Source organism: Trachurus japonicus, chromosome 2 (assembly GCF_045865225.1).
Source record: "Trachurus japonicus isolate A0001 chromosome 2, Traja_1.0".
Classification (NCBI taxonomy): Eukaryota; Metazoa; Chordata; class Actinopteri; order Carangiformes; family Carangidae; genus Trachurus; species Trachurus japonicus.
This window is the reverse complement of record NC_140908.1, coordinates 8,827,804-8,953,737: the sequence shown is the minus strand read 5'-3', so window position 1 is coordinate 8,953,737 and position 125,934 is coordinate 8,827,804. Positions and strand designations below refer to the sequence as shown.

At 42.3% G+C, this 125,934-nt stretch overlaps 15 protein-coding genes, 1 long non-coding RNA gene and 1 other non-coding gene across 31 annotated transcripts; 8 read left to right on the top strand and 9 right to left on the bottom strand.

The window, feature by feature from the left end:
• Positions 1 to 7,840: 7,840 nt before the first annotated feature.
• On the top strand, positions 7,841 to 12,820 carry aamp (angio-associated, migratory cell protein). The gene is made up of 11 exons (XM_085799204.1): positions 7,841 to 8,190; positions 8,548 to 8,688; positions 8,792 to 8,911; positions 9,052 to 9,191; positions 9,516 to 9,660; positions 9,749 to 9,832; positions 9,935 to 10,050; positions 10,161 to 10,255; positions 10,786 to 10,876; positions 11,317 to 11,471; positions 12,106 to 12,820. The coding sequence occupies exons 1-11, from the start codon at positions 8,100 to 8,102 to the stop codon at positions 12,179 to 12,181; spliced, it is 1,254 nt and encodes a 417-aa protein (XP_085655330.1). The 5' UTR covers positions 7,841 to 8,099; the 3' UTR covers positions 12,182 to 12,820.
• A 9,218-nt stretch (positions 12,821 to 22,038) lies between these two features.
• Positions 22,039 to 23,297, top strand: gpbar1 (G protein-coupled bile acid receptor 1). Its single transcript, XM_085799214.1, has one exon. The coding sequence runs from the start codon at positions 22,076 to 22,078 to the stop codon at positions 23,132 to 23,134; it is 1,059 nt and encodes a 352-aa protein (XP_085655340.1). The 5' UTR covers positions 22,039 to 22,075; the 3' UTR covers positions 23,135 to 23,297.
• Positions 23,298 to 25,751: 2,454 nt separating this feature from the next.
• LOC146990775 (intermediate filament protein ON3-like) lies at positions 25,752 to 35,375 on the bottom strand. Of its 2 annotated transcripts, XM_085799142.1 has the most exons (9): positions 35,099 to 35,375; positions 32,935 to 33,143; positions 32,786 to 32,846; positions 29,902 to 29,997; positions 29,634 to 29,798; positions 29,420 to 29,545; positions 27,366 to 27,586; positions 26,196 to 26,221; positions 25,752 to 26,069 (listed from the first exon to the last, which is right to left on the bottom strand). In XM_085799142.1, exons 1-9 carry the CDS (start codon positions 35,258 to 35,260, stop codon positions 26,062 to 26,064), a joined length of 1,074 nt encoding a protein of 357 aa, XP_085655268.1. In that variant the 5' UTR covers positions 35,261 to 35,375; the 3' UTR covers positions 25,752 to 26,061. The 2 variants fall into 2 exon arrangements, with proteins under 2 accessions (XP_085655268.1, XP_085655276.1); XM_085799150.1 differs by lacking the exon at positions 26,196 to 26,221 and having other exon boundaries at positions 25,753 to 26,021.
• Positions 35,376 to 35,632: 257 nt separating this feature from the next.
• Positions 35,633 to 39,294, top strand: LOC146990774 (keratin, type I cytoskeletal 18-like). Its single transcript, XM_085799131.1, has 8 exons — positions 35,633 to 36,010; positions 36,192 to 36,274; positions 36,432 to 36,588; positions 36,682 to 36,843; positions 36,927 to 37,052; positions 37,570 to 37,799; positions 38,030 to 38,064; positions 38,770 to 39,294. The coding sequence occupies exons 1-8, from the start codon at positions 35,633 to 35,635 to the stop codon at positions 39,144 to 39,146; spliced, it is 1,548 nt and encodes a 515-aa protein (XP_085655257.1). The 3' UTR covers positions 39,147 to 39,294.
• Positions 39,295 to 40,886: 1,592 nt separating this feature from the next.
• arpc2 (actin related protein 2/3 complex, subunit 2) lies at positions 40,887 to 48,189 on the bottom strand. The gene is made up of 10 exons (XM_085799111.1): positions 47,977 to 48,189; positions 46,791 to 46,825; positions 45,992 to 46,104; positions 44,546 to 44,591; positions 44,112 to 44,298; positions 43,301 to 43,394; positions 42,741 to 42,867; positions 42,530 to 42,630; positions 41,418 to 41,518; positions 40,887 to 40,945 (listed from the first exon to the last, which is right to left on the bottom strand). Exons 1-10 carry the CDS (start codon positions 48,048 to 48,050, stop codon positions 40,924 to 40,926), a joined length of 900 nt encoding a protein of 299 aa, XP_085655237.1. The 5' UTR covers positions 48,051 to 48,189; the 3' UTR covers positions 40,887 to 40,923.
• Positions 48,190 to 51,985: 3,796 nt separating this feature from the next.
• LOC146990772 (C-X-C chemokine receptor type 1-like) lies at positions 51,986 to 53,710 on the top strand. The gene is made up of 2 exons (XM_085799162.1): positions 51,986 to 52,015; positions 52,602 to 53,710. The coding sequence occupies exon 2, from the start codon at positions 52,604 to 52,606 to the stop codon at positions 53,666 to 53,668; it is 1,065 nt and encodes a 354-aa protein (XP_085655288.1). The 5' UTR covers positions 51,986 to 52,015; positions 52,602 to 52,603; the 3' UTR covers positions 53,669 to 53,710.
• Positions 53,711 to 55,276: 1,566 nt separating this feature from the next.
• Positions 55,277 to 62,646, top strand: slc19a1 (solute carrier family 19 member 1). The gene is made up of 6 exons (XM_085799120.1): positions 55,277 to 55,296; positions 56,346 to 57,029; positions 58,022 to 58,808; positions 59,955 to 60,147; positions 60,230 to 60,371; positions 61,192 to 62,646. The coding sequence occupies exons 2-6, from the start codon at positions 56,730 to 56,732 to the stop codon at positions 61,390 to 61,392; spliced, it is 1,623 nt and encodes a 540-aa protein (XP_085655246.1). The 5' UTR covers positions 55,277 to 55,296; positions 56,346 to 56,729; the 3' UTR covers positions 61,393 to 62,646.
• A 591-nt stretch (positions 62,647 to 63,237) lies between these two features.
• Positions 63,238 to 67,283, bottom strand: LOC146990770 (uncharacterized). Its single transcript, XM_085799100.1, has 11 exons — positions 66,985 to 67,283; positions 65,906 to 66,061; positions 65,663 to 65,806; positions 65,419 to 65,582; positions 65,185 to 65,278; positions 64,950 to 65,063; positions 64,790 to 64,810; positions 64,604 to 64,624; positions 64,464 to 64,490; positions 64,317 to 64,376; positions 63,238 to 64,234 (listed from the first exon to the last, which is right to left on the bottom strand). The coding sequence occupies exons 1-11, from the start codon at positions 67,058 to 67,060 to the stop codon at positions 64,215 to 64,217; spliced, it is 897 nt and encodes a 298-aa protein (XP_085655226.1). The 5' UTR covers positions 67,061 to 67,283; the 3' UTR covers positions 63,238 to 64,214.
• A 487-nt stretch (positions 67,284 to 67,770) lies between these two features.
• Positions 67,771 to 71,872, bottom strand: cyp4f3 (cytochrome P450, family 4, subfamily F, polypeptide 3). 2 transcript variants are annotated; one of them, XM_085799084.1, is made up of 13 exons: positions 71,597 to 71,872; positions 71,004 to 71,148; positions 70,807 to 70,860; positions 70,588 to 70,715; positions 69,776 to 69,897; positions 69,533 to 69,679; positions 69,292 to 69,415; positions 69,152 to 69,218; positions 68,918 to 69,047; positions 68,689 to 68,822; positions 68,466 to 68,530; positions 68,292 to 68,374; positions 67,771 to 68,205 (listed from the first exon to the last, which is right to left on the bottom strand). In XM_085799084.1, exons 1-13 carry the CDS (start codon positions 71,798 to 71,800, stop codon positions 67,986 to 67,988), a joined length of 1,623 nt encoding a protein of 540 aa, XP_085655210.1. In that variant the 5' UTR covers positions 71,801 to 71,872; the 3' UTR covers positions 67,771 to 67,985. The 2 variants fall into 2 exon arrangements, with proteins under 2 accessions (XP_085655210.1, XP_085655216.1); XM_085799090.1 differs by having other exon boundaries at positions 67,882 to 68,205; positions 70,807 to 70,856.
• A 495-nt stretch (positions 71,873 to 72,367) lies between these two features.
• Positions 72,368 to 76,622, top strand: LOC146990768 (uncharacterized). Of its 2 annotated transcripts, none has more exons than XM_085799067.1 (6): positions 72,368 to 72,656; positions 73,336 to 73,834; positions 74,088 to 74,337; positions 75,059 to 75,308; positions 75,401 to 75,965; positions 76,072 to 76,622. In XM_085799067.1, exons 2-6 carry the CDS (start codon positions 73,350 to 73,352, stop codon positions 76,466 to 76,468), a joined length of 1,947 nt encoding a protein of 648 aa, XP_085655193.1. In that variant the 5' UTR covers positions 72,368 to 72,656; positions 73,336 to 73,349; the 3' UTR covers positions 76,469 to 76,622. The 2 variants fall into 2 exon arrangements, with proteins under 2 accessions (XP_085655193.1, XP_085655200.1); XM_085799074.1 differs by having other exon boundaries at positions 72,521 to 72,656; positions 76,115 to 76,498.
• Positions 76,623 to 76,774: 152 nt separating this feature from the next.
• Positions 76,775 to 80,855, bottom strand: LOC146990767 (gap junction alpha-8 protein-like). Its single transcript, XM_085803362.1, has 11 exons — positions 80,675 to 80,855; positions 80,143 to 80,225; positions 79,887 to 80,065; positions 79,255 to 79,326; positions 79,024 to 79,104; positions 78,475 to 78,793; positions 78,195 to 78,373; positions 78,022 to 78,093; positions 77,811 to 77,888; positions 77,485 to 77,670; positions 76,775 to 77,309 (listed from the first exon to the last, which is right to left on the bottom strand). Exons 2-11 carry the CDS (start codon positions 80,210 to 80,212, stop codon positions 77,187 to 77,189), a joined length of 1,359 nt encoding a protein of 452 aa, XP_085659488.1. The 5' UTR covers positions 80,213 to 80,225; positions 80,675 to 80,855; the 3' UTR covers positions 76,775 to 77,186.
• Positions 80,856 to 82,259: 1,404 nt separating this feature from the next.
• On the bottom strand, positions 82,260 to 88,343 carry LOC146990766 (uncharacterized). Its single transcript, XR_015037938.1, has 3 exons — positions 88,176 to 88,343; positions 87,335 to 87,502; positions 82,260 to 82,281 (listed from the first exon to the last, which is right to left on the bottom strand). It is a non-coding gene; the product is annotated as an uncharacterized LOC146990766 (long non-coding RNA).
• Positions 88,344 to 92,267: 3,924 nt separating this feature from the next.
• On the bottom strand, positions 92,268 to 93,707 carry LOC146990765 (small integral membrane protein 11-like). Its single transcript, XM_085803344.1, has 3 exons — positions 93,668 to 93,707; positions 92,822 to 93,037; positions 92,268 to 92,732 (listed from the first exon to the last, which is right to left on the bottom strand). Exons 1-2 carry the CDS (start codon positions 93,680 to 93,682, stop codon positions 92,849 to 92,851), a joined length of 204 nt encoding a protein of 67 aa, XP_085659470.1. The 5' UTR covers positions 93,683 to 93,707; the 3' UTR covers positions 92,268 to 92,732; positions 92,822 to 92,848.
• A 1,431-nt stretch (positions 93,708 to 95,138) lies between these two features.
• trnas-cga (transfer RNA serine (anticodon CGA)) lies at positions 95,139 to 95,220 on the top strand. The gene has a single exon. It is a non-coding gene; the product is annotated as a tRNA-Ser (tRNA).
• Positions 95,221 to 97,868: 2,648 nt separating this feature from the next.
• gpr180 (G protein-coupled receptor 180) lies at positions 97,869 to 103,752 on the bottom strand. Its single transcript, XM_085799059.1, has 10 exons — positions 103,520 to 103,752; positions 102,817 to 102,963; positions 102,586 to 102,680; positions 101,646 to 101,751; positions 101,113 to 101,293; positions 100,964 to 101,013; positions 100,528 to 100,685; positions 99,484 to 99,681; positions 99,329 to 99,406; positions 97,869 to 98,408 (listed from the first exon to the last, which is right to left on the bottom strand). The coding sequence occupies exons 1-10, from the start codon at positions 103,674 to 103,676 to the stop codon at positions 98,253 to 98,255; spliced, it is 1,326 nt and encodes a 441-aa protein (XP_085655185.1). The 5' UTR covers positions 103,677 to 103,752; the 3' UTR covers positions 97,869 to 98,252.
• A 686-nt stretch (positions 103,753 to 104,438) lies between these two features.
• Positions 104,439 to 107,385, top strand: tgds (TDP-glucose 4,6-dehydratase). Its single transcript, XM_085799053.1, has 12 exons — positions 104,439 to 104,622; positions 104,967 to 105,033; positions 105,113 to 105,181; positions 105,287 to 105,377; positions 105,481 to 105,629; positions 105,731 to 105,829; positions 106,157 to 106,216; positions 106,292 to 106,335; positions 106,454 to 106,619; positions 106,733 to 106,788; positions 106,906 to 107,003; positions 107,129 to 107,385. The coding sequence occupies exons 1-12, from the start codon at positions 104,576 to 104,578 to the stop codon at positions 107,221 to 107,223; spliced, it is 1,041 nt and encodes a 346-aa protein (XP_085655179.1). The 5' UTR covers positions 104,439 to 104,575; the 3' UTR covers positions 107,224 to 107,385.
• Positions 107,386 to 113,679: 6,294 nt separating this feature from the next.
• On the bottom strand, positions 113,680 to 125,031 carry LOC146990761 (ATP-dependent RNA helicase DDX3X-like). 12 transcript variants are annotated; one of them, XM_085798986.1, is made up of 20 exons: positions 124,692 to 125,003; positions 122,975 to 123,026; positions 122,325 to 122,372; positions 121,941 to 122,000; positions 121,498 to 121,701; positions 121,099 to 121,201; positions 120,871 to 120,990; positions 120,667 to 120,766; positions 120,428 to 120,563; positions 120,230 to 120,327; positions 119,787 to 119,885; positions 119,522 to 119,682; positions 119,278 to 119,422; positions 119,046 to 119,190; positions 118,297 to 118,347; positions 117,297 to 117,478; positions 117,056 to 117,173; positions 116,810 to 116,963; positions 116,575 to 116,699; positions 115,876 to 116,116 (listed from the first exon to the last, which is right to left on the bottom strand). In XM_085798986.1, exons 1-20 carry the CDS (start codon positions 124,734 to 124,736, stop codon positions 116,037 to 116,039), a joined length of 2,226 nt encoding a protein of 741 aa, XP_085655112.1. In that variant the 5' UTR covers positions 124,737 to 125,003; the 3' UTR covers positions 115,876 to 116,036. The 12 variants fall into 12 exon arrangements, with proteins under 12 accessions (XP_085655146.1, XP_085655112.1, XP_085655119.1 ...); XM_085798993.1 differs by having other exon boundaries at positions 121,941 to 121,997; positions 124,692 to 125,001; XM_085798984.1 differs by lacking the exon at positions 124,692 to 125,003 and adding an exon at positions 124,133 to 124,210.
• Positions 125,032 to 125,934: the final 903 nt, after the last annotated feature.

Below are 125,934 nucleotides of genomic sequence, written 5' to 3'. Positions count from 1 at the left end.
TCATCTGTCTCAGGAGGGGTAATCGTGTATGTGTGTGTGTGTGTGTGTGTGTGTGTGTGAGGGGGGGGTCCTAGGCCATTGTCCCTAAAAAGAGGCTTGCTTGATGCGGGGTGACAGATCTGGGGAGACAAGCCCTGGAGCCCAAAGTGAAGAAATAATAAAAACACAGACTGAGTTGCAGAGTAGCACCAAGATGTAGCTGCATTTCTCCACCTTTAAAAAAAAAAAAAAAACCTGCATTAACTGTAACATTTGCTTCTGTTTAATAATAATAACTGCTTGGTATACACTCAGTTAGCCTAATCTTGCACTTCCAGCCTCCAAAAAACTCCCTTAATGCACCAAACTATACATTATGCTGCTGTTAGCCAGTTTAGCTGCACTTTAAAGCAGCTCTAATATGCTGTTTTGATGTAGCTTGAACAGCTCCAGCAGCCCGTACGCCCCCATTCACAAAAAAAAGGGATTGACGCATGCAGAGAATTACCACCGCCCATCCCGAACCATTCACACACACACTCAAACACACACTTTTACCAGGCCCGTGCCTTCGTTTTTAGGCATTTACCTCGCCTATAACACGTCTATAAGGCGACAGAGACGTGTTGACACAGGGTTTGTTGAATTAAAGCCCAAGGCTCGGCCGTGCACTAAAAATAGCACAGCAACAATCGGCATAATAAACATCGCCCGTCCATTCCCCCCCTCCTCCTCGCTTTTTACACACTTCCCGCCCGCTACAGTGCAAAAAAACCGTCCGGAATTTTATTTTAGCTGAATGGTTTTAGGATGTAAAATCGCTCCTACCGGGTTTGAACACGGTTCAGGCGTGTGTGCAGCCGCTGAAAACGAACAGGGAAGCCGAAGCCGAAGCGGAGCAGAGTGGAAACTTCAGCCGGACATTGTTTTGATGAATCCTGTCTGTGTGCATCGCATCCCCTTTCGCCCCTGAATATTATCAACATCAAAGCGATGCGCGAGCTCGGCTACACACATTCATCCCGACGGCACTTAAACGCACCAAACAGCTCACCTACAGCACGCGCCAGGACAGGAGGAGGCCAGCCGTCCCAGCATTATGTGTCCCACCACAGGGCTTTTATTCCTCTCCCATGTTAGACTCTGGGGTTTTTCTCAGCGCCAGGAGGAGGAGGAGGAGGTGGTGGTGGTGGTAGTGGGGTGGGGAGGGGGTTGAGGGGGGAGCAAAAAAAAAAAAAAAAAAAAAAATTCATCTCCTGACAGATTCCGCCATACTGGATTTTTGTTACAGCCCCAGCAGCGTCACATGGAGCGCCCCTGCATCTACCAGAGGCGGGGTTATCCTGATGAAAATGTGATGATCTATTCTACTAGCATGCTGCAGTATATAGGCTACTGTATGAGGTTGTGATTGTGGCTGTCATTAATAAGGAAAAAGTCTCTGGGCGTGGTCTGTGGTGTAAAAGAAAAAACTATATATTACTGTAATATTCCAGCGTGCAGTTCACGTGCGTCTAATGTTGTCAATACTTTATTCTTTTAATAACTTTCTCCTACTTAATGATAATTATTAAACTTAATATCCATAGAACAGCATGTAATGAGTTTTTTTATTATCCACTGGATCATTATAGGATTTATTTGCCACTACATATGGATTTTTATCCTTATTAATTTACCCCACATTATTGATATTATGTATTTTCGTGATAATAGTGAGCTCATTATAAGTGCATTACATTCTTTACTGTTTTTATCATCATAATATATATGAAAGCAAATGTAATTAATGCGTCAACATTACTAAGACCATAGCACTGTAATCTATTAATAGCCTGTCATTTACAGTTGGCCTCTGTATGTCAGTTGTGTGTCTCTAATAACCTTATCCTATTTATGATAGGTTTATCTGCTGCGTGTCGTTACATTGCCAGAATGTTCCTACATAGATTATATAGCTGGTGTGGGTGACTTAATATTAATTTCAGTTTCAGTTTCACCAAGAACACACCCACATGATATAATAAACTCTAATATAATAACAAATACTATGTGATTTCAGTGCAAAATCAATGACTGGCTGCTGTAATTGTCTTTGAAGAACAGAAAAGCGATAAATCTATTGAAGTGTATTTATTAAAGTCAGTGATCAGCCTAGCAACAGAGTTATTATGTCACTAGTTTGCTGCCTGAGATCTACTACTCCACTAATCTTTCTTCCACTATTCAACAGTTTCCATAACCAGTAATGGCAAAATGAAACAAACGTTTTTATCCAATTCTCGCTCATTGCAACATGAAACGCCTTCCCCACTGCCTTCTCTAATCCAATATGCTTTTATTTCCATTACGTTATATTTGATTTTGCATCTCAGCAGCCACCCACAGGCAAAAGTGCAACTACACTGCCTGGTTTAGCCGACTTGATTACTGGAATATGCTAACCAGTTTCTATATAGTCTACGTCTGCAGGAAGACACAGTTGTTTTTCACCAAGTGTGAGGTAGACGACGCAGCTCTGCTCTGAGTTAAAGCTGCTCTCTGTTGTTCCTCTGTCTCATACCTCCAGGCCGCTTTGACGGCTCAGTGAAGTTCACAGGGAAATTTGGAAACGGATTAGATTCTGGCCCCGAATGAACCAACACACCAAAGAGGAGAAGTTGTTGAAACATGACTGAGCCTCATCACTGCCCAGATTTATGCCAGGGTGCCGTTCAACAGCGACGGAAAGAAAGCTCTGACAATCACACCAAGTGTTGCATCTAATTTTCCTCAGACGGCGAACGCAAGTTCCTCTCCGACATCATTCGGGATATTTTTGTTGAAGCTGAAGGGAAAATGTTACTTTCCCCTTTCTCCACCTCTCACTCTAATGTTTATACTCAACATTCAGCAACTCAACTTGTTTTATTCATTGCTGTCAGTTCCTGCAAATGCCATCAGAGGCCGGGATGACAGCAGGAGTTCCTCGTCTTGCTCATGGGCTCCTCAGCAACTATGATAAACATCACAACACCTCTCTTTTTAAAATTATTTTTAACTCGGCCTCATCTTTGTGCTGCTCTGTGACAATTTGCATTTATTAATCGAGGTTGTTCCTCATTTAGAGCGCAGGGGGAAGCCGGTTGGGACAGCCGTATCCATAGCAACAGAGGATTATAATTTCTGTGGATGAGCTACGGAGCGTCGGTTACGTAAGGCGGTCTGTCTTGAAGGCATCTCTGATGTTGTGCTTGAGTAAGCTCTTTAGGGCTAAAACCTCAGAGCTGTGCGGCTGCAGACCTTCTTCATCTGTAGATGCTCCGTTTAAATAAAAACATAAAATAAGTATCTGAGACAGCACGGGCCCTTTAAACTCCTTTTGTTTACATGCTGGCCTTTAATTTTAAATAATTCAATGAGGGAATACCACTGCAAAAAAAACAAAAAACAGAATTCATTATGATGTTTACAGTGTTCATTCTGGATCGACCCTACATATAATTTCTCAAATTTGCCCAGAATACCAAAACTATGACTAAATATTTGTCCAAAAAAAAGGCCAAAGGCTAATATAACAAAGCAACATGGGAGTCACAGCTAATGAGAGTGTTAGTTTTTTATTTTTTTTATTGTAACTGATCATTTTAGACTAATATCTTTCTCATTTTTGTGCAGGAGCAAAGGTGAGTGAATCCAGTGGGAATAATTAGAGCCTGCGCTAAATTAAACGTCAATCAGTCGTGGAAATACAGAACTAGTAACATGCTAATGAATAAAAACCAAACACTTTGCTGTAAATTGAGTCAAATGTTCCCCCAAAAAAAGACGTATTAATGCGAAGACTCACGTTAAAGTGAAAAAGATCACGTTTATCATCCCCATCGTTGTCTCAGAGACTCTGCACAAATGCGTGTGTGCTGTCAGGGAGCACAGATTGCTCTTGGACATCTGCATATTGTTTGTCTATGGGCTTTTGCTGACGCAGACATGCATAAAACACTCAAATGTGTGTATATGTGTGAGTGAGTGTGTCCAGAGCAGTGATGTCAAAGCAGGGATTAGATTGGCTTATATTGCCCAGAGCAGCACATTTGCAATTCAGTGACCATCACACCCGGGTTTGCCAAATCGCTGATTATGTTAGTTTAACTATTCTGCATCCAGCGGCGCACCGGCCACCTCCTTCCACTTCTTTATATCCATTGTGGGTTTCTATATGTCCTCTTATTTTGGCGCATGAGGCCTTTAAAAGCATCTGTGCCAAGTGCCTTACATGGCTCGGGCTAAAAAAACGCAGATCCTGAGTAATGATGTTCCAAAAATACACCAATGTTTTTGGCCGGCGGCTGGAAGAGGAGCAGCAATCAGGCTAGAAAGTCAACAGGCGAGGAGCGCGTACCGTCGGGCCCGCGCAAACTACCGTTCTGCTACCACAGCAGACACATCACACACAGGCTGTGGACCAGACCACTTGCAGTACACACACAGAACTGGCTGTTAGTGGTTTGAGAAGGGAAGCCGTCGTCTCACCCAGCGCGCTCCCACATGAGTCAGATGCAGCATGCAGACAAAGGAGGCAGACCTCAGCGTCATAAAGAGCCTCTGCTTTGCCAGAAAGAAAGAAAACATCTCTAAACATCTCACGGTGCATTTGACAGCCCGAGCAATGAAAGTGCTCCAATGTGAATTAACTGGATAATGTGAATTAGGGCCTTCTCTACAATGTTAGTTTGCTCTTATTTAAAAATGAGATGTAAAATCTTTCCAGGGTGCCATGAAAGTGTAGTGTTTAAGAGAGAAGAGAGCAAAAAGGAGCCATAAAGAGTTCTTGTTAAAAAGCAGCAGAGTGGAGGCTTCTTACAGTCGAGCCAGTTAGTCTAAAACTTTCCATCAAAGCCTCGCTGAGCTGCATGGAGTAATTACCTCTCACACAGCAACAGCTCCCAGGCCTTATTACTGATACTGTTTGTGTGTGTGTGTGAGAGAGAGAGAGCGTGTAAAGGTGCCTGCGCTGCACACACATACACACAAAGCAGATGAATATGCCTCCATGTCCTGGTCCGGCGCAGTTGTGTGTTTCCATGTGTTTGTATGCGTCTGCGTGTCCCTATAAAGTAACAGCACCCCGGAGCGCGCCACTTTTCAGACATAAACCAGCTTGCAGGAGTGATAAACCCAGAAATGTTGTTATGACGGGTAGCCCCTGGTCTCCGCTGTCCTGATGACGGCAGAGAGAAGCCCACCCAATGTGCTTTTCCAGAGCACCGCCTGGGTAAAAATAGGCAGATTCAGAAGACTGAGACAAAACCAGACAGGAAAGCATTCTGAGAAAGAAAACCTCCTCGAGTGCTGAGCTGCTACACCCAGACGCCTCGCAAAAAAAAAGTGGGTTAAACTGAAGTTTTGAAGAAGCAGCATCTACAAGGAATCTAAAAAGATTGTATAGCACTTGTTTAAACTTTGCCAATGTGTTGTATTTCATAATTATCTTGATTGTGGGGGAGTAAAAAATGATGATTTTGATGAACAACAAAATCTAGTGCTTCAAAATTGAATTTAAGTGCACCACAGTTAACGTTCAAGTCTGGAAGGTTCACAACCAAAAATCTGCCGTGAATAAAATTTGAATGGAAAATGAGTTTAAAGATTTCCAGAGAGAAGAAAGAAAAGACAAACGAAACAATTTACTTTCTTTCATAATTGATGTTTCGTTACATTTGGTGGTTGCTCGGTGGTCTGAATCACAAGGTCAGACCAGCTCACGGTCACTGTTACGTATGTTTTTTCCTGTTTCTCCTGACCAGAGACCATATTTAAAGTCCATGCTCTATGATCAGGATTAAACCGCCTTGTCTTCTCTCTCGTTATCCGTCAAATTGTTGTTCTTTGATGTGACAGGTCGATTATTATTTTTATTTTTGGAGACATTTGATGAAAATTATTCGGGGACCACATCGCCTGAAGGAGCTGCTAAGCCTAAAAGAATTTCCAAAGTCTGAGTTTTAATGACTTGAGTGTCTGATGATGGTCGAACTTCTGTATGAAAGGCTTTCTCTGGGTTTTCCATGTTTTGGTACAGAAATGAATTAATTGAATTATGAGAGAAAATATCAGCCCTTGGGTTGGTATTTGTATCATCCTTTAAAATCAGCTGTTATCCACTCTAGTAAAAGTGTCTCAAAATATGATTCACATGCTCAAGCTTGACTTACGTGTATAGGAGCTGAATGAAGTCTTTTGCTAGCCAGAAAAAACGAACTGCAGAAATAGACTGATGAAATAAAAGCGGCTGCAACCAGAATCGTAACTAATGTCATCTAACTTTCCAGAGTGAAAGTTCGACAGCCTCTTCCAGCCTTTCTCATAACCAAACGGAGAGTTTATAAATCTCTCACTCACAGCAGATTTAAAACGCCTAAATAACGTACACCCTGATGTTTCCACATCTCACCACATCATGAGACGGTTGTATTTTTCCAGAGAAGGTATGAAATGGAGGGCCCCGGGCAGGCAGTAAAACTTATTTGGGCATGCAGTCCATGAGCCATGCCAGCAGCATATAGCGAGAGACATAAAACCTCAACCAAAGAACCTGATGTAGACAAACTGTGTTAAGTGTTCATAAAATATCTCTGACCGGGGATCGTTTGATGGAGGGGCAAAGAAAGAAGGGAGAGCTGCTTTTAAAATGGTGTAGTGCTTAGACTAGCCTGTCCCTTTCATTCCTCTGCATACAGAGATCAAAGGTCAAACTTGGCAACCCTGGAGAAGCACAAAACGCTACCGTTGTTATTAAAGGTCATATTATTTCTTTGATTTATGTACAGTAGATATGTAAAACTCCAACTCAGCAAAGTCACTAGAAGTGAAGTCAATCAAAACTGTGATTGATGCACTACAGTGGCCTCAATAATCCCAAAATGTAAAATGCAAAGTGTCAATTGCATCTACACTAGTTTGAAACACCACACTGAATTGCTCCATCTTTGCTCACACGTATAAAATTACAGTTTTGTGACACGAAACCGATCAGTGGTGAAGCAGAATAATGATGATTCATGAGTGTCTGAACTGAATCAGTCAGCTGCTCACTGCAGAGAAATGAATGAGCATGAGTGTTGATCATGTGGTGGATGAATGAGTGAGAGGGAATGAAGCCCACATCTGTTGTAACAAGACAGAGCAGAACGGATGATCACAATGACAGAAGCCTGCATGTTACGATAACACAACAAACAGCTTTTCATCATTATATTCTAGGGAGAGTGAAGCTGACCAACACATTTTTGCACTATAAGAATTAATGAAACAAACCAAAACATTACCTGGACGCCATTGATGCTTGTGACTTTTCTTTACTCCACAAGGATTCCCTGAAGAGCTCATTTACCCAGCACATGTAGAGAAAACAAAATAAAGGTAGTGGTAAATGATTCTTCTTTCCCTTTAAATGTAAATACAATAGCATATGTTGAGGAGGAAAAGATAAGGAGAAAAACAAATTAGCAAACATTTATATTGTTAATATTCTTGATTATCATTTTTTAAAGTGATGTTAATATTTTTATACTTTCCTAAAGTAATGTTCTGAATGTAGGACTTACTTGTGGCATCGGTTTTGTATGTTTTTCTTCCACCAGAATAGCAGCAGTTTTTTTTTTAATTACACGTCGGAAATAAAAGGTTTACTAAACCCCAAATTACATTAGCTTAGTACCAATGCAAAAATAAAAACATTTACGGGTTTAGGCATCTTTATACATCAAATTAAATGGTTAAAACAAACTTTAAAATGGTCTTATTGTATTTTTAAGCAGCTCTTGCTGTGTTCAATCTGTATAACGTCGCCATCTTGCGGACACAGATGTAAACAACGACGAAGTTTCTGACGTCATCATGAAGCGCCTGTCTCTCCATCTGCCGCAACATGTGAAGAAAACATGGAGAAGCAGTTATTCTGACATTTAACCACTGCTATTGTTATTTCATAATACCCTATATACGTTTGTGTAACTTTCGTTTCCACATTTTCGACTCTGTAAGTAGCTGAACGTGTCTTCGACTAAACGCGGGTTAGCTAGCTGGACTGTTGGGTTGTTTGGTAGTGGTGGTTGGTAGTAACTTAGCTCGCTAACAGCATGGATAACACGGAGGAAAATATGCTTCAGCTCCACGGAGATGAGGAAATTATTGAAACTATCGACTTAAACGAGGCAGAGCCTGGTCCAGGTGGGTAGAAAAACTGTCTACACGTCTTCCAGTCAGTTATAGCTGCTCATATAATCAGTTATAACCGGTACCAGTGTTTCCAGATTGGATATCCTTGTTCATTTTTCAAGTGCTTTTTTCATTGTTGTTATTTGTACCTTGTTTGCTTGAGCTGTTGTTTCCTCACAGAGGGGTGAAGTCTTTTCATTTCTTGTCTTATCTTACATACTTGTTTTGGTAAATTGGATTAGACTGAGAGGATCAAGTAAACTGCTGAATAAATTACATTTATCTTCTTGGAAAAGTTCAGTAATAAAATAATAATATTGTTTTCAATCCGTTTCCGTTCACTCCTTCATTCTTTCTTGTTTCTGTTAGATGACTTGGCAGATAACTTGGAGGATGTTGAATTTGAGGATGCTGGAAACGCAGATGATGATGAAGGCTGGGAGACGGAGGACGAGATGGAGGCTGAGGCAGAGCAGGATGACAGCGAGCTCACGTTCTCCAAACACACTGGTAAAAAAAAAAAAACCTTGTGTCAGATTCAGGTTCAGTCAGTTACAGTCAGACGACTTAAGCACGGCAAAGATGTGAACTGATCGTCCCTTCCTCTGACCAGATTCAGTGTTCTGTGTGAGTTTGGATCCCGCAACAAACACCATGGCTGTGACGGGAGGAGAGGACGATAAGGCCTATGTTTGGAGAGTGAGCGATGGAGAGGTTTTGCTGGAGTGCACAGGTGAGTGTCAATGGCAGACTGAAGAAGGGATTGCAGTTTTGTGTGAACTAGTTTTAGCAGGCATTTATGCAAAAAAAAAAAAGTGAATTCCTTTAAGAGACATAACCTTGCAAAATAGACAGCAAATTTGTTTTCCACAGGTCACAAAGACTCCGTGACGTGTGCCGTGTTCAGCCATGATTCCTCGCTGGTGGCTTCCGGTGACATGAGTGGCCTGATTAAAGTTTGGAAAGTGGAAACCAAAGAGGAGATCTGGTCCTTCGAAGTTGGAGATCTGGAGGTAAGGGGGCGTCGGTGCAGAGAATGTGTTTACGGATGCATGTTGATGCATCTGTAAGCACTTGTGTAGAGTATTTTATTTGGAGTGAAGGAATTTATGAGGAAATTAGGGGACGGCTGCTCAGGCTGGGATTCTGTGGTCTCAGTGCAGAAGTAAGTGATCAGACATTTCTCCACAACTGCTGAGTTGCTACTTAGCAAGGGCGCACAACCCATCATAATCACAAGATCTGCTCATTTGCCACTGGTTGAAAACTGGGATACATTCAAGCGATCGGATGAAGTAGCTTTTAATTTGCGGTCGTCTGCTCTGCTTCCTCTTCAGTGGTTGGAGTGGCATCCCTGCGCTCCGGTGCTTCTGGCGGGAACAGACGACGGCAACGTGTGGATGTGGAAGATCCCTGGAGGAGAATGTAAAACCTTCCAGAGTTCTGCTGCTCAGGCCACCAGCGGCAAAGTCCTACCCGACGGTGAGAGACACAGAGGCGCTGCGACTTTTTATAACAAGTGTAATTTAAAGCCACTTAGCATCATCAAATGTGTATTTATTTTTTCCAGGTAAGCGGGCTGTGGTGGGTTATGAGGACGGGACAGTACGTGTGTGGGATTTGAAGCAGGGCAACGCCATCCATGTCGTTAAAGGTGAGTCTGGCAGCTTCGTCCTGCTGTAACCTTCACATGCAACACTCGTCTTTAAGCTGTGGTGTATTTTTTTTAATTTTTTAATTGTTTGATCTTTGACAGGTCAGGACGGACACCAGGGAGCGCTGACCTGCCTGGCCTGCAACAAGGACGGGTCTCTGGTGCTGACGGGCTCGGTGGACGGCTTTGCAAAGCTCATCAATACTGCCACAGGCAAGGTGAGAGAAAATAAGAAATTATTTATTATTTATTTTTGCAGTTCCAGTTGCATTCACACTGATATTGATTGATATTGGATAAATACAATGTCTGGTGTGTGTGTGTGAAGGTGGTTGGATCATTCTCCGTGGAGGGGGGCAAAGCCAAAGGGTCGAAGGCTGAGGAAGACACTAACTCTGTGGAAGCTGTGGGATTCTGCAACATGTGAGTTGTCGAGCTTTTGTGTAATTCCCCAGCTCATATTAAATCTTTTCTGCCTCGTATGATTACGTATTGAACACCTTTCAATTTTTGGGTCAGATAAAATAAGCACAAGCTTCTGTCCAGGCTCGTAGCTGCTGCTCCGAGTTATGTTTATTATTATCCTGAATTTCCTTCGGGATTAATAAAGTAAATCTATCTATCTATCTATCTATCACCGATCTACATCAAGAAACTGAATTAGAAACTCTTCTTTCACCTCTTTTATTCCCTGAGCTCCTGAAGCGTGGGTGTGTGATAAAGAAGTCTGTATTGAAGTTGAGCTTGTGTTATGCCTTTTCATCACAATTTAAAGGGTATAAAAAAAGGCAGTTTAGTGCAAACAAAAGCTGCATGGGGATGTGTAGCTCAAGTGTCATTAGCTGTAAATCAGAGCAAGAGGAGAAAGTAGTTGCTGTTTTATCTGAAAAGGAAAATTGACCTGTCACTGCTGTACAAATCTGTTTTTCAGCTGTGCCTCTTTTCTTTCCCAGCCTTCCTCTCGTGGCAGTGGCGTACCTGGACGGGACCTTGGCCATATACGACATCTCCGCACAGGCGCTGAGGCACAGGTGCCAACATGAGGTAACCAGAAAGAGGGAGAGTGTGCATGCCTGTGTGTGTGTGTGTGTGTGTGTGTGTGTGTGGCGGTTAAATGTTTAGTTTACTTCCCTGTACATGCTGCCATGCATCTCACTTGTCCTAACTATATATACTTTATGGAGGCTTTGCAGTTATGTCACAAATCTCCTAGCAACTGCTTCTGGTGCAGCCAGGGAGGTCGAGCTGAGTCAACTTTGCTTCTAACATATATATATATATACAAACTGAGACGTCTGAGAGAGAACATCCAATTAAGGAGTGTAGTCGCACATTAGTGGACATAGTTTTTGTCAATCTTCAGCTTTTTTTATCGTTTCACCTCACACTTTAAAAAAGAAATTAAGAAAAACAGCTCAGAAAGTGCACCTCTCACCCATTAATACATCCTCAACCCGAGATAATGGCGTCCATTGTTCCTCCAGGCTGGAATCGTGCACCTGCAGTGGGAGGAGTCTTCCTCCGTGGTGTCCACCTGCTGTTTGGATGGAGCGCTGCGCCTCTGGGACGCTCGTTCCGGCAACATGGTGTCCGAGTACCGCGGCCACACGGCGGAGATCCTCGACTTCACAATAAACAAGTACGACAGATCGTGATTACCTGCCACATTTCAGCGAAATCGAACCCATGCTTTTCATCAGGGTTCTTACGGATCCTTAAAAAGTCTTAAAAGGCATTGAATTCATTAATCTAAAAACAAGGCCTTAATTGGCATTAAAATGTCTTAAATCAATTTTTCAAAAGTCTTAAAAATGTTAACACATGGTAAGTGGTATTTTATGGTTGTAATTAGTCTCAAATCTCAAAATAATTGGTAACATTCCGACATAGAGAAGTTAGTGGCGGCCGTCAACGCTAAATTTCTCACCGCCACCAGCTCCCGAGTCAGTGTTTTTTTTTTTTTTCTGGACTTTTTATGCATTTATTTTGAAAGGACAGCTGGAAAGAGACACAATCCAATGTTCATGTAGCAGTCACTTTACCTTGGATCACATAGGAAAGTGGGTAAAATTGTCCCTAACCCTATGTAATTGATGTGGTGTTTTTTTTTCTTTTTTCTGCATTTGTGTTTATTATGAAGTTGGTCTTAAATTTCATTTCAAGTGGCTTTAAAAGAGTCTTTAAAAGTCTTAAATTTAACTTGGCTTAAGCTGTAGGAACCCTGTTCATTAATGAGGTGTGATTGATTGATTGATTCCTCTCTTCTGTCACAGGGAAGCAACCTTCGCCATCACTGCCTCAGGGGACAACCAGGTGAAAGTGTTCTGCCTCCAAAGGCCCGACCGGTAAACGCAACAGGAGGAGGAGATATTTTACAACAAACACAAGAGACTCGGGACTGATCAGACTGTTTCTTCTCTGTCACTGGGGAACACGTTGTCCCCACATCTTATCTGAACCGCATCAGTTGGATTGTTTTCAGTGGAGCCGTAATTGGCAGATGACTCAGCTAATTCAAGTGTGCCTAATGTAACTGAGGAAAAACAGAGGTCTACGGTCTGGTTTGAAAGACGGAGACCAGAACTTCTTGTCAACACAGTTTCAAGTGTGATTCTTTGAAACGAATGGTTCTCGTTTTCTTTTTAAGTAGCCTGGAATCCAGTAAGTGATCCGTTACAGTGTCCTGCCTTTGATATCCTGGTTAATGGTCTGCCCTCTCTCCAAAATATTTTAGAGATTAAAAAAAAAAAATCTCCTTTGGTTTTGATGATTTTTTTTTCCATAATTGGATTTTTTTTTTACTTTGCTAAATGTCACAACGATATCTTGCACAGCCTGAGTTTATTTTCCTCCTGAGGCTGTGTGTGGTCTTCCAAATTATTCAGTCAAATGATTAAAAAAAATATTCATGTAAACGTTAGTGTAAATACAAAATGATAAATAATATACCTCCTTCTGCCTGACAATTAAAATTCATTTTCAACCAAGGGCTGTGTTCTTTGTCACTGATGTCACTTGGAGGAAATAATCCATGAGTACTTAAGAGACAGAACCAATCGTTTTGTGTGTAATGGTGACCTGTGGGGAAAAAGATGCATCTCCTAGGAAAAGCTTTCTGAATTCAAGTGCTGTCTTGCTTTGTTTAGACTATGATTTGATTCAGTTTGAACTCAGATCTGTTTTTATCTGTTTTTATCTGTTTCATCAGAAATGAGTAAAGAGAGGAGATGAGTCAGTTTGGAGACGACAGGACCCTTAAGGGAGGAGATGTTCCCAAACCGCAGCGGAGATATGATTAAAGGTAGAAAATTGTGATCGTGGGAGTGTGAATACAGTATTAGTCACTTACACATTCTCAAATACTTGGTATCCTTCCTTATTAGGCCTTTATGTATATTTGGCTGTGCTTTCTACAGTGACAAAGACCTGTCTGTTTATTCCATGGCAATATTTAGAGCTACGACTATTCTTTTCTCATGCTCTTGCGGAAATGCATTTCATTTCATTTCTTGGGAGAGTCTGGCCTCATTCCCCCTGTAAGCGTTTGGGGTGGGCGGGAGCTGGGTGGGAGTAGTAGCGTTGACAGACAACCCCATTCAGCCAATCAGCAAGTTGGTGATTGGCTCGGCCTTCTGAGGCCAAACGCTTACAGCGGCAATGAGGCCAGACTCTCCCTCGGAATGAAATGAAATGCATTTCCGCGAGAGGCTGGTTTACGAGGCTAATAATTAGTGTGAATGCTGAAAGCAATAGTCACACCTTGCACAGAAGTCTTGCTTTTTTCTACTATTCTGCTAAACTTTCACCTATCATTGAATAATCTCACATTCATCAAAGTCTCAACCTCCAATTTCCTCAAGAATTGCTATAGTCTAGTGGTAAGGTGGCTGCTTGCCAACCCCAAGGTCACTGGTTCAAATCCCACCTGAGCATCCTTGTTAATTTAACAGCCTCTTTGAACTTAAACTACTATCACTTGGTCTGTCTTATTTTCCAGCATTTATACCGCATTTTCACAAGACTTTCAGCTAGCATTCAAACAGCTTGATTTATGGCAGTATAGAACTCATAAATCTATTCTCTCTGTGGCCTAGTGGCAGATAAGAAGTTTACAGATCATAAGGTCATGGGTTCGATTCCTGCCTCAGTCATTTCACATCTTTGCTTGCCTTTGAGCCATCAGTGAATAACAACAAATTGATCACAGTGCAAAACTCCAGATAGATGAGTCTCACTGTAGCTCAGTGGGTATGATGTAGGCTTGGTAATGCCACGGTTGTGGGTTCATATCTTGCCTCAACAACCTTGTTGATGCATTTTCCACCTGATCTGTCTCTTTACCTCTTTGTCTTTCTCTCTTGGTTTGTGTTAACATGTTTCTTGTTTATACCGCTGCTCTCAGATTGAAATGCACTGAAACTCTGAACTTCAAGGCAGCGACAGAGACAAAGCACAGCTCTTGAATGAGTTGCATTCAGACATTGTGTCATTTCTTGTCCTGCGCTGCCCCTAGTGGATGTGACAGGCAGAATTTACCTCCCCTGCCCGCCTTCAATTGACCACAGCTTGAGGTCACAGCTCCTTAGGAGACTAATTGAGCGCTCGTACCACAGTTTGCAGCACATTATCACATTGCAATGAATGACAATAGTCTTTAAAACTTGAGCCTCTTTGAAATGTTCCTACTTTAGCTTATTTTAAGCTACACACTCCATTCAACTTGTAAAATTTTCACAAGACTTTCAGCTAGCATTCAAACAGCTTGATTTATGGCAGTATAGAACTCATAAATCTATTTTCTCTGTGGCCTAGTGGCAGAGAAAAGGTTTACAGATCATAAGGTCATGGGTTCGATTCCTGCCTCAGTCATTTCATTGATTCCTCGTACCACAATTTGAACCTTATCATCACATTACAATGGATGACAACAGCCTTGATAAGTGTGTGCTCTCTGTGGCTGAGTGGCAGAGTTTACTGATTATGAGGTTATGGGTTCAATTCCTGCCTCAGTCATGTCACATCATTGCTTGACTTTTACTTCCAAGCTGTCATTGGACAGTCTTTGATTCCTGATAGTATAAAGCTCATTGTGACTCAGGTGCTCTGTGGCCAAAAGGTTAGTGTGTCAGGTTACCATTCATGAAGTTGTGGGTTCAATTCTTGCCTTAGACATGTTTCTTGCATGTCATTCCGCATGTCTTTGTCAATTTCTTCTGCAAATTCAGCATGGTTCAGCAATGGTTTTCAGCATTCACACGCATTTTCCGTTAGGAAATGCTCTTTCTAGTTGAGTTTCACAGTCAAAGAAAACAGGCAAAAAAAGGAGTGAGACATGTATGGAGCCCAAAACTGACACAGTGCAGTAAAAAAAAAAATTGATAGAGCACTTTAAAAGTTCACCTCTAACCTGCTCACGTGAATCAATTCATCAAAACTCTACCCTGACCTTTATTTTTGAAAAGCGGCCAGTGATGCGTTCATGGATTTTCCCCTCATCACTGCTGCGTGGGATCCATCTGGAAACACTTGAGCCACCTTGTTGCTTGTTGTCTCCTCAGGCCAAGCTGCCAAAAGCAGAATGTGACCTCATATGTTCATATTAGTGTTTTATTTGCTACATATACATGTGCATGTGTGTGTATGTATGTGTGTGCGACAATGAGAAGCTGCTAAATGTAAAGGTCACAACGTTATTGTGCTTAATTCGTTTGCCTCTGGTGGAAAGTTAGGCAGAAAAAAGAAAAGAAACACCTCAGTGTAATACATACCTGACAGTCCAGTGTATAATTAGTCATATTAACGGATATGAGATTCAGAGGCGAGCAGGCGCAGCTTTGATTGGTTACTCAGCCCCTGATAAAAAGCAGACTCGGCCTAACTAACTTTACAAAAAGGAAACTTGTCTAACGTATGGCTTCCAGTGCTTACAGATTTTTACACGTTTCTAGGTCGGGGCCTCTTCTATTCCTTAAACTCCATTGTTGTTGCGTTATTTTTTTCCTGCCTTCTGGTTCCTCTCCACACTGAGGAAAAACAACTGTCGATGGATTGCTATCCTGTGTACAAGTGCTTCTTCCTTGTACCTGGATTCTCAGCCCATGCAGTCATTGTACATGTGTGAAAAGTGCACATGCAGGCAGTAAAACACTTGCACGCACAAGCACGGCTGTGCATTTTTTCTTAAAGACTTTGTGTTTTTCTTTTCTTATAGTATGGGATCAGAGGCCGTGAGCCATTTCATGGAGGATCAACCTCCCAAACACTGCTATGTTAACAAGCTGACTCTACTGTTGGCTTATTCTGCTTTTCTTCTCCACTGTCTCGTGTTCCCAGCCCTTGTTTTACTGAAATAGCCAGTTTGAGAGCAAATGTGCAGTATAAAACTGACACACAGTAAAATCTGGTTTATCATCCAAGCTGGATGGGAGCTCAACTCAACTAGCAATCAGGGGAAAGTAACACCTGTCAGGCGTGCAGCAGACAGCGGGATATTTTTCTCATCCATCACAACTGTGTGTTTGGCCTCAAAGGTCAGCCCGTGTGGAGACAAAGGCTAGGAGGGGCCGGTCACCTTTAGACCTTGACGGTGCTAAAGCCCGATCTATTAAATTTGTGGAGCAGAGAGAGAGAGAGGCAGGTGCAGCTGCCAAGGTAAACGAGTGGAGGAAGAGGAGGAAAGTGACAAACACATTAACAAAGCATCTGTTTCATAAGACGTGGAAGTGGGGAAAAACATCTTGCGCAGCATTTGCAGAGATCAGAATGATCATTAAGAAGGGCCGGCCATCCTGTAAATAACATAAAAAATCATAAAATTAATGAAAAATAAAATAAAATAAAATGTTTTTCTTATTAATTATGCATATTTGACACATCCATTTTCACATTACTGGAAAAAGTGGTCCCAGACTTTTGGGTGCTTATTGTTTTAGGCTTTGGGATGGATATCTTCTCACTGGATGATATAAGATAATTAGAATATAAAAAACACATTTATATGAGTTAAATATTTAAAATTGTTCCATATAGACCTTTGACATACGTTTGTATTCATATGTACTCATTTTCATGTATGGAAACTATATTACATTAGCTGTAGATGACTCCAGACACCTCACCTGATCAATCATATCACATTTAATTTTTCCATTGTGTTTAAAAATACACCAGATTAGATCACTGATTTACTGTTGTGCAAGACCGGGTGTTCCAGGGAGGCTCAGCTGCTCCTTCTCCTCCTTTGCAATGTGAAGATGTTGTGGTTTCACGTCCAGCTTGTCCTCCCTGTGCAGTGTCTTCCCAGACGCTCTCGAGCTCAGGAACGTCTCTGTTTAAAACCATTATCTGACCGGCGCTCGTCCATCTCTGCCAGCACCAGGTCTGCTCCAAACTATCAGCGAAGGAGTCTTCCGTGTTTGGCTAACAAAACAGGTCACCGCCGGCCCTCCATCCAACGCTGTGTTTAAATATGAGACGTCCGTGACAGCTGTTATGAGTTCAGACGTACGCACATGTTGTTTGTATATGTTTAGGGCGGCCCGGGGCCAGAGACAAGGAGCAAATACATGGGAGCATTTATAATAACCTACGCATGGCACAGTCTGGATGAGACTAGACTTTACAGAGAGTGTCAGGTGTGTTGACAACATCATGATTAAAACACACTACATGAAAGGTGTTTTCTCAAAGTCTTTCAATTATTAGGCTATAGTTAAATAATAGCCTACTAATTAGTATGTTTATGCAGGGTATCCATGGGGTTTTAAAAAGTCTAAAAAAGTCTAAAATTTGAAAATCTAAATTTTAGGCCTTAAAATGTCTTAAAGGGATAGTAGCATTTTTTTTTAAAGTGGGGTTGTATGATCTACAAATAGCCCCTAAGTACTTTAATTGCAGTAGAAGACTCTCTGCACTCCTCCCGTTAGCAACGCCAGCCCATAGCCCTGCCCAGAGATTTACAACATACAGTGTTGTGAATGGACCCAAAAAAACGGCCTATTTTCGTGGCCTAAAAGAGGTTTTACCTGGAAAAAAAAATACACAGTTCCATTGTTCACTATAATATAATTTTTTCCAGCCCCTCAAAGTGCAGGAAAAACACAGTTTTTATTTGGACCTAACCAACTCGAGTATCCCTCTGCCCAGGGTTAGCGCCCGCCAATCAGCAGTTGGTTAGGTCCAAATGAAAACTGCGTTTGTCCTGCACTTTGAAGGGCTGGAAAAAATTGTATTATAGTGAACAATGGAACTGTGTATTTTTTTCCAGGTAAAACCTCTTTTAGGCTGCGAAAATAGGCCGTTTCTTTGGGTCCATTCACAACACTGTATGTTGTAAATCTCTGGGCAGGGCTATGGGCTGGCGTTGCTAACGGGAGGAGTGCAGAGAGTCTTCTACTGCAATTAAAGTACTTAGGGGCTATTTGTAGATCATACAACCCCACTTTTAAAAAAATGCTACCATCCCTTTAAATTTGTCGAATTATTGTGTTCAAGTCTTAAATAATTTTAGACAGGTCTTAAATTTTCTTATGCCCACCATGGACGAGCATTTCACTCGCATTTGCGACCGGGAAAATCACAAAAAAAGAAAGATCACAACCTGCGATCTACAAACAACTACAAACAAGCCTAACACGCAACTTATATATTGCAATCAATTTCTAATTTTGTGACTCCGCATTTCTTTTGTACGTTTTTTATTTGTCATGATAGGTCTTAAATTTCATCCATAATGGTCTTAAAAAGGTCTTAAAAAGTTTTAAATTTGAGCTGATGAAACATGCAGAGACCCTGTTATGGTATAATTCGAAAAGTGAATAGCTCAAACTTGGGACTCAATATGTATAAACATGTAAATTCAAAAGGGATGAATTTACATTCACTGTATTTCTTTAAGACTTCTTAAAGTTTTCTCAAAACTCAATTTCCTGTCCGCAGCTGTATATTCTTAGAAATTTAACATATTTCACCTGAGAAAGTAAAAAAAAAAAAAGAGAGAGAACATCTGCATGTTTGAAATCATTTTTTCTCCACCATTCCTTGATTATCTGCCTGAACTTTAAGTTGAAGATCATAAATATCCATGATGCCTGTTGTGGGGAGTTTCTTGGAGCTTCTGGGGGCCATGATGGAGGGTGTGAAGACAAACCACATGTCTGCTAATGTTAAACTGGAATGCTCTTATCATTCTCAGGCTGCGGCGATAACGGCTCTCCATCCTCTTCCATTCATGGATGTGAACTTCAGTGGTGAGAGAGAAAAAATAGGGGGCTAGTGGATGAAAGAGTGCCAAAAAAAAAAAAAGAGTAGGTCAAGGGTCTCATCCTCAGCATGACCACAAAGCTCTTCCTCCTCCTCCTCCTTCTACACTATGCACTTCCCCTTTAAAACATCAGCAGCTCACTTTGGCGTCTCTCTCTCTCATAGTTTGCGGTGAGGTTGTGAAGCAGCTGCTGGGCTGAAAGGATCTGAAAGGATAAAAGACGCTCCCGTTTCTAATCTCGGAGGCAGCACCTTGTTTCGTGCTTCTGGCTGTGGTTGTGACATGCAGAGGAGCAGCGGTGAGATCAGCAGCAGCAGCGGAGTGAGGAGAAACTCTGCTTTACTTAAACTCCTTTCAGCCGAGGACACATGTGTAGACCGTTCATCCCCTAAAGGTAAAACTATCACTGCTTTTTTCACAATAAAACAAAAGATGATCATGTATTGCTGTAGATATCAATATAACCATAGCATAGTAGTCACCATATTATGTGGAGACATCAGTTTATTTCATGGCAGTGCACTCATTGAAGATGAATCCAATACAGCCAGACAAAAAGCACAAACGTTGCTGTGTATTCACCTTTTACTGAAACTGTAACAGGACTTTGATACCATAAAATCCCCTCCATTGAGTTTGTTTGCTCAGAAATTGGAGCGTTCTTTGTGCTTTGTGCGATGTAGGTGGACATGTGGCAATATTTATTCTTAATGTTAATATGTGCATCTTTGGTTTTAACTGACTGTTGCACTGCTGGACATTTATTATGTAGAACCTCCGCAGACATGATAAAACTCAAACATATAGACATACTGTAAATCCATGTGTAATACACAGGTGTGGTTTTACTAACTGTGAGAATCTGAACAGTTGCCCTGGACTGTAAACGGCTATAAACAGTGTTAAATTATGGGTAACTTTCTAAAAGGCAGCAGACACAAAGGGAGGTGTAACTCCAGAGTCCCAGCTGATGAATTATTAAATGACAGCGGCCTCACGTCCATTAGTAACGTGTGCTCACTGCCGTTAGCCAACAAAGAGGTTATATTTGTCTCTGTGGTCAAGGAGAGAACGGAAAGGCGCGTTGCACAGCAAACTGTGGCTGTTGATGCGGTGGCAGTTTCTCTCTCATATTGACAGTGAGCGCTCAGAGAAAACGTGCACGAACACACACCTGAAACTCAAACTCTAACTGAAATTTATGTTGTTTTCTTCAGTTTCTTCCACTCTGACAACGTCTTTTCCTACTTCTAAGTAAAGTTCGGTGTGGTTATTTTCACCCCCCTCTTCTGAATAACCTCCTGGATGAACTCGGGTCATTGTTGGGTAATAATTCCTGGTCCTTGACACTGACTTCCTCCTCAAGGCTTTACATGAAGTGAAAATAAATCATCTAAAATCTCAATCTTTCCACACACTAGTCAAAACCCACTCCCTGCTAAGACTGAGCAGGACTCCCTTGTTGGGAACGAACTCCCTTTCTTGCAGCGATCAGGGTCTCACTTCATTTATTACCAGCGCTCTTCAGCTGCTGTAATAGAAGCTTGAGCTCTGAAATCATCACATAGCTTTAGTATAGTTACTTTAACTCAAAGGTATTTGGCATTGCATATTGGATTTCCTTTCCTTTCCTTTTCTTACCTCCTAATATCCTTCAAGAAACCCTAAAGTTTCACCGTCTCCATTCATTGCACTTTTTGGTGTAACCAGGGCCGGCCGCTGGCATAAACACTCTATGCGGTTGTTTAGGGCCACAGCCGTTAGGTGGGGGGCCACATGATCAGAAAGGTACCGGGGTTCATCAAGTCATTTAAACATCCTGAGGTCTGCACGTGCACGCTATGAGCTTTATATGTAATTTGAAGTCAATATTCAGCTTCTTTTATCTCACATTTGAGACATTTTGTGAAAATAGAACGGCAGAATGACAACATTTGTGCTCAAAAAGCAATCTTACAAAATTTCATTTTAGACTTGTTTTCTACACTTATATATTATTGTATTCATATCCTATTTCAAGCACCAAAACAGTTCATTCTCATGACTGAAGAAGTGTTTTCACAAGGGATTTGAAATTTTTCAAAAAGCAGACCTCAAATTTCCAGCATTTGGCCTAAATTATTTCTTTATACAGTGTTCTAGGACAAACTGGCCTCAGTGTGCTTACAGCGGAGGTTCTAATATTTAGACATAAAACACTTGTTACGTCTGCAAGTGTCTTAAAAAGATAAATTTAAGAAAATATGTAAAAGTCGAGAAAATGGCCTCAAACCTCAGAGGGCATAAACACGTCTTTATTCAGTTTTAACCAGTGATTTGGTGTTTGCGCTTAGAGTGGGCCACAAACAAAAATCTTGTTTAGGGGGCCACCAAAACCCTGGGGCCGGCCCTGGGTGTAACTCAGATAGACTCCCATCTAGAGATGTGGGAAAGAATAATGGTGGCTTTCTGCTCTCTCCTAGCTAGGAGACTGATATTATTGAAATGGAAAGACCCAGCACCTCCAACATACAGTCATTGGGTTAGGGAAATCATGTACCATATCAAGTTGGAGAAGATCAGATACACAATCAGGGGGTCTACTAGAAAATTTTATAACATATGGCAGCCTTTCTTAATGTTTGTTGAAGATATGGAGGCAGACAATATAGTACTGTAAACCTCTGTTGTTGTTGTCCTCAGTCATCTTTATAATTGTATTTCTCTTTTGTTGTTGTTTGTTGTTTGTTTTTTGTTATCTGGCTATATGAGTTCTGTATTGAACTATGTATTTCATACTGTGAACTCTGTATGTCTGGTATTTGTGGGGGGTGGATGGGATTTACGGTTTGTTTGTTTTTTCTCCCTGTGTGTTCTGTTGAACTTATGTTAAATTGTAAACTATAACTTGTAAAACTAAATAAAAAAAAGAAACCCTAAAGTGTCTCCTCCTCCGCAGGGTAAAGCTGGACATTGATGGGCGTCGTGGATCCAGTCTGCAAATGGGAGCAAGTGTCCAGATCTCACCCACGATGGGCTACAACGACTCCCGCGCGTTCCTCTCCGGGCAGCAGCTCATCTACGCCATCACCGTCCCGCTGTCCACCTCCATCATCCTGGCCAACCTCTTCATCATCCTGGGCATCGCCTGCAACCGCGCGCTCCACAACACGCCCAACTACTTCTTCCTCAGCCTGCTGGTGGCCGACCTGTGCACGGGCGTGGCGCTGCCGTTCATACCGCTGATGGGCCTGAACCGGGAGTTGAGTTTCGGCTCCTGTTTGGTGGCTCACATCTTCCCCAATTTCCTCTTCCTGGCCTTCCTTTTCAACCTGGTGATGGTCCACTACGAGCGCTTCATCTGCATCGTGGACCCCTTGCATTACAACAACCTGTGGATGCATCGCAGTTTTCCTCTGGCGCTGCTCACGGTGTGGGTGCCGCCTCTTCTGTACGCATGCCTGCCAGCGTTCGGGTGGAATAACTGGGCAGGACCGGATTGGAACGACTGCTGTTACGCAAATGGACAAAATGTAGGTTTACTTTCAAACTGTTCGACCAATGGGACCGCCTGCTGCTCCTACAGGAGAGTGTTCCCCAATGCTTTTATCTACCTGGAGGTCTACGGGCTCGTCCTACCTGCCATTCTTACCATCGCTGGCATGACCGGCCGCGTCCTGTGGATCACCCGAGGCCAGCTGAAGGACATCTGTCGCCTCCATCGGTCGGTGGAGCGGGGCAGCCAGGCCTCGGACCGGGAGCAGAGGCTGAACCTGAGGTACACCCGCTGCGTGGTGGCCGTGTCGCTGACCTTTCTGGCCTGCTGGGTCCCCTACCTCATCTACATGCACGTCTGCATCGCGTTCCTGATCAGCGACACCAAGTGGAACTCCACCACGCACATCGTGCTCTCCTGCACCGGCATCGGCAGCATGGCCGTGGTGCCGCTGGTGCTGGGCCTGGCCAACAAGCAGTACACCGAGCCGGCGTACAAACTTCTGCGGAAACTCCGAGACAGGTGGAGGCGGAGGACTCGGGAATCAGAGGAGGTTGCGGTCTGAGAGAGATGTCAGACGCTGATGGATCTGAATATTTATCTCCAGCGAGGAGAACTTTGATGGAGGGACGGATGAGGGTGGATCCACAAGCATTGGTGATGGACAAGGGTGGACATACTGCTTTAGAACAGTAAAATGCATTTGCAATGATTCTGTAATAATTTATATATCCATGACCTTTAAAGGAATAGTTCAACATTTTGGCAAATTGGCCCATTGCCATAATCCCTCTAGTTTTAGGAGTAGGTTCGTTACCTTTAATTGTTGGTGCAAGCGTTTTTTAGAACGGCGGAGCAGAGCCACGAGCTGCTCAGAGCTACGCTACGGAGGCTCATGGGATTTCTTGGTTTCCCTCATCAAACAACAATCCAACAACTCCAAAACGCTCTGGTGGACAAGTTGTGACCTGCACATTCTGTTCCGCCGTTCTAAAAATATCTTGCACCGACAATGAACCTACTCCCAAGACTTTTGGGATTATGGCAATGGGCCGATTTACCAAAATGTTGAACTATCCCTTTAAAAACTGACCACCACTACACTGGGTTTTGATTATTTTTTTTTGTCTCTTTGTTTTCTCAAGGACAAAATAAATGTAAAGTGAAATGACTGTTTCTGTCGCCATATTGGTTTCCAAATACACCGACATGCTTCCATCTAAAAGACTTGTGACACAGAAGTCTAGTCTGACAGAGGTAGAGCAACACAACGAGCTGAAAGGCAAACAACCTCAAGACAGAAGGTTAAATATAGCCCGTCTCGCATGAGTGCTGCACGTCCGCTTAATATAGCTAATTTCTCTTTGTCCTGTGCTACACGGCACTGCACATCAGCAGAATGTTTTTCACCCATCTGTCACCCTCCTGCCTGCAGTGTTTACTCCTACTTCCCTTGCCAGTGTTTATCTATATACTGGTATGCACGCTGAGGAGGGGAGAGGGATGCATCCACAGCCCCTACATGAGGAGATTAGGCTTTCTGCAAGAATCGAAAGTTGAACTCTGAGTTTCCAGTTTTTATTATATATTAGAGATGAAATGTCACAAGAGTTTGTTTGTTTAAACCTACGACTACAATAGGAACCGGTGTGTTATTCGCTGTAAAGACCTAGTTACTGGAAAATGAGATTTTTATTAGAGACAAGAATAAACATGGAATATATCTCATGCTATTTGTCTCGTTAAACAAAATGTGGTTTTAAATGTGTGCATACAGTACGTGGGTGGGCGGGAGACAGACAGTAATTGAGCTGAGGAGGAAAAGCAGACTTTAATCAAATTGGAAGGCAAACAAGGTCTGAACTGTTGCGGGACATTAGGAGATATGGGATATCACCACGGGGTCAGGGAACGTTATCTATACGTCTTTTGTGTGTGTGGCCATGTTAAGCTGTGTAACAGTGTTTTCCACATCAGAGTATCATGGGAGTGAGACTGTCAGGGTCCAGTTCCTGCATCATGTAACAAACTGTTTCCATTTATTAACCTTTCAGACATAATTGGCATCAATCGCTTTTGCATTTTCTCTAAAATGCCAAAATTAAAGCAGAAGTAAGCGATCCGATCGTTTTGGCTAATGCTGCGTTCCAGGCAGGCTTTTGAAACCGTAAATTACAGCTTCAAGTCACGACTTACGACTGTGTAGCGTTCCAGGCAACCCACTCGTGTTTTTCCGACCTGTTTTACCTGTGAAAGTCACTATAACGGCCACTCGTAACTTCTGACCTGTGAACTCGTACCAGATTGAACTGGTACGACTTCACAGGTCGGAAAAACACGAGTTACAAGTTGCCTTGAATGCACCATAACGTCTTGTCAGCCGATGGAGTTAGCAGCCCCCGCCCTCGTCATGGATCTATTGGTCCTCGTCCCTACGTCACCACATTCAGGCGCATCCCTTGGCTGCACACACAGAGAGGACTGCCCCTTTATGCCATTCTCTCTCCTCATTGGATAAAACTTGTAGGATACAAGGAAAGTTTTCTCCTCGGCTCAGAGCAGAGCAGAGTGACTGACAGACCCGTGTTTCAGACCAAACACTCTATATAAGTGATTGCTGTCGGAAGATACAACTATTTAAGACTTATATTAACACAAAAATATCGCTTACTTCTGCTTTAATCATCTGTGTATGCGTTGTTCCAAAGAAAAAGAATCACACTGTGTCACATTCTGTTATTTATTGACTGTTTTCCATTGCAAACACAAGTGAGCTGCTTTGTAACACCTTCTTTTACACATTTCAGGTCCATATGAACCCACAGAGATGGTTTTTATTGATGTGTGTCAACTCAAACCCATGCATCCCATCGAAACATTATCTTTTATGTATTTCTGTCCTGATAGGAACAAGATGTGGAACAACAGATCATCATTCATTAAGAAACATAAATTTTCTCAAAGATCGGAGAGAATCAGCTGCAAAGAAAGCTGGGAAACAACCGAGAACACCACAAGATAAGAAACCCCCCTTTGAAAACACTGCTCCGCATAAACAAATCCTCTCCAACTTCCAAGCACAAATTCTCCGAAAAGCGTTCAACCTGCCAAGAAGCTACTGTTCCAGCACGCACTGCCAGGAAGCACATAAAAAAACAACTCATTGCTGCATTTAACGCAACTTATTTGAAAAGTGTTTGAATTCACATTTTGTGGATGTTGTTTGTGTCTTTGCTGCAGCCAGAGCGGTGAAGCAGCTCAGTCAGTGTAAAAGGAGTTTTCGGACACCACTTTGCCCGCCTCCACTTCCACCCGGATCAGCAGGCGTTTCTTGGAGGCCTGCTGGGTAACGCTGTCTTCTGGGTCAGTGCTGGGTGCTGTGATGACTCTGGTTTCCGGGTCCGGTGACTTCTCCAGCCGCTGCTGCTGCTGCTTAGGCTGCAGGTGAACGTCTGCGTGCAAGTAAGGACTTGGATTGGTTGGTTTGTTTTTTTAGAAATCTGAGCAGAAAAGAGTTTAGTGGGAAAGAAAACATGAATCAGTCATGAGAATGAAGTGGATGCAGGTTCTGATTGAGTTCATGTCTGCTGATTTCAGAAGCAATAACAGAGGTCGTTCGTTCTCACCTCCTTGGCGCATGAGGTCGTACATCCTTCACAGAGATGGGAGCAGAGACAGATGTTAGTGCATGCAATCAATGCAAGTGAGTCGGCAAATACAAATACACGCTTATTAGTCCAGTAATTTTAGGCCAAAAAAAGGGGTCAACGTTAAACAAATTGCAACAGAAGCAAACTCAACTGATTTTGTATCCTTAGCATGTCCTGAGTGAGGGAAAAAAAGCCCAGAAGAATCCCATTAGGGGAAAGTTTCGAAAAACACCCAAACATATCCCATTTATACGCATATAAAAAAATGTTTTCACCTGTATAGGGTAAAGTTTTTAACCTTTAGATATCTCCATGAAAATTACTGAGTTGATTACTTATATTAAGACAAACAAAAAATGTATTACAAGTTTTTTGAAATTCTTTGTTAACACGAGTAAATTTGCATAGATTTGCATAAATCCCACCGTTTTGACGGCACACGTATATATGAAGTTGCTGTGGTGGTACCGGCATGAAAATTGGAATGAGTTGACTCCATCGGTCAACCGACAAGTTGACCACTTTAAATTTCAAGATGACTGCAATTTTTCAAGACAGCCACATCCTTAGTAGAGCAGGTATGACATGAGCCAACAGTGCATAATCCAATTACGTATGGCTAAATTGCATACATACAACACCTGATCTACACATTGAGTAGAACAGGTGAAAATGTCTTGTTCAATCTTGTTAACATATAATATGTTAACAAGATTGAATAAGACATTTTTTTAACTGTAATATGATATTACAGTTAAAAAAGCAACTTCATATATATAGGGACCGTCAAAACGTGGAATTTATGCAAATGTATGCAAATTTGCTCATGTTAACAAAGAATTTCAAAAAACTTGTAATACATTTTTTGTTTGTCTTAATGTAAGTAATCAACTCAGTAATTTTCATGGAGATATCTAAAGGTTAAAAATGTTACCCTATTCACGTGAATTCTTTTTTTTATATGCGTACAAATGGGATATGTTTGGGTGTTTTTCGAAACTTTCCCCTAATGGGATTCCTCTGGGTTTTTTTCCCTCACTCAGGACATGTTGAGGATACAAAATCAGATGAGTTTGCTTCTGTTGCAATTTGTTTAACCTTTTCTCATAAAATGACTGGAATATGGATGGTGATGTGTTCAGGTACCTCTCCTCCTCGCCCTCCAGCAGCTTGCGGTAGGTGGCGATCTCGATGTCCAGGGCCAGCTTCAGGTTCATCAGCTCTTGGTGCTCGCGGATCTGCCCGGCCAAGTCCTGCTTGGCCCGCTTCAAGGCCTCCTCCAGCTTGACGATGTTCTCCCGGGCCTTCACCAGCTTCTCGTCGCCGTCCGTCCTGACGTCGCTGATCTCCTTCTTCAGGGACTCTTCCTGCACAAGAGAAGAGGAAGAAGAAGAAGAAAAAGAGGAGGAGTTAAAGGGATAGTAGCATTTTTTTAAAGTGGGGTTGTATGATCTACAAATAGCCCCTAAGTACTTTAATTGCAGTAGAAGACTCTCTGCACTCCTCCCGTTAGCAACGCCAGCCCATAACCCTGCCCAGAGAATTACAACATACAGTGTTGTGAATGGACCCAAAGAAACTGACTATTTTCACGGCCTAAAAGAGGTTTCATCTGAAAAAAAAATACACAGTTCCATTGTTCGCTATAATATAATTTCTTCCAGCCCCTCAAAGTGCAGGAAAAACGCAGTTTTTATTTGGACCTAACCAACTGCTGATCGGCGGGCGCTAACCCTGGGCGGAGGAATACGTGAGTTGGTTAGGTCCAGTGACGGCTGGTATCAATGGGCTAGTGGGGCTAAGCCCTCCCTGCATTACATAACAAAAGATGAGGAAAAAATATTATATATAGCCTATATTATATTCTCTAAATAACATACAAAAGATTGTTCTAAGTCTTAGTAAAATCGGAACTGGCAACAATATTAAATAGTTTCAAGAAAAACACAGGATATCTCTAAATGGGCTAATTTTAATCAGCCCGAGCTCACCGAGTCTGCTCTCATTCATTTTCCGACTGTGGATGATTGACAGGTGCCATGTCCCGCCCTCGACCGACTGTTGGGGCTAATTTCATTCAGCCCACAGGCCGAGCGGTTCTGACCAATCAGCAGCGGGCTGACGCAGGGTCAGTGATTGACAGGCGTCATGTCCCGCCCCCTTGGTTCACTTGTCATTGGGGCTAATTTCATTTAGCCCAACACCGCTGTTTTCAGACCAATGACAGGAACGGAGGAAAATATGTGGTGTTGTGGGAGGGAGAAGACAAAACAGCGGCGCTAGGCGCTAGCATCACAGGTAGCATTAGCCTACTTTGCTGCTCTAAACTGTCTTTGCTAACATGAACGAAGTGGAGAATCTAGTTTCTAAACTCACCGGGAGCACCAGACTTAAAGCAGATAACAGCGGCACGGCCGTTTCGGCTAATGCTGTGTTCAAGGCAGGCTTTTGAAACCGTAAGTTACAGCTTCAAGTCACAACTACGACTTGGTAGCGTTCCAGGTAACCCGTAGCTCGTGTTTTTACCGTCCTGTTGTCTGTGAAAGTTCCCTATAACGGCCACTCGTAACTTCCGACCCGTGAACGTGCGTGCGTGCGTGCGTGAGAGAGGGAGAGAGAGAGAGAGAGAGACTGTGTGTGTATCATAGACTGTGGTGTGTATGTGTGAGATAACCAGGTGAAGTTTTTTTTTTTTGGACTAGACCCTTACTTAATGCAGTGTGTAGGCCTAGTTAGTTGCTATACTTTTGTGAGATGGGATAACCCTAACTTTTAGCTGTGTTAACCATTTAATGGGTATAATTTATTTATTAGCCCACCCAACTAATTTGACCACCAGCCGCCACTGGTTAGGTCCAAATAAAAACTGCGTTTTTCCTGCACTTTGAGGGGCTGGAAAAAATTATATTATAGCGAACAATGGAACTGTGTATTTTTTTTCAGGTAAAACCTCTTTTAGGCTGCGAAAGTAGGCCGTTTCTTTGGGTCTGTTCACAACACTGTATGTTGTAAATCTCTGGGCAGGGCTATGGGCTGGCGTTGCTAACGGGAGGAGTGTAGAGAGTCTTCTACTGCAATTAAAGTACTTAGGGGCTATTTGTAGATAATACAACCCCACTTTTAAAAAAAATGCTACTATCCCTTTAAGCAACCTTGGCTTTCCAGGTTTGTAGAATGTACTTGTGTGATCCCTACTGTACCTTCCTGTGGAGAGCATCCAGGTCTCCGGTCAGCCTCTGGATGAGGCGCAGCAGGTCTGACATGTCCCTCTTCAAATCGCGCACTTCCTGCTCACGCTGTCCTGCGTTTAAGACCAAGGCGTCCATCTAAGTGGGAGAAGACGTGCTAAAAGTGTTAAAAACAAAAAGTAAAGATCTATTCCACTTTGTGAAGATGTGGTGTAATCCTTCTCACCTTCTTCTGGTTCCACTGCTCAGCCTCCTCCCTGCTGCGGGCGGCCATGTTGGCGTACTGGTTCTTCACACCCTGGATGATCCCGTCCATGTCCAGGGTGCGTTTGCCGTTGTCAGGTATGATCACCGTCCTGTTCTGGACCTGGGACTCCAGCTCCTTGATCTCCTGCAGGGGGCAGACACGAGCTGATGAAGAAGCTGATGTGTTTTTGGTTTCAAACAAAAGCGGAAGCAATGATGAGAAGAAGGTAAAGAGGAAGCGCCGTTACCTCATCAAAGCCAACCCTGAGGAAGTCCAGCTTTCCCATCTCGTCCTCCAGCTCAAGAGCCAAGTTCACGGCCTCCAAGTGACCTTCATCCACATCCTGTTAAGCACAAATACATCAGATAAACATAAGGAACCTTTAATGTCCCGAATAGGTTGGATTAAATATATGTATCTCTGTAAAATCTATGCATATGTTTGACTATGTGGATGTACATATGTGTAGCGAGCACGCTTATGTGTATGTTTGTGCAGGTAAGCACATATATGTGCAAATAAATATCCACTAATGTCAGTGAAGACAGATTGCTGCTTTTCCACTTATTTTTTATTGATTTAGATTTTGTGTTTGTTTGTTTTGTTTGTATTTTGTTTCCTTGTTTGTCTTATATATATATATATATTATGGGTTCAACAAAAAAAGAGGAAAGAAAGAAACTGTACGAGTCACCCTATCATCGATATTGTTTCAGGATGGATATTTTTGTTGTTGTATCCTTTTTGTTAAAGCAGATATCAGTGGAATGTTTTTGTTAATATAAGTCCTAAATAGTCCTATTTTCCGTCAGCAATCACTTACATGAAGTATTTCAGCCTAAACACGAGTCTCTCCGTCACTCTGCTCTGCTGTAACCCGAGGAGAAAATTTTCCTTGTGGGATACAAGTGTTATCCAATGAGGGGAGAGAACGGCATGAAGGGCTGTGTGTGCAGCCAAGGGATGCGCGTGAATGTGGTGACGTAGCACGAGGACCAATTGATGCCTGACAAGGGCGGGGGCTGCTAACTCATGGTGCGTTCAAGGAAACTCGTACTTTGTGTTTTTCCTTCCTGTGAAGTCATACCAGTTCCATCTGGTACGAGTTCACGGGTCGGAAGTTACGAGTGGCCGTTATAGTGACTTTCACAGACAACAGGACGGTAAAAACACGAGCTACGGGTTACCTGGAACGCTACCAAGTCGTAGTTGTGACTTGAAGCTGTAACTTACGGTTTCAAAAGCCTGCCTTGAACACAGCATTAGCCGAAACGGCCGTGCCGATGATATCTGCTTTAATTTATTGGAAATAAAAACATATATGTGTATATATATATAGGCTAAAGGAACCTTTAATGTCCCGAATAGGTTGGATGGATAAGCAGAAATGGAAGCTCTCTGCAGGGCCGTTGCTAGGAATTCTGGGCCCCCTTAAAGAATACTAAAGTGGGCCCGTCCCCCTAACTTTTCCTTTTTTTTTCTTAGACTATGTATGTATTAACGTTTTTTATTTAGCCTTCTTTGTTTTGATGCTAATGCAGCATTACACTGCAAAAACTCAAGTATCTTAGCAAGAATATTTGTCTTATTTCTAGTCAAAATGTAATTTCTAGTCAAAACAAATCTCATTCTACTTAAAATAAGGCACATCATATTAAAAGTAGCTTGTTTTTAGACACTTTTTACTTCTTTCAAGCAGATTTTCACTTGGAATAAGTAGAAACAATCTGATAGTGGAGCAAGCTTTTCTTCCTTATTACAAGCACAAACAACTTACTTTCACTGGCAGATTTTTCTATTTATTGTGAATTTAAGTGAAAATGATCTAAAAACAAGTTAATTTTTAGGTGATGAGTCTTATTTTAAGTGGAAAGAGATTAGTTTTGACTAGAAATGAGACATTTGGACAAGAAATAAGACAAATATTCTTGGAAAGATGTTGAGTTTTTACAGTGTACTATGAGTATTAGGGGGCTTTCACACCTACCTCGTTTGGTCCGGACTTTCGGACTTTCCAGATAGTTCGGATCAAATTGACAGGTGTGAAAGCTCCCCCGGACCACGGTCCGGACTAAAGACCGAGTCTTTGGTCCAGCCTCAGGAGGTAGTCTCGGTCCGGACTATCCTGGACCAAGGTCCGCTGCTGCGTAGTGTGAAAGCATTTTTTTGGAAGGTCCGAACTATCAGACCAAATACAGGAAATAACGTCAGATGCGCTCGTGCCGAAAAAAGTAAATAAACAGAAAAAATGGAAAGAGGAGCCGCGGCAACGGACGGCAATACTTGGGGAGAGGAGGAGATCATATTATATCCAGATTTGGTCAGAAGGATGGGTGTGTCAGTGTAGGCTACACTTGTAAACGTTTACACGGAATTAAACAGTAGAGTGTTTAATATAAATCCCCAAACGATACATGCAAGCCTATTTTTTTATATAATGACCTGTCTGAAAAAGACGGATCAGCGGGTGACACCAAACAACGTCTGCCCCAGCAAGTCAGAGCTTTTATTTCTCTCACACTCACACACAAGTGACCTGGAGAGATGCAGCCGCATCTGACAGGAGGATCGCGCGTGTGTGCGCATAGCGTGTGTGTGTTCCCCTCCACTACACAAAACAGCTGATCGCTGATCGCTGCCACTCTGATCAATGAGAGCATTTCGCCGCGGCACAATCCTCTTTTTTTCTCTCCTTTCATCAGCTAAACTCACTCTTCTGCACCGCGATTACAAACCACAGCGTGCTTTCCAGCAGTAGGCTATATTTTTTCTTTTTTTTTTTACACATATTTTTATTTTATTTTTTTCAGAGCACTTTCTATGCGCTAACGTCAGACGCACGCTCATCCGTCATGACGTCGGTAGATCCTTTAGTCCGCTGGCATAATAGCAGTGTGAAAGCGAACTTTACTGGACTATATGGAAACAATGTAACAAAAAAAAAAAAATTAAGTCCGGACCTTGGTCCGGACTATTAGGTGTGAAAGCGCCCTTAAGTCAGGGTCTTACCCAGAATAAATCAGTCATACAAAGATTAGACTACTGGGGTTTTTTATGGGCCCCACTGGGCGCTGGGCCCCTAGAATTATCATCACCTTTCTCCCCTATACAATGGCCCTGGCTCTCTGTACCTTCTTGGTGACGACAAAGTCATTCTCCAGGTCGGATTTCTTCTGGAACTCCTCCTCGTACCTGAGACCAGTTGAAGATAAAGTGTCAAAGATTAATTTTGCCAATTCTAGTCAATGTGTAGTGTCTTCAGAGTGAAGCTGCTGCTGACTTCTTCTTGGTGTCGTCCACCTCCTCCAGGTTCTTGTCCAGCTCGGCCCGCAGCTTGTCCTGGTCTCGGAGCAGGTTCTCGATCTGCTCCTCCAGCTCGTTCTTCAGCTGCTTCACGATGTTGTCGATGTTTCCCTCGTAGTCCTCCTGCTCCTTCAGGATCTTCAGCTTGGTGTCCAGCTTTTTGTTCTCGTCCTCCAGGTGTTTCACCTGAGACGGAGACAGACGGAGGAAGAAGAATGTATAGGGGGGGGAATGGAAAATAAAACAGCAGTAGATGTGAGGAATGCTTTTGATGCCAAGTTACACAGTGTGTTATTACGTGATTCATCAAGATAATGACAGGTGAGGATGTTTTTGTACACTCGCTGTACATGTTTGCTCATGTTTCCAGTCTGTACATTAAATATATAGTGTACAATCCTGTTTGTTATGTGGAAAAGCAGTCATGTCCTCAAGGTGAGCGATGACCCCTCACTTCTCTTATTTCCCACTAGAGGGTGCTCCACCTGCTCTCCAGCATCTTCAAAGTGAAGTTGACTCAAAAACTTCATAGCCTGCAGGTTACAGAATTATTCACAACAAACAGGAACGGGTTTGACACACCTTACCTTTTCTTTTTACTTTGAACTTGAATATTCACAAATAAAATAAATAAGCTTTATAATAGCCTATATAAATATAGCTTCTATGACTGGCCATGGGTTTTGCACTGGTTCATTAAGTGATTGAAGAAATTAATAAACAATGACCCAGCACCACAACTTAAAAAATAAAATAAAATATATTGAAATGTGGCAACGGGCGAAAGAGATCTCTATTTGTAATCGAACTAGAGAGACCCAGTTTAGGATACTGCATAAAATTACTGACAAACTCAATTTGATTTTTGATGTCCATCTTGACCCTGACCCTCCGGCTCTGCTCCTTGGCTTAGCCAGCCCTCATATCAAAGGATCTGATCAAAGAAGGCTGTTTAATATTCTTACATTTGCTGCCCGAAAAAATATAGGCTACTCCTTAAATGGATTGATAATGCAACTCCTACAATTATAGGATGGCATAAACTGATTTTTGAGTTAATACCAATGGAATATCCGACATACAGATTCAAATGTAAAACGCCAGTCTTCTTCCAGACCTGGACACCCTTCTTTAAATATGCTGGTAAAAGCCTTACAAATATTGTTTTAAAGGGAATGGTCGACCGCAGCGCTCTTTGGGCCGTGAGGCTAGATTTCCACTTGCTTGGTGATCAATTGTCATTTATTTATTGCTCATATTTTGTGTTGTGAAATTTTGTGAAAGATTTCAAATCTTTTGATTTATGAAAATTTGTATCCTTTTTCAACTTATTTCTCTAAAAATGGTCAGCTGTTGCATCACTGTCAATTGAAATGGACTGAACGCTCCTGTGTCTTGATTTCTGTGGCCACTGTTTGTATTTGTTTGTTTGTAATGTGTTCAATTTGTATGTTTATGGAAAAACCATAATAAAAACATTATTCAAAAAAATAAAAAATAAAATAAAATATATTGAATTAGTTTTTATCAAATAATAACTTCTTCTTATCATAGCCCACCTAGATAGAAAATCAGGACTTTTCCCTTCTAGTAGTAGTAGTAGTAGTAATTTATTTGTCCCCGTAGGGAAATTGAGCTGCAGCAGATCACTTGACATTTCATCTAAAAAACAACAACAACACAGATAAAAACAGCACAGTACAACTTTCACACAGATTAACACTCATCATTAACACTCATCATCAGTGAGTCAGTTTTTATGTTCATCTCAGCCTTAACCTGGTCAGACCAGCTGAGCAGGCTTATATTTCCTTTATCTCTTTTCATGGAGCTATATAAGTAAAACTATTATTTATATGGCTATGTTTTTACAGCTTTTAAAACGTTTTATATAAATAACAGTCGAATTAATAGAATTTAATTAAATCCTAAACCTATTAAACTAACTAAAACGCTTCATCTTTAAATTCACTTTTCATAATCTTTTCATAATCTTTACTTTTTATTTTTGAATTATTTTAACTGAATAATTTGCTGTTTCTTGTTGTAAAAAAAAAAAAAAAAAAAGTTGCTATTGTCATTATTATTACTAGTAGTAGCTTATAGTAGAAGTAAAGGAAAGAGTGAAGTCATTTACAAACCTTGTCAATCAACCTGACGAACTTGTCGTTGAGTCCCACCATGTCGTCCTTCTCCCTGGATTTGCCCGAAGAGTCGATCTTGGTGTTGGTCGGCTGGCTCTTGGTGGGTCCATTGGTGCTGGGGGAGTAGGACTGGCTGCTGTAGTCTCTTGGTTTGGACATGGTGAAGCTTCCCAAACAGCGACAAAGGTGTAGAGGCTGGACAGTTGGATGCTGGATGACACCCTGAGCGCTCCGGATCAGCGCTTTTAAGGTAGGCAAGTACCACCCATCACCTCTCTGCTGCTCTGCAGGCGACCAATCAAGACAGGGCAAGTGCAAAATTACAGGGAGAAAAACAAAAGAGTCAACATGAAATACCTGAATTTCGACTTTAGACTAGTTTATCCAGGAGTGGTGCCTGGCACCGGGAGCCAATGGCATCTGGGGGGTGGATTCGTGCGTAAAAACCTGGTATAAAACCCACCTGGGCTTGATCCATCCATCAGGTGACTCTCCAGTGTCCAAACTCAGCTCTCTCATCCAGCTGCTACCATGCCTTCAAACACCGCTGCCAGTATGTTCGGTGGAGCCGGGGGAAGGGGCTCCAGGGCGTCCGTGGCCAGCCTGGAGGGGCTGCGTAACGTGCTGCGCAACGAGCCGGACAAGGACTCCTCTCCCGCTGCTCCTGCGACCCCGGCCGCTGCCCCGGCTCAGGCGACCCCGGCTCCTGCTCCGCTCCCGGCTGATGACAAGCACACCCTGCGGGGTCTGAACGATCGGCTGTCCGGCTACCTGGACAGGGTGAAGCAGCTGAAGCAGGAGAACGACGATCTGGAGAAGCAGATCGATGAGATTCTGGCGAAGAGGAAAGCGCCCGAGGGACGGGACTGGGATGAGACTCAGAAACCCCTGGACGACCTGAAGAACAAGGTGAGACCCCAGATTCCTCTCTTTATAGGTCTAGTAATGTAAATATCGATGATAAAAACTTTGAGACTTTTATAATTAATGCATTTGCCCAAGAAATATAAAAAATGCATTTAGAAAATAAAGCTAAATATAAATTTTGTCCTTTAATTGACCTTAGAATATTCATTTTTTTCTCCTTTAGATCAAAGACATCACCGTGGACAATGCCAAGCTGCTGCTCCAGATTGACAACACTAAACTGGCCAATGAGGACTTCAAAACCAAGTGGGTTTAAAAAAAACAAAAGGGAGGAATTGGACTCAGGAAATAAGACATAAGAATTTCACAACAAAAGCATATGGTCTTCAGAGTAATTAGGATGACAGTTTAAGTGGAGGTTGTGTTGATGGTTGATTGATGGGTTCCTCCTTCCTGTTTGCAGGCTGGATGACGAGACCAAAGCCCGCAAGGAACTGGAAAAAGACGTGGACGACCTGAAGAAGACAATCGAGGACACCAAGCAGAACTGCGAGCAGACCAAGAAAGAGACCGACCTGGTGAAGGACGAGCTGGCCCGCCTCAAGAAGGAACACAAAGACGTGAGACCTCGTAAATGTGACAGGTTGTTGTGTTTGTTGTGTTGTGTTGTGTGAGGTTTGGAGGAGGCAGCGTTGTAACTGTGGCTCTTGCAGGAGGTGGACGTCCTGCGTGAGAAGATCAAGGAGTCTGAGGTGATCGTGGAGATCGACTCCAAGAACTCCAACCTGGACGAGATGCTTGACAAGATCCGCCGCCAGTACGACCAACTGGCCAAGAAGAACCTGAAGGAGACCGAGGACTGGTATCAAAGCAAGGTATGTTTTGTCTCTCTCTCTCTTTCCTCATCTCCTTCCTCTCCTCTGTTCATCTCAACACATCGGTTCTTCTTGTTTTCCAGTTCGAGAACATCAAGGTGGTGGAGGCCCAGAACGTGGAGGTCTTGCAGACGGGAAAGACGGAGTTTAAGGATCTGCTCAAACAGAAACAAATGCTGGAAATCAAGATCCAGAGTGTGCAGAGCATGGTAACCACTCTCGCCCACACAGCACATGATGACGCAATACAAACAAAGTGAAATCATCTGCAGCTGCAAACCACACAAACACATAGAGGGTTATTATAATGGATTTCAATAGAGATCCCATCTCAAGACAAGGTTTGAAATAAATACCTTGTTTTGACACATGAACCCTTCAAGTTCGCATAACTCAGTGACACCTGACTTACAGCAGACCCCGTTCAGACCTGCAGCAAGGTCCTCGAACCCCTGAGGTCACACTTGAGGCTTACAGGATCATATTTTCACCCAAAATGTCCTTCTTTCTTCACGTCAGGAATGCTCAAAGACGACCTCTTATTTATCTTTTCACAAGCATTCCTGACCATACCCTGTTATTACACTGGAGACCTGCTACTACTGGACTTGCTCTTGCATAACAAGACAATGTATATTATGGAGAAGGCCCCTAAGAAGCTTTGGTGATTTGCTATGAGTTCTTCTAAGGTCTTTTTCGCCCTGGTCTTCTTTTTTTTTTTATCAGGTCCGAAATCTGGAGGAGACCCTGAAGAACACCGAAATTGAATACGGCCAACAACTGGCCCCCCTCAACCAGATAATAAGGGACCTGTCGTCCGAGCTGGAGAAGGTGAGGGCGCAGGTGGAGAACCAGGTGGAGACCAACAAGAACCTGCTGTGCGTGAAGATGAAGCTGGAGTCGGAAATCAATAGCTACCAGCAACTGATCAACGGAATGACGTCTGATCCTGAAAGGTGAGGATGATTTTGTCGTATTTCCTTTCTTGTTCCTGGAGAAAGTGTCTTATTATCCCTCTAGGATTTATTTTATTTAGAAAGAATGTCCATAAGTCACACTAAATGTCACTTTATAGTTTGACGTTTTGGAAAATGTCGTTCTTTAAAGGATTCAAAAGGAAGGAAAGCACAGTGAACCTGTTTTGCATGTGGTATGTTAGCATACTTATCCTTTTCTTCCCTGACAGCGCGGGGTTTTCTTTAGAGGATGCGCTTCACGACGGTAAGTCTAGCTGGAATTTAAAGAAAAGGGGGAAAAAAAGAAAACACTTTAAACTTATGACTCCAGCATGTTTGAGAAGACTGGGATCAACACTGACTGAGATGCTTAAGTCTGGTCTTGTAGTGTATTTGGACACTTCTCCACTAGGAAAGAAAAGGGGGAAAAAAAGCAAATTGTCAGTATTTGACCCTTCTCTTCCTATTCGGTCATCTGTTGATTGGAAAGAGCAAGAAAGGTACAAGGTTGCCAAATAACAGCTGAGCATTAAATGCAGGAACCACCTGGATTGCACCTTTCTTTCTTTCAGAATCAACAGCAGACCTCATAGTCACATGCAGAGTTCAACTTCAACTTTAACCCTCACGTCACTTATGATCAAAGGAATAGTTAAGATGAATATGCCTATTCTTACTTCCTTTTTTTTTTGTTGCCAGGAATCAAATGAGGTTATCCGCACCTCATTTAGCTCTTGGCAAGAAAGCTATAGGCATATTATACTATTCCTTCACAGTAAATTCAATCACTAAAGTGCACTCAAGTGTTGTTTGTCACACTGCACCCTGTAAATGCATGCTATCACATCACGTCTGATTTCAACACCACACAAAATAAGAATCCTGTAAACAAATCTGACTCTCTAGATAGAAGGAGCTCGTGGAGATTAAAGGAAAGACACGCTGAATCTGATTCCACTTCTTGTTTCAGAGCTGTTAAAGCCTGAGGAGAAGGCGCCCGAGCAGCAGCAGGAAGTGGAGGAAGAAGAAGCCCCCGTCAAGCAAGAAAGCCCCCCCTCTGATAAATCTGTCCCCCCCGAGGACGTCAGCGCTGGAGCAGAGGAACCCATCGAAGCGGCGGTGGGAGACGTCGCCAGGGCCGACGCAGCAGCAGCTCCAACAAACGCCCCCACTGAGAAGAAAAAGAAATCCAAAGCTAAAACTAAAACTAAAACTGAGGGTTCATCCTCATCCTCTTCCTCTTCTTCCTCCTCCTCCTCCTCCTCTTCTTCTTCTTCGTCTTCCTCCTCTGATTCGGAGAAAGAAGCTGAAAAGCCAAAGAATGAGGATGAAGTTGCCAAAGCTTGATCTTAATAAAAAAGCTTTTTGTTTTTCCTGCTCTGTCCTTTCAGCCTATCTAGCATATTAAACTTTGTCCTGCTGTTGCTGCTACTATGAGGTTGTACAAGTGTATTTTCTGAGATGTGACTTAAATAAATACATTTGCTTTCAACAGAAAACCACAATACAGTGTTTGTCCTTTGCTTTTTTACACTTATTTCCTATAGACAGTCCTTAAAATACAGAAAAACGGTAAAAATCATTTCATGTAACACCAGAAAAGCAACAACAAACCATCTTGTGTTTGGTATTCTTGCTTAAAAAATGACTTTAAATTATAATTTTTGTTCAACTGACTAATAATCTTATGCTGCCAATGCTGGAGGGTTGGGTGGGTCCCTATATATGAACACAATAGGGGAAAATGGAAAAGAATAATGGAGGATTTAATAACGAGTAGCTAGAGGACAAAAGAAGAAATAATACAAAGCAGTTTGTCATTAAACAGATTTAATGACAAACTGCTTAATACTAAAGAGCAGTTTTTGTATCACCATGTTATGTTATGACATTGTCAGTATCATAGTATGTGTTGTGGTTCACACAGTGGGCTGCTAATAATGCTAATAATTAATATTTTACTACATGTATTTCAAATCCATATGAAACTTTGGTTAATGTTCAATAATCTTTATGTACTAAAACAGCTATAAAAAAAATCTATCAGACAGTTTGTGTCAGGTTAGTGGTACTTAATTAACATCATGAGATTGCTGTGTTATAGTGTCGTTCATGCATTCACTTAGAGAGGAGGGAAGTTGTGTAGATAAACATTCTGTGGAGCAGTAACTTAAAAAATGGTGACAAAACTGTTAAATAATATGCGTAACATTTTAAATCAAGAGTTGGCTTATTTAAATAAGGCTCATTTGACATGACTTTCCCATAATCATCATGCATCCTGCAAAACATTTGTTGGAAAGCATTTACCCACCTGGCAAGAAAAGAAAGCACACAAATTCAGGGAAGTAAAAACGTTTGTCTAACTTTAGTCACCTATTTTCAGGTTATGTAGAAAGGACAATCTTCACTTTGAACCACAGCAACATTAACTTACCACTGACAAAAATAGCAGTGGCCCGCTAGTGGGGCCACCCTCCACGCTGTTTCTTCCCATTGCCATTGGCCTGTCCATCCTTGACACAATCATCCTCTGTTAATCCAAGTGCAGTTGTATGAACAGAATCAAAACCTTTTTTTTTTTTTGGAAGAGTGATTTATTTTTCTTTTTTCAAATGACAAATGGTACAGACGACATGAAGCACAGAGAGGGGGAGAGGAGGGGATTGAAATCATCCAGTACATGTATATTGCATGGTGAGGATTCAGGGGGGTCGGGGTGGGGGGGGCAAGCAAGAGTACCAAATGGAGTAAAAGATATCGTATCAAAAATTTTTCATATATATATTTATATAGGACTAATAATTCTCTTTAACTATGCAAAGCAAGGAATGCCCTTTTTTCCATTTATCTTGAGCCTTGGCTGTCCCTAGGTAGAGCCAACATTATTATTCATTAAACACAAACAAATGATGAAAAAAAAAATAAAACAGACTGGACACTTTTTTGGGTGGGGGCAGGGGCTGGGTGGGGCGGGGCGGGGGGGCATTTCGAGGCATCCTGGAGTCCTGCCTGATGTGGCATTGAGTCTCAGTGTGGCGCGGCTGGGCGTGTCCACCGTGGGGGTTTTTGATTTCTCTGATGGGGTTGGTGGGTAGGTGGGGTGGGGTGGGGGGTGTCGGCCTCAGCGGGAGAAGGTCTTTCCACTGGAGGAGGACAAGAAAGCAGAGGTGAACAAAAAGGGCAACAACATGCCAGTGTGTCTGGAAAAATAAAGCTGATTCTGATAAGCGCGAGGAACCTGTGTTATGTTTTTCTCTGCCAATATGATACTATTTCCCTTTTTATGTTTTTTTTTGCCAAAATTGTGGCTTTGGACACGTTTGCCTTGTCTCCAAAACTCACAAACATGGCGTTTATCTGGTTCTTCCCATGACACATTAACCAGAGAACAGGGACCTTTTGTTCCAACATTGTATAAATCTCCCAATTATCTCAAAAGGGGCTAAAAGGCTGACAGCGTATCCGTAGCTGCTGGGAGGTTTTAGTTGTGTTTGAGCCTGACTCACTGTTACACACACCTCAAAAACACACAGAGACTCATAAAAACACTTCTATCTAAAAGAAGCAGAACCCACCCATGAGCTGTAAAACAAATAAATATAAAACTCTACTCACGAGATGGTCTTCATCTCCTTCTTCTCGGCGTCGGGCCGAGCGCGGTTCAGCACCTTGAGGAAGTCCGACGTCTTGGCCCTCATGCGTGTGTGAATGTAGGCCTACGAAACACACGACGAGATTCTCATCAGGGAAATATCCGCATCTGTGTGCGTTAGCGGCCCAACAAGACCTTTGTTTCCACAGAAATCAAGATGCAGAGTAGGGATGTCACGATTACAGAATTTCTAGGTACGATTATTGTCAGAGAAATAATCACGGTATTACGATTATCACAATTATTATGCATCAATAAATGTCAAAACACTATGAATGTGTAAAATCAAATATAGTCAAAATATAATTACATCTAATCTCTTAATATAGGACCAGTTATTAATCCTCCATGGGAAGTGTTTGAAATATTTAATTCATTAATTGTCACCTATACCAAATGTTAAAGTTTATTTTAAATTTTTTTTTTTACAATACAAATGACATGCAAACATTTAAATTCCTACCATTTCAGCATTTCTGAAGACAAATGGACCAGTATCTGTGCATTTACCTTTACTTTGGTGCACATCTGCCGATATGGTTTCGATACATAATCTTTTTCAGAAAGTCACGGTATTTAGGGATCTTTACGATCAATTAATTGTGGCGTTTAATACCGCGATTAATTGTGAAAACAAGTAATTGTGACATCCCTAATGCAGAGTCTTAAATGCGGTATGCAGTGTTAGGGCAGGCACATCCATTTACCGAATTCCCGCCATTCCTGAGTTTCAACCCAACCACCCACCTGCCCATAGATCGGCCAACCCCTGACTCCTTCTAGTCTGAGGCGAAAGCATCCGCTACCACTTTCAGCAGTCGGAGCACCAGTAATTACAAAAACAACAACAGCATGCCAATCATCCAAAAATTTGGTCTGTCATGCGTCCATTAACGCCCACGCACAGCTCCAGAAACCTGTATGATCACTGAGGGTGGTAGAGCAAGAAAAGTGGGACCTGGCTTTGATCTCACCTGTCTGGACTTTCTGTTGGTCTTTCACTGGAATTGTGTAACAACTGCTGTCAAACACAATACACAAAGCTGTACATAGTACATATCCCCTATTGACTGACCTTGGAGCACTTTATGTGGTAGTGCAGGTAGTCCCTGAAGGTGTGGATGAGGTTGATGGTGTTGTCTCTGGCATTGGCGTTGGTGTGACGTGGGAACAGGACTAAAAGACGAAAAATAGAATAAAATACAAAGTCACAACAGGAACGGGAGGAGGAGGCGGGACATAAGGACGTGTTTTGTTTTGTCTTAGTGGACTGGACGGACGCTGACCGAAGGTGATGTATCCGATGTTGTCCCCGACGGCGGCGTCCGTGTCCTTCAGCTCCAGCGGCGGCTCCCTGTGGCTGAACAGCACCTGTGGGGCCGTGTGGCTGGCTCGCCGGCCCTCTTTGAACTCCTACACACAGAACCAGTTTCAGCTGCGTTGCATTCAATCCATTCATTCTATTATTATGCATAAAATGATAAATGATAAATATTATGATATGATCTGTATACTACCTACTGCTGTAACATGTTAAGTCAAAATGTCATAAGTAAAAGAATGTTATATCATTCAAAATGTAAAAAACAAACAAAAAAAAAGGCAAAAAGAAAAAATTAAGATTTTTATTTGATTTGATTTTTATTCTGTGGGTAATGGGGGCGGGACTAGATAAGCTTTTGCTTCTCCCGCTTTCCCTTTCGGCCATGTGTATTGTATTATTTGAACTAAGATGAAGTGTGATGATGATGATTTAAATTGACATGCCCAAAATAAACAAATTGATTGATTGATTGATTATAATGTTGCTACGTTTGCGTTCATCTACGTATCTGGCCTCACGGACCTGCATGAAGACTTTGCCGATGATGACGTCGTCGTCGTCCTTGAACACTGTGCTGAACACGACCGTCACCCTGTCCTTCTTGGCCTCCAAATACCTGAGCGGACAGAACATGACAAATGTGTCAGCAGATATTCATCACTGTGGGAGAAATCATGGTAACATGACCCGAAGTATGTTTTATGCTCATGGCATTTCCTGGTTTCCCTCATCAAATACACAATCCAACTACTCCAAAACACTCTGGTGAACAAGTTGTGACCTGCACATTCACCACGCTATGAGATAATGACAGAACGTTATGAGACGGAGTTGTTTTCGTGGTAAATTCATGCAAAACCGCTGATCGTGTTCCCATCCGGAGCAGTTTTTTGGCAAGCAGTCTCTGTGTTTACCTCTAAAACAACTCTGTCTGGTAACGGATCAGGTCGCTACAGACCGGAGGAAACCGGATGCGTCGTGCTGTTACTCAGACTCAAGCATCAGCGGTTTTGCATGAATTTGCCTCTAAAACAACTCTGTGTGGTAACGTTCTGTTATTATCTCATAGCGTGGTGAATGTGCAGGTCACAACTTGTCCACCAGAGCGTTTGAAGTTGTTGGATTGTGTATTTGATGAGTTTGATGAGGGAAACCGAGAAATCCCATGAGCCTCCGTATAGCGTAGCTCTGAGCAGCTCACGACTCTGCTCCACCGATCTAAAAACAGCTTGCACCGACAATTAAAGGTAACAAACCTACTCCTGAAACTATAGGGATTATGGCAATGGGCCAATTTGCAAAAACGTTAAACTATCCCTTTAAAGACACCTACATGGACTCGTCATCTCTGTAGTGGACCACGGCCCTCTTCTCGCCCTCTTTGCCCTCTTCCTGGAACTTGAAGTACTTTTCAAACACCGAGGCGAAGCAGTTCCTCTTCAGCATCCCGGCCTGGTGGACAACCTCATCTTTGTTGGCTGGTAGTGCGTCCAGGTCGTAGAGGAGGGACACGTTGTAGCCTGGGAGGAAGATGCCGCACTTAATATCACACTTGAACCATGTGAGCTGCCACAAGCTAAAAATAACTAAAAGATACGTTGTCTAGAAATGAGGAACAAACAAACACCCTTTTGTCGAAGGCTATGCAAACTGCGCTGAAGTGTTAAAATCTGAAAACCCAAGCGGAGGCGTCTAATTATCTCAAAACATAATGATGAGGCTGTCACTGATTTCTTAAAGCAGATGGGTAACTTTCTGAGAACTTACCCGCCTCTGTTGAGACCAGGAAATTCCCATAGACCCTCTTGAGCAGCTGAAATTAAAAAGAAGAACTCTATTCACATCTCACAACAAAATGAAACAGTTAATAGAGGAAGTAAATAAAAGGTTAAATCAGCTTATAAATAGGTTTAATGCAGCTACTTGGCAGCTGGAACGGAAAGGGTGAAGGAGATTATTTACATGACTTTGATTTGATTTAAAAAAGACAAAATAAAAAACAAGAACAGGTATGATCAAAGCCATCCTTTGATTCTGAGAAGACTGGTGTCATTTTCTGCCTGTGGGAATCTCAGCGGATGTTTTAAGAGCAGAGAAGAAAGGCACATAAACGTCAAGACAAACAAAAGCGGGGAGATAAGGAGAGAAAGAGAGAGATGAGAGATTTAGCCAGGAGGAGGAGTGTGGTCTGGAGGTCTTAAAGGGGCTACAGTCGCAGCGCTGGGCCCCCCTCTATAATGGATACCTGTCATTGTGGAATGAACTGAGGTCGACTTAGCAGGATTATGCAAATACAGCTCAGGAATGACGATAATGTTCGAGCAAAAGTCCACAAAGAGAAGCGTAGAGCGCCGCTTGGTTCCTCTTAGCAGGAAGATACGACAATAAACAAACATCTCTCACACATTTTAACAGCCTACTGCTTTCCAACGAGAGTTTTCATTGGCTGAGCAGCTGAATGCGACACTGTTGAGCCGCTCTCTCATCTCTCTGCTCTTAGTTTTAGGGAACAATGAGGGAAGTCGCTGGACTGCAGCCAAGATACATTCACAGTGGTTGCTACTCGCAGTCAGCACTTCCTCAACCCGGGGTGAGTCACACAAACTCACTTCCTGTTTCTACCAGAGGCCTCGGCAGCTGCTTTCTTCCTTACATGGCAACAGAGCTCTTATGGTCGAGGTGTGTTGTGTATGATTGAGTATGCAGATATAAATCATGACCCCATTCTGCTTTGCTAAATCAGATTAAAAAAAACCAAAGACTAGAAAGCTGCATACATGTGTATTCTTGACCTGTGAATGTTTCCTTTAGTTTTTTTCGGGTCACCTGTGGTTCTACAGAATATCATTGCTGAGATCAAAACTAAGGCATGAGAGAAACTGCTGACCCCACGGAAGATCGCTGGTTTATTTTTGCACTGGAGGAACAGTGCGTCAGAAAGCCACATCTGCATTTAAAACTGTTGTACACTCAACATCTCAGCTCTCAGCATTATTTCAGACATGTGAATGTTTTTCCAGGACTTGCAGACACTCTGGGTTGTTTTAGCTGTGGATTTTGAGTACTGTCTGTGCACATCTGCTTGAGGACGTGACAGAACTGACGGCTGCTGAGGCCTCATTTCTGTCCAGACAGGCACAGAGAGTTTATGTTCCTCCCTCTTTCTCTTTCTCTTCATGTGTGTGTGTGTGTGTGTGTGTGTGTGTGTGTTACCTCGTCAGCTCCATGCTCCTGCAGCTCCTTGTAGAACTTCAGGGAGATGCTGACCATCACTTTGGTCTTGTCCCCGTTCGGGTTGGAGATGTGGTACAAGACGCCATCGAAATCTGCAGCACAGAGGAACATCTGGTCACTGATAATAAGAGACAAAACCCCCTGATCCTGGATCTGTATCTACAGCCTCTTGTGTCATCTCCATTAATACATTCGTTATTTCAGTCAATTCCACACATAACTAACACTTTGTGTCATCTGCAGCGATTCCCAGCAGGGCTGAGGATGTGTAATAGATTAATTGCAACATAGGAAGATAACAGTTAGGATGAAAGCAGCAGCATCACTACCCATTAATGCCTTGAAATTTAGCATCACACACACACACAGTGGCTTAAAAACAGGAGAGATTAAGCACATGTCACTGTCAGTTTTCAGCCCATCAAAAGCTACTGACCACAAGACTTGGTCCAGCCCTATCCACAAATATTACACAAAGCACTAGTGGGACGTTACGCAAAACAAATACGCTGCACAAAATGACAGAAAACCACCACAGGGTAGTTGTAATGCATGTTACGCCTGTGACTGCACATCTATTCAGCTGTTAGGACATGTTAACTGTTGACTTTAAGGAAATTATGTAAACTACTAATAATGATACAACACTAACAATGCACTGGTCGGTCATTATTACTCAATTTCAGCCACACTGTGTGGTCAAATCTAAACAATGACATCCAACGCAGCTACACATAGTGTATAGCGGTCTGTTACATAAGATGCCTCATAACCTCACCTGCAAATGTCACATCGACGGCCTCTGGTTTGGTTCTGCAAGAAGACAAAGATGGGAAATGAATGAGGCATCAGCTTCAGAGTCATAACTCACTTATAGCATCAATTTTCAAATCATTTTCAAACATTAACATCTTGTTCCTTTACATTTTTCAAATCAGCTTAGAAATAACTGCAGCTCTACAGCAGATGCAACATTTACTAGTATTATTTGTTAATATTAATCCTTAAACACTTGTATTTTCTACTTTCTTTTGGTCAACATGAAACTATTTGAGAGATGCACGGTCGTAATTGAGGACTTTTAAAGATGCTGCAGCAACTTGTCCAGGCTGCACAGAGAGCCTGCTCCAAGCAGCTGCAGCTCAGCTGTGCACAGACTTGACTCAGCTTGAATACCGGAATGCGGAAGCTGGCGAGAGAAAGAGAGGGGGCAATACTGTAGTTAGCCCTCAAGTAGCCGCTGAGTGATTCTGTGCAAGTCAAATAAATGGGATTTATTGAGGGGAAAACACCGAGTTTAATGTGATATGCGCACGCTAAATGTTATTAGAGTGTGATTAATGATAAACACGAGGAATTACTGTTAAATCGTTGTATCAATAAGTCTCATAAATGTGTCCCCACGAGTAAAAACTACATTTATCTGAATTCAGATGCAGATAATAATAATAAAAAAGCCTATTAATACAACGTTGTTTGTGCTTTGTTATGGATTATTCTCATATTGAATAAATTAGCAACGAACATTAGCTTCACTGCCCTCAATCGGGTGGGTTACTTACGATCTGCAATCTCGTAAAGTTATTTAAATGTGTTATATTATGTACCGGTGAAGTCACTCTTTGCTAAATAGCTTGAAATATTTTTTGTCATTTTGCTTCTACCAGGAGGGAGATAACTGTCTTTTGAGGATGACATTTTTGGCATAACACCGGCCGTGCAGACAGACACACCCCAGCTTCAGGCAAACTAGCCACAGCGGCTCGGTAAGCTAACACAGCCTGTATTTTATGTATTTATTCATTCATTTTTAACTCATTTTCTTCTCATTTAACCCAAAATAAACGAGCGCCTATCTGACGTGTGCAAACCTGTAGCTGTTTCTCAGCTGCTTCGTTGAAATGCTAAAGGGGAAGCTAGCTGGCGTTAGCAATGCTAATCCAGGTGTAACAATGATTTCTCACCCGTTGGATGCGCCGTCGAACTTCAACGTCAGCGTCTCCTCTATGATGCGGTTATTGATTTCTAACAGGATCATGGCAGCGAGGAAGAGAGGGGGGAATGATCGGATGGAGCTATGAGGTGGGATTAACCTCTTTGTGTCAAATTTCTGCAAATTTTTCCTCCCTTGACAGACTGGACCGTTTCCGCCGAGGCTCCTTCCGCCTGTCGCTTCCGCGTATTTTAGACTCAGGACCCCCAGATCAGACGAGGGCGTCCGCGGTGATGCCTGTGATAAAGTCGCAAACACAATCAATCATGTGTATTGTGAGTATTATTTTATTTGTATTTTTTTGAGTTTTTATGTTATTTACACCTTTACTACTATTCTAATTCAACAAATATCGAATAACCGACAAATAAAGATGTAATAAAACCCCCCAAATTCACAAAGAGCAGCTCCCAAATGATAAATATTTCTGGTTTTATTAGCCTCCTCAGAGGTTCTGCTGGAGATTTTGGGCCCCATGAAAAGGAATCCTTTTGAGCCAAATTATAGCTATTTAGCTGTTTTACATAAAACAGTGCTTTTTTAATTAAAAAAAAACAACAACAAAAAAACAATTTTAACCATAATTTCCATATTTATGAAAAGAACAACATGACAGGTGCTTGGTAGGATAAGCACTGAATATATTAATTACCATTATATTATACATAAAATATATTGTGTCTTTTTTTTGTCAGTATTGTAATTTTATTGGGGTCTTTGTCTTGTCCCCTGTCAGTCATGGGCCCATTGATTCCTTATCCCTATTCTCCCCTTTTTGGCACCTCAAATGGTAAAGATATATAGATAGATTTGCTAATATTGGTTGATCAAAAAGACATTTGAAAAATTATCTTGGATTTTTGAATGATATTTTACAGTATTCTTATACATTTTATTTATCATACAACTCATGGCAAATCTTTATTTACATGCTTCTATGCATATTAAAGGATGATTATGTAGTACTCCAATGCTGTGTAACATGCCTTTCTATTATTTTGTCCATTCTGGCTGATTATACACTTTTCTGTAAAATATGCTACTTTTGATCATCTCAAGGTGTACTTAATAAACCAAACAAACCATATAAAGTATGCCTATACATGTCCAGATTTTGATACCTGACATGCAGTGACAAAGGCATACATTGTCCTTTCACATGTTGGGTATCAGTGTATCAAAGCAACACGCAGGCGTCAGTGTAATTACATGGTCTGTCAAAATAAGATCTGTGAGCGGTAGATGCTGTCAGCACTCACACACCACAGGATGCCTTCAATGACATATCTCAGCTCATTAACCAGTCATTTTGAGCTTTTCAGTTCAGTGGGTTGGTGAAAGGAGAAGTTAAAGAATGTGACAAGGGAACAGGCAACAATAATAATGTAATAATATATACATGCATTATTCAGTACACATTTGTGACATAGAACAATTGCATTTTGAAGAAGCAAGACAAACTTGTGCTATACAGACATGCTCAGGTAAAACTAAACCTGAACAGGTGCTCTTTTTGTGAAGAGAGGTTTATTTTGATAAGGGATCATTCACCATGCTGGACTACATTCCTGTGAATCTTGATTAACAGAGTACGTAAGAAAAATAACTGCCCTGGGGAAGACCAGATCTCATGTTTTCACAGCATACCTTTACACCTTGTTACACCTTGTGTTTTCTTTCACAAGTGGTTTCACAAGAGTGGCCTCAGATCACATGGCTGCATCTCTGCATCATTACAGAGTGATAAAGTGCCTTCAAAGCCAGTGCATTTACAGCAAGGGCACTTCAAACAAATTTCAGTCGACAAACAAAAAGAAATACACTCCATACATTTCAAGCACCGTAAAATGAACGTGTATAAGATATAAATCTATGTGAGATTAGCTGTCACCACTTGAGATGATTGGAATTTTGTTTTCATTTCAGAGCCCAAGGTAAAACTGACCACAGCCAATACACCTGCATCGTATATTCACATCATCCTGAGCTGTAGTGGAAAAAGCACTCACATTTTACAGATTAGGGATTTTATCCTACAGAAAACACAGCTGAGAGGAGGTACCAGGCGGTGACGGCAAACAATGTCACAATGTCAATATCTTGTGAAACAGTGAAAAGAAAAAAAAAAAGAAAAAAAGGGGGCGCAGAAGCTGCCACACTCACAACACAAATGAAATTCCAGACATGTTTGGAAATTTGAATATAACGTGACTGTTGATGAGGAGATGGTGCGGTGTGTGTGTGTGTGTCATGTAACAGTTGGAGGAATGAAGATTACATTGTTTTTTTCTTCTTATTGGAACAAGATGCAACAGCATCCTGATGCCTATCGTTCATTTCCAGAGAAGGGGGATGTAACCTGAGTTTCCCTTGATGATAAGCTTCATGCCAAGTTTCACATTATTTTGAAAAAAACATCAACAAAAAAAACCACATAAGCTGCCATGTTCATGAGGGGAAACTGAGACGTGGAGCAGGTGACAACAACAAGGATGTAGTGAATTCCAGTTTGGTTCCAAATAATAATAACAACCCTCATGGAAATTGTCTCTCTTTTTTTTTTTTTTTTTTAGATGTTGATTATTTTAAAAGTATGGTGTAAGATCAGACCAGGTATGCTGCGTATGACTGTCGAAGAACTGCACAATCTAAGCAATAATGATCTTTTTTAAAGAGCAAGATAAGATGATGGAAACAGCAAAATATCAGACTGAAGGTTTTTTGTATTTCACTTAAGTGCCTTTTTTCTTCATGTTTAAGTCTGTTTCCTACTGATTAGATGCACCATAGCAATTACACGTCCATTGTGTCATAGTCCCACACTGTTCAACAGCCCAGAAACAGGCCATTCTGGTTGAGGGGCTTTCATTCTTCCTGGTGGTGCCAGGCGGCAGCACAGGACTGTCATTAAGGCTCCATTTACTCACAGATATGTGACAGTCATACAGGCTTAATGACAGTCATACAACATGAAACAATGTTGATGATTACAGTATGCGTTTTTGCCTATCGAGACCTGAATGATGTGATTTATGGAGGTGAAGGGGAGGGTTGTCGTGTTTGTCCTCAAAGATCAATAGGGGGAGGGATTCATCTCCCTACTCTAACGTGTGGTTTTCATTTTTGTCTGCGGGTTTGTCATACCAAATACCACACAGAAGTTAAGATAGCTCAGCAACATTACGTGTATAAGAAAATATATTTAAAAAAGGACAAACTGGAGCAGTTCTCACTTCTGTTGGTTTTAGATTAATGTAAATGACCTTTCGTTTGACTTTTGCAACATCAAGAGCAAGAACATTTCAGCATTTCATTTCCAGAAAGTCGCAGCTGACATCCTGAACTGCTGATTTGTAAACACACCTTACCACACCACTGATTACCCAAGAACATCACCTACAAGGCTCACATCGAATGTGCGAATGTCCATGCATCACCTACAAGGGTCACATAGAATGTGCATGTTTCAGTTCCAAAATATGCATTTAGGTAAAGATACACTTTGATGAAGTATCAGTAGTAGAAGTTAATACAAGATTAGTATTTTTAAAAGCCACTGATGGTTGTTTTATTTTGGAATACACTTTTAATAGGCTATAGAGACAATTTTTGCATTATGCATATTTAAAAGTACAGATTTTTTTCTATTTCAGTTCTCTGTTATATTAAGCTTTTTTATGCCTTTATGTTATATGTATGTCATCGCTAGATAATTTAATTTCCCTTTGGATCTCTAAGTATAGGTCTGATTTACACCTGTTACTTTCCCACTGTGACCTGTCAAAACATCTCTGACAGCACTGTTGCTGCAAAATAAAACATTTGATGACACAGTCACATGCAGTAACATATTGGGGAAGCGGGCAGGAAATTGGCACAGCAATAGAACCCCCCCCCCCCCCACACACACACACACACATTGTGTCACTCATAAAAGGATGCTCTTCGGCACGTCCTTGTTTCTCAGGCTGTTATCATCTTCGAAAGCTGTGACCAAGCCGGTGCAGGAGGTGAGTATCTCAACTAGTTTATTCCCACTGGTGGAAAGGATATATATATATATATATATATATATATATATATATATATATATATATTTTTTTTTTTTTTTTTTTCACAGTCTGTATGAGTTTATTACCATTATTTCCATGTGTTTTGAAACTTGCTATATGATTTTTTTTTTTTTCTGATATCATACGACAATCAAACATCTTTACAGGCATTTTACAATGAGCCCGATGGAGCTAAAACACTGAGAGGAACCAGTCTTTCATTTTTTTTAGAGAAGGTTGGACAGTTTTAATAACAATTTCAAATGTTATTGAGGGATAACCCCTTGAGAATAAGATAATAAGATAAAATAAGATAAGAAATTTTGATGAATGATAAGAAAAACATTATTTCCATGTGTTTTGAAACGTGCTAGGCTATATGATTTCTTTTTTTTTCCTGAACATCTTGTAAACATCTTTACAGGCATTTTATAGTAGAACCAAAGCATTTTTTTTTTTAATAATGGCAGATGTTCACAATTGTTGTTAGACACTGTTCTTGTGCTTCTATCTGTACCAATATGAATCTGTTTTCCATCCATAGTCATGCCGTCATACACCTATGTATTCCCCGATGACTATGGACAGAATGACACCAGCCTTGTTCCATTCATCGTTGATCTAGGTACACTGACATGTGAGACAAAACCACTGGATCCTATAGTAGCTTTGACCCTGTGTCTCGTCCTCGTCGGCATCTTTTTACTGGCGATCCCAGGAAACCTGCTGGTGGCGTTGGTGATCGGCACCAGCAGGCAGCCCCTGACCCCGTCGGACGTGTACTTGTTTCACCTGACAGTGGCAGATGGCCTGATGGCCCTCACTCTGCCCTTCTCGGCCGTGGCGCTGGTCCGAGGGTGGCTCTTTGGAGACTTCCTGTGCAAGTTCCTCAGCATCATCATCGAGGCAAACTTCTACACCAGCATCCTCTTCCTGGCCTGCATCAGCATCGACCGTTACCTCGCCATCGTGCGAGCCGGTGAGAAGATGGGGAGTCGCCAGAGGACTTGCAGCCGGCTGCTCTGCGCATCGGTGTGGGCCGTGGGCGGCGCGCTCAGCCTCCCTGCGCTTTTCAACGAAGTCTCCAAACTGGACGACGACTCGGGCAGGCTGCTGTGCTCGGAAACCTTCGACATCGGCAGCGCCTCGTCCTGGAGGCTCGCCACGCGTGTCTTCCGCCACAACTTTGGCTTTTTGCTCCCTCTGGTCGTCATGGTGACCTGCTACAGCATCACCATCGCGCGGCTCCTGCGTACGCGCGGTTTCCAGAAGCACCGGGCCATGAAGGTGATCATAGCCGTGGTGATCGCGTTCGTGCTGTGCTGGACCCCCTACCACATAGTCATGATAGCAGACACCGTCCTCAGGGCCGATCTGGTGCAGTTTGACTGCGCCGTGAGGAAGTCGGTGAACGTGGCTCTGGTCGCAACCAACACCCTGGCCCTGTTTCACAGCTGCATCAACCCGGTCCTCTACGCGTTTGTCGGGGAGAAGTTCAGGAAGAAAATGCTGCTGCTTTTCCAGAGGAAGCTCAGACAGGAAAGGGGGTCGGGGTCAAGGTTCAGCAGGTCCACATCTCAGACCTCGGATGGACAGGGAGCTGTTCTCTGAAACCTTGGTGGACTTCTTCCTCTGTACGGCACAGCTAAGGCTTTGTATTATTCTTTGCATAGTTTTGTTTTCAATAAAACTTTATTTTTTTTAGATACAGTATAGGCCAAAAGTTTGGACACACCTTCTCATTCAATGTGTTTCCTTTATTCTCACTGAAGGCACCAAAACTATGAATGAACACATGTGGAATTAACAAAAAAGTGTGAAATAACTGAAAACATATTTTCTTCTGTCTTCTCTTTCTTCTTCCTCTCCTTCTTCCTCCTCCTCCTCTATCTCTGCCCCCACCAATTCTAGTTTCTTCAAAGTAGCCACCCTTTGCTCTGATTACTGCTTTGCACACTCTTGGCAATCTCTCTCTCTTGATGAGCTTCAAGAGGTGAAAGAGCTGACTTCACAGGTGTGCCTTGTCAGGGTTCATTAGTGGAATTTCAGTGAGAATCTACAATGTAAATAGTCATGAAAATAAAGGAAATGCATTGAGTGTGTCCAAACTTTTGGCCTGTACTGTATGTCTGTTTTTTTTTTTTTTTACATCTCAAAGTCACTCAACTTTGGTTTGACTGATATCACCTTATGTAAATAAAAAATAAAAAATGAAGATGCTAGAATTTTTTAAAAACGGAGTTATCTGCTTTTGCAAATGAACTCTTCATTTATAAAGCTTTATATGGAGGCAGGATATGTCAGTAAACATACAGTAGCCTACTATTGACTGAGATTCTACCTTTACATCACATGGTACACTGCTGCCATCTAGTGAACTCACTTTTGCCCACATTACAAACTTTTCCAGCCAAGTCAGTGTTTGTATTTGTTTTCATTCATGTACTATATTTCTGTTAATATGGCAATTATTCATGTCTTTAAAGTTTGTTTATTGTATATATTGTATATATTGATGTATTTCTCAGTAAAAAGAAAAATGCTTTGCAACCTAATGGGCTGATTATTCCTGTAGACTTGTGGGTGGTTGGTTGGTCCTTGTTCACAGGAGCCATTTAGCCTAATAGAAACAGTTATTATTAACTCAGCAGCCTTCTGGAAATAACCAGCGATCAAATTGCAATTAACTTTAGTTCTTAACCTTTGAGCTTTGAGCTAATGTGGCTCCATCAAAATCAAGTAAAATCAAAGTCAGTGTTAGGCTATTGTCAATTAATATCCTAACTAAAATGTATATACTATTTGCTGTTATTATTATTATTAGGCTAGAGGAGGAGGAGTGTAGGAGTAGGCTAAAAGTAGTATTGGTATAAGCAAAGATATTCAATAAATGGACCGTCTTTGGTATAAGTATTAGCCTGTCATTGTTTTCTATCATTATTAGTGCAGCTTGATTTGTCCAGCAGATGGCGAGTTTGAGGAGCAAAACTCCCAAAAGGGGTAATAAATATAAATTGCAACAAGTCTGTTGTGTTTGTGCTTGTAACTTGATCCCATTTTCCATTAGAAAAAAAAGAAAAGGAAAACCATTTCTTTTTTGTAACAAATGTCAAGCTAAATAAAGTTTTTCGGCTGTGTCGCAGCAACGGAACCTTTAACTACACTTCCCAGAAACCAACGCGGCGACAAGTAAAGCAGTTGGTTGGCCGCTTTTTGCAGCTTGAGATGAAGCACATGAGGTAAGAGAGGTTTGCTCGACTAAATACTCCAGTACAACAGTAGAGCAGTAAATACTATAGTGTGTTTTTATACAGACAGACAGCTGTTAGTCGTGTAAACCTGCTGACAAACTCTCGTCTTAAATATCACGTGAAAAATTTGTGCGAACAAAAACGACAGGAATGTACATTTTTTACACTCAAATATCGGCCACCTTGTTAGCTAGCTGCACCATGCATATGTCTGGGCATTGAAGGTATTCTTGTTTCCTACACAAGACTACACACTTTATAACAAAGGTGAGCACATTAGCAGCTAACGTAACAACAAGTCGAGCTCTTTTTATGTTGTTGGGGTGCTGCCATGTGGGGCATTGGTGTGCTAACCTCGTTTCAACCCCACTGAAATCCTTGTGTAACTTGTTTGCATTTTCTCCCTGTCACGTAACTGGGGCTCATTTCTCAAGGAAAATATCTGTCCTGTTTTCTAACATTGATATATAACTCATTTGAAAGCACCACAACAAGGACTAAATAGGCTGTCAATATATTATGACATAATTCGTCACAAAGCAGGACTGTGGTTTATCCTGCTGATGTAATGTGTGAATTTAGACACTGATTATTATTCAATGAGTTTAAAAACAGATAAATAACCGCACATAGATATTGTTTCAACCTGTCAAATAGGAAATTGTTGTCTATTTTTCTTTGTCTTATATCGGATATTTGAAACAACACATTTGACAAATGAAACTTAGCTTTTTTTTATTGTTTATATATGATAATAAGTAAGTATGATCATTCCAGTAGTGATTCATCTGCCAGTGGTTTCAAGATTAACTAAATGTTTGCCTTAGAAAAGCAGAAAATATTTACATTTGAGGAACTTGTGCCAGGGTTTTTTTTGTTTCTTTTTACATTTGCTTTTATTATGTTGCGTCAGTATGATGTTTTTAGCCACAGTTTCGTTTCCAATGTAAAAACCACAGCTGTGCTCCCCTGTCAGCTGCAGTGCATGCTCAGTGTCAAAACAGTCTGACTGACGAAGAACATTGTTATCGTTTCAGGTTAACAATGACACCAGACTCAGCTGCTGGATAGCTTGCCGCCAGACAATGTCACAGAGTGGAATGAAGCAAAGGTCAACATTTTCTCTTACATGCGAAACCGGAGCATGTAGCACTTTAACTACCTTGTCGTATACACTGTTAAATGGTTGATTCCCAGTATTTCAGTCTTCTCTGGCAGGGAGAAGCAGAGGAGTTGAAGGGAGAACCGAGTTTGATTGACATTTTCAACCCAAACTGTTGGATTTTTACATTAAGTTTCTTTAAAAGAAAGAAGTTGGCAACTGTTTACATTAAAACAAGTTGTCACACACTGATTTGACATTCAAAAAAAAAAAAAGCTACACTTTGTATCACAGTGTGGTTCACAATCCAGTTTGCACAATGGTGGACGATGACGCAGCAACGAGCGGAGACAGATTAGAGGGCGAGAAAGAGCTGGACCTCAAAGTGCTTGCATCTGAGGACACTGATGGAGATGTGGGAAATGCAGAGATGGGCGTCTCTGCCTCGGAGGCCCTGTCTCCCTCCGACGGTCCCCCAGAGGAAGGCCCGCCGCCCAGAAAGTGGAAGTGGGCCGTGATATTCCTGTGTTTCTATGGGTTCATGGCGTCGGTGAAGCCGGGGGAGCCTTTCATTACCCCGTACTTGCTCAGCCCTGAGAAGAACTTCACCAGGCAAGAGGTTGGTGGCGTCCACAGTGTTCATGCAGGTGTATGTGTCTGTTTGTATGTGAAGGAAAAGAAAACAATGGAAAGTCTTAGAAATTCAGATTTCAGTCCTAAAAGTCGTTACACAGTGAGTTAGTTAATGTGTTCTCTCTGGGGGAGTTCGCTGATCCATCTTGGCTGAGGTTAAAGGTCACATTCCTTGAAATTAGGTCAGTGTAATAGGTTTATAATGAAGGAATGGAGAAAGATTAGGATTAGGGCACAAGATCACGACTTCATGACCGTTTTTTTTCTCCCTAAAGTGATTATGACCTTGTACTGTACCAAGACTTGGTCACCTGCCAAACAGCTGTTTAGAGAATGATCAGACTGGATAGGACAGAGTACAGTACAGTTTTTTTTCACAGTGGCGTTAATAACATAATCTACTATTTCCTGTTTATCCTGACAAGGAATAAACCATTTGATTAAAGACTGAATCATCTTGGAAATATTGCACAGAACAACAGTTTGATTTGGTGTGTTAGTTTGCATGCACTTTTCATTTTGCGATAAATAGTCGTCAATTACATTATCATTCGTGTCGGTTTGCTAGTTGCTGTGTTATTATTATTTTTCCCAGGACAAAGACATTGGTTAATTATTCAGGGATTTGGAGATAAAAAAAAAAAAAAGATTTGCTGATCACGCCAGCAAACTCTCCATGGTAACGTTTATAATCATCAATACCAAAGGTCAGCCAGGGAAATAAATGACATCACCGTGAGATGAGTAGATCCTCTGTTTCTTAATCATTTTTTTATCATCTTATTTATTGGCAGACATTAAGGTCAATACCTTTATCATTATAAATAATGCTGATGATGAGGTCATGTTGTGTTTAGTCTTGTGTATGCAAGTTGGGACTATATTGAATTGTTTCCTTATCCTACAAACTACAAATGTAACAGTAAAGCTTTCATTCATCTCACTGGTTTCTTACATGCATTGATGCTTTATGTCCAGGTGACCAATGAGATCACTCCGGTGCTGATGTACTCCTACATGGCCGTGCTGGTGCCGACCTTCCTGCTGACTGATCTTCTGCGTTACAAGCCGGTCCTGATAGTCCAGGGCATCAGTCAGGTGGTCATCTGGCTCATCATGCTCCTCGGCACCACGCTCCTCGAGATGCAGATGATGGAGTTCTTCTACGGCATGACCATGGCGTGCCGCGTCGCCTACTCCTCCTACATTTTCTCCCTGGTCAGCCCGGACCTCTACCAGCGCGTGGCCGGGTATTCCCGCACCTCGGTCCTCTTGGGAGTGTTCACCAGCTCGGTGCTCGGGCAGCTCTTCATGTCCGTGGGCAACGTCAGCTACTACACCCTCAATGCCATATCTCTGGGCTTTGTCAGCTTCGGCCTGCTGCTCGCGATCTGCCTGCCGTGGCCGAAGCGCTCCCTGTTTTTCAACCAGATGCGAAATCAGGGGAAAAAAGAACTGGCTGCATCGGGAGCCGACAAATCAGAGCTGGACGAAATGAAACCGAAAGAGAGCCAGGAGTCCTCTGCAGCCCCCGCGCTCTGTGCGTCGCGCTGGAAGGAGTCTGTCTTTGTGCAGATGCTGCTGGAGGTGAGAAACGTGCTCGGGAGGCCGAACCTGAGGCTCTGGTGCCTGTGGTGGGTGTTCAACTCCACCGGGTACTACCTGGTGTTGTTCTACGTCCACATCCTGTGGAACAAAGTCTACCCAGCCACTGAGAACAAGGATGTTTACAACGGTGGAGTGGAGGCAGCTTCTACCTTACTGAGTGAGACATTTTTGGAGCTACAGAATCTAGTTGTTATGAGAACAGCACTATTTTTTTTGCAGTCAATTAAGTGTTAGTTTCACTGTCCTCCATTGCTAAATTGCTCAGCAACAACAAAATATCAAAAGCCCACCTAGTTCTAGAGCAGCAGGAACCGGTCAGCTTTGCATTCACTGCAGAATCTTTGCAAGATGAGTGAAAAGCTGTCGATCACAAAGCAATTAAATACATTTCACAGAGTAACGCTGCCTCTCTGATTCAGGAGGGACTCAAACGTGGCTGATCACTTGATTTGTACGTTGTGTGTGTATAAAACACGTTAAGATGTGCAGTGTGAGGTAACACACAGTACAAGTCTATGTTAATGCTGCGTCTGGCTTTATTGAAGAAATCTTGTGTAGATGTGAAATGTCTGACACGTGGATTTGGTAATGGACTCCAATTTGAGAATGTGAATGAATCCCAGGATGTTTTTCTGTCCCAACACACGTGTAACCCCCCTGGGTGTTGCTTTTTTCTCTTGAATGTTTTTTATTTGGGGAAATCAAACATTGCACAATCAGCGACTGAAAACCAGGGCAGTAGGCGGAGGCCTGATTCCTCTCGGTGTCTCATAGTAATACGTTTTTGAATTGTGCAAAATATGTAATGTATGTGGGACGTCGATGTCAAATTATGTTACAAGTGCAGCCTCCAGAAAACAATTATTAACTGAGGAGTGATTCATTGACATTGTACAATCTCATAACTGGGAGAAAGTTGCACATGAAAAAACGAGTACAAAGTGAAATGGCAGTTAATACACTATAGAAATGATAACACCCCCCCCTCCACCCTCTGAAATCATTACATCAATGCCCTGTCATCAGCTGTAAAGCACAAAGATAGGAGGTTGTTTTAATAACCCAGACGTTGTGTCATATGCAGTTAAAGTTAGAGTGCACAGCAAAAACTGAGACCAAACCTTCAAAAAGTTAAAGCACTAAATAAATAAAAACACCCAAACTGGGACTTGAACAGTGCAATGACGTTATATACAGTACATCATGAAAACGCTTGTTTTCTGCAGCCCAGATGTACAGAGTTGTAGAATCACTCACTCTCCATCAGTTCTTTCAGTGGTGACTGTTGTGTGTCTTTTTCCAGGTGCGATGACGTCTTTCATTGCGGGTTTTGTGAAAATCCGTTGGAACGTCTGGTCCGAGCTGGTCATCGGTGTCATCACAGCGTTGCAGGCCGGTCTGCTGCTCCTCATGGGCACCACAGACAACATCTGGGTCTGCTACACTGCCTACGTCCTCTTCAGATCCTTCTACCAGTTCCTGGTGCCCATCGCCACGTGAGTGTTTGGAGAAAAAAAACAAAACAACATTCTTCATTCTTGTTCAAACACTGATGATTATTTTTTATTCTCTCTGTAGTTTCCAGATAGCTTCATCGCTCAGCAAGGAGCTCTGTGCGCTGGTGTTTGGCATCAACACCTTCCTGGGGACCATACTGAAGAGCATCATCAGCCTGATATTCTCTGACAAGAGGGGGCTGGGGTTGGAGGTGCACTCTCAGGTGAAATAGTCGTTTCATACAAGATGTGATTTGGCTGCATGATTTGTATTAATTCACAGTGATTTACACAAAAAATGAAGTTTGCATTTACATAACAAGGGTTAACTTATAGGGATAGTTCAACATTTTTGGCAAATTCGCCCATTGCCATAATCCCTATAGTCTTAGGAGTAGGTTTGTTACCTTTAAAGGGACAACAAGGAGTTTTGGAAACTCACACTACATTTATGAGCCTCCGCGCGCACCGTAAAATTCTTTCACCGGCGCAAGACAGACTCATGTTTTCATTCATCAAGAATTAAAGTCAGAGGTTCAAAGAGGTTCACATACCGTCGTAGTTCCGACCATAAACGGCGATTCGGCGGCGTTATTCTCATGACTCGCCGCGAAACCGAAAGTAAGGAAACGCTGGTCGGCTCGACCAGCATTTCCACCACCACTAATAATAACAAAATAACGATAGAGACAAAACGATATATTTAACGAAAATGGGCCCATTAACAAGTGTGGGTAGCGGAGATTCATCCACATTAACGTGAGACTTTTTTATAACCAAATAGAAACTCCTCGTTGTCCCTTTAATTGTTGTTGCGAGCTATTTTTAGAACGGCGGTGGCAATGGGCCAATTTGCCAAAATGTTGAACTATCCCTTTAACACAAGTGACAGCAGACAAACAGATGCTAGGATGGATAGGATGGCTTTTGTCACTCACTGTGCGTTATATTACTTAGCACAGCTTTTTCTCAGGGTGTAATTATTTTCCTTTGTCTGTGTATTATCTGACTGAAGATCCATTTCTTCTTTCTTTTCCCTCACAGTTCCTGGTTTACTTTGTTTACTTCACCATCCTGACGGTGGTCTACATCGTCTGTGCCTCTGTGGTCATCTTCCGTCACTTTAGAAACCAGCCCAGGGCAGGAAGTGAGGACACGGAGGAAGCCACGCCCACAGAGCTCAGTCCTGTGGCTGTCAATTCGGAGGCAGAACCTTTGTCTAATGGGAAAAGTGTCAAAGCGTAACATCAAGAAACATGTCTCACCTCTTTCCATCCACATGTTTTTTATTACTGTAGACCCAAGTGTTTGTTGAAAGCTCCTCAGAATCAGTGGGATCAATCATTATCACCCTGCGTCTCTGATGTAGTGGTCCGTTCAGTATTCGCTGCTGAGCCTTAATTACAGAAGTGCCTCATCTCATCCTCTCGACACCAGCCTGAATGTCTGATGTCTAGGGAGAGATTTGTTTTTGATTATATCAGATGTTATTTGTTGTAACTGTACAAAGGCCAAACAATCCTTCATTTTTATTTAATGCAAAACACAGTGTAAAATCATCTCTTGTACAGTGAGGGACCATTAATACAATGGCCACAAATTATCTTTGATTCTTTTCCTGTTAATTTTTAACATCACATTGCTTTAAAATCGGAATATGAATGAGGCTTCACATCCATTTATTATTTGAGGTTGTAAACTGCAGATTGTACGTACCGTAATGTGATTTTTAAATTTAAACTGATTTCATTGTTGCTGCAGTGCTGTCAAAGCTATTTGTAATGTACAAACAGCAGCATCAGGGTATTTGAAATTGATTGCCATTGAAACAGGCACCAGAATGTGTTCAAGTCTATAGACATTAGTGAACAGGTATGTGCTCTCTTGACTTACTTGAAATACACATAATTGAATTTGGTTATTTACTATTCATCATGATATTTCAGTTTTTCTCTAAATGTCAAAAGTCTTGCTGCTAATTCTCTGGCGGCTGTGAGTGAGTTTCTCTGCCTGCCAAACAAACGCCAAGAAGGGCTCCGACTCTTAAAACCAGGTCGTCCTCGTTTCGGGTCAAAGCACAGCTACTATAGTGTTTTTTTCATCAAAAGCTGCACGAAGCACTGTAGGAAACAAAACATAGGAACGCTGTGTTACTCAATGCAACGGTTTCCACAGTGCAAACATTCAGGAGTTAAAAAAAAAAGTTACTTCCACAGCACCAGTAGACACATTTTAGGATGTAGAGGTACTTCTCCAAGTTGTAGTAATTTCTGTTTCTCATGTTGGGAGTTTTTAGTTGGATTACATTGAGAATGTATAGATATGTTTTTTTTTTGTCGTTTTTTTTTTTATCATTATTGTGATTGAAAAAGTTGCTGAGAAATGATGTAACTGTGAAGAAGTCTGAATGCTGTACAAAAGGAAAACTGACTTAATCTGATTTATTTTGTATTGATAAATAAATGACCTTTGCTGATTTAAAAAAAAAAACATGTGGCCCTTTAAACCATCAAATGTTAGAGTGCTGATTCAGAATTACAACAGAAATGTGGTATTTAACATGATAATGATAACTTGGTCATGTTTGTTTGGTCAGCTGCAGTCACAGTATGAAGACGAAGAGCTTAGTGATACTTTATTTTTTTTCCTGCATCTCTCAGGAGGAGTTCAGTTTATTTCTCTCTCCACTGTTTCTACAGCTGAGCTCAGAGATGTGATGAACTCAGTCTCGGTGCAAACTGAGATCTCACGAAGGAAGACAAGATTGCAGACTGTGTGAAGCACTTTTCCTAGATTTTTTTTTTAGAAATGTTTCCAGTTTTAAAGATATTTTACCCATTTTTGTATCATTGTTTGCCCTCCTAATCCTGGCGTCCACCTTGCTGTAGCTCAATGATATACTGCACTGCCAGTCTTGAACTCACAACCTAGGTCAATTATGATGAAATCAATCATGTGACTTAACCTGTTATCAGTGAAACGTGGAAACTTGCTGCCCTCTAGTGGTTCAAATTCAGACCATCTGTTTTATAATAAAAGAAAAGAGAGATATGTAAATCAAAAAGCAGAAACTGGAGTTCAAGGTTGAGATTCTGTTGGTTTTGTCCCTTCTTAAAATGATGTTTATTTCATTTTACACATTTATACATCTATATTCTTCATAACGTCACATTGCAACAAATAGAATAACCAGCTCATGGGGTGTGGAAATCTCAGTGCCATGTTGTGTCTATACAATATGAATCTTCTGCCTACAACACTAACACTTTCAAGTCATTAGTGCTGCTTTGTCAGTCAAAACAATATGCAATAAACACATTAGTTCACAAATACATAAAAAAAGCTGGATCATTAAACAAATGTGAAACACTTTGAGCGGTAGTGTCCCTCTGAAAAAGGATCAAAGTACAGGAAAAAGGCTGAAAATTAGACTCTTAAGAAGAAAGGAAAGTAAGTGCAAAAACAAGACGCACATCTGTCGCATCTTTAGATTAAATTTAAGAGCTTAATACAAAGGAAAAATTAAGAGTCAAGTTTTTAGTGAAGAAGAATATATCTAGAAAGTAGCTGATTGACTTTGAGTTTAAAATGTGCTCACACACATACACATACACAGGAGCTGTTGCTGAGGAGTCAGTCAGCGATAAAGTCCTGTACAAAGCCTGGATTGTTGGTTGTGCTGGCGGGCCGAACCAGACAATGGCGTCCCTTTTTTCCCCCCTCGTTCCGTCAGTCAAGTTCCTCCCTGCACAGTCAGAGCCGCGTGCAACGCATCCACACCGGATCTGCCTCAGATCATTCTCAGCCGTCGGGTTTAATGAGCTCGAGGTACCAGCTAGTGCCAGGTATTCTGTTCATCACAGGAAAGCGCACTAAACCGGGGCTTCCTTGTATTGTCTCAAGTTTCTCTGCCTCTCTGAAAAAACAAAGCACCGACACGTTCACTCCAAGAAACAAAGTCCTAATGTCTTGGACTGAACGTGCATGGATTTCCCGAAAAACATTTCAGCTGCACTGGATCGTCTTGTTTTGCATGTGATGCGTTGTGAATTGGCGTTGTTCGTCGTCTATGTCAGTTGCGCTTCCTCTGCCAAAAGAACAGGACAGGACAGAGTCACACATTGCTGCGTACCATAATTACCATTACGGATTTACTTTTTCCATCTTACCTTCTGCATGTCCCTGCTCTGGATGATCCCTGGTGCCATTAGATTCAGCAGCATTATTCCCTGGATTAACAACATGAACATAAAGATATTATAATTTTGAAAAAATAATAGACAAAGGATCGAGCAAAAATTCAAAACCAAACTCACGTTGCCTCTGTTCCTTCCTCCAGAAGTCTGGTTAGACAGAAAGGAAGAAACATTAGGAGACGACGGAGCAGAAACAGAGTCCACACTCATGTAAAGGTGCTGCCTAATACTCTAAAATACAAGTGAGGTGAGTTACTGACCTGCTTCAAAAGGCAGGGATTCTGCAGAGGGAAGAATCACAACAGAGAATACATTACAGGAAGAAGCAGACTTGATGTTTTCACCATTAATGTGATGTATTGTGTTGCAGGTTTCTCTTACAGGTGCCCACAGGAGGAGATGTAGTTGTTAACAAACAACAAAACTTGTTTAAGTTGCTTTCTTACCTTTTTCGTAGAACCACTCTCCTGCAGGAAACCAACAGGATCATTAAAATCTCATCATTGTTCTCAGGTATATTACACAAGCACAGATAAATGCACACAAAAGCACATCTTCACTGCTATTATTACACATATAAACATAGGATAATATCATGATTTATACCTGCTTTGTATCGGTGCACAAGAGCCAGCACTACTACAGCTGCCACCAGAGAGATCAAGACTGTGACTCCCATGTTAATGTTAATACCACCCTTCTTCGGCTCAGGATCAGGCGCTGAAACATAACAACAAGAGCGATTTCACTCAGACTGTCAGACCTTTAAGTTTGATTTGCGATGACATACTGTGATTCATTGAAAAAAAATAACAGAATATGTTTCACAGGGATAACTCACTCTTCAGGAAAGGGTTGGGGAGGGGTTCGCTGGTGTTTCGGCTGACGGGGTTACTCAGCTCACAGCTGAACTCGGTTATTCCCATACTGTCATTCTACAAGATGAGTAAAAAAAAAAAGTATTATCATGTCACAATGGTTCCTCCACAGTGGCACAGATGTGTAAAGATAATACAGGCTGTCAATGTAAACCACTTATTTTCATTATGCTTGTTTTCTGAAATATCAACACCACCTTTTTGACAGTGAGAGTTCTGGATGAAAATTGCAACTCTGTGTCATCTTTTTTCCATTTGTAGGCGACCTCTTCAACGCCTGTGATGTCTCCTTCACAGGTGAAAGTACAGGTGGTCATCTCCTCATCACAGTGTTCAGCCACAGTGGGTACAGGGACAGGAGCTGTTGTTATTAGAGGGAAAACGGTGAATGGATAGTCTCCATGTTGCTCAACTAAATATTTGAACCGTGTGTCCACTTACATATGATTCGGAGATCAATCGGTGAGCCCTTCTTGTCACTGACTGAGCCCTTGTCAGTGACTTCTGGTGTATAGACGGCACTGAACTCTTTAGTCAGTCTTGTGATTGTCATCTCTCCACTTGAAAGGTTCAGATTAGCATTCCCTTCACACAGACACAGAGGGTGTTAGCATCTCAACAATCATTAAGATCGATCCGATCCACAGGGATCCAAAGAGATGAGCTAAACTAGGGTTGGCTTACCGTTGAAATGACGAAAGTAGGAAGTCTCATTGTCAAATGAATCCCACTGGGCAGCAAGGTTCTTACCCTCTTTCCACACGATTTTGGTGATGGGAGGAGTCAGTTCGACGTCTGGTTTGAGGACAACTTGATCGCCCTCCTTACGGTAGAGTTTACCTGCAAGGACAAGAAGCTCAGTGGGCCATTTTCCTGTCTAAACTTCCATTTAATGAGCTTGATCTTACTGATTATTCATCTGTTCTCAACCACATTCACGGACAGAAAGAACTACTAACATCTACTTTTGGCTTTACTGTTGGAATTATTTAAATCAGGGAATTACTATACTGAAAAATACAAAAAAGTTAATGGTTTTCAGGCTGGTTCAGCAACAGTGGTATAATGCAAAAGTTTGGTCAAAATGTCTGCAAGTGGAGTATTGAATGATCTCTAAAGGGCATAAAGTTAAACATTAAACACTCTTTTTCTATATTTTATGTAGGATCAGTGAAAAGGCAGCAGCCTGCAAAAGAATGGGAAACCCGGAGACTTGAGCTCCCAGATAACTTGACCAAGGTATCAGACAAGATGTTTTGTAATAGTTTCCAAAGTGACCAAACCTTTGCTGATGGCCCTTCTCCTTTTCTGTCGTTTTGAGAATGTAAGGTGATGAAAATAAGAAATATATATAGTTTAAAATGTAAAGGGACTATATCATCTGTAACGTTATGCCTTTTAGAGATTATTTAATCTTCCACTTGCTTCACTGTTCAACAGACATTTGACCCGGGGTGCCTAAACTTTTGCATGCTACTGTATGAACTCTTATTATCTTGACTTATATGTTATTACGACACCTGAACGCCTCATGCGCTGTTGTTGTCAGGTATATCACCAAATTACTGAAACGTGCAAGTTAACAACACCAATGGGTGGGGCCACACTGTACAAATAGGAACTCATAGTACTGCGACGCAACTTTTGCAGACACTTCGAGCGGAAACTGCTGTAGTTACACCGCGCATTAATACATAAACAAACGAGTGGGTTAAAAATAAGAGAAAGAAGAAGCAGAGGAAGAAGAATAAGGACAAACTTACGGGTCTGAGCCGACACGACGTCCGGAAGAAAACACGACAAACCGGCCAAGATGGTGAGGCACAGAGCCGGCCACATTTTCCACTGCCCGTCGGTACGTGAGGGAAATCTAAACTACGTCCGATATGAAGCCACAGAAACGCTTCAAGTCATGTTATTTAACAGCTAAAAACTCCACAGGTTAAATGTGTAAGCTTTATAGCATAAAAAAAGGAAAAGAAAAGTCACGTAGCACTAGCTTTGCAGTAGCGAGGCAGCAGCGGGCGGAAGACACAAAAGTGAAACTATTTTGAAAGCTCGTTCAACCAGACGAGTCTCCGCCCTAACAGTGATATTACACTATTTATCATACATACGTAACGCAGTCATCATCAGAGGCGTTTTTGTTAGGCAGGCTTAGTGTAAAATTAATAATATAATAAACAATACGTCTAAACCCTTTGCAAATTGAAGAAAATAAAAGGAAAATGAGGAAATTGACACTTTGCAAATGGGAGAAAACTGATTAATATGGTATTTTCAAAGGTAATCAGACATTTTATATGATGATTTAAACTTAATCCACCTAAATCCAATAGAACAGATTTGGAAAAGGCACATTGATGCCTCACAGCCTGGCAGTGCTGCTGTCAAACTGAGCCTCCAAAGACAGATGTGGTGGCACACATCTGGGTGTGGACTCTTTTCTAAAGCTAGGTGTCTTACAATGGATGAGAACATCAGGATCATTTTAGACCAAGCAGAACAATGATAAATGTTTCAATTGTGTATTCAATCAGAGATTAAAGAGAAAGCCAGGATAAATTAGGATTTATTTAAACCAAGCAGAACAATAATACATGTTTCAACAGTAATTTTGCGTATTCTATCATTCAATACTTCAGTCAAGTGAATTACATTCAAGATCTGTGCAGAAAAAGTTGCAAATAGTATAAACACAGTAGGCACAATTACAGCAACACGGTTTTATTTATAAAACAGGTGAATGTTTCATCCTGTTCGATCAGCCTTCCAGTGGTTCCTCCATGTCGGGTGGAGTCAGAGGCTCCAGCTGCAGCCACAGGCCTCCCTCAGCACGCAGGACGAGCTGGGGGAGCCGGCGAACGCCTCCCGAGCCGGATCCCAGCTCAGGGTTCACTCCTGGGGTCAGACGAAACCTGAGCAGGGTCAGCGCCACGACCACTCGCAGCTCTGCCAGAGCGAACTTCTGGCCGATGCAGTTCCTGTGAACACACGCAGGTTGGTTTGTTCGTTCGTTTACCAGCATGTCTCATTTACAGGCCTTAAAGATAATGTCAGGGGATGATACCTGGGGCCTGAGGAGAAGGGGATGAAGGCGTGAGAGGAGTGGTGTTCCTTGTTGGTCGGGTCAAATCGCAGAGGGTCAAACTCCTGGCAGAGGAAAAGAAAATCATGCAAGTTAAACACAGCAGAGCTGGATGGAAGTGAAAATAAAAGTATGATTATGCTATTAGTTTCTTACATCTGGGTTTGTCCAGACAGTCGGGTTGTGGTGCGTTCCATAAATACTGACCAGGCAAATTGTACCTGAGGGGGCGTTTACAGAACAAATAAACCAACTACTCTTATCAGGAATTTCACTTCCCTGTTGAGGAAGTTGCAAATCCTCCATCCAAAAGACACTCTTTCAATTTCTCCATTTTTTTTATTTTAACAGAGCCAAGACAAGAGTTTCTCCCTCTCACCCTGTGGTACTATCCGATCGCCCGGCAGCGTCATGTCCTGGGTGTAATTCCTGGTGACAGCCTGCACAGGAGAGTGCAGTCTGAGGCTTTCTCTGATGCACATGGTGGTGAAGGTGAGGTGGGCCAGATCTTCCCTTTAGAGGAAGTGTGTAAGTACATACAGAAAAGGTCAAATCTGTTAAACGGGAAATGAAGTTTACATTGTGTATATGCATGTGTGTTGTCTCACCACTCTATTTCCTGTCCGTCTCGTCCTTGCATTAGATCTACCACTTCCTGCCTGCATTTTTCCTGATGGTCGGCGTGGCGTGCTAGATTATACAGCGTCCAGCAAATAGCACTGGCTGTTGTGTCGTGACCTGTGGAAAAGACATCAAATGAAGTTGTAAGTTTTAGTTTTTTCTGTAATTTCAACATTTTTTAGGAGTAGCTGTTCAGAAAAAGTGACATCCTTGCTTTTTACCAGCAAACATGAAGGTGTTGGCTTCTGCCTGTATCTCCTCATCCGTTAGGCCTTGTCCATCCACATCCTGCAGAAACACACACACAAAGTAATGCCCACCGATCCATCTTTATTCCTCCTTCATTCAACTTCTGTCTTACCTTTGACAGCAGTATGATGTCCACAAAATCTTGCTTTCTTGTCGGTGCCTTGGTGGAATCTGCTCCTGTCTCCCTCTGTTGGCTAATGAGGGCACGACGCCTCTGAACCACCTCCCTGGTGAACCTGCAAACACCACCGAAACGTAGTGTATTAGAGGAAAAAAAAACAGACATCACTATAGGATTTGATTGTGTGCTATGCGTAAAGGTTCAGGAGGTCACACCTGTGCATGGACTGTACCTGTGTACAACACTTAAGGCCTTTTTAAATCGTTTCCCCTGCTGTGTTCTCCAGTAGATCCAGTCCCAGTGGTGTAAAATCTTGAGGCGACGATCTATTATGAGGTCACTGAGCTCCACTATGGCTGACACGTACTCACTGGTACCCCTGGGCGGACGGCATTTTGAAAAAAAGAGTTAATTGTTAATTGCAGCAAAGGTTAATTGTGAGCTCTGTGTAAAATGGTAAAACAGGTGTCCTTACTCCTGACAGTTGCTGTTGTAGCTAAAGGCACATTTGAGTAAGCTGTCCAGTGTCATCAGAGTGACATGGTCGAACATCTCTACGTTGGTCGTGCCCTCTGCCACCAGGCGGCGCCATTTATCCTGAGCGATAAACACACACAGAGACAGAGAGACAGATGCTAGACTTCATTCGTCACAAATTGAATTAAAGCAGAAGTAAGCAATATTTTTGTGTTAATATAAGTCTTAAATAGTTATATCTTCCGACAGCAATCACTTACATAGAGTGTTTGGACCGAAACACGGGTCTCTCAGTCACTCTGCTCTGCTCTGAGCCGAGGAGAAAACTTTTCTTGTATCCTACAATTTTTATCCAATGAGGAGAGAGAACGGCATGAAGGGCTGTGTGTGCAGCCAAGGGATGCGCGTGAATGTGGTGACGTAGGGACGAGGACCAATAGATCCATGACGAGGGCGGGGGCTGCTAACTCCATCGGCTGACAAGACGTTATGGTGCGTTCAGGGCAGCCCGTAACTCGTGTTTTTCCGACCTGTGAAGTCGTACCAGGTCGATCTGGTGCGAGTTCACAGGTCGGAAGTTACAAGTGGCCGTTATAGTGACTTTCACAGGTAAAACAGGTCGGAGAAACGCGAGTTGCGGGTTGCCTGGAACGCTACAAAGTCGTAAGTCGTGACTTGAAGCTGTAACTTACAGTTTCAAAAGCCTGCCTGGAACGCAGCATTAGCCAAAATGACCGGATCACTTACTTCTGCTTTAATAACAAAAAAAGTTTTGAAATAATGCACTATGTGTGTGTGTGTGTTTCTCACATGCATGGTGTTAGTTGAGGTGTTGAAGGTGACGACGTAGTTCTTCAATATATCGAAATGAAACGCCGGAGTCAGCAGCCGCCTCCTGCGAGACCACATTTCCCCATTGCTTAGCAACAGACTCTGTCCTGGGACACAAGAGAGACATGGCTTGATGACCGTGACTTGTGATGGATTCTTGATTAGCCGAGTTAGATTAGGCCGTGTTACGAGACTCACCAAGCCATGGACGCAGATGACCATAGATGAGCTCATCTTTCATTGTAATGCTGGCTTGAATGGATAAAGGAGTGAGGTGTAGTGGAAGGAGGACATAAAATAACACTGAGCATTAGAGGAAGCTTTGGGAAAATGTGGTTATAGATCCGTAACAATTCCATATCACATTTAATTTTACTGATGGTGTGTAAACCTACCAGGTGCCATTAATAGAGGTTTGACATAGTCAGGGTGGAAGACTCTGACCAGGTGATAGAAAGGACCCAGGAACCAGCTGCAGGAGTGTTTGTACGTCTGCACCAGCTCATCCACCTGTTGGAGACCCTCCTCTGTGCTCTGCATCTGAGGCACACACACACAAAAAAAAAATCAATATTATTTAAACGCACAAGCTAAAGATTAGATTACAATCAGCTCCATTTTCATTAATAAAAACAAAGCTCCTGTGAAGATGGATAAGCTTTGTCTTTTTAAGTTGAGAGTAAGTAAAGTAAGTTTTTCTAGATTGAGACTTCTTTAAGATATCAGGAGGATATATCGCAAAGAGAACATTTGGTAATAAGAATATTTTGCAATGATGAAGACTTCCCGTATCACACTGTGAAATCTACAGTTGGATTTCCTGATGTGCCGTTTCATCATCGTGCTAAACTCACAACATTTATGGGTCATAAATGAACAAATGCCGCTACATAAGTACAGACAAGTTATGCTGTTCTTGCGTGTTAATGTGTGTGTTCCTCCAGCTTTGATGTGTGTGTGTGTGTGTGTGTGTGTGTGTGTGCCCTACCTGGCCCAGATGCCCCATCAGCCAAGAGTCTGCAGGTGGTTTGCTGAAGGAAGACAGTCTGTGTGTGTACCAGGCGTGACGCGCCAACAGCCTCGCTATCAGAAATGCGACCAACGCAGCCAGTCCTGTACCGACCACATTCAGGACCAGGGAGATGCTGGCCCAGCTGAGGACCTGAGAGAGGACACTCTGGAGGAGAGACATCCTGTGAAAGAGAAGAGATAGGACGAGCGAGCGGTGGCTGACGTCTGTGCTGCTCGACAGCTGTCCTACTTTGACTGAGGTAGAGCTCAGCTGACAATGAGAAGTTGGTGATGTTGAAACACGCAGGAAACAACCTGTTCCACCCGTTACCATCATTATTACAACAGGAAGAGCTGCTGATGTAACCTTTACAAGCAGGGGTTAAAGTAAATGCATGCCCTGAGCACAGTTTATCCAAGTATTGTTTAAGCCAATCACATCATCTTAAACCAACAGTTTACTGTTGAAGGTGAATCACATTTAATTTTACTGTGTAATTGCAGAACATGATGGAGTGGAAATGTGGAAGTTGTGGGCACGGTGTCGCCACAGTGAGTTTACTAAATGAAATTACTTATAATGGCGTTAAGGAAAACCTATGATTTTAAATATGCTGCCAAACTATAGCAGTACAAAATTCATTGACATATTAGAATTAGAGTAGATCTAAATGATGGAAGGGAAAATGGCTTTAGCTTGTAATTAAATAACAGTGTTCATGCTTTAAATTCATTGTTTTATTCCAAGATAACTGCATGAAACATTTTTGATGAAAGTAGTCACAAAGACACCTAAGAAATCTTTTTTTTTTCCTTGCAAAAAATTGAACGAGCGACTGAGCATGAGTTTTACGAGGAGCCCCTGAAGGCCTCACTGATTGTTGTGCAGATACACCTGAGCACAAACAAAACACAACAAAGTCGCTGGAAAATAAGTTTGGAAACCACTCTTTGGCATCTACAGACTGTTTGAAATGAAAATTGGGCGACGCTGGGTGTGTGTTTAAGTGTGTAATGTTCACACCTGTCAGCTTTTGGTAAGTTTTAACTCAGCTAATGTGTCTAAATGTGGCTAACGTTATCATGCTAAAAACAATTAGCCAGGTGCTGATTAGCTTCATTTCACGGTGCGGATGAACTGTGCTGTTTTGGAGGGCTGCATTAAAATTTTACTGTGTTTTAGGCTCTGTAAAGTCTAAAGTAACACTTTTATTTTATAATAATTTGATATTTTCCTCAATATTTCATCAGCTGAATATCATTGTTTGTGTAAGAATCTGCACCTTTCTATTGGTGGTCCATGTAATAGACTTTTTCTTGTGAGTTTATCATGCAATCGTTTTTTTCCCTCTTCTGGTTATACATGCAGATGATCTGTCTCTTTGTTTTTAATTGTAGATTTTTAAAAATTTCCCTACTGTAAAGTGTTTATATTACTTCTTCATGAGATTTTATTACCGGTACTCTAATAATTGGGAACTACTGACTCTGAACACCTAGTTTCTGCTAAGAGATAGTAAAGCATGGCTGAATGCATGGAAATAGTATAAGAGTGGTTAAATACATCAATAAACATGGTTCACATACAATATATCATCATAGTCTTTATAGCAGAGGAAGTCTCTTCGGCTAGTCAATCTTTTTTGTTTTTGTTTTGGTAGTCACACATCATGTTAACCTCTTTGTTTGCATCTTTTTCCTGTGTGCATGTGACAGGTTTTCATCTGGAAATGGAGGCGATGGCTGAAGGCTACGACAGGTCCAACAGCCAAAGCAGATCGCCACCTGCTTCGAGCTCCCCTCTGTCGTCTCGCTGCCACAGCTCCATCCAAACGCAGCTTGCCGTTGAATCTCCCCTGCGGCCTCCGTGGATGGATGATCGACAGATGGAGGAGGACGAGAACTCAGGGGACCATCGGATCGGGATACGAAGAAATGAACTTCCTTCGTCTTGTTTCTACGAGGAACTCTTCTGCACCAGCCGGGCATCTGTCTCTCTGGCCGGCGCCCTCATCAACTCCTCTGGGCCACAGAGCGACGTGGTGAAACGGGGCTACCTGGGGAAGCTGGATCGAAACCACAGAAGATATTTCGTCCTGCGAGCTGGAAGTCACACTGGGCCGAGCAGACTTGAGTGGTACAAGAGCCAGGAGAAGTTCACAGCAATGGAGAAGTCTTCTGGTAAAGCCGTGCTGTTTGCATCGAACAAGCAAGGGTTGGTAAAAATAAATAAATTTAAAAATTAAAAAATCACTAAAATGAGTGTAAAGGGTTTAAATGGGGCTTCACATTAACTCATCATTCAAATGTTGAGAAATCCCAACGCCACAGTGTAAATTTCACTTGATTTGTGTCAGCAGTGTCAATTACTTTGTCCCATGATACTGTACTGTAATAACGCCATATTTTGAAGTGACTGCTGAAGCATTATAATCTATAATGAACCTAAACTTCTTCCTCCTCCACAGAGTGATTTACCTGAGGTGCTGTCTGGGTGTGAGCCGGACCGGCAGCTCCAGGAAAGGCCACACAGTAGCCGTGTACGCCAAGGATCAGACCATGGTGCTGGTGGCGGAGGACCAACTGGAGCAAGACGAGTGGTACATGGCGGTTAAGAAACTGATGGAGGAAGAGCAGAGGGATGAAGACCATGGAGAAACATTTGACGAAGATGATGATGGATATTGCACTCTGCCCCCTGCTGCTTTCTTCAAAGAGGTTAGACCAAATTAAATTTTTTGTATGTTGCAAATAGCAGATTGAAATATAAGACAGGTAAATTAAAAATGGTTTTAAAGTGAATTTCTTAAAAATGCTGCACAATTTTTAATAACAACCTAAAGTCAGCTTTTAATCATCTCCTAAATTCAACAGCGTATTTACAGTATGTTACATAAGGTGTACCTCCAGGCAACAGAACTGAGAACTATATAAAATAAGAAAACATTTCAGTTAAAGGGATAGTTCAACATTTTGGCAAATTGGCCCATTGCCATAATCCCTATAGTTTTAGGAGTAGGTTCGTTACCTTTAATTGTCAGTGCAAGATATTTTTAGAATGGCCGAGGCTAATGGGATTTCTTGGTTTCCCTCATCAAACTCAAATCAAATACACAATCCAACAACTCCAAAATGCTCTGGTGGACAAGTTGTGACCTGCACATTCACCACGCTATGAGATAATAACAGAACATTACGAGACGGAGTTGTTTTAGAGGTAAATTCATACAAAACTGCTGATGTGCGTTCCCGTCGGGGGCAGTTTTTTGGCAAGCAGTCTCTGAATTTACCTCAAACAACTAACTTCCAAAAATAGCTTGCACTGACAAATGTTGGACTATCCTTTTAAAGGAAGAGCTTTTCAAGAGCCAGATCATGAAAAGAAACAAAAAATATCCCTGCCCAATCTTCGCTCCTGCACCGTTCATCTTCGTCAAAGGTCTGGCCGGTCTCGGTGAAGCCCAGAGGTCTTGGCCGCTCCAAGTCCCTCACAGGAGAGACCCGGCTCTGCCTCACAGCGACATCACTCGTGTTGGTCAGAGTGGGTTCGTGCCGCGATTTGCCCTCAGTTACGATACCTTTGCTAAGTGTTCGACGCTTCGGGCACTTGGATGGTTCGTTTTTTGTGGAACTTGGCAGGACGGCGCCTGATGGTCCTGGTGAGATTTGGATGGAAGCAAGAGATCAAGGTAATCAAGACTGAAAGCTGTGTTGATCTTATTACTGCCTTACTGCTGGACTGTGACCCTTCATCGTGATGTCTGTCTGTCTGTCGGTGCAGGAAACCCAGGAATTGCTCAGCACATTCATGAAATGGTTCGGGAGACAGTGCGGGCACTCAGAGCTCTTCCTGACTTCAGCTGTTCACCAACCAGCTACAACCGGCCTCAAGCACTTCTGGTGTCAAAACGCAGCCGACCCAAGTACAGAGACAAGTCGGTTAATGTGAGACAACGCAGTGTCGCCCCAGCTTCCAGAAACACTGACGTCAACCTCAGCCCACAATCGTTCCTAGAGCCACGTAAACCGGACAAAACGGAGCCTGAATCTACTCTGAGCCTCTCTTCACGTCTCAGCCCTTTGAGATCCCAGCAGAGCCCCGAGCCGGGGGCCGGCAGCTACATGGAAATGAAGATGGAGCAGTGCAGCGCTGCAGCCTGCAGGACGGAGAGCTGGGAGCTGGGAGAAGAGGAGGAAGTGCTCGGCTACATGATGATGTCCCCACGGCTCAGCGACAGTTCATCTGGGCATCCTATCGATGACTATGTGACCATGGCGAGCCCACGTAAACACCAGTGGCCACCATACTCTCCCCCCTCCTCTTCCACTGAGACATCATTCAACAGGTAAATCTAATTTGTATTATTATTTTTTTTTAAATCTCCAATTTTACCAAACAGCAATGAGACATGTAAAATGTAAAAACTGTAAAACTGTTTGTGCCCTTTTCAGCTCCACCTCTGACCTCTGGTCTCCCGTGCGTCTGTCACACCAGGAGACAACGGAGCACAGTCCGCCACATTGTTGCTCTGTGGCTTCAGAGCAACAATCAGAAATGGAAGTTGACCAATCACAGATGGCCGGCAGCTCCTCTCAACCAGTGGATGATGCAGGGCAGGAGCAGAAGCTGGCTGGGGCCGCTTCTCCTCTCCGTACCATCAGTGGATCTGACCTGATGCCTCCATTTGTCACAAGTGGACCCAGCTATACCAGGCCAGTCCAGGCAAGTCCAAACTCTGGTCCAGGCTGGTCTACTCGACTCCAAGCTACCCCAAACCAGTCTGCTGCTAGAAGATACCGGCTGTCCTCCTTTCTGCCCTCTTGCCTGCAAGCTAAGGACAGATCCTAAGTCTTTGTTGTTGTTCACTACTTTTCTTATGTCTCAATTATTTGCTTAAAAATATGTGAATATGAGATGTGTATGCGTGTAAGTCCCTGTAACTTCAAGGTCTTCACACTGAATGCAATATTTGAGAAAAATAAAGTGTTTTTGTTGACAGTGCAAAAAGCATGTGTTAGATTTGTCATTTAGTCCTGGGATGTTTCTTTGAAGAAACTGCTAAACCTGGTCTTTGGGCCTAAACTTCACAGAGCACGTTGCACCTTCATACAAGCAATCGAAGATAATGAAGTCATGAACACAAATTTTCTTGAGTCCTTTATTTACAACATGCACACACATTCATAGAGCTCATCATCATGAGACCAGCAGAGTCACTGTGATTCAGCTACAACATCAGCACATTGTTTAAACCCTAGAATGTGTTTCTGTGGCTGTTGTACTATTTGTGCCGTTAGAGAAGGAGTAAATGTAATAAAAGGAGAATTGAGTACAAGGAGTGGGAGGAGTGCATTACATTCACAATGTCGAATATGAAGTGTAGAAATAAGTGTAAATCAGCTGATTGGATGTCTGACTCGTTTACTGTATTGTAGGGTGTGTCTGAAAATAATCATAGTAATAAGAATTCATTTTATAAATGTGTGCCTTTCAGGACACTCAAGGTCACCGTACAAAAGACATCAACAACAACAACAACCAATAAAGCTGAGAGCAGCTGTTGAGTTCAACATTTTTCCTTGTCCTGTGTAGTTTCTGCTTGTTCCTGTACGGACAACATCTGAAAGCCTGAGGCCTCTGATGACTTGTGGCTCCTTCTCCACGGCTTCCCTCTCTTAAACACCACGCACTGTTGGATTCGAAGGTAATGTTTAGCACATGTTTTCTATTCTGAATGTAGTACCAATCTCACAACACCGTTTTTTATTAATACATATCGGCATGCCATGGTGAGAATTTGAAACACTTGCAGAGCCCTTTTCTCTCTGAAGCTAAATTTCATGTTCTGTGGACCTTGAACTCACCATCTCCACCAGGGTCAGCAGGGCTGACAGCAACGCCATCGAGAACATAATGATCATGAACACCGTCTTCTCTCTTTGCTGGGAGATGTAACATTCGACGGCGAAGGAGCACGGCAGAGTGGCAGCTATGAAGGTTGGAGACAGGGAAAGACCATAAATCTTCACCTGCCCCACTGCAAATCCCACCTAGAAACAAGAGAGACAGAACATAGACAGTTATACTTTAGAAAATGTTGTATCATGTGATCTAGTTTAAATCACATTAACTAGTAAAAACAATGCACATTCATTACAGTATTTTCTCACCCTGTCAAACTAAATCTCACCTCTAGCAGTACGACACTTATCAAGAGGCCCAAATACGCCCCCTGTGCATAACACTGAGCCAAAGATCCGGGGCCTCTCTGGCAGGAAAGTCATGCAGAGAAGAAGATTATCCATTAATACACAGATTCAAAGAAAAGAAAAAAGTTGTTATCAGATTGACTCTGATGTTATTTGATGGTATTAGTCAAATAAATGTCTTATGTTTTTCACCTCTTTTTCTGTGACGATGATTTTGACCAAGTAGCAGAAGAAAACCAGACCAGGAGCCAAAACAAGAATCACCTAGAGATTAAGTAATTGTTAATGAATGAAATGTTTGACAGTTTGAAATATGTTTTGTTACTTAATATTGAAATATTTTATCACAATCCCAACACTGATACCTGCAGTGTCCAGTAATTTAGTAAAGAGATGGGAGTCATCATGCTGAATGCAGCTTGTTCACAGCCCGGTTGGGCGGTATGACAGATAAAGCGTGTTGAATCTGCAAACCAGAGTGGATGCACCGCTGCTCCGACAACAACAAGCCGAATCAGCTGCAACACTGGGAGCACGGTTTCACCTGAGGGACACGTACCACTGTATTAAGTGCAGTTATTGTCATCATCGTTAACTCATTGATCATATTATAACTTTTTTTTGTGCTTATTTTTCATCCAGTACCCAAAAGACCAGCGTGGGAATGCCACATGGCCAGCAGCTGAGTCAGGAAACTCCCTCTCTCCTCAACCTCTGACTCTTCCTCTGCATCGTTGAGCTGTCCTTTCCTCGCCTTGCACCACAGCAGCACATAAAATAACTCTGTGGCATTCAGCAGGAGGGAGACGCAGGATGCTGTGAACATGATTAACAGGAACACCGACTTCTCCCATGCATGCGGTACGGTGCACTCTGTTGTATGATGACATGGACTCACTGTACACACAAAGCGAGAATGTACCGAGAAACTGTAGAGAAATTGCTGAGCCACAACAAATCCAACCTGCAATGGAAGCATAAGCCATTAAAGTTCAGCATCCTGAAGAAACATGAGACTAAATCAATTTTCGAATATTAAAAGCAGATTTATATTACGTACATAAAAATAGTGTGAAGTAAAGAGTCAGTTAAATGCAAAACTCAGAATAAAGTACCGGTAAGTGTCAATTTTTCAGATACCATTCTCCACTTGGCGTAGTTTAATTACAATTATGAAATCTTGTCGTGTCTTACCTCTACCAGTATGACAAAGGCCACACAGGCCAGATATGCCCCCCGAGGTTGACCTTTGACCTCCTCATCTCTTGTCTTTACCTTGAAATGAATAGAAGGATGTAATCTGTAAGACTGTTTTTGCATAGAAAATATCTAAACCCTGGAAATTAAAGCAAAAAAACTACTGCAACACTTGAAAACAGCTAAATTAATGCACCTTCCATTTGACTTACAAGTCATTCTCCTTACCTGGCTTTCTCGGTTGGTGAGGTGGATCAGGTAGCAGAGAAAAACAAGACCAGGAGCCCAGACCAGAAGCAACTGTGGAGATTTCATGTTGTTATTCTTATTCTTATAAATCCTCAGCACAGTCAGGTGAAGGAAGGGAACCCAATCTAAGTTGAATGCTTTCTGAAATATAGTATATGCCCAAATATAAATTATTTCAGCCACAGTGGCCATTTTTGAAGTTCAAATTTTGTTCTTGATTTGAAGTGAACTCAAAAAAGCAAGAAACTATTTGATTGATCAGCAGAGAACAGAAGAAACAAACAGAAAAGTGGTTTCAAAGTTAGTTTGTAGTGCATTGATATAGATTGACTGTAAGTGTTTTCTTTCAGGGTCTGGCGGAGGAGAGGGAATCAAACCGGCCACATCTGACCGTGACACCTCTTCCTCAACAGTTTTGGAAACCGACACAGGAAACAACCACACCTTCAGGGATGCTGCCACCCTGGTGAGTCACAGAGATGATTTCTACTTTGTGTTTTCTGACTGTAAACACTAGCGATTGATTCCCACTTGAGATTGAAACAATAACCATTCACATTAACATGAAATACATAATTTAGGTGCACAATAAAGTTGTTGAAAGTTTCCACCTGTAGTGTCCACAGCCGTGTTGGGGAAATAAGCGTGGCTTGATTGTAACAGCTCATGGCACAGCCGGGTTGCTGGCTGTTACAGACAAACTCCCCCTCATCGTTCAGCCAGGCCGTCTGCACGGCACATCCCAGCGCCACCAGTCGGATGAGCAGCAGCACAGGCAGCACAGTTTTACCTGAGAGAAAGGTTTCTCCATTGTGATTCACTTCTGAATCCAGCAATGTTTAAAACAGACAGTGCACTGAACCCTACCGGTGAGAGTTGCCTGAGATTGCCATTTGAAGAGAACGCGGTGCAAGAAACCCAGCTGCTGGCTCTTCATGGTCTCTGTTGTACTGAGAAAGGGTCAAAGAGAGGACATGAAACATTTCTTCATCTCTCGTGTCGTGAGAGATAAGCACTAGAATATATGGCATGAGTCCAGTTTTCATGTGTGGGAACAGCAAATCTGCTCCTTGTGTTTCCTGTCTATGTTTTGGCCTCTCTCTCAGTTCACGTTGCTCGATGCAACATTATATATTAATACAGGACAATAGTTGCAGAGTTCTTTGGACCGCCACACTACGGAAGGTGTTCTTCAAAGACATAACGTAGTAGAGATCTCATCTTCGTCAGTTTAAGAGTTACATGTTAGAGTTGACAGTTTTACAAACACATCAGGCAGTGTTGGAAAAAAGCATTCATAGCGTTTACATCAGGCAAAGCAGCAAAGCAACAGTGTAAAAAAAAGACTCCATTAAAAATCTATATTCCATCAACAATAAGAAAGTCACACGTTACTTACATTCAATCTGGAAGAGTTTTTGCCTTTGAAATAAAAAAGTGGGAGCTCCAGCCCATAGTAGTCAAAGTCTGGGTCCTTCCTCCGCCCCTTTCCAGAAACATCCTCCCTCTGACTGCAGCCTACCAAGTACGTAGTATTCTCTGGAATTTGAAGGTGGAGTTACTGTAAGGAAGACGTAGGCAGCAGCAGCAGCTTGGTTGTTTCTTTTTAATCTAAACATCTACCATTTCCATGCTTCTAGAAAATCATGTGATGTCATTGGTTTAATTTGATAATCTATTATGTATACACTCTGTTTAGCCCGTTGTTTGCATGCTGAGGAGAAAGCAATCATAAGTTCACACATGCATGCATTTTTAAGAGTTTATGTGTTATTCATTTTATTAGAGTTTATCAGTGTGTGGAGATGTTAGTGTGTTCATGCAGACAGGCTGGATTGTTGACTTTGTGCTTTTGTAGTCGTCTTAGAGCGACAACAGAACTGGTTCATGTTTTTACAGTTTATTTTACACTTGGTGGTAAAAAAGAAAAGGAAAAAAAAACTACCGTCCCTTCATGTAAAACTCTTTGTGCACACTGAGGAGAAAGTAATGATAACATTTATACATGCATGCATTTTTAATATAACATTTGTAGCTATATTTTTGTGTGACTAAATGTTTTTTGTGTATGTGTTGTCCCAGGTGGAGAGTCAGAGGTGTTTGTGAACATCACACTGAAGATGAAGCAGGAGGAGCTGACTGACTGTCTGCACAGCAGTAAGAGCATTTCTTTATTTGTCATTAATGCTAGTTTGTTTTTCTGGGGTTCCCTTTGGGACCTCATTGATGTGTAGCCATGTGTGTATTCAGTAGGTTTATATACGACCAGCTAATTGTAACTGTACATATACTATAGCGCTATAGTTAATAATCCTTGTGTATAGGTATGCATGTTGTATCTGTTTTACCTTCATGTATGTAGCAGATGCTGATTCAGATTTTTTTTACTACCACAACTTGTGTGTCAGTCTGTTTATAGCTTATTTTATTGTTTATTTGCTTATGTATTTCTTGAACGTATCACTGTCACACGGACTCATTTACTCCAGATGTCTCCAATCTGGTGCTTAACGAGGTGACGTCCTCCGGAAGGCGGAGCTGCTTCTCCATTGGCCGAGCACAGGTGTGTGCACTCCGGTCCTGATGAGCAGCTGCAGCGACCAGAGGAGCAGTGTCCCATAATAGTCATTCAGCTTTTGGAGCGGCAGCAGGAAGATGCGCCAACGCGACTTTGCCACGGGCGCAACTCTTAGATCTTTGACTTCAGGTTTGGTTTTATTCATTTGATGTTTGTTTCACTCTAATCTTTGTCTCTTGTGTAGGTGTTGAACCCTGAGCTGACTGGCTACAGCTGCCATGTGCTTGTACTGCTGCCACCTCTACTTGGTAAGAAACACTCAAGGCATACACAGAAATCTTTATTTACTTCACAACACACATAGTCGCAGTTGCCTCCATCTTGCTCAGTCTGAAAGACAAAGGACACATTCAACATGAGGTAGTCCTGCTTTTCCATGCTATTTCAGGAGCTGCTGTCCACCACCGAGTCCAGAAGAACTTCACCACCTGGTTCAAAGAAGACCATAAGATTCAACAATGTTAAATTTATTGTGTGGAAATGTTTGTCAGCCATGATCCAGACAGGGTAAGTCAACCATTTTGTAGACCAGGCCATGTGGCTGCAGGTGTTTGCTCCAACAACCAGAGTACTCTGACTGATCGACTCAGTTAATGAGCTGATCAGTCAAAGTACTCTGGTTGTTGGAACAAACACCTGCAGCCACATGGCCTGTCTACAAAATGGTTGACTTACCCTGTCAAGCACATGCAAACACAAACTGGCTCAAGGTTAAACGCAATGTAAAGTTGTTTTGAAAATGAAATAAAGTAGAAAATAAAAACCAAACCTGAAGTCAAAGATCTAAGAGTTGCGCCCGTGGCGCAGTCTCAGTCGCATCTTCTTGCTGCCGCTCCAAAAGCTGAATGACTATTTGTAGGACTCTGCTCCTCTGGTCGCTGCGGCTGCTCATCAGGACCGGAGTGCACACACCTGTGCTCGGCCAATGGAGAAGCAGCTCTGCCTTCCTGGAGGACGTCACCTCGTTAAGCACCAGATTGGAGACATCTGGAGTAAATGAGTCCGTGTGACAGTCAGATAACGTTCAAGAAATGCATAAGAAAGTAAAATATAAAATAAGCAATAAACAGACACACACATAAGTTGTGGTAGTAAAAAAAATCTGAATCAAAACCAGCATCTGCTACATACATGAAGGTAAAACAGATACAACATGCATACCTATACATACATACTACACAAATACATACACAAGGATTGTTGACCATAGCGCTATACAGAGCGATTGATATTGTTATATCAATGCTCTGGCGCTATAGTATGTACAATTACATTTAGCTGGTCGTATATAAACCTACTGAATACACACATGGCTACACATCAATGAGGTCCCAAAGGGAACCCCAGAAAAACAAACTAGCATTAATCAGAAATAAAGAAATGCTCTTACTGCTGTGCAGACAGTCAGTCAGCTCCTCCTGCTTCACCTTCAGTGTGATGTTCACAAACACCTCTGACTCTCCACCTGGGACAACACATGACAAAAAACATTTAGTCACACTCATCCTGATATTTAGAAATGTTTGAGCTGCAACACTTCAGCTACAAATCACACTCAGGGCGCTTTCACACCTAATAGTCCGGACCAAGGTCCGGACTTAATTTTTTTTTTTTGTTACATTGTTTCCATATAGTCCAGTAAAGTTCGCTTTCACACTGCTATTATGACAGCGGACTAAAGGATCTACCGACGTCATGACGGATGAGCGTGCGTCTGACGTTAGCGCATAGAAAGTGCTCTGAAAAAAATAAAATAGAAATATGTGTAAAAAGAAAAAATATAGCCTACTGCTGGAAAGCACGATGTGGTTTGTAATCGCGGTGCAGAAGAATGAGTTTAGAGCTGATGAAAGGGGAGAAAAAAAGAGGATTGTGCCGCGGCGAAATGCTCTCATTGATCAGAGTGGCAGCGATCAGCGATCAGCTGTTTTGTGTAGTGGAGGGGAACACACACACACACACACACACGCTATGCGCACACACGCGCGATCCTCCTGTCAGATGCGGCTGCATCTCTCCAGGTCACTTGTGTGTGAGTGTGAGAGAAATAAAAGCTCTGACTTGCTGGGGCAGACGTTGTTTGGTGTCACCCGCTGATCCGCCTTTTTCAGACTTTTTTCGGCGGAAAAAATATATATTCGGGTCATTATATAAAAAAATAGGCTTGCATGTATCGTTTGGGGATTTAACACTCTCCTGTTTAATTCTGTGTAAACGTTTACAAGTGTAGCCTACACTGACACACCCCTCCCTCTGACCAAATCTGGATATAATATGATCTCCTCCTCTCCCCAAGTGTTGCTGCCGGTTGCCGCGGCTCCTCTTTCCTTTTTTTCTGTTTATTTACTTTTTTCGGCACGAGCGCATCTGACGTTATTTCCTGTATTTGGTCTGATAGTTCGAACCTTCCAAAAAAATGCTTTCACACTACGCAGCATCGGACCTTGGTCCAGGATAGTCCGGACCGAGACCACCTCCTGAGGCTGGACCAAAGACTCGGTCTTTAGTCCGGACCGTGGTCCGGGGGAGCTTTCACACCTGTCAATTTGATCCGAACTATCTGGAAAGTCCCAAAGTCCGGACCAAACGAGGTAGGTGTGAAAGCCCCCTCACAGTGGGTCTCATTCATGAAACGTGAGCAGCACGGATTTGTGTGTAAACCCTGAGCAGCGCAAATTTACGTGGATTTCCGCATTCATCAATCTTTTAGTAGTGCAGATTTTTTCGTAGCTACTCACAAAATCTACACCTGCTCCGGACTGTGTGTAGCGCTTGTGTAAATGTAGGAATGCAAATAAATACTGCTTGTCACTGTTGAAAATTACAATTTTAATCTGTATTACTCTCTCTCATGTTCAAAATACGCCGACGCCTTTGAAACACGTAATTTAAACATGACAAACAATTAGAAATATTTGGAGAGAGAGACGTTTTAGGGATCGGACACGCACAAACACGTCAAGGCTCCATCTAATGATGATAATAATCTGATATAAAACCGGAAAAAAAATGTTTGTGTTGCAACACGCTCGGTGGACGCACACTTCACCCTGCGCAGCAGCGCAGTCGGCACCGGTTTGGATGAAGCTGTGACAGACGGCTGGTGCATCTTCTGTAACAATATAACCTGCCTATATAACTTCATGTGTTGATACAACCATGCTCCTCTACAGCTGAGGCTGTGAAGAGCCTCCTCCTCCCGTCGCTGCTGTAGCTCTGTAGTTGTGTGTTTTTTTATTTTTATTTTTTTCACGTTTCATATCGAACTATTCTGGCTTTACTTCGTTCTTTAATCAACCAAGGATAGGCCTACTTAATTCACTAAATCTGTTTCTTCTCTCCACGCCTTTGACCTGTCCCAGTCACACCACTACCAACAGAAGAGAATTAAATATTTTTTCTGGACTCCACTTCACCCAAAATGACTTCGATCCGTGATCTCTCTTTTTTTCTCTCTCTCCCTCTTTCCTCGTTTGCGTCATGGCCGCAGGTGAGCAGGATGCACCTACCTCCTAATATGGTGGTCAGGATCTCCTTATATGGCTATTCATGTATGGAGATCTATGCTAATTGCTGATCACCGGGGGCGTGTTGTTAGTTTACGATGGGTTGGCATTCATCATCTTACACACGTGTTTACGATCAAATCTGAGTTTCCCGCACCGTTCATGAATCCGGAGTAGAGTTTTAGTAGAGTGAGCTTTTATGTGCAAATCTACACACAGATTTACTCACGTTTCATGAATGAGACCCATTGTGTTTTCTCCAGAAACATTGAGGTGGCTCACTCCTGGCTCCAGCTGGTGGTTTGGCGCCATCTGCTGGTCAAAAATATAGAATTACACCAGGTTAGTTTTAAATGACAGAAAACCAGTTTACATTGAAAACAGGAATAAAGTTGACAAACACTTTCTTATTCTGACACTATGCAGGGATCCGTGTGGGATCCGCTGCAGGAGCTCGGAGGCCGCTGTGAGCTGCCTGCTCACTATCAGCTCACTATCAGCACTCCCAGTTTTTTTTTTTCCCCCCATCACTCGCTTGTGGTGTAATGGAGTTTCTCCTTGCCTGTCAAGGCAGTGTTCGCTGGTTCGCGACCACGCACAGTTTTCATCATCATCATCATCATGCTGCTCCAAAACAATCTTATCAACAAAGACCAACCAAACATGTCAATGAAGGAGACTGTCAGAATTATTCACTTATTCAACACAGCTGACAGCTTTTGTTATGTATGTTGTTGTGCAGCCGTACGAGTCAGTACATGTTCCAACACATCTCATCTCATCTCAGATCTAGTGCTGGTGTAGTGGATCTCGTTTTGGCTATGGACTCAAGAGATTGTTGGTTCGAGTCCAGGTGTTGGCTTCTTGGTTTTCTCCTTAAGTTTCTTTGTATGTGCTGCTTTGACGATGTCAAATACACTATGACCAATGTCTCTATCACACCGATTAATGGTTGAGTGGGTTGCGCTGCCACTTTGGGTGCAGCAGATCATGGGTTCGATCCCCAGGGGAGACAGTGAGAGGTTTTCTCTTTAAGTTTCTTTGTAGCTGCTCTGACAATGTCAAATACACTATGACCAGTGGATTGTCTCGGGCTTGGTGGTCGAGTGTGTTGCGTTACCGCTTTGGGTAGCGAAGGCCACGGGTTCGAGCCCCAGTGGGAGCAGTCCCCTCCCCTCCCCACCACCATGACGATGGGTACCAAGCCCCAACGGTGGGACAGAAGAAGGCCGGACAAGGGCGTTACCGACTAATGACCGACTGGGCCCGACCGGTCCCGACCCGACTTATGTGTCGTTTGTCTCGTTTGTCTCTGTGTTGTGTTGTTCGTCGTCTGAATGAATGTGGGTATATAGGTCATAAAATAGGAACTAAAAGTAAGGAATAAAGTAGAAAATAAAAGTAATGATAAGTAACTAAAAATAGTGTAGGTAAATAAAAAAAACTAAAGTAAGAACTATTGTTAAGTATTATTGTATTTTTAAGTAATAAAGTAAATAAAATCCCATTCATTTACTCACTTCTCATGCATCTCTTTAACCAGCCTTCTTCTTCTCTCACTGTACCCCCTGGGGATCGAACCCGTGGTCTGCTGCATCCAAAGCGGCAGCGCAACCCACTGTACCATTAATCGGTGTGACAGAGACATTGGTCATAGTGTATTTGACATCGTCAAAGCAGCACATACAAAGAAACTTAAGGAGGAAACCAAGAAGCCAACATCAGGGATTGAACCAGCGACCTCTTGAGTCCATAGCCAGAGCAAGATCCACTACACCAGTGCTGGATCTGAGATTTGATGTGTTGGAACTTGTACTGACTCATACAAAGCAGCACATACAAAGAAACTTAAGGAGAAGACCAAGAAGCCAACACCAGGACTTGAACCCACGATGTCAGAGTCCAAAGCCAGGAGGATATCCACTACACCAGCGGTGGATCTGAGACTAGATATGTTACTGGCTCGTACTGTGACACAGATTGAATGTTGAGCTGAAGAGATGACGTCCACCAGGAAGGCGGAGCTGCTTCTCCATTGGCCGAGCACAGGTGTCTGCACTCCCGTCCTGACGATCAACTGCAGCAACCAGAGGAGCAGTGTCCTACAAATAGTCATTCTGCACTGGAGCGTCAGCGGATGCGACTTTGCTCGAAGAACAGGCATCTTACACTTAAGGTTATTCATTTGATAGTGTTTGTTTCACTCTATCTTTGTCTATTTTGCAGGTTTTCAACCCTGAGCTGACTGGCTACCATGTGCTTCTACGACTGCCACCTCTACTTGGTAAGAAACACTCAAAGCATACTGTTGAATACACACAGTATCTTTATTTACTTCCACAAGACACATAGTCACACAGTTGCCTCCATCTTGTTCAGTCTGAAAGACAAAGGACTCATTCAACATGAGTTGCGGGCGGAAGCGTCAGGGTATGCGACTTTGCTCAAAGACCAGGCATCTTACACTTAAGGTTTTTATTCATTTGATAGTGTTTGTTTCACTCTCTTTTGCAGGTTTTCAACCCTGAGCTGACTGGCTACCATGTGCTTCTACGACTGCCACCTCTACTTGGTAAGAAACACCAATCCACACAGCAATCTTTTACTTCCACAAGACACATAGTCACACAGTTACCTCCATCTTGTTCAGTCTGAAAGACAAAGGACACATTCAACATGAGTTGCAGGCGGAAGCGTCAGGGTATGCGACTTTGCTCAAAGACCAGGCATCTTACATCTGCCATCACAACTAAGGTTTTTATTCATTTGATAGTGTTTGTTTCACTCTATCTTTGTCTCTTTTGTAGGATTTCAACCCTGAGCTGACTGGCTACCATGTGCTTCTACTGCCACCTCTACTTGGTAAGAAACACTCAAGGCATACTGTTGAATACACACAGCAATCTTTACTTACTTCCACAAGACACATACCTCCATCTTGTTCAGTCTGAAAGACAAAGGACACATTCAGCATGAGTTGCAGGTAGTCCTGTCTAACACTGCTTGTCCATGTTCTTTCTTTCAGGAGCTGCTGTCCACCTTGAGTCCAGAAGGACTTCACCACCTGGTTCAAAGAAGACTCAATGTTAATCGTGTGGAAATGCTTGTCAGCCTAGATCCATCTCTGGTTTGTGCCATGTGCTTCACTGGGTAAGTCGGCCATCTTGTAGACCAGGCCATGTGGCTGCAGGTGTTTGTTTCAACCAAGAGCACTTTTGACTGAGCCAAGTCTGGTGTACTGCTGCTTGGTTGGAACGAAGACCTGCAGCCACAGGGCCTGGTCTACAAGATGGCCGACTTACCCAGTGAAGCACATGGCACAAACCAGGGATGGGATCAAGCAATGTGAAGTTGTTTGTAAATGAAAAGTACAAAATAAAAACCTCAAATAAAAGTTTTGCATCTTTTATATATAAACCATTTATGCTTCTTGCCATAAATGGCAAGAACCATTTATATAAACCATTTATTGCATCTTGCCTTATTGCTTGTTATACTGTCACAGACTTCTTTACTCAAGATGTCTCCAATTTGACACTCCAAGATGACGTCCTCCAGGAGGGCCATGGAGCACAGATCTTACGTCTTTACTTTAGGTTTGGTTTTTATTTTGTACATTTATAAACAACTTTACATATCCCATCCCTGGTTCGTGCCATGTGCTTCACTGGTGAGTCGGCCATCTTGTAGACCAGGCCATGTGGCTGCAGGTCATCGTTCCAACCAAGCAGCAGTACACCAGACTTGACTCAGTCAAAGTGCTCGACACCTGCAGCCACATGGCCTGGTCTACAAGATGGCTGACTCACCCAGTGAAGCACATGGCACAAACCAGGGATGGGCTCAAGGTTGAACAATGTAAAGTTGTTTGTAAATGAAAATAAGTACAAAATAAAAACCAAACCCGAAGTAAAGACGTAAGATCTGTGCTCCATGGCCCTCCTGGAGGACGTCATCTTGTTGGAGCGTCAAAGGAGACATCTTGAGTAAATGAGTCTGTGACAGTCAAAACACATAAACAAGCAATAAGGCTAGATGCAATAAATTGTTTATATATACACTGTATATAAAAAGATACAAAACTTTAAAACACATGTATTGTTGACCATAACTTTAGTATGTAGTTACAATCAGGTCATATACAAACCTATATATACACTAATGAGGTGAACCCCAGAAAAACAAACTAGCATTAATGACAAATAAAGAAATGCTCTTACTGCTGTGCAGACAGTCAGTCAGCTCCTCCTGCTTCATCTTCAGTGTGATGTTCACAAACACCTCTGACTCTCCACCTGGGACAACACATACACAAAAAACATTCAGTCACACTCATCCTGACATTTAGAAATGCTTGAGCTGCAACAGTTCAGCTACAAATCACACTTACATTGTGTTTTATCCAGAAACAACTGTGTCACAAGAGACAGAGATGATGAACATGGAGGCTGCTGCTGCGTCTCTGTCTTCATTTACTCTCCTGCTTCTTTTCTACATTTATGTCAATAAACCTCTGGAAACTTTACACTTGTCTTTTGTCAGTGAACTGGGCTCTGTGGTGGACTGTTGTGTGTCTCTTAGGGACAAACAAGACTAAGGCTTCATAATATCAACACACATACCTGTATCAAACATATGACCTGTGATTTGTTTCCATACATGAAGTTAAATGTCAGACTACACAGTGTCTGGTTCATTCTGAGGACGTTTCAACATGTTTCTAATCAAATCAATCATTTCTCATTGGACACTGGTCTAAAAAGTCTAGAAATTAAATCATATTACACATGAAAACACTTAGTTTTAGTGTCACACACACTTCCTGTTTCACCTGCTAGTACCAGTTAGCTGTTAGCCGCTGAGCTAGCTGCTGTCTTTGTTACCATCAGAGCCAGTCTGTTACCATGGACACACGGAGCGGATTCTAACGTCTATTTCTACGTCATCACGTCTCTGCAGCTTCAACAGCTTCTTCATAAACTTTGCTCGTCAGTTTAATGAAAGTTTTATCGCACTTACAGAGACTTGGAGCGAAGTTCTCGTAGACTCAGGTGATCTTCAGGTTGTCTGTTTACTTCACACACCTGAGACAGGAAATGAAGCGGAAGCTGCTGCAGCTTTGACAGCGACACCTGGAGGTGAAGAGGAGGAGGAGGAGTTGATCACCCAGCTGAGTGGACCTGCTACTGATTCCTGCTCTCTGACCACACTAAAAGACCACACACAGAGACACAAGGGATATGAGACCGACCCAATATATTCAAAATAATGACACCTCGGCCTACTGAAAGTAACACAATAAACCAATGCTGTAAACACATCATCTGCTTTTTTATCTTTGGTTTTAAATAAACTGCAACAGCAATTGGATACAGCAGGATTTCTGTAGGGATCGACACAAGTTACACACTATAGATTTGAAAAAGTTAATTTCTTTTTGGCAGGTGCTTAGCTCATCTAAACCCTGTGCCGGCTCTAAACCAGGCTTCACCAGGCCTCATTTGTGAACTGATAGGCTACAACAGATCCACAGGAAATGAAGCAAAGAAAACTGTGAGTGATTAATGACAGAGGAAAAGTACAAGACACACGAGGAAAGTGTATACAAGAGGAGACAGGTGGAGGACAGATAACACGACTTGTCTACTGAGCAGCTGTCTTTCCACATGCTCACGACTCTGCAGCTTCTTGATCCACTCTGCACTTTTCACTAGTGGAGCTTTTATCGCACTTACAGTGTCTTTAACCCTCCTGTTGTCCTTCTGGGTCAAATTGACCCAATCTGTTCCCTTCCTCCATCCTTCCTCCTTTCCTTTCCTTCTCTTCTCCCTTCCTCCTTTCCACAATCCTTTTTCCTTTCCTTCTTTCCCTTTGTCGTTATTTCTTCTTCCTTCCTCTTTTGACCCAATTGACCTGATCTGTTCCATCCTTCCATCTTTCTTCCTTCTTTCCCTTCTCCCTTCCTTTTTCTTCCTCCCTTGAACGAATCTGTTCCCTCCCTCCTTCTATCTTTCCTTCCTTTTCCCCTCCCTTTCCTCCCATCTTTCCCTTTGTCCTTTCTTCCTTCCTTCTTTCTTTTCTTCCTTCCTCCCCTTCGTCCTTCCTTCCTTCTTTCTTTCCCTTCGTCCTTCCTTCCTTCTTTTTTTCCTTTCTTCCTTCCTTCCTTCCCTTCGTCCTTCCTTCCTTCTTTCCTTCCTTTTCCCCTCCCTTTCCTCCCATCTTTCCCTTTGTCCTTTCTTCCTTCCTTCTTTCTTTTCTTCCTTCCTCCCCTTCGTCCTTCCTTCTTTCCCTTCGTCCTTCCTTCCTTCTTTCTTTCCCTTCGTCCTTCCTTCCTTCTTTTTTTCCTTCCTTCTTTCCTTCCTTCCTTCCTTCCCTTCGTCCTTCCTTCCTTCTTTCCCTCCCTTCCTTCCTTACTTCTTCCCTTCCTTCCTTCCCTCCTTGACCTAGGAGGACAACAGGAGTGTAGACTCAGCTGATCTTCAGTTGTCTCTTGTCTGTGTCCTCCAGGAAGTGGCTGGAGGCTGCAGCTTCAACAGCGCCGCCTGGCGGTGAGGAGGACCAGGAGCTGTGTGGACCAAGGGCCCATCACATGAATAAAAACAGGATAAACCAAGTGACACAGGAAACAAGAGGTTGAGGAGTCAGAGCTGGTTTATAACCGTCACCTCTGACAAAATTTGAACCACGTTTGATTTGTTGACTTCTTATAACCTCTGACTTTTTGCTTTGGGTGTTGAACTTCAAAAACTTCTCTAAGAGTTAAACCTGTTTTGTTTGATATCATTGAGCATTGTGTCGTCCTCGTGTCCTTCATGTGGAGTGTTTCATCTTGATGAAACATAATGAACATGACATATTCACTCAGCCATTAATAACGTGACAGTGTTGTATCCTCATTGAGACTGTAACATGTGGAACAAACTGTTTAATCTCATTACAATTCACAACTTCATACGTAGAAATATTACAGAATAAACAACATGCTGGATTTATAAATAGGCAAATGTGACAACGTCTCTTGTTGGTAGTCCAGATAGTGATGGTGGTGTAAAAAGTATTGCAAATGTTCCCTGTGGGTTAAATCACAGAGATGATGATGTTTGGAAGATGCTGAACCTGCATTGCTCCTTTGACTGGCGTCGACTCAGTCTCATCTCCAGAGTCCACATGAATCCTGCTGTGATTTTATCTTAGAAAAAACGTGGTGAAACATAGTGAAAAGTCCCAGTGCAGAATCACACACAGTTTCCTGAAGCTCAGGAAAGTCGTCGTCATCGTCATCTTCCTCCTCCTCCTCCTCCTCCTGTCCACAGTCTGGACTCTGGCTCATTGTGGAGAAAGTGGCTCGTTGCTCGGGTCAGTAACATGTGTCCCTGAAGAAGAGGAAAGGCAACAGATCCCGATCAGTAACACATCAGTACAACCGATTCACTCCTTTCGTTTCTGAGACACAGTGTCATACCTGTGCACAGCGGCATCTGTCCTCAGATCAGTCCTCCTTCAGGTTGTCGATCAGCTCCTGCGTCTGCTGGGCCAGCCTCCTCTTCTCGGCCCGCTGCTTCTTCAGGGCCTCCTCTGCTTTCTTGCCTTGGTAGATCTTCACCCCGGCGAACGCCAAACACAGCAGCAGCGTCTTCAGGGCCAGGATGTACAGGAGGACGGGGACATTGTCCAGAGCCTAGAGAGGACGGACGTACACATTTATGTTTGTCAGTTTGTCCTCATCATCTTGCAACACAAAGTTGCACAACCCCCCCCCCCAACTCATCACCAGAGGCCTCAGCTGTCTGACCAGGGGGGGTGGGAGTTAATTTGGTCACAGAAAAGGGAGCTAGTGTGTGAGGGAGAGAAACAGCTGCACACCATGTGCATGTTGGGCTCTGCAGCTGTAGCAGGTCTTACACAAAACGATTATCAACAATTTTCAAAATACTGACATAATTAACTAAATGACTACTATATATATAATAAATCCTAATGATAAATAATATCTCTGGTGACTTGGACACTTGGACACATGTTATGTGTTTTTTATATCACCCAAAGTGAATCAGAGACATCACACAGCCAATCAAAGATCAATACAAGACGTTCACATGACAGATTATTAAACCATTTAAACGTAACTTTACTTCACCACGCAGCTGAAAGCAAAGTTAGTTGTGACAGCTAACATGACAGCTGCAGTTACGTTAGCATTACGCTAAAAACTGTGCGGAAAAAACGAGCCACAAATGAAACAGCAACTGTGCAGTAATGACAAAGCGTCCATTACGTCTGTTCAAAGATGATATTTGTTCTTATTTACCTTCCAGTTGATCATTTTTATCCTCTGTGGTGGTGACTTCACTTGTTCACTAGCAGCCAGAGTGCTATCAGTATGGATTTCTACAGGAGGAGCCTGTGTTGCGTTCAAACCCATAGGAAAATAGCCAATTCACCAGTCTATGCAATTCACTCTGGTTACAGTTGACCAAAGAAGACCAATTGTAACATTAGGTGACGCGCATAGAAGGATGATACATATGAGCGTACAAAGCATAGACATATATACGGTACAAAGGGGCTGTAAACTAGGTTTATTTATATTCAACGTCAATTCTCGTGATTAAAAGTTTTCAGTTGCTTGTAATTCACTCGTTCCCATGTAGAACTTGAACGCATCATTACCCCTGACAGTCCACGACCTGCCAGAGCCAGTCTCTGGACCTGCGTAAAGTTTCTAGCAGTAGCTACAGTAAATTGATTTTATTTTAAAATGTCGTTGTAGTCATTTTATTTGGCACACTAAGATTAAAAAAAAGGATTTTAAATTTTTTGTACTGTAATACAACAGTCCTATAATAAATTCTTCTTCAATGAAGGATGTAGTTTGTGGAACTCTGGACAGGTGTTATCATTTCGGCCACTCGAGATTCCAACTTTTGTGTTCGTGGCTGTTTGTGTATTTTTTTTTCTGTCTGGTCCACTAACCAAACACTCTCCAGAACCGATACACAAAGTTCACAGCCCGTATTCATCAAAAACCATAGACTGTAAAGTCAAAAACGACGAGCTAAACCACCTTACCTTGCATCACTCCTGTGGTCGTGTCCTCAGGTTGATTGACGGGCCTGGTCAGGTGCTGCTCCAATCAGAAATCAGCTAGCAGCGTGGCGACGCCCCCCAGCAACTCCAGCCAATCATGACGTGGGGGCCACACAGCTCAATTAGCATATTCGTGACCGTCGCTAGCTGGAGCCGTTAAAAATGCCGCCAGTTGATTGGTTGATGGGGCCAGGCACCGCTCCAATCAGAAATCAAATTAGTGACGTGGTGACCGCCCCTAGTAACTACAGCTAATCACAGCGTGGGGATCACACAGCCCAATTTGCATATTCGGCTCAAAATAGCAACAACCTAACTTTAGGCCCCATTTTGCATGTAAATATCAGGATATTATGTAATATAAAGTCGACGAAGATGGTGCCGACGTCTCAGGAGCCAGACCAGACCAGACCAAAGACGGTTTTGGAAACCGTAAAAGATAGTAGTAGAGGATCTTTGACCATACTTGGCATACAACAAAGTAATTCAGTTGTAACGTTAAATGGCCGCGGGGAGGCGCTGTTGCAGCGTAGACAGGCACATTCACGGCGAGGAAATGAGTTAATACGATGCCGTTTTTGTTTTGTGCGTGCGACCTCACGATTTAAAAAAATAAAAATCAACTACAATATAACAATATAGGAATATTATCATACGTAATATAGAGCTCTTGAAGGCTATGACGTCTATCTGTCACGGTGGCCGAGAGGTTAAGGCGTTGGACTCGAAATCCAATGGGGTTTCCCCGCACAGGTTCGAATCCTGTTCGTGACGAAGTTTTATCTTTTTCTCACTCTGATATATTTTATTTGTAAAATTTAATTTGGTTATAGTATATAGTTGGTTTCTCAACGGGGGCGGTACCGCCCCTAGGTGGCGCTCTAAGCTTTGTGGGGGAGCGTGAGGGCTGAGAGGGGGGCGCCACAACTCGGCTTGTACAAAGTTCATTTGAGCTCTACTTTTTAAACTTTAATGGTTTCCTAACGTTTTAAGTGCAAATAACTGCAATAAATAACCTACTTTTCAACTGCTTTAACCAATTCCCGCAAATAGTATAACTCCGCACACATTTCAAACCAACCATAGTGCACACTGCAGGAGCGCTGCGTCAGACTGTCTGACTAAATGACACACACACGTCTTTATTTGTATAATTTACCCATACTGAATGAAGTTAGATTTTTTTTTTTATACCAAGTACAGCCACATTAGTGTAGGCTACAGGCTGAAGAGAGAGGAACAGCAGAGCTCCTCTGACAGCCCGTCCCTGCGAGGAGGAGCAGCACGCGCATATGTCCGCCCGACTTTACCCGACGGAGTTTTCCTGCCGAAGGTGATTTTTGGCCGCCACTTGCATGTGGGGTAGTTCAGATGTAGCGTTTTGCACAAACCCGTTTGTTAAAAAAAGGTTGAGAACCACATACCAACAAAAAATAGCTCCACCGTCCCTGTATGTTCAGACATATAATCCTCTGCTAGGTCGCTATTCTTTTCTATCTTTCTTTTCCAGAACATGCGCTTCAATCGGGAGCAGGAGCTCTGTGGTTTTTTTTTTTTACCACAGTCTATGGTTTTTACTCAACCTTTGCTTTATTTTTGTTGTGTTTTTTGTCGTATTTTAACTGTTTTATTGAAAATGGAGCACATTTAGAGGATGCCACCCAGCTGAGATGAAGAGGTGTTTTCATGGTGGCCGTGCTGCTGTTGGAGCAAAGATGAAGGCCTGGATCTTTGCAGGTGTAGATCTTTTGCCGTCAATCATCATGGGAAATGTCAACTCTCTGTCCAGCAAGAGTGGTAGATCATAGATGAGTTGACAGACAAATGAATTTCCTTTTGAGGATAAATAAAGTTATTTGTATTCATTGTGAGGATGTAACATTTCTATGCAGAGGAAGTGAAGATAGTTTTTAAAAATAAGGCCATGAACTGTTATGATTTATTGATGAACCTCATACAAAGTGCAGTGAACAACAAATGCTGTTCTCCTTCCTAGGTACACGGTTACAACAGCTGCCTCTTCATGTGATAAGAGGCAGTGTAAATGTGGGCCAAGGTCACAGTGATCAGCTCTGCCTCAGGAGTCTATTGAATCCCAGAAGAAAAACTGTATTTTTAGTCCAAAAGGCGGTGGCGTTTTATGGTCTGTGCTGTAACTACGGGAACAATCTAACAGTCAAGCTGACTGAGCCTGCAGCACAAAGAACATCAGTGTGTTTAGGGTTTGCTAGTTTCCTTTAAAACATGTTTTTATTACACTTACCTTGTAGCAGTTGTCATGATCACAGAGTTTCCACAGGTGGCAGAAAATAAATACACATGAGGCATGTAAAACAAATTTAAAAAAGCTATTCTATCAATCATCAATGTTGTCTGTTTTATAATAGGACAAAATATCATCATATAAAATCAGACCAGATCAGATTGCACATCCTGTCGTTAACTAACCAAGTATATTCAAGTATAACAAACCCAGGAGGATAAGATGCAATGTGGTGCAATAAAACTCTGAGATCACACATGAAACCTGCTCTGAAAATAAAAACATAATCAATACCAGTGCTCTGTGCCATCCTCAATATTCACATTTCCGTCTCATGAAATGATTCAGATCCCAGAGTATAAATATGGGCCTGTTCTTCCCACTGGGGCATCATGTGACATTCATAAAGTTTTACCGAGTGGTTCTGGAGCTAAAATCATCCGGGGTCGTCTCAGGAATGTATCTATACACTTAGGATCATTTGATTCGTCCTGACTCCTGATCTGCTGTTTTTTTTTTCTTTTTCTTTTTACATGAAACATAAAAAAATAGTTGAAGTCATGCAGTTTATATTATTTCAAAGGTTCAGGTCTCTCATGCCGTCAGCTCATAGGCTCATGTGGGGAGCGAGGAAATAACTTACAGCTTGATGTGCGAGCACAGGCAACACACACACATACACACACACACACACACACACACACACACACACAACTTTTGGCTCATTTTCATCACTTTGGATATGCATAAAAAAACTAAAAATAAACAAATCCTTTCTGTTCAGCCATCCAGAATCCATTTCTCCACCTGCCCATGAGATCAAACATGGAAGCTGCACATTACTGTATGTCGGAAAGTCGAATTTAACTTTCTTCACAGGGATACTTCACCCAAAATCAATAATTTGCTACTCACCGTCATGCCAAGGAAGGGTTTGGAGAACTTTCTGAGTCATCAAAACGCTTTTGGAGTTCCGGGGGGGTCCGGCTGGCAACGGATTTTCATATAATGGTGGCGGATAGAGCTCATTTTTGCCAGCCGGACCCCCCCTTGAACTCCAAAAGCGTTTTGATGATTCTCCAAACCCTTCCTTGGCATGACGGTAAGGAGATGATTGGTGAATTATTGATTTTGGGTGAAGTATCCCTTTAATCTTGACCATCTATCTCTTTGGGTTCATGATCTATGTATAGTTTAATGTGTGAGGACGACCTCCAAACAACCACATCTTCCTGCTCCGTCCTCATCCGTCCCTTCTGTGAGCGTTAATCAGGACGTCCAGCGTGTGATGGAGAGCCGAAGACACTCGTCTCTTCTCTGCTCAGCACCGTCCAGTCAGAAATCACCCATCACAAGAGGTAGTTCGTTGTTCTAAATATTGTCCACTGGTCGTCCTCTGACCTGTGCTGTTGTCTCCCGGTAACTTGCTGACTCGTGGTGATTTGTCTCCCAGGAAACAGCCGAGGAGGGCGGTCCTCCTCCTCCTCCTCCTCCTCTCCCGCACCGACGATCCGGGGTGAATCGTGGCGGCCGGCGGATGTGCTCAGTAGCGCCCCCTGTGGTTGGTCCTGGACATGGTGAGCGGCAGGGACACGGAGGAGAGCGAGGACACCTCCCAGTAGAGAGAGCGAGACAGGAAGAGCTGGTACAGGATCACCATGGAGATGGACTGGCAAAGGATCACACCGATGGTCACCACCTACACAGACGGGACGAAGCGGAGGGTCAGAGGCGCTGTGCGGGGTTTGTAGCTTAACTTTGCTACATTTTAACTTTAATTAAACAGCTTCGGAGTAATTGTGATGGTTTAATAAACGGCTTCTTAACCATTTCCATGTAGTTTTCTCATATTCTGTGTTGTAAACTGTTTTCTGTCTGCCTATCCTGAGGTTTCTCCAACTTTGTCCCTGTTAAAAGGTTTTTTCTTGGGGGTTTTTCCTCAGTCGATGTGACGGTCTAAGGGCAGATGATGTTGTTATGATGTTGTGTAAAGCCCTTTGAGACAAACTGTTTGTAAAAAGTGGGCTATACAAATAAAACCGCCTTGCTTAACTTGTTACTAGGGAGAATTGAGGCTCTCTGCCTTGTAAGTGTGTGTCACTTATTGCGTCTTTTGGCTGAAAAACAACTTTGCAAGATCAGAGCCTCCACCCCGGTGTCCCGAGCTCTCGTCTCTCTCGTCGTAACATCATATATGATATATAACGTTATCTACCGCTCTATTGATTGATTTCTTGCCAGCTTTGTTGTAAACAAATGCACATGGCCGAGAGGAGGGTTAGCAACGCAGAGGAAAAGTGACCAGATTTACATAGTTCCTCTTCAAATGCAAATGAGCCACTGCTCACCCTGCCTCCATCTACTGGTACCTGTACTCACAGGTAAGGGTGGTATTATGAAAATTCGAACACTAATGACATCATTGAATGACAACTGAGGGAACAGCTTGTGAAACCACATGGATTTCAACCTCAGGAGCGTGAAAATTACTGATTTCTTTTGGTCAATTCTCTCATTTTGGAGGCTATAAGGCAAGAAAAACATCCAAATATATGTTAAAGAGCCTTCAAAAAGTGATATTTCCATAAAATGTCTCCTTTAAAATGTTTGTGTTCAAACCTTCTCCCTCTGGTGCTCGTTGAAGATGACAGACATGAGGACGAGGACAGGGTGACAGAGGAACCACAGGAAGCACCCCTGCAACGAAAGAAAGCACACAATGACGTGAGGAGGTGGAGGCGGGTGTGTGTTTGTCGCTGTGGGCTGTGGGTTACCTTGGCGAAGCAGAGGTAGAAGTCTCTCTTGAGCGTGCTCCTCTCAGTGGAGATGATCTGGTAGAGGATGGAGGCCAGCAGGAGCGTGAGGCCCACTCTCAGCACGATGAGCAGGATGCCGGCCAGGCTCTGCTGGACGTGGTAGCTGTGGTGGTCGCTCTCCAGCTCTGAATACTGCTCCCACAGCAGCAGCACCGCCTGGAAATCAGTCACACACATGAAGTTTCCATACGGAGAGATTCATAAAAATTGTGGGGGTGCTCACCCTCAGCCTGAAATATGTCATTTTATTAAGTTTCTGAGGGGGGAGGGGCTGTATATATATTCCAATATATACAGGCTACAGGGTCACATACACATAGTATACATTTTATATCAAGGTCTACCAAGCTACGTAAGGAATGGGCCGGGGGTCGGGGTTAAACTAAGCTAATCAATATTCCCCTTTGAGAAGTTTCTCTAAACTTGAAAGTAATGGAAACCAAAATTCTTGAAAAATATGACCACAATTATAATTTGGTAAAGAAAAATGGTAAAATAATAAAATTTGATCCATGAAAACCTTAAAGCTTGGAGGGGAATCATCTTTCCAAAATCAAAGTATACATTTCTTAGCGAAGTATGTCATCATAATTACTTTCCTGCAGTTTTTCCAATCTAACTGAAGATTCAACGTACAGTATCGTTTAACAAATACAAACTCAATTTTTGTTTTCAAAACTGATTGTGTGAAGGAATTAACTGAGTTCCAGAAGATCACATTCTCAAAACATGTGCACAAATGTCCCATCCATCCTTTTACATCTCGGGCATTTTGCTGAGATGTCCATTGAAATCTTGTGCATTTTTGTTGGTGTTAGATTTAGTTTATGGATGAATTTAAAATTAGATTCTTTAATTTTGTTAGTAGTAAAAGGGAAATATGGGGAGGGGAGGGATGGTACAACTGATACTGCAACAGAATGGATATTTTTGTCTTTTGTGCTGAATTAATGTGAAATAAATAAAAACATATATATAAAGTTTCAGTGTAATCTGACAGACCTGTGTGACCACTCCACCGACAGCGACCGCCGTGGAGGCCGGACTCTGCTCCCACTGCAGAGGTCTGGACTGAGGCTTCCTGCCTCGGCTCAGAGTCCAGCCCATACACAGACTCAGCAGCATGTACAGCATGGACACCTGGGACACCATATCCCAAACTGCACCGGGACAGGAAGTTCAGTTTATTTATTTGTTTGTTTCATTCATTGAAAAAAGAAAATAAAACAAATAAAAATGAATGAATGAATGAAAGGGGGCAGAAAGAATCAAACTCATGTCGTCTACCCATTTTTTCAAGAAATCCTTTCACAAATTAAATAATATATGAATCCAAGTAGAAAAGGAAGAAGCAGAGTAGAAGAGTAAAATAAAAATAATTTAAATAATGAACCAAACAGAAGCAGATGTAATATAGATGGAGGGAGGAGGAGCTTACACTCGGCCATGCTGCCCATCAGAGGAAAACCGACGCCATCTCGGGAATACCTGCAGAGCACCAAACACTTTGGTTTTATCTCCCGAGCTACATGAGGAAAGGTCAAGACGGTGGGCTGCTGGTTGTGTTGTGTTTTGTTTGGTTTCTACCTGGCCAGGTGGATGTAGTTGCAGAGGGCGGAGCAGACCTGCAGGGCCAGCGCCATGGTGAGCACTTTGAGCACAGTGTTCATGGGACCTCCTTTCCTCAGAGCCTGGTACAGAGGCTGGATGTAGATGCAGCAGGCGATGAAGTAGGCCAGCAGCAGGAGGAAGTAAAAACTGTGGAGGCCTGGGGGAGAGAGAGAGAAAAGAAAACATTTTGTCTCATGTGGATAATGCAGATCCCACAGGACCGATCTCTACAAATCACAGCATCTCGGTTTATTACAATAAAAATGTCACATGCTGTATGTGCAGGCTGCAGCTCTGAGACAAGCTCCTCTTCTCTTTTCTTTAAATATTTAACACAAACATCTTTTTTTAATCACAGTGCATAAAGCAGCGAAGATGGATAACTATGTATAGACAAGACTCCTGCAGGTCCAAGCACCAATCTACGAAGACGGTATAATATTTCATTTGGTAATGAATGGGACGCCTCGGGGCAGCGGTAATGGAAGCATCATGGGATGACGTCTGACCTGCCTCCTCTGCGCTGAAGTGCTCCAGAGGATTCCCAGCTGAGTCGGCGTTCAACAGCAACACAGTGAAGCTGAGATCAGCGTAAGAGGGAACCACTGCGCTTTCCTGGAGAGACGAGACACACAACAATGTGTAGCATGTACGTGCAGTGCCTTGCACAAGTATTCATACCCCTTGGAGCTATTTTTGCAAAGAAGAATGGGCAAAAATTGCAGTCTGTTGCTGTGCAAAGCTGGTAAAGACATAGAAGACTTGCAGCTGTAACTGCAGCGAAAGGTGGTTCAACAAAGCGTTGACTCAGGGAGGGCTGAATACAATGCACACCACATTTTGCAGGTTTTTATTTGTAAAAAATCTTAAACACCATGTATCATTTTCATTCCACTTCACAATTAAGCACTACTTTGTGTTGGTCTGTCACATAAATTCCCAATAAAATACATTTAAGTTTGTGGTTATTAGGGCCACATTGAGAAATCTTTTTTTTTCACAGACTTTGAGAATAAAGTCATAATATTTTAACCCGTTTTAGAGGAGGAAAGTTGTTAAAATGAGGCCGTGGAGCATTTTGTGAAGTTGTACTTCAGTATAGGTTTCACAAACAAGGAGATACTACATCTTTTGGCACATCAGCACCACATCAGTCGTCAGTATCAGGACTTTGAAAATCTGTTCTGCAGAAAGAACCAGGCGGACTTGAAGGAAATCACTGCTTTTTTCTCAGAAAATTGCCACTTTATTCTCGTAATATTATGACTTTATTCTCAAAGTCTGTGATTTTTTTCTCTCTCAATGTGGCCCTAATACTCCGCCGCAGTAACGTGACAAAATGTGGGAACATTCAGGGGGTATGAGGCCTTTTAAACTCAGGTTAAGACAGATTAACAGGGTAGAAATGTACTGTAGTGTCACAGGGATCTATAATGTTCATCGTGTTACCTGACAGGTGTATCTGTCGGCGTACAGGGCCTGCCAGGCTGTAGGAGAGGACTGACGGGGGATGGTCTGGTTGAACTCTTCTTGTTTGAGAGAAACTGCAGCAGGAGGAGGAGGTAGAGACCAGATAAGACGACGGTTTGAAGCGTGGAGAAAACCACACACAACAGATCAATAAAGCTGCAGCACATCACATCACATCACATCACACAAACAAGACCGGTTCGTCCTTACTGGTGAAGTGGGCTTTAGCGAGCCTCTCGGTGCAGCTGAGGTTGTCCAGGTCCGAGTCCACCATGTCCTGGTACAGCAGCAGTCTGGACTCCTTCTCCGCAGCCAGAGCCGAGTTGTCCAGCCGACACACCAACAGACCATTATCACCTGCAGAGAAAGAGACAGTGAGTGGGGGGACAAACATAACAAGCGTCTTCTGATATCTAAATTGTATGTGATTTCCTGGGAGGAAGGGGGGCATAGTGCATTAACTACCCTGCTTGTCCTTACAGGGTCACAGAGGGGCGTCAATCAATCCCAGCCAACATTGGGCAACAGGTCCAGATACTGGTTACCTAGTTACTCTGCTGTAGCTGACCTCTGACCTCAATTTAAATACATTGGAGCAAATAGTGAAGCACCACTGGAGGTCATGCAAAACAAAAAATATGATTGAAAATAGAAAAAACACTCTGACAACGCTGTAATTAGCTATGAACTATAAATAAATACATATCTATATGCTCTCAAAGTGTGGTTATTTAAAATGCTGAACATCCTGATTTATGAGAGATGATAAGATGATGACACACCCATCAGTGGAAAATAAAATAAAAACAACACGTTTGTTTTCTTCATGCCATATATATAATATTATAATAATAAATAGAGATATAAGCGCTGCAGGAGTGACACGTTAGCAGCAGCTCGGCAGCATCGTTACCTTGGTACATGAATTTAGTGATGAACTGGCCTTTCTGCTGTCTCGCCACTTCGCTCTTAAAAAGTCCCGTCACAGTTTTGGCTGAAGCCTCCGAGCCGAGCAGCGCTGCAGCCACAAGTGTGACCAGTAAACACGACATTTTGCCTCTTGTGCACATAAACGCTATCGAGAAATAAACCTTAGCTACTCAATTCAATGAGCCACGAAGCCAGAAGTACATCAGCTCTGCGTCAGGTTATTCAAAGTTACCCAGGGTTAGGGCCGGAAATGAACTGTTTCCGCCCTTAAATAAAAACGTAACAGCTCTTTTTTTCTTTTCTTTTTAAAAAAATATTGTACATATTATGTTGTCAGTTTGTGGTTAGATATTCTAAATTAGGTAAGGCCCATAAATATTAACTTTGAATTTACACCGTTTCTGTCCTGTTTTGTTGTTCTTGTCAGTGGTGTTTCGTTGTATGTATTTTAAGTTTGTATGTAATTGCCTGTTTCAATTAAAAGGAAAAAAAAAACCTAACATGCGCTATATCTAGGCAATAACTGATGTATAAATATTATAATTATGGAGTACAGAATAACACAACACTGCTATGTGACTCGAATAAAGAAAAATACATAGTTATTAATAGTAATTTGACACAAAAAAATGCAAGCACTTATTTTGAAAAGCACTTCCGGCTTCTCTGTGTTTATTGTAGTTCACTTGACACGGTCGCCCAGCCCGGTCGGCACCGTTGACAGTTTGATTGATTTGAGATTCACCCAATCAAAGAGCACTGACAGCACTACGTCACACCGGACGACCAATCAGAGAACAGAAAGCAGCTTCATTGACGCAAATGACCGCGCCCCTTTTCAACGTGTCAACACTGCCGTAAAACCGCTCGCTACTGTCGCAAATTACACAACGACTCCGCTTCCTAGAAGAAAACAGACAGAAATGCGATGAGCTCGCAGCAGGTGGACAGATAGCGGACTCCAAAGTTAAACAGCGACAATGTTGTGATTGTGTCTGTGAGAAACGGTGATGTGAAGCGACGTTAGTTAAAGAGGAGGATGGACTTTAACAGGACTGTTCTGGTGACTGGAGGCTGTGGATTCATGTAAGTGAACAGACTGTGTCACAAGTCACTAGAAACTATTTAATTAATGATAATTTAAAGCTTAAAACACAACCTCTGGCATGGTTTATATTCTACTGGATTCATATTACACCTGTATGAACGCACAAGCAGCTTAATAAACACATTTTATACACTGCTGGGTGAGTTACTTTACTGTATTTTATGGGTTTATTATAGATAATAGATCACCAGTATGTAGAATTTCATCTTAAGTGGTAATTATTATGTAATACAGTAATACAGCACATATGAACTTAACTGCAGTACTTCAGAGGAGCACAAAGGACTCTTTGAGATCTTATATTCACTCCCTCTCCCTACAGAGGTTCCCATCTCGTGTGTTCACTGGTCAACAGACACCCTGACTGGAGAATTATTAACCTGGATAATGTAAGTTTTCACCCTAAAATGGATTAAATACTCATATATGATGCTCTAAGTGTGTTTCTCATTGTCTGATCTTTTCCAGCTGGATTACTGCTGCAGCCCCAGGAGCCTGGAAAGCATTGAAGACAGAGCTAACTACACCTTTATCAGGGTGGGGGTGGCTGTATTATAATGTTGTCCTACCAGAGATAACTAAACTCTTTGTAATGTTATCACTAGGTGTATAACTCTTTGAATCTGTTGCTTTCTTCGACAGGGAGATGTGTGTAACTCACGGTTGGTGAATCACATTTTCAACACAGGAAACATCGATGTGATCTTCCACCTGGCGGCCAAAACACACGTTGGTGAGTAGCAGTTGTTCACACACATACACACAGGTCAGGCCTGTAAACAAGGCCAATTTTAGTGTTTCTTTTTAATTCTCACACACCATATTCGTCCTCCCAGAGACGTCGTTTGAAAGTCCGTCCAGTTTCCAGAGGGTTAACATCGATGGGACCAGAGTTTTACTGGGAGCTGCTCATCAGGCCCCACACCAGCCACAACGATTCATCTACGTCAGCACTGATGAAGTGTACGGAGCCAGTCTGGACGAGGTCGGAGAGAAAAGTCTTTGATAAGTTGTTGGGTGGAAATGTAGAGTTTGGACATGCTGGTTATTGATTGACTTGGGGAATGGGTGTTTTATTCTTTGCAGGTGTTTGATGAGAGCAGTCCAATGAGGCCATCCAACCCATATTCTGCCACCAAAGCAGCTGCAGAGTACCTGGTCAGATCCTACTGGGACAAGTATAAGGTACACACACTGAGGGTTAAAGCTTTACTCATATTTACTTTAAAGGAGACATATTATGCCCCCTTTCCACAAATTAAAATAGTTCCCAAGTGTCTGAAAGACATATCTGTGACATGCTTCGGTCAAAATACCCCAAGAATCAAACATCACAGCTCTTGCATCCTCTCGAAACAGCCCATTCAGAACGGCTGGTTTCAGTGCCTGTCCCTTTAAATGCAAATGAGCCACAAAAAGTGATATTGCCATAATATGTGCCCTTTAATAGATGCAACGTTTGAAATCTGTTGGATATATGTCCATGAATCTGTTGTGTTCATCTGTTTTCAGTTTCCTATCATCATTACCAGGAGCAACAACATCTATGGGCCCAGGCAGTACACCGAGAAGGTAAAATATCCTCACTATCAGCTGCTGTTATATTTGGTTTTTCATAACTAATAAACTGCCATCCTGCTATTTAAGGTCATTCCAAGATTTCTAACCCTCTTGCAAAAGAACAAGAAATGGTAAGTTTGTTTTTCGCGTTTGTGGGTTATGTAATTCAGCTTTAGTATTTGTTTGACATGTTTCATCGAAGCAGAGTACCGGTAAGTCTTATTTTCCTTCTCGTCGTCTGTGCCGCAGCACCATCCAGGGAACGCTCCCGAAATCCCGCCATTTTTTGTACGTGACCGACGCCATCAGTGCCTTCCTGCTGGTTCTGGAGAAAGGGATTGTGGGCGAAATCTACAACATGGGGACGAGTTGTGAGGTTCCCATCATGCAACTGGCCAAGGAGTTAATTAGGATGGTGGGTTTTTGGGAGTTTTTATTCTAATGCAAAGATTAAGCATGATTTAAGAAAAAAATGCAATTAATTATTTAATTAAACATCTTTATCTGTGTGTGTTTTTTAAAATTTAGGTCAAGAATGTAACAGACTCTAATGTGAACGACTGGCTCGAGTTTGTGCCTGACAGGTGAGTCAAGTAGGTTAAAAAGACAGCTGTGGAAATCTTATTTCTAAGTCAGTAGTAGGTAATACTCACAGGACATCCATGCACAGAGACACGTCTGAATGTACTGATGCTCTACAGGCCACGGGTCGACCTGCGTTACCCCATCAACTGTGAGAAGCTGCAGCAGCTGGGCTGGAGAGCTGAGGTGTCCTGGGCTGAAGGCATCAGACACACTGGTACAGTAAAAACACACACACACACACACGGACACACTACAGGTCTGCAGAAACATAATCGAAAGCCTAAATCCACAGTAGACATTTACCATTTACCAAATCCCTGTGTTTTACATGTCTTACAGTCAAATGGTACCAAGACAACCCAGACTTCTGGTCAGACACAAACGAGGACCAGGGAGAAATCAGAAGCAAGGTGGAAAAAACTCCCGACAAATAAGTGGCATCAACCGCTGTGATACTTGATTCTTTTCGTTGGACCAGCAGGAAGGCAGCGCCTCCCTTCAACCAAATCAACCTGGAAATGAAAGCACTTTATCTTGATGTACCTGACTGATTCAGCTCATGTTGACAAGTGGTCTTATTTCTCTCACCTTTTCCGTGCACACTGTTTTTTTTTATGTTTAAAGATACTCTGTGGAAGGATTTCTTGACTGGATTTGTAAAGGCTGCAGCGTTGAGGATGCCAGTCTGTGTTTTTTAGCTACCCTGAGGAGCAACACAGACAGAGACAGGTGGAAAACCAAACAGACACTAATCAAAGACGGCTTCAATCCCTCACTGCAGCATCTCTCTTGTGTCAGACCTTGAATTGATTTTGACATGTGCTTCCACAGGGTATGTTTCATGTTTTTTTTTGTGTTATCTTTATTTCCCACCATTCAAAGCCAACAGGCAGCTGGTCAATCCAAGGACCAAATATTATACAAACAACTCGTGATGTGTTTACATGCACTTTAATAACCACTTCACTGTAAATGTGGCAGAGGAACCTGGTTACTATAGTGCATGTAAATGCTCCCAGCTCCTGCTAACATCCAGCAGGATAAGAGCTAACACAAGGCCAGTCACATCACCCAGGTGTTTTTACCTCACACATTTGAAATGTTTCTAATCATGATGCTGTAGAATGTATTTGAGTACCAATAAATGTAATATTTAATACCATATACTATGTAGTTGTGCTGTTTGCAAACAATCCACAGGAGAAGAAACAGCTCAAAGACACAATTTACATTTGCAAATCCAAACCTTTATTCGTGGTAAAATCAGAATATATGCACAGTTTTTTTTTTCTTCGTGCAGTGCTCCTCTTCGTGCACAACTGCTAAACTAATACATAAAGCAAATACTAACTACCAGGCCGGTGCTGCCACGTGTCCACACTGAAGGTGGTGGTGTTTTGTGGGAGAGGGGGGGTCTGGCCAGTCAGTAATGCTGACAACACTGGGCTCCATTTCACTTCAGCTCAGTCTATAAACAGCTATCATTCCTACGTTAATCACACTGACAGTGGAATAAAGCCAAAACGTGTTTGTATTTGTGTACATTGAGCCACAAAAACTTTGTGTCTGTGTAAAACGTGATTACTTGCCGTTATGCCATGACGGTGACTGTCAGAAGTGGGTTTGTGTGTGTGCTAAGTAGACATAATTAAATGATTCTGTCCATGACGGGACAGATTCACAGCCATGGATCAGCTGCAAGGTGCAATAAAAACAAAAATTTTCCCACTCTAATGTAAAAGACAGCAGGATGGATCGTCATTTCTGATTGGCCAGATGCTCTTCCCCCCCCTCCCGCTCCCCGTGACAGCGTTAAACACACTGACGCCTGAAAATATGCAAATCACAACAACATAGCAATAGAACCACAGTTAATTCTGTGTTATGAAGACTTTAAAGGTCGCCACTTGCCAGACATTCACAACAAGGGTATTAACGGGAAGGAAAAAGTGTAAAGACTCAAATGAAAAGAAAAATAAAACAAAAAAACAAAAACAACAACAACTGACTTGGAGAGAATCTGGACACTTGTTTTTTGTACTGCATGTATGTTTGTCTTTTTTTTTTTTTTGTACAAAACGGTCTTTGATCGTAACATTTTGTTATATTTTTTTTATCCAAACCTTGGCATACATGGTGGTATTGTTTCGAATTTTGTTTGCCAATTAAAAAAAATGGCTGTTTATGGTTGATTTTCATTATTGGCAATGGAACCTGTCACACAAACAGGTTTATGGATCGGATACTGAGTCCAATGTGACTTTAAAGGTAACCCGTGTAGGATGTTTCTCTCTATATGTCACAGTCACTGTTACTGCGATACAACGACACCACATGCACATCTTCTTTCATACAAACCGCTGAGTGGACGTACTTGAATCCAACTTATAAACAAAAAATATTTCTTTATACAATAAATTACATCTAATCTATTGTAAATACCCAAAGACCAACAATCCCAACCAAGCTTGCACCCAATGCTGAGCTGCAAAGTTCAGTTTTGTTGGATGGTTTTACGCCTCATGCTGTCAGGGGACACGACTGCAGAGTTGATTTTCAAAATAAAACTTTCATTAAATGTGCAGCAGTTGGACTATAGAAAACAACCAGCAGAGAAAAGGTGTGCATGTGGTGTGAGTATCAGTTTACTGGCCTTTAACAGAGAACTGGTGTGTTGGGATTTTTTATATTTTTGCACCAGTGGCATTATTGTTATTTTTTTGGGTTTGGATTTTGAGAACCTTTATTATTCCTACAGCTTGTGACAGTGACATATCCAAAGAGAAATCCCTACACGTTGCATCTTTAACATTAAAAAGCTCACACTACCCCAGAAAAATAGAAATTTTCACTCATACCAATGACATTCAACATTCAAGTGCCAGTGTTTTTGTTTACTGTCTTTTGGTCAAGTCACTTTGTAAAATATCAACTTTTGTATTAGGCTTATAAAAATAAATATTTCTCAAAAATGCTTGATAAATTACACAAACTAGCAGCGAAAGTAGACTCGAGAACTCTTGTGTGCAAACAGCTGAATCCTACCGTTTGCTGTTTAACTACATTTCCACCTGGTCCCAAAAATAAAAACCAAAACATTTTTTAAAAAAATTAACAAACTAAAAAAAGAAAAAAAAAACTGTTTCATATCTGGAAGAACCTGTCCGTACAACACACACACACACACACACACACACACACACACACACTGGACAAACCTCTCTTTCTGACACTCAGCTGTGCTACACTTCACTCACTCATTCACTCACTCGTTCACTCACTCACTCACTCCTCTCGGAGGTTTTGAAGGACGTATGCTACAGAAGACTTTAGCTGAAGGTTAAACTAAGTAACTGCAGTGTTTCCTGTAAAACTTGGGGGTTGAAGTCTTTCTACAACAGAGGGGCCTGCAGGCCGCAGCAATGGGAGCGTAGCACCTTTAATAGTTCACTGACGATCAAAAACAGTCCTGCTGGTTAAGTTAGCTTCTGTAGTGATGCAGAATCCTCTGCCATGGCAACACCGCGAGTGCATCTGTTGCCATGGGAATGCCGTTTTACAGTGTAACCAACTTCACTACCTGCTCCTCCATTAGGGCTGGGTATCACCCTGGACTTTAAGGCATTGAAAGGGTTTTTGAAAATGTTCAAAAACCAGAAAAACTAAAGTGCTGGATTGGAGTTTTCTTCCACAGGAAATCAAACTGAGCGCGCCGAGTGTACCTTTAATCAGCACAACTGATGGTCATTAGGAACAGGATTCAACCTACTCTACCTCTGGACCAAAGATGTAGATCAACTGATCTATTCAAAGCTCTACTGCTCAATCTGACAGCAGTCCATCTGACAAAAAGGAGGAGATGGAGAAGTTACACAAACATCACACTACATTTTTAAAATTAAAACTCAGCCCATGTTACTGGATCTACTTGCGCCAGCGTTTGCATCTTATCACGATAAATGTGTGATGGCTTTGCATACATTCTCACTAAAAGCATAAACACATCTACTCTTGTTTTTGGAGTTGACATCTCTGTTGAAAAAAAATAAATACCCAGCCCTAACTAACTAACACGTTTCAGTCTCTAAGGAATCAGTGACTCAGTCGTTTCAAGGCACCGTGCACAATGTCAGAATACGAGCCGATTCCACTTGTGCCAGTTTGTGCACAGGCAGAAAACAGCCCAGACAAAAAGAAAACTCATGATTCTTGGTGACGGCAAAGTGAAAGCAAGCCACAAGTAATTGATTTCTATTGCACTTAAAGTTCAAGCGCCCTGGGGGGGAGGGGGACAGGCGTTTTGATGAGAATGGGCGGGCGGGGTTTTTCGGGGCACAGTGGTAGTTAAGTGTTGCTCCAACACAGTTCAAAAGTAATTACAACTGATAGATATAATCTGTCTTCTCTAGAAAAAGACCTACATACATTGCATATTTATGTACTTACTATGAACACTACTACTCAACAAGATTGCTCTATAAACAAGATGAAAAGTGAGGTAAACTGAAGTCTGACCTTCCACGACTCCCTGCTGTGTAACTCAAAAAATTCAAAAGTCCTATCTACACTACCAGCATTTGACAAAATACTCAGATCTTGTATCAAAACAACAGCTCCGAGCATCAGTATCACTGCATGTAAAATGATCAGTCATTCCTTCATTTTGTTTTTTTACATGGTTATTCTGTCTGCCCTCTAATGGCTATTAGAAGGCACAGCATTGTCTACACACTGAACCAGATGCATTCAAGTGTTATGTCTCAGACGCGGTGTAATCCTCTGAAAGGTTGTTTTTTGTTGGGTTTTCTTAAAAAACACAACACGAGAAACTACACTAGCTGCATACTATGTTTACGGTTGGCAACGGCCATGAATTCAAGTATCTAACGTTGACAACGTCCCCTCTAACACAGGGAAGATGCGACAGTGTTGACGATTCAGTCGAGCGCTTAAATCTGCGTTTTTCTCAAGTCAATATTTAAAAAGGTAGAGCCCCCAACTTCCACGCAGCCCCTGAACATCAACAATATGGGGATTTGGGGACACAACAACTGTAAAGAGTAGATAATGCGCTTCAGGCTCCTCCAGCATTAAGGGCCAGAAGTCAGGTGTCCATGTTTAGAAGTGGACAGTAATCAAACCTGTCAGTGTCCCCAAGACTGTTAACAAAGTGCAAATTAAAGACTTCTGTTGATGTGTAAAGTGAGTTTCAAATTAAGCAAATCCTCCAAAATTGATTGTCATTTGCAACGTTATTTACTGATTTCTATCTTCCTGGTGCTTGTTCCTTCATACTCAACAGTTTTTGTAAGAAATCTAATAAGTGTAACATCAAACAACCTCAAAAAACACAGGTTCGGGTTTAATTCAACCAGAGCTAATTGTAGTGTAGCCTGGATTAGACGGCCCACGTTGAACCGAGTGTTGTGCTACAGTAACGGTTCATCCAACAGCTGAACCACACTTTGAACAGTAGCTGAAAGTAAACACAAACTAATTTGGAAGTTTTTACATGGTGGAGTGTGTTGCGTCTATCCCTCTACTGACTTCTCTCACCACATGGGACTGGTGTCTCTGCACCAAAGCTCAAATCTAGCTTGTTAAATTGACCTGCTTGTCTGCTCGGTTTCTCAATCCTCCAGCACCACTCTGCCTGAAACTCTTCGAAAATCCTGTTAAAAAGCCAACCGACTAGTTTCCTGATCTGCGCTCGACCGCCTGTACTCGAGGGAAATAGATTTGACACGAACATGACTTCTGATTAAAGATTTGTCTAAAAATCATACAAGACGGAAAAAATCGGAGAGTTTCAACGTAACTAAAGCCTGCTGTAGAATTTGATTTATTTGCTTGGCATTATTATTTTTTTGTTAACTCCTTGACCAAAAAACAACAACACTTGCATATGTTTTGTTGTCTTGGTCCAGCCTTGTCATTTGGCAAAGCCAGTGGGCAATTTGAGGGTCTCTGCCTACTGGTTTGTATTCATGTGTAAACTCATTTTTGATCTCTTTTGTTTTTAAAAGAGCTTGTTCAAATTGCCCACTGACCTGAGCTTACCAGACACTGCATGGATCAATGTCGAGTGATCGAACGTAATCTTCTACACATCAAGTGTTGTATCACTTTTAATTCACATTCTTTTTCTGTGGAGATTCTTCTCTTTGCATTTTAAGGATATGAACTATTTACACTTAACCTATCTTTTTTCATTTCACCAACCTTATTAATGTAAACAAGACAATTTAAGACCCTGATGAAAATGAACTGTTTTCCCCACCAGGCAGCAGCCGATTTGAACTTATTCTGCTGCTGATTGACACAGTGGGGAATTCCTCACTTCTGCCACTGAACCGTCCAAATGTACAGTGCAGTTTCTGCTTTTACACGTTCAAACAGGGATGAAACACGAACATCCAAGGTGCAGGTCAGCTGCCCCTGGTAGCCTGGATCCACAGCAGAGCAAAGTAGGGCTTATCAGGTATCGGGGGGTAAAACTGTGTCAAGAAAATAAATTCTTGCCAAAATATTTTCTGTTTTGTTCTGCCACTCGTCCTCTAGCACACCTTATCTGGCCTGTACTGCTGTGCTATGCCAAGGTAGACTTCTTGTCCCATTAACTGACAACCACACAGACACAGAGGTGGAAGCAAAGAAGAGAACAACATCAGTCAGCAACGGCTTGAGCCAAGATGCTGTCGGTGTGCAGACTACAAAAGAAAAAGGAGGTTGTGCACACATGATATGCTATTGATGTGTGTTGCCTTTAAAAGCTGGCCTCCATCTGGATTGAGGAAAATTTCTGTGCTTTTTTAAAAAACGTTGCACAAGAGAAATGATGACGGATAGGAATGGAAGGACCTGTAAACATTATTGGATGACGGTGCCTGTTTTCTTTTGTGCATAGCACAGACAGACAGGGTGTGGGTAAAATGTGCTGTAGAGGTGTGGCGTGACATCCTGCAGAAGCCCCAGCTGTCTCTGCTGTGACGTGGGTCAGGCTAGCTCGACCAATTCTTTGCTTTTTTATTTTTTTTACGCCTGACCTCAACTGACCTAACGGATAAACTGGAATGACTTATTTTAGAGAAGACTCTTCATGTAACTCTCCAGGATAGAGTGAGCAAGAAAATTTTGAACTCTTATAGCCTTTTGGTTGTGTATCCCCTTGAAAGAAGCTTTTTTTTTGGCAAACAAGGGTTTCAATGTTTGTAGTGGAAGCGGAGCCAGTTTCCCAAGAGCATGGTGGCACCAAGAGTTAGCTGAACGTCCACAGCCACAGCCACTGGGAAAAATTTGGTAACAGCTATGCAGCCACATAGTGGTTATTTTTACACCCCAAAAATGTTGTAGCGTTGCTTTGGCATGATTTCTATGATTGAATTGTTAGATATTATTATTCTTGTACGTGTAGAAACAACATTTCAGTGTTTCACGACCAAAGACTCAAACTGCTGCTGCATGCAGGTTTCACAATGAACCTTTTTAGCAATTACTGCAGATCTAATGAAACCAAATCGTTGTTGCACCAAATTCTCTCTCAGTGGCTCTGCTTCTGGCATCAAGTGACCCAACAATTAGTGGCAAGATGGTTTTGAGAAACCCAAACTCAAGCTCAAACCAGAGCTATGCATGTGACATACAGGTCAATGAGCAGGACTTTGTTTCCCAAAAGTATAAAACCACTGCTTATTATCAGTTTACAGCCTTTAAAAGTAACAAGGTCTGGGTTTGGCATCAATACAGCTTCTATTCTCTTAACAAGAAAAGTCATGTTTTTAACCCATTTCAGCTTTGGATGAGGGTGCATTCAAAAGAAATCGATAGAAATATGATCGCAATGGTAATATGCTGTTGGGAATCAGCTAATCAGAGACCTTCTGATGAATTTGTACTCCAATAGACAGATAAGGAACAGTGTTGAGGTTCCTCATCACAGTTTTTTGTTTAAAGTTTTTTTTTTTTTTTTTTGCCAAGGTTTGATTTAGTTCAAGCCTAGTTTGTTTCCTTCCAAATAGAAATAAAGAACAGAAGAACATGTTTGAATCCATACATGACATTAAATACACATTATTTTAGCCACAGTTGGCCAATACTTATAGCCAGTTACGCATTATGGCAATAAAAACAATGGAAATAAGAGACAAGGTTTCAATTCTGAAAGGCACAGTACAGAAACAAATGATCCTCCGTTTATGATTTGCTCCAAACAAAGACGCTGTTTGTAGTTGTGATATTAACAACCACGAGTCTGAGGACTGTTTGCTGGCGTCATTGCACACGGTCAATGTCTGCCAGAGTCCCAACCCCTTGTCTCGTCTGTCTCTGTGGGACATCTTTCTCAGACCTTGGTAACTCAATAATTCAATATATTTTTCAAAAGGTGAAAAAACCCAAAGAAAGAAAAACATTTTGCTGTTTCTGTGGCCCCTTTTAAGAATCCATCATGTAAGTGAAGGAGACCTCAGCCAGCTCCCATTTTTGAATTTATATGCAGACATATTTTTGCTCAGATCTGACGTCGTCTTGCCCATCTCTGCGATACATTTTAGAAAAAAATTTTGGCCGGTGATTTACAACATGGCCTTGCGTTTACATACAAAGATGACGTGTGAAGGGGACACAGGAAGCCTGGCTGGCTTTGGGTGAGTACAGACAAAAACACAATGAAGCCAAAATTCAAATCTAAAAAGAGAGAGAGAAAAAAAGGATGTCCCCTGGTTTTCCAGACTGTAAATATTCTGTGTCTATTTTAGGGGGTTAAATGAACACCTAGAGCTTACAATTCAATTGGTTATTTTTCTTCAGACACGTCACAGAGGGCAAATAGTTTAAAAAGTCCTTGCTGAAACCAAAGAGTGCTGCTAGCTCGAAGTAAATCTGTGGCTAGTGTTAGAAAATAACCAACTAAAATTGAAGACTCCTTTTAAAATTGTAATCTATTTTACCAGGTGAGACTTAACAGGAACTAAGAAACTAAAAAAAAAAAAAAAAAAAGTTTGGCTGACAATGGAGATGGGAAGGACCAGAAAAATCTTAAGAGGAATTAAAAGATCTTAGCGCACAGGGATGGAAGGAGGGCTATATAAACAAGTATAAATAGTTTAATAACATGCATGTGGATTCTTAATGGAGGGGTGGAGACAGATGGAGTTCAGACGACAGTATGAGGAAAGGAAGGAGGATGAGTGAGAGGAAGAAAGAGGGATGAGTGAGGGAGGGAGAGGAAAGGAGGGAAGGAGGGAACCTAATTGCCCCACCAGTCAACTTGAGAGTGTGTGTAGTTGCCTCCGTAGCCATCACTGGTGTAGAAGTTACCAAAACCACCTAATGGGGAGGCAACAGAGGACAGGAAGTTACCATGGTGAAATGTGTTTTTTCACCAGTTCACGGTTTGTTGAACTTGAAAAAGAAAATCCTTTGGCATGAGTATGACTTCACAATAAGCATCACATCTCCATAAATGAGAATACAACGGTCAGGCCAGCAGCTTTCCCCCTGACTGAGAGACCACTTAAAGGCTCAGGAAACATTTGCAGGTGTGTTGAGTTAATTAGCTGATTACAGTGTGACACAACTGAGTTACAATAGTGAATTTTTTCGCATTGAGATACTGAATTTGGGGTTTTCATTAAATGTAAGCCCTACTCGTTACAATTAAAATAATTTAAAGAGACAGTTCAGTCTGTGTGTAATGAATCTATATAATATACGAGTTCCACTACTGAAATAAATGAACTTTTCCATCATAGTCTAATTGTATATCCAAACACTGAGACACTCACCTCCTCCAAAGCCACGGGTGCCTCCGTGTCCTCCCTGGTTGCGACCTCCACGTCCTCCAAACCCTCCGCTGTTGGCTCCTGCAGCCGTCTGACGATAATCACGTGCTCCAAAACCTCCAGAGAACCTGGAGGTGAAATCACTCACATTAGTCTTGTCTGTAAACACTCAACGTCGCCGCATAAAGACAAGAAAATGATGATTTGACTTTACACAGTGAATGAGACGTGCGTTTACCTCTTGGAGCGTCCTCTGTTGCTGCTCTTGTGCTGGTGCTCATAGGCCAGGCTCTCAAGCCATGAGGGAACTTCCTGTTTGGCCTCTACTAAGATGTCCAGCAGGTCTTTAGTGATGTTCCCGTTCTTGTCATTGAAGAACGATGTGGCCAGTCCTACATGTGAAAAGCATTAAATAATTAATTCATTAAGTGCTTTTTGCAAGTTCTATCCTCATCTTAGATAATGCAACTTGTCATAGTTGTACCCAGGTTTCCGACTCGTCCTGTGCGTCCAATACGGTGGACATACTCCTCTATGTCGCTGGGCAGGTCAAAGTTAATAACATGTTTCACATTGGAGATGTCCAGACCCCGAGCCGCTACCTGAATACACAACACAGGGGGGGCAGAAAGAAAGAGTGCTGATGTTATGTGTGTGCAGCAAAGTGTGAGATGTCCCAATAATGACATCTGACTGTATACGATCAGAGTTTGACTTTTACTGACCGCTGTGGCCACCAGAATGGGGCATTTTCCTGATCTGAACTGGCTCAGGGCCTCCTCTCGGTCTCTCTGGGAACGGTCGCCATGGATACTGGTGCAGGCATAGCCCTCTCGGTACAGGAAGTCCTCCAAGGCGTCTGCACCTTTCTTGGTCTCCACAAACACCAGAGTCAACGAGTCCTTGCCTGGTCAATCGAGAAAAAAGACACTTGAGGTTAGTTTGTGACACAGAAGAGACCGTGTTTATTATCAGGGAGCATGATAATATATATAAAAATAAATAAGTCAGATGTACAAAACACACTGAATCATTATAACAATCTTGAAAAGTAAACCCAGTCATATCAGTTTCTGAAAAACCTCCTTCAGCCTTAGCGGCCGGTCTGTCTGTGATGTGATACATACATCTTAACAACATGCATATTAAGTACTTAACCATTCATATTACATTAGAATAATGTATTTCTACAAACAGAATAGTGCAGCAGGCAGCAGGGGGGGTGCAGCATGACTAAAAACCAAAAAAACAAGATGACAAGAATAAATAGCTAAGAGCATCCGCAGCACTGTGACTAGAGCCACTGATGGAAAGAGTGTGGTCACATGTTTTTTCTAAACGCTCCTCTTCTAATGACATTACAACCTGATTATGAAGTGCACATTCATCCACATTGATATCCATGCATTAACTGGTGACACTGCAGCATAACCAGACTCTCTCCATCAAGGATTTGGGTCTGATGTGAAAACGCTACAGGAACATACGATACATAGAGATGTGGAAAAAAGAAAAAAAGAAAAAAAGAAAAAAAAAACTCTTGAAAATACAACAGGCATGTTTGGATTAAGCTGAGCAAACCTGATTCATGAAATGGACACAGAACCAAAAATAACAGACTGAACACAGGATTCTCCACCACTGAGAAGAATATTAAAAAAGGCAAGCAAAATTATTCAAAAATATGGGATGGCAAATACGGGTTTTCTTGATTGAGAATCTTACCAGGTTTGTCTATGTTGTCTCCAGTATTGTCCTGTACCTCGCTGGGGATAACTTGGGATAAAACCACACCAAACCACCAACATGTAAACTGCACTCAGTCACCAGTAAAAAAAAAAAAAAGCACCTCTGTATGTTTAATGTTCCTGATGGAGCTCGATTTGGAAAATCTGTTTCACTACTAAAACAAAAAGGTTTGTTTTCCGAACCCCAGATGTGTCTTTAAATGAGATTTTACTGTAAACTGAAGGATGGGAAAATATTAGTTCAATCCTTCAGGGTATAAATAATATTTCCTTTCTAGACAATAATCTCACTGTTGCTGCCCTTCTCGGGTAAAGAAATAAAAATAATTCAATATTTCCTACTCAAAACGTCTTGCTAATCCCCAGAAAGACAGAAAATGTGGACAAACTTCATCTGTGCATCATGTTTAAGATTTCTAAACCCCTATTGATGCTCCCTGGTTTGAATGTATGTTCATTTTTATTAAAAGGCAAAACAAAATACATCTATGTGAATGTTCTGAGCTTTTCCCAAATGTTTCAAAAATGGTTGACAGACAGGGTGTTGATGGGCATCACACGGAGGTAAACATGAGACACCAGCTGAGATGTGGGGACGACAACATGACGATGAAGAAAGGACAGGGGAAATAAAACTGCACTGTGTGTTATGTGTGTGTGTGTGTGTGTTTGCAGCTCCACACAGATCTGTGAAGGCTACACGTTACTGCTGTGTGATCGCCTCACCTGTAGCGCTGAGCAGGTCCAGGAGGAAGGACCTCTTGTCGCTCTCCTCCACCCACACCACCTTCTGAGTGATGTTCTCCGAGGTGGAGCCTACCCTGCCCACGGCCAGGAAAATATACTCCTCCAGGAAATCCCTGGCCAGGATCTGCAAGAGGAGCAGTTTTTAAGACGCTTTCCAACCCAAAAACAAGAACAGGAACTCAACAAACTTGGTTTTGTCGTGCAAACACACCTGGATCTCTTTGGGGAAGGTAGCACTGAACATCATAGTTTGCCGGATGCCTTTATGTGGCATGGTGTCTTGTTCCACGATGCGTCTGATCTGCGGTTCGAAGCCCATGTCCAGCATACGATCTGCCTCATCCAGGACCAGGTAGCTGAGGAGAAGAGGAAGGACACAGAGGAAGATGTGAGCATTCAAAATGATGCATTAAACATTAAAATAGAAAACGTGTTTCATTCTGTCCATGTCTTACTTGCAGTAGTCCAGTCCAATCTTGCCCCTCTCCATCATGTCCACCAGTCTGCCCGGTGTGGCCACCAGCAGATGGCAGCCTCTCTCCAGATCCCTGATCTGTTGGCCAATATCGGCTCCTCCATACACGACGCAGGGACGCACTCTGGACCGGTAGGAAAACTACAAATAAAAGAAGATGGACGACGGAAGAAATGCATGACATGAGTAAACGTTTTTAATCATTTGCGCCAGGGGGGTGTTGTGTGCATGTTGGTGGTATATACCTTCCTGGCTTCGTCATATATCTGTAATGCCAGTTCTCTGGTTGGAGCCAGGACCAGAGAGATGGGGAACTGCTTACGACGGCCATACTTCCCATTTTCCTGTAAAAAAAATAAATACAAAGCAACATGTTAGTTCAGTGAAATCCAGCTTTGCATTTAGAGATTCAACTACATAGGTCAGCAGCTGTCAGGGCTGATGTACGGTGGGACCCACAGAGAGGAGATGCAAGAGAACTAACGGGAAAACAAAACATCAGGCAAGGAGGTGCAGAGAAAATCTGTCAACACAGATTTACATCTTCCTCTTTAAGTAATACTAATCGTCTAAAATATTTCCACTTAGAAATTGATCCGTCTGCTTTAGTCCAGTTAGAAAAGGGGAAATACAAAAGGATTGAGGTCTTTTACGTGGCTTTGTTCAGGGGCTAAGATTTTGTGCTCACCTGTCCAGAGGCTTTCGCTGCATTAAGAGCTTCTCCTGGTCCGTCAGTGTAGATCTGGCTGAGGATCGGCAGCAGGAACGCCGCAGTCTTCCCGGAACCTACAAACACACACACACAGAGGTAGTATTATGTTCTCACAGCATCATTATCATCCTCGTGTTTTGTGTGTGTGCAGAGCTCAGGTGCTGCATGTGTTACCTGTCTGAGCGCAGGCCATGAGGTCTCTCTTTGACTTGATAATGGGAATGGCATATTTCTGGACGGGCGTCGGTCTAGTGTAGCGACTCAGCGCGATGTTACCCATGATGATCTCACCCATGTCCACATCTTGGAACTACACAGCACAAACATTCATGAAGAAAGAACATTAATTAAATGTGACACAATGGAGCTGATGTTTAAGATGAGATGAGATTTTCTGGTTAACAGCAGCTCACACTCTCGATGTGATGGGGGGAGTTCTGTCCGGTGGCCTCAACAGGAATGTCATCGTACTTCTCAAAGTTAATCCCAGTGTTGCTTCCAGAGAACAGCTCACTACAGAGCAAAAACAAAGAATAAAACAGAGAAATGTGAGTTTGTCTCCCTACAAAGTTGATTAAATTACCCAGCTACATCTGTCTCAAGCTGCATGGACTCACTGTTCAAGGCGCTCGTTCCGTGGCGTTGGTTTGGACCAGTCTCCCTCCTCCCTGGACTCCTCCACCCAGCGGCTGTTTCCTCCTCCGCCGCCGCCGCCGCCAAATCCACCGTGCTCGAACCTGAAAAGACAAAATCGTTGAGGTGAAAATGTACATTTCTCTCTGACACCTTCACCTTGAAGTCGTTCGACTTGACGGGAGTTTATTCCGTCTGTGCGTCTGTCCTACCTCCCTCTGTTCGAGTTGCCTCTGTCGTTGAAGAATGCAGACTTCCCTCGGTTGTTTCCGAAACTGCTGTATGCATCCTTGTTCGTGTTCCAGCCGCCGGCATCTGTCAAGCAGAGTGGACAACAAAAGTCAGGAAGCGAGACAGTTTCACACATTCAGCTTTATCTCACCAGTGTTCAGCAGGGAGACAAGACGAGTACAGCTGCTGCTTTGACAGCAAAGTGGGTGATGTTGACTGGGAAACATTGTGGTGTGTGGTTTTAATTCGTGACTTTCATGACCGTCACTAAATCGGCTCTACAGGCTACATTTTTAAGAATTTATATTAATTAAACACCAGACATGCAGGTTTCAAAGCAGATTTACACACTGAGACAAAGCCATGCGGACACATCTCACCTTTATTTTCGTAGCCGCAAAACCCCATTGGCTGCGCTGGATTGATGGGGTTGAAGGATCCTCCCCGGTTTCCGCGGTAGCCGCCTCCTCCGACGCCTCCCCGGCCCCGCTCCATGCGAGGCGGGCCCCTGCTGAACGTGTTGCCCGCCATCCGGTTGTCATGGTAGCCGTTGACAAAGTTGTTGCGCCCGCCGTCCCAGCCGTCTGCAGACGGAGAAACGACACTCAAGTGATCACAGAACCGAGCACCTGCAGGAGATTTACTCATCCTGCTACAGTAGGAGAGAGACGAGCTTCAGGTCTTGTCATAGCAATCGGACGACAAAAAAGGAAGAACATTTATATCCAATTTAACAAAATACTTTGATTTTGGGTGATTTTGGTTTAAGCCCAGCTCATTTCCCTCCATTTCAAGACTTCACGCAGCTAAATGATGAACTTACAGTTGGCTGGAGGCGCCATGGTGTAGACACCTTGTCGACCAGCAGCAAAGGCATTTCCTGCTGGATGGGAACAGAGTGTTTCAGTTGTGGTGTTTGTCAGAAACAGATACCGTTAATAAAGGTGCCTTGTGGAGTTTTTTGACCACGAGTGGCATCAAAGAGCAACGTTCAGAGCCATGTTTTTGTTCACACCCTCCCACCAGTTTCACACTATGGCAGTAGCACCGTGCCAACAGAGACGAAGAAGAGGACAAGCGGAAGCTTAAATAAACCCCACGCTGCTTTTTTTGCGTGGATATCATGTCACTAAAAGTCAAAACAACCTAGGTCTTGTGTCGTTTGCTGGAAAACTCCGCAGGACAGCTTTAACTTGACCCCACTCACCATTTTTGGAAGCGTCTTTGTTCCGTAAATGTGGAGGAATGTATCGCCCTGTAGACAGAGACAACATCAGTAACTGAGTTTCCTTCCTTAGAGGGCTCAGAATCTGAATGTGTAATCATGACTGGCTGTGGCAAGTGCAGCTCTTGAAACTACAAGATGAAAAAGCACGAGCGGCAACTTGGGATGCACTGCAAACATGCATTTTTCCTGAGGCCTCATCCCTGTTCTGGATTTTATTTCCATTGGAATGGAAAGTATATTATGGGCAAAGATTTCACAAGAGCCCCGACTTACTATCAATGAATGTAAATTTCATTCTTTAGATTTTTAGATACCCTTCCTTCAGTCATCTCTGGTGCAACCGGCCCTGCCCCGAAGATGCAATTAAACTGTAATGAATTGAAATAATGAGTCAATGAATCAGTGTTTGTTTTGAAAAGTTTCGCATTCCCCCGACCTCGGCGTCCATCACAATTTATTCTCCATGTTGTTTGCTGTTGTTCGCTCATTTTATCCCCATTTTTTTTTCATCACCACGGTTTATCGTAAGTTGAGGTAAAATGTTCAACTTTGTCGATGTTGGTGCAGATTAATTAATTAGTGGAAATAAATCGTTCTACGCTTCCAACAAGAAGATGCGGGCTGCTTACTGTTGGTGCCTCCACCTTGTCCGTCCGCTGCACTCAAGTCTAGGACAGCGAGCTGGAAACACAGAAAGACAGCAGGCCACATACTCAGTCACTTTCAGCAGCACAGACAGCAACTTAAATCATCTATTTATTTAGACATTTTTATTTTATTGAACTGCGGCAATGTTAAGGTTAATTTTTTCCATATTTTCGATTTTTCTTTTTCTTTTTTTTGATTCTTCAAAATTTCCATTGCTGCCATGCCGGATTTTCCCCCAGCAAATTGAAAAGGAACATAAAAACAGATGGGTGGAAAGCCATTTAATGTGAGATGAAACAAGAGCTCACTGAGTCATGGCCCAGGCACCCATGTGTATAAAATGCTTTGAACCCTCACAGATCACCAAACTGCACTGTAAAAGCTTTTGATGACAGCATGGCCTTGGCTGTGGCACCTTTCAGGTTCCTGCCTGCATGTGAGCCAACAGAAAAAACCTCTCGTCTGTAGCAGATGACATCTAAATCTGCATCATATTTGAAAAAGGAAAGACATTTATCATTCATAACGAGCAGTGTGAAAGCTTTGCTTAAGAGGCACTACACAAACTAAACAGTCTTTTCTGTGCAATTCGGCTGCACACAGCTCTGCACACTACTTTCAAAGCTGTTTGAAACCCCAACATGCAAAAATCTAATTGTGGTTCTGTCAGCAAACAGCAACAAAGGATGGCAAATACAATAGGAAGCAAGGAATTTCATGTCAGTGCATCCAGCTTTTTTGCAATCTAGATGAAACAGCTTTGGATTTGATGCTTTCATTGGCATGAGAAGCTTTTTGTTAATTAATTTCTGCATAAAAACACATCCCAGTGCAGCTTTCATTGCATCCTGACTCAGACAGAGGATGTTTTTAAATGTTTAAATGAAATCTATAATGTGCATTTAACTCTCTCGCTGTCATTTTGCCAGGTATACCTTTCCAAAATATCAACTGAGAACATAAAGTACTTTTCTGTTGCCATCCAACTGTCTGGGCCAGTCAGACACAGATAAACTACGTTGCTGGTGACGCAGATAAAATGAGCATTTTTTCTCCCCCTAAGCCGGACACAGTCAAGACTTGCACACACACACGCAAAAAAAAAAAAAAAAAAAACTGTGCAAAAACTGGCGCATCACCCGAAAGCCGGTGGGCTGCCCTGTCAAACGCCGCATTGTTTGTGTGTCAGTCCGCCTCGCTCCATCCCCGCATACCTCCATTTTATTATTGTATCAAGCTGCAACACAAACGCAGTGAAGATAATAGTTGGTAGGTGCGTTTCATATGCGCACACGGCAGCGCCGACGGAACCCCTCCGACGTCATTTGTTATTAAGCTCGCCGTCAGAATTAACGGCTTATCCGCAGTCTACGAGCTAGCTACCACATACACCACTCACACTTTAGTTTTTTTTATACATATAATTAATATTCAAAAAGATTACAGCGGTTATAATCCAATAAATTAGTTCACAGGATCACCCAAACGTGTTTAACGTCGTATGGCCCGCTAGCCGCATCGCGGCCGCTGTCAGTCACGCCTGTGCATAATTGAAGCGCACCCCAACGGCTACTGCAGCTAGCACGATAGCATCTGGTTAGCGGTGTGCAATGCTAGCCGGCAAGCTAACATTTATTCCATCCGTTATAACACAACTGACGCTTCCAAAGACACATTAAAGTGATGCTGCGGGCTTACCTGCTGCTCTAGACCGTGGGCATTTTCGACGGCCACATGACTCATAACTATTGAATATGGAGGAAAAATGTTGTCGTTGAAAAAAAGGACCTCTTTGTTTGCCGGGTTTGATGTTATGTTATTTCTCCTCTGCCTCTGTTTTTGGGTTACGACAGATGACAGTTACCTCATTGGCTTACAGCTGTCAGGCGGAACTGTATAAAATGCCAATGTTGAATTTAACGAGATGATAAATTCCCGTGTTTTTCAGCTACAAGGATGGCACTTCATGCAAAAACTCTGCTGATGTCGCTTAGCTCCCAAGCTGAAGCTGTGATGAAGCCGTTATGCGTTAGTCAAGTTGGTATAAATAAAACACAAACATCACATCCGGTACTGCCAAAATAAAAGCCTTTCAACACTCGTCAAGGGTAATATTTTTTAGTAGACATGTACCAAATGATAACGCATTCTTATGGTCTAATTAATGCGATTATAATGACATCAAAGGAAAACCTACTCACCTTAGGACAGTATGAATTATACTCGTTTTATTCTCTAAAACTTATAATGACTAATCAGTGTAAACAAGGCTACTGAAGGTGCGTGTGTTACACATTTTACATACAGTAATAGTGAGAAATAATCAGGTAAAAGACCGTGTATAAAGTGAATTAGGTATTCCAATCTTTTAATTTTAAACGCAACCTAACCTCTTGCTTCATGACGTTACATTAGTTAACTTGACCGACTCATGTTTGATCCAAACACCGCGAGACTTTGATTACACTTTGTCGCGATATCGCTGCTGAACAGGGAATATGAGCACAGGGCAGATGCTATTTTTGAAAGGCTACGTATGTTTAATTATTGAGTATACATGCATTTTATGAATGTATACATGTGCTTTTTTTCCCCTATTACCTTGTAGGCCTATACACAATTGTATAAATAGGCCTATGTAATAGTTCTCACATCTATTATACTGTGTTCCTTTTATTAGTCTGATTTTATTATTGTATATTTCAAACACTAATCATTAAAAGAAAAGAAAAGAATTTGCTTTGAGAAAAGGCTGTAGTGAAAGAATGTGTACTGTATCTCATCTTACATCCATTATCATTAAGAATTGAAACTAGGCTGTCAGGTTTGTGACACTGCAAAAAGAAACACACAAAAACAGTCACATAATAAGAAACACCCAATTCAGATTGTTGTGAAGTCGTGTGAAAAAGTCTGTACATTCCAGATGGTGGTGAGAATG

Bases quoted from the DNA above. Each gene is read 5' to 3' on its own strand.
- cyp4f3 (XM_085799084.1), bottom strand. From the start codon at position 71,800: ATGTCTCTCCTCCAGAGTGTCCTCTCTCAGGTCCTCAGCTGGGCCAGC. The intron at 69,219-69,291 runs GTAAGACAGAAG...GTGTTTCTGCAG, and splicing joins ACATCATACTGCTGTCAAAG to GATGTGGATGGACAAGGCCT. The intron at 69,048-69,151 runs GTAAAAAGCAAG...TCTTTTCCACAG, and splicing joins CAACACCTTCATGTTTGCTG to GTCACGACACAACAGCCAGT.
- gpr180 (XM_085799059.1), bottom strand. From the start codon at position 103,676: ATGTGCACAAGAGGCAAAATGTCGTGTTTACTGGTCACACTTGTGGCT. The intron at 101,294-101,645 runs GTCAGACGTCAT...TCTCTCCCCCAG, and splicing joins CTTCAGCGCAGAGGAGGCAG to GCCTCCACAGTTTTTACTTC. The intron at 98,409-99,328 runs GTTTGAACACAA...CCGTCTGTGTAG, and splicing joins ACGAGCACCAGAGGGAGAAG to GTGGTGACCATCGGTGTGAT.
- LOC146990774 (XM_085799131.1), top strand. From the start codon at position 35,633: ATGCCTTCAAACACCGCTGCCAGTATGTTCGGTGGAGCCGGGGGAAGG. The intron at 36,844-36,926 runs GTATGTTTTGTC...CTTGTTTTCCAG, and splicing joins AGGACTGGTATCAAAGCAAG to TTCGAGAACATCAAGGTGGT. The intron at 37,053-37,569 runs GTAACCACTCTC...TTTTTTTATCAG, and splicing joins TCCAGAGTGTGCAGAGCATG to GTCCGAAATCTGGAGGAGAC.
- arpc2 (XM_085799111.1), bottom strand. From the start codon at position 48,050: ATGATCCTGTTAGAAATCAATAACCGCATCATAGAGGAGACGCTGACG. The intron at 44,299-44,545 runs GTAAGTTCTCAG...TCTTCCTCCCAG, and splicing joins CCTGGTCTCAACAGAGGCGG to GCTACAACGTGTCCCTCCTC. The intron at 43,395-44,111 runs GTAGGTGTCTTT...CTGTCCGCTCAG, and splicing joins TACAGAGATGACGAGTCCAT to GTATTTGGAGGCCAAGAAGG.
- LOC146990775 (XM_085799142.1), bottom strand. From the start codon at position 35,260: ATGTCCAAACCAAGAGACTACAGCAGCCAGTCCTACTCCCCCAGCACC. The intron at 33,144-35,098 runs GTTTGTAAATGA...TCTCCGTCTCAG, and splicing joins TCGTCAGGTTGATTGACAAG to GTGAAACACCTGGAGGACGA. The intron at 27,587-29,419 runs GTACAGTAGGGA...TCTCTTGTGCAG, and splicing joins TGGATGCTCTCCACAGGAAG to GAAGAGTCCCTGAAGAAGGA.
- gpbar1 (XM_085799214.1), top strand. From the start codon at position 22,076: ATGGGAGCAAGTGTCCAGATCTCACCCACGATGGGCTACAACGACTCC.
- LOC146990772 (XM_085799162.1), top strand. From the start codon at position 52,604: ATGCCGTCATACACCTATGTATTCCCCGATGACTATGGACAGAATGAC.
- LOC146990768 (XM_085799067.1), top strand. From the start codon at position 73,350: ATGGAGGCGATGGCTGAAGGCTACGACAGGTCCAACAGCCAAAGCAGA. The intron at 74,338-75,058 runs GTTAGACCAAAT...TCTTCGTCAAAG, and splicing joins CTGCTGCTTTCTTCAAAGAG to GTCTGGCCGGTCTCGGTGAA. The intron at 75,309-75,400 runs GTAATCAAGACT...CTGTCGGTGCAG, and splicing joins GATGGAAGCAAGAGATCAAG to GAAACCCAGGAATTGCTCAG.
- tgds (XM_085799053.1), top strand. From the start codon at position 104,576: ATGGACTTTAACAGGACTGTTCTGGTGACTGGAGGCTGTGGATTCAT. The intron at 105,630-105,730 runs GTCGGAGAGAAA...TATTCTTTGCAG, and splicing joins ACGGAGCCAGTCTGGACGAG to GTGTTTGATGAGAGCAGTCC. The intron at 106,789-106,905 runs GTGAGTCAAGTA...GATGCTCTACAG, and splicing joins CTCGAGTTTGTGCCTGACAG to GCCACGGGTCGACCTGCGTT.
- LOC146990761 (XM_085798986.1), bottom strand. From the start codon at position 124,736: ATGAGTCATGTGGCCGTCGAAAATGCCCACGGTCTAGAGCAGCAG. The intron at 120,767-120,870 runs GTGAGTCCATGC...TTTGCTCTGTAG, and splicing joins CGGAACGAGCGCCTTGAACA to TGAGCTGTTCTCTGGAAGCA. The intron at 119,683-119,786 runs GTATATACCACC...TTTTATTTGTAG, and splicing joins TATATGACGAAGCCAGGAAG to TTTTCCTACCGGTCCAGAGT.
- LOC146990767 (XM_085803362.1), bottom strand. From the start codon at position 80,212: ATGAAGAGCCAGCAGCTGGGTTTCTTGCACCGCGTTCTCTTCAAATGG. The intron at 78,794-79,023 runs GTAAGACACGAC...CTTCCATTGCAG, and splicing joins CCTTTGTCATACTGGTAGAG to GTTGGATTTGTTGTGGCTCA. The intron at 78,094-78,194 runs GTATCAGTGTTG...CTTAATCTCTAG, and splicing joins TAAATTACTGGACACTGCAG to GTGATTCTTGTTTTGGCTCC.
- aamp (XM_085799204.1), top strand. From the start codon at position 8,100: ATGGATAACACGGAGGAAAATATGCTTCAGCTCCACGGAGATGAGGAA. The intron at 8,191-8,547 runs GTGGGTAGAAAA...TGTTTCTGTTAG, and splicing joins CGAGGCAGAGCCTGGTCCAG to ATGACTTGGCAGATAACTTG. The intron at 9,661-9,748 runs GTGAGAGACACA...TATTTTTTCCAG, and splicing joins CGGCAAAGTCCTACCCGACG to GTAAGCGGGCTGTGGTGGGT.
- LOC146990770 (XM_085799100.1), bottom strand. From the start codon at position 67,060: ATGTGGCCGGCTCTGTGCCTCACCATCTTGGCCGGTTTGTCGTGTTTT. The intron at 66,062-66,984 runs GTAAGTTTGTCC...TTGTCCTTGCAG, and splicing joins CGTCGTGTCGGCTCAGACCC to GTAAACTCTACCGTAAGGAG. The intron at 65,807-65,905 runs GTAAGCCAACCC...GTCTGTGTGAAG, and splicing joins CTACTTTCGTCATTTCAACG to GGAATGCTAATCTGAACCTT.
- slc19a1 (XM_085799120.1), top strand. From the start codon at position 56,730: ATGGTGGACGATGACGCAGCAACGAGCGGAGACAGATTAGAGGGCGAG. The intron at 57,030-58,021 runs GTTGGTGGCGTC...CTTTATGTCCAG, and splicing joins AGAACTTCACCAGGCAAGAG to GTGACCAATGAGATCACTCC. The intron at 58,809-59,954 runs GTGAGACATTTT...GTCTTTTTCCAG, and splicing joins GGCAGCTTCTACCTTACTGA to GTGCGATGACGTCTTTCATT.